Genomic DNA, 144,179 nt, shown 5'->3' with positions numbered 1-144,179 from the left:
GAAACTGGTTCTGAGTTTTAGTTTTAGTCTACTTGTTGTCAGTCTTGTGTGAGTCTCTTTTCTATCATTGATTGGACCACAACAGGGAGGTTAAAGTGCCCCTGGCACCCCTGATTAAGAAGAAGAAAATAAATCTGTGTCTAACTAGACAGTGAGACAGATGAGCACAAACCAAACTAAGGCCTCTCTCTGCAAGTAGATCAACACGCAAGTTAAAGGTCCTTTTAACTCAACTGTCACAGAAGCAACTACGCCAACTTACTGTAATCCAGGAATACAATAAAAACTGTCAGTCGGGACAGTCACTGTTTCAAACTGTACAACAACACTAATAAAAAACAAAGTCAACAACAACTTTATAGTATGTGAAAGCAGGGAGTAGCGAGAAAAACAAAACAAAACAAATAAAGGGCTATAAACAACAAATCATTTGTTTATAGTGGTTTGACAACAGTTTTCAACTACATTCTCAATTTTACACATGGTTGAGACATTTACTATATTTGTATCTAGCCTTATTAATTTCCATGTCCTCTAAGCATCTTGAGCATACCTGTTGCTATCTTTGGTCATATCTCGCAAAGCATATTGACTCAACTTCCAAACCTGAGTTTCTCAGTGCATGTTCACTAAAACCCTGTCTAGAAGTCGATTGAGATGTATGGCCACTGACGTTAATCCTTACTGATGTTAATCCTTTGTGATGAAACAATACAGACATCCAGCTGAAAGTAAGGTTACGTAATGTAACGTTACTGTAACTCCACATCCTCATGATGTTGGTGTGCTGCCTGCATATTTTTGTAGTTTGTTTCAGTTGTGTTTGTTTTTTGTTGGTGCTCATTGTCAAAGTACTGTCAGATAATATTATTGACAGGCAAATAACTCTGGAAGTTATTTCTTATCAACAGTAGTCTTCTTCATCTTCTGAAAAATTTAATATATTTCATCGTTCTTGTTTTCAAAGGTTCCTTTTGATGTAGCTTTGTCATTTCACAGATGGATAGATAGATAGATAGATAGATAGATAGATAGATAGATAGATAGATAGATAGATAGATAGATAGATAGATAGATAGATAGATAGATAGATAGATAGATAGATAGATAGATAGATAGATAGATAGATAGATAGATAGTATTATCTTAGATGTTTTCAAACTCATGAATAAAACAACATCCATAGCAACTGGAACACATCCTTTAAAACTGCGGTTTTGGAAGACAACCAAGATGACAATTCATCCCAGATTAAAGTTTTACGATTCTTTGTCTGGGTTTGTCTGGTGGATCCAACTGACTGCACAGGCTCGATCAAGCTGGCAAAATAAAACACCCCAAGGATGGTAGAAAGGGATCAGCCAAGAGTAACAGGACAGAGGGTCATTACACAATTGTCTTGTGGGGTGTGGTGCTATGTTGGAGAAGTGCTAAAAGAGAGGTAAATGTGTGTGTGAGTGTGTGTAGCAGCATGGTCATACTTTGGCAAAAAAAAAGAAGAAAAAGTGCAGGAGCTGGTTAGCACGTGGTTTTGTTTTTTTGTCACTGCCCAAAAGTAATGAACTCTACTCTTGAGGGAAACTGAACTAAATGCAAATTTGCATGCATAAACAAGCCACTGCAAACACATATTGATGGAAACTCAATAAACGATGTTGTCCATGTAATGGAGTGAAAAGGTCAGTTGGCATTTTTCCTTTAGCACCAAAGTGCAAGATTAAGCTCCACTGCGAAAACATTTTTATCATCTATGATAATGATCTTTTGCTAAACTCATTCCCATGGTGTAAAAGAAATAATATAGGCTCATTTAAACAATACTTATAATTCCTACATTTTCAGATATTGTTGGACAGAAGACATTTTTACAGATATGGGTTATTTTAATAATGTGTGGTATACGATAAGATGCAACACAATACGATACGATATGATACAATATGATACAATACAAATTACTTAATTAATCCCCAATGGGAAATTCATTTGTCTGGCAGCTCATCTACCAATTACAGAAGAATATATCTTTCTGCATTGAAAAGAGAGGAACCGTTCATCACTGCCATTTGTTGGTCCATCAAGGTGTTATGAAGTGGATGATCTGAGATGTTCAGAATGGCCTTTAGCATCTTCAGTGCGTATCTCCCCCACATCCCCAGTGAATCCATCAGGGAAATATGATCAAAGTCTCCTGATATTAGTGCCTCAGGATGTTTAGTCTGTATCCTAGCAATGACTTGATGGAGAACTTCAAATGGAACTTCAGCAGTAGCCATTGGTGGGATGTACAAGTATTGTCATGATATTAAAAAAATTTCTATACTCTCTGAGTCTTCACCAATATCTCCAACTCATCGCTCTTGTTGGGCAGAGAGAGTGCTCCTTTTGTATATTATATTTTATAAGATCTTGGATCTACCTGAGCCCTGTTTGCATACAGATCACAAGTAGAGGCAGTGCTGCGTTTCATGAAAGAAACATGTAAGCAAATTGGAGATACATTTGCAAATCATAATTAGCGTGAGCAGAAATTTAATCATGTTGCAAACCGCAGTTTGCACGTTTAAAATTAGTCCAAGAGGACCCTAGTGTATTTTAGTTAAAACGTGAATGTGCATAAATACACCAGCTGCACTCGACATGTATTCGTACGGTATCTGCTCTCATTTGGAGAGCAGTTACTTATGGAGTTCAGGTTAAACTGCAGCCCTCAGATGAAAGATGTAACACTTTCAATCAGCATCTGGATTTTATTTGAGAAGAGCTAAAGCGCATGCATAATGTTCTTGCCTCAATCGACAGACAGTAAAAGCATACTTAAACATCATATTTAAGTAATGAGGGGAAAATAGTTAGAATCCTCGGATGTCAGATTCAAAATCAAGAAAAAAAAACATGATTTGAAGTGTATTATGCAGGGTTAAAGTGGGCTGGAGCTATTGGGAACAGTTTGATAAGTAAATAAATCTGATTGACAGGTTAATAGTCTACATAATAATGTAGATATAGGGTACGTTTTCTGTGTGCTGTAGCTTCGCCTTTCTTCCAGCTGATGCTATGAGATATTTACTCAACAAACTAGAAAGTCCCAGCTCATATTTGTCTCATCATAGTTGCCTTATATCGTCATCGACTCCCCACTCGATTCAAGCAGATGTAATCTCAGCCAGTGAATACTAAAACATGCTACCATCCGACACTTACCTCAGCGGAACTCAGGAAACGCCTGACCCACTGACCCCCCAAAACAGTCTGCGCAGTGAGCTCATGGCCTTCAGCGTGTTTAACAGGGAACATGAGCTGTTTCCTTTGGTCTGGCTCTCTAATTAAGAGCTGACACGGCTGTGCAGCTCTCAGCGGTCCTGTCTGCCTGAGACGGCGGCTGGTCGCTGGAAGACTCTTGCTGTGGGACGCTTGTTTGTGCTCGTCTCTGTCTGTCACTGACGCTGCAGTTCTGAGGTTTGTCAAGAGGGACAATTACAAACATGATATATTGTAGCCTAACTGTGGGCAACGGGGTGTTTATGCAATGATATTATGAAAGGAGCACTGCAGGGGGATGGGTCAGTCCAGCTGCCATGAGAATGAAATGAAAGAAAAAAAAAACACTGAAACTTTATACTCTCTTAAAGGCTGCTGGTTTGATTTAGAAAGTGGTGGGGACATTAGCTTGGCAGGGAGTTTTCAATTTTGTTTTAATTCTACACATATGTTGTTGTGACTACTTAGTACTTTCATGACCACGATAACAGGTGAGAAATTATGACTGGAGTCAAGAAGGTTAGCTACTTGCATTGGCCAGGCCATGCTTGTAAAAGAGATTCTTTTTTATTTATTTCAAACAATCTGCCTGGTAAAATAAAGGTAAAATAAAATAAAGATACTTGTAAAACATTCATATGACAAAAATGTTTGTTTTTTGATATGTGTTTTGTGACAGACACTAGACATCACTGTAATATCAGAAAGATGATGGATTTGATTGGATATGAGAACTGGGTTGATGTCAAAACCCTGAGTGTGACTTGGACTTGGACATCCTTATTTAATATGTCAATACGGGGTTAATGTGAGACCTTTTTTGGACTGTAATTGTAATAAATGTTGTCCTGACACTGAATATTGATCATCAGATGTCACTGTCTCCATTGAATTGAACATCCGTTTCTAATCATGTTGGTGGTAACCCTTTGTAGATGGAAATGGACATGAAAGATTTCTCTGTTTCATGCTGGACGTGGGTGGTGGTGATTGTCACTTGACATGATCTTGAGCCATTGTTGCCTTTATGATTCAGAAGACTATAATAGGCTCTAAGCAGCACTATGTCTTCTTTGTTCTACACTATTAATGAAACGGCTGTTGTCAATAGCAATAACAGTACTAATAGAGCCTTTCTATACTATATGGAATTAATATTGTCTTTTTTTTAAAGTTAGGTAATTTGAAAAGTGCGAGGGACGTATATATTATGCCCATGCTCTCTGTAGAAAGCACAGCCGCATCAATGTCACTGCTTTTATTGCTTTGCTGTTATGTAGGCGGGAAAGGTTTTGCCGTTATAAACCCACATGTCTGGTTAGTCAACAGCCAGATCAAATGTACAATACTACTATTAAGAGAAACCCCAGCAAGGCCATCGTGCCTGCCAGTCAGAATGAAGCTCAGACAGGTTGAGACCTCACTGTGTTGAACGTGAAGAGGCTGCCGTGTAATATCTGAGCAGGTAGGAGACCGCTGCTGCCGCTCTGCTGTGAAAGAAAGAGGCTCGATCACAGAAAGGTTACAAGGAGTTCTGCTACAAGGAAGGTGCAGCTTTACTTTATTTGGCTGCTAAGAGAAATCTGATGGGATGACACAACATTTCGGGTCAGGGGTTAACAGAAGGTATGAGCATATGGCACCCGTAGGCTCCTTAGTGTTCCCTCAGGAGTAATGATGGCCCTTAATTAAGAGGCATTTCTCTCCCAGCTTACCGACATGTTTGAGCTGAATAGTGCTCCCCGCAGAAGGAAGCAACCACTCTCCTTTTATTAGGAGATATTAGATGTGACTGGGCTGTTCCACTGACTGGAAGCTCATTATAAAAAAAAAGAAGAAAAAAAAGAACTGCATTACCTCAGCAAGCTGTCCTTATCCACGTCTATTCATGGAGAGGGAAGAGAATTAGAAAAGGAATATAAAAAAAGTGTGTTTGATTAAAAAAAAGAAAAGAAAAAAGATTTGCATGAGCGTTCCAAGAAAGGTAGTTAGGATGCACAGAGAGGCCAGTGAACAGATCAGTGAGTAGGAGTGTAGTCTTGAGTATGAATGCAAATCAGGCCAGACCAAAGGATAGGCTGTGCACTGTGGGAATGACCGCTCTCCCAAATGAATATTCTCACAGCAAATCCTCACATGCGAGCAGACACGCACAGACAATGCCAAAACGGTCCCATCCAAAGCCTTCAGAGGAGAAAGACAATACATACTCCCAGGCTTCAGGCTCGGTGGCCCATGGTCAGGCATTCAGCCTGACTCATTAGAGGTCTTTTCCAATTACAGTGGAACTGCACATCCAGTGTCACGGTTATTCAGGGGCCATTGTTTCGAGAGCTCTGCCTGTGTTCCAGAGTTTGGAGCCTGAGAGGACGGATATGAAGGAGTTTATGCTTAAGGGGGAACAATGGCTGCCCCGCACTGAGTGGGGTCCAGAGAAACAGGGCTGTTTGTCTGTGAGAACAAGCCAAGAGACTGCAACAGACACCAGGAGAGGACAGAAGTGGACTAAAAACAGGGACAGATCTGTTGTTGTTTCTGCTGCTGCTGCTGCTGCTGCTGATGTCCTCACACTCAAAACCGGAAAACCCAAGTGTTCCTTCCCGCTGTGTTCTCCCACTGTTTGACTGGCCTTCTTGCTACAGAAAGTAAAGATAACAAATGCCGCCCAAAGATAGGATACATAGCAAGATCATAGTTGGGGAAAAAAAGGCTCTCAGATAAAAACACACTGCAGCCGACTAGAATCACATTTAGATGGATCGGGCTGCGTCTTCCTTTGGAATACAAAGGAGCAAAGACAAAAACAAGGGGAGTGACGAGAGACAACAGGAAAAAACAAAGATTGACAAAGTGCCAGAGAGAGACGAGTTGTCAGAAAGACAAAGGGGAACGGAAACTAAAAGGACTAAAGTAAGAAAACGATATTGAACATGATAAAGCTGGACAAAGTTCGTCCATAATGAGAGCCCATGGCATATACGAAGGACTAAATCTAATGCTTACACAAGTTCTGCCATTGTGTGTACAGAGTGCACAGGTTGGTAAGTGGTTTTAAAAGCACTGGGGAAGACGTCTCCCTGCTGTGTTGCTCCACTAAGAGGAAGGGAAACAATTGAAGCATGCACTTGAAGGCACTCAGACATTTTCAGCTGGTTGTAAAGCAGATACTGAAGAGAGAGAATGTGAAGGGGGGGCAATAAGAGGAGATCTGCACTGTCCATAGCAGCTATATACTTACATATATAAGTCTAAGAGGGTGTGCATACAACACTGTATGTTTGTCTATGTTTAGTTCAGTTATGACAGCATCTCAGTGGCGTGAGTGGCTTGAGTGCAGGGGTTTAAATGGGATTTGGCAGGTGGATGAAACCTAAGATCCAGTGGAGCGGTGCGGCGGTAAAGAAAAAAAAAAAAGAAAAGACTCAAAATAACTTCCAAATTGATTTACAGTACCGCTCTGCTATGGTAGGAAGACATATACAAAAGTTGCATATAAAACAGCTTGTAGGTCTGTTGAGCTCTGTTTGAAATTACCTTGCACTTCATAGAAAAGCAACTCTGTTTATGCAAACTGTGCTTCTGTAGCTACCTAGATGTTGACGATAAATCCAGTAAAAGTGAATGAGTTGACAGAAATGAGGTGAAAGCGCCGCCATATGACTGTTCTTTCAAATGATCGGCGGCCAGGCAACAATTCTGCAACTCTGCTGTTTTCTGGCAGGGCGTGGCTTCTGCCACAGCAACAAACAAGTTACAAGGACCATCGCCTTGTTTGGTGATCTGTAGGGAAGACTCCTTTGTCTCGTCTGTTTCTGTTCTGTTTAGACAAATATGTGGATTAAGTAATTTAAAAAAAACACAAACTTGAAATTTTGTCATGTGGGTGGAATTGAAACTCCTGGAGAACAGCAGGGCGAGGGTAAGGACAATCAAAATCGTTCAATGAAGGAAGAGAGTAGGAACAGAAAGAGAATGTGATGAGTGTGGGGGCGGGGCCATGGGGTATCATTACTTTCTGAATTGTTGAGCAAGTATCTACAGTAGATGTCATCGGCTGAATGTAACGTCAGCCTGCAGCACAAGAAATATGAACTCTCTTCACATTATTATGTATTAAAACTGCCAATCATATTTGTTTACTTAAAGCTGTACAGAATAGAAAATTGAATTTGAACCCACTGTGTGTCTTAACATTAGTGTAATAACTCATCTATCAGACGATGTAGCCCAAACTTTGTGCAAAATTCTATTTTCGAGTAAATCCGGGATGAAAGTGTGTTTTTTTTTTTCCGCATTGGATAATGCAGGCACACGAATTATACACCAGCCTGCTCACGATTAATCAGCCACTGATATTGGATCCATCATCCGTCAATCAAACGTCTGAGACACACACACACACACCGGTCTCACCCCAAAGACCAATCAAATTCGTTTTCCGTACTCGGGTAAACTTGTGCGGCAACTTGTGGAAACTCGGTGCGACAAACAGGACAAACGGCCATTTCTGAACACCAAAGACTTCCAGATCATTTGATCTAACTCTAACCTGGGTTTTTTTTTTAATGTATTGTGACATGCAGTTAAAAAGAGCACAGTACAACATGACCTCAGATGAGGATATATAATAGTAATAAGAATTCAAAATATGACTGCACTACATGATAAAAAAAATCTCTGACATGATATTGATTTATGACGATATACACCATGGGTTTGAGTTTGATTCAGTCCAGCTGTTCATGCAAACTGCTGTCATTTCACACCCTACCACTCCCACCTGTCTGCCCTTTCTCACCGTTAAAATCACCTGACCTTCTCCTCCTTCACTCACCTGCTCGCCTGTTCCCTATTAGCTCAGCAGTGTATGTATCAGTCTGTTTTCACTTGCTCTCTGCCAAATTGTTTCCGTGCCATGTGTCTTGGCTTTCCAGCGCCCTGTTCTTTGCCTGCCTGTTTTGATCCTGATCTTGATCCTGATTTGGACCTTCTCTGCGTTTTTTTTCTGCCTTTTTCCTCTGCCCAATCCTCCTCCTTTGTTTGCATGCTCCCATTTTTTGTCCTTGTGTATTTTCTTTCCAAGGAAAGACTCTTAAATGTTCCTCTTGAGTCGCGCTCCTAGGTCCCTTTTCTGCGAACTGTGACATTATAGTATATTTACACAGAAGTCTGGTATTTCTGCAGGCAGCTGTGTCAACACCTTTTCAGCATCAGTGTGTTAGCTGGGATTTCTTAGTGGTAATTTGGCAACATGTAAAAGAGTGGGACTAGTGCCGAGGTGTTTCAGATAGGGGGCAGGTAAAGATGCCAAGCCTTGGCATGGATGTAAGGCAAAGGAAGGGCAGGTGAAGCAGACATCCTGGCAGCTTCATACATCCCCTTAGTTTAAATTTATGGGGAGACAAAGCGAGCAATCTGAACAACAGAATAGGTCTTTGTGTTACGGATAAAATAAACCTTGCAGTTGCATCAACATTGTCTGTTGATGTTGATATAGTTTAGTTAGGTCAAGGTTATTGTAAAGACTAGTTAAGATCATGCTTTTGGATGCTGATCAGGTAACTGTTGGTCATTTTATAGTGCAACTTTTGGGAAATACACCACAGTTAGCATAGCCTGAAATACAATCTGAATCCAGGGGCAAACTGACCCCGTCGATCTCATTGCCTGATAATTTCTGGCAATCAGATCAGCTGTGAATATTGTCTAAGGGCCAGTTGTTGGGATTTAGCTCTGCTGACAAACCAGATGGCATGTTGATGAGAAAACAAGGCAGCGAGCAACCGTACCAATGATTTATACAGCTCATCAAAGGGAATGGTAAATGTCTGTCAAGAAATGCAATGACAATCAGTGGGTATAAAGTGCTGCAGAGGTAGACATATATAGAAAATCAAATAAAGTTTATGAAACTTACCACATGTTTTGTTCAGTAATCTTGTCTACAAACAAACTCCACCACTGTCTTCAGTGCCATCCGGAACGTCAGTGGTTTGGCACTTAGTACGGTGGCCTGGAGAGCTCAACACACCGCAGCTGCAAAGACAACACATGCTAATAAGCAAATGTGCTGCAAGTTAGAAAAAGAAAATCCTAATCAATTTGACAACAGAAAAATAAATCACTATTTTTCAGCCTGCATAACACTGTCTCACACAACTACAGGATGTGGCAGCCAAATAAAAAGGTAACAGTGGGTTTATTTTATTATTTGGAAATAAAACTTTTATTTTTAATAAGAACATGACTGTGTGATTTTTTCTTCTAGTGAGGACAATCTCAGTGTATCACCTGAGTGGTTATTTTCAAAAACTGTCCATTTTATAATCCCACACACAAGATACCATCATTCTGCTCTGTAATGCAGTCCAACACAACAGCAATGCGAGAAATATTACTTTGTGGAGCTCGCAGTGTTCACTGGTGTCAGAGTTAATTCTGTTATTCCAAAAATCTAATTTGTTGTGCTGTTGTATTGGATTGCATTACGCTATAAGACACTGTGTTATTGTGTCTATGCTTTCCTGTGGAAAGCCCTGAGCTTTCCTCCCTGGAAGCTCAGTGCAGCTGCAGCATTGGGCTCATGATTAATGTCACTGCAGCACTGACATCAAGACAAATTACTGTACATTTGCTGGACATTAAGCTGATTCTTGCTAATAAGGTACAGTATATAAGCTAAATGCAACACTAATGAGGGATATATTTCTTTAGGGATGTCTTTCTCCCATATTTAGAGGATCCAAGTCTCCAAGTCTCACTCCTCCTGGCTTCTCTCCTTCCCACCCACCCTATACTCTTACTCTCTTCTTCCTTCTCAGTCTGACTGTCCCTGTCTTTACATGTGACTAAAGAAAATACAAATCAATGCTCAAACACAATACCATACATTCTTAGTGGAAATTGGCGCCGCTCTGATTCGCAGTCTATCGTGAAATTGTAACATAAAGTGGTACAGGAGGAGAAGCAACTTTTATTTTTATTCAATGTTGTTGAAGATGATTGTTGTCTGAATTTATAGTATAGTACATGTGTGTGAATTGGTACCAGATTGCAAAGAAAATGATGTGACAATGGGGGAAAGACTTTGATTTAGAGTGATGGATTGTTTACATCAGATATTCCTACTAGCTATAGGAGTAAGGCACTCTGTTGGGACTTGTACAACTGCGATGCTTTATAAAGATCACAGGCAGTGTGCACTCAGTGTGTAGTGATTCATTGTGTGCACAGAGTCTGTGTTGGAGTGCCATTACCATTTAATCCTTCTGAGAAAAAAAGCAGCATGTATGCATTTTGTCACGCATGAGTGAAATCACTTTCATCCACATTTCATACTTTGTTTTATCTTTCTACCGTGGATGTTCTTGACTTTTTCTGGCTCATGATTCCATACAAAAACGTAGCAAAACAGTTTGTAATTGTACAGTACCATCACCCCACAGATTCATCTGATGACTCTTAAAAAGGGCCTGACTAACTTCTGGTTTCCCTAGTAATATAACACATGGTTTAATCTACCTCCACCTTGACCAGCTAAAAGTAAGATGCTGCTTACACATGGATGCATTATCTAGCAATGCTATAAATAATCTTTTTATTACTCAGACACAGGGGACATTTCACTGCTGATGACTGCTGATACTCTGACACATGTGGCTGCATAAGCAGGATTTAGTTTCATATTCACAAACATGACCTTTTACTACAATAAAAGATGTGAATACTTCCTCATTCTTACTTATTGAGGTTTCATAAGCTGCAAAACAAACTGATTCATTGCCTGATTGTGTAAATAAAACACTGACAACAATGATTTGAAGCGTCTAAGGCCCTGTTCAAACCTGGTATTAGCATCTGTCTTGCGTGATCTAAGCAGACAGGTCTAAATACAGATGTCAACGCGCCCAAGACGTATTCATTCACACATTTGATTTGCGGACACCCAGCTCGCATGTGGAGGTGGTCTGGGCCTCGTGTGTCTGCATTCCTTTTGCGGTGCAGTGCAAATACATCCTGGACGCATTGAGGGACAACCTCCTCTGACATCCTCTGGTGCAGTCTAATTAGTTTCACCACAGCTTCATTATGAACTGAATTTTTTTTACTATATCACATAGATAAAACTTTATTTCATTATTAGAGCTGTCCAGAGTGCATTAATTCACTCAACTCCCTCCTGGTCACTCTCTCTGCCTCTCATTTACTCTCACAAGCACACCTCTGTCGACTGGCTAAAAGCAACAACATACCTATTTATTTGCACATAAAGCAGCGAAGTGAGATCCCAAGTGTCCAATTGAGATGCATGTGGAAACACATTGTAAAACAGGTGTGAAAAGATGTACTTAAGGGTGTATTTAGACCTGTGGCTCGTTTGGTTTGTCCGATTCAAGGGCTAAAACGATACAATTGTTGCATTTTTCTTTTGGGTTGTTTGTGTTTACAGCCGTGCGTGGACCAACTGTTCTCTCATTGGTCAGAAATCTTACCTGGAAGGAACAAGAGGTACCCAGGCAAAACAAAAAACATGGAAAAGAGGTCTCATTGGGCCTGAAAATTAAAGCCTGGCCCAAACCGCGATTGAAGCTTGGATCTGCCCTGATCCGCGTAATTTGTACATGTTTTCAGGCGGAACTATAGCCAAAAACAAGGAAGCCGACCCAAGTCATCTTGTATTTTCAGCCCAGACCTGGCCCAAACCAGCACATCTGGTTGGGCTGGCCAGAGCCATGGAACATCAGCAGCGTCAGTGTCAGACACTGCTGATGTGACGGTTGCTGAGTTGATTACGTTCTCACTGCAAACAAAGGAAGCGAGCCGAGACCACCCCTTCTTGATGATCTCGGCCCGCTGGTTTTATCCCGCATCCAAGCGCGATTGTTGTGTTCAAACCAACTGCTCCAAACGAGCCAGGTCTGAATATGTGGAACAGGGCCAAAGTTATGAAAGGGGATATGGTCCAATCAAAGCCCAGTTCAAAAAGGGAGGCAAGAACAGAGACTTATTGAATAATGATCACATTGTGGCTGATAGCACTGACTTCCACAGAAAGCATTGGCAACATAGAAGACATTTTAGAGTCAGTGAATCACAACAAGAAAATAAGAAACCAACCGACCTGAAAGTACTTTTATTGTGCTATCCTGCAGCTTCTAACTACTAGGCTACTATATATTCATTGACAGCTTTCAACAACAGCAACTTTCAGCAGTAACACTAGAATTTGCTTCATCTTCTCCCTACAAGCATCATTACTAACACCAAATATTCTCCACGGTAAACACTAGAATTCGGTCTGACTTGTGTGTCTGTGCCTTTCAGCAATGAATAGGACTGAAATTCTCTTTGATGTCTCGCTACAAGTTTCAATTTTTTTCATGGCAGATGGGGATTGAGTGTTGGTCAGCAGAGAGAAACTGGCTTTGCCTTATATCTCTGAATTGTCTCACATACTGCAGCACGGCTGGGGAACAAGGGGAGTGTGTCTGAGTCTGGGCAGGATACTTATTTGAAGAGTTAAATTAAACCATGGAAAGGTCAAACACAGGCTGAACAAAATTAATCCTGCACTTGGTGTCTTGCGGGTTGTCAATAAAATGTAGGCAAAGACTAGATGAAGTAAATCTCCACTGTTCTTTATGCTCATCTATTCTGAACACTGTCTCACCTCTCTGAAACTGGGACCTCTGCCAAACCCATTGAAATGTAAATTCAGCCCAGAAAACAAAAGCTGTTGACCGACTCAGCCGTTTTGAAAATGCAGTTAGCTAGAAGTCAGATTTTTCATTACTCTCTTTTTCTCTCCGACTCACACAGTGACCCTGAGTGGAACTGGCTCGATAACACAGCTACCGACTGGGGTTTTACAAGATCTGACACTGCTCAGCTTTGATATGAAATGGACAACATACCTCTATTATGTCTGTGTGATTACTACATGGCTCCTGTGGACTTATGTTAGGATTACTTAAAACTCCATAAGAGACAGTTGACAAAACAATCTCACCTCAAGGGCAATCTAGAAGCTGTTCAAGAGCTTTTCATCGAATCACACAATCTGCCGCAGCAGATAGAGTTGACCAAGATGTCATGGAATTGAGGATGATCAAATTTCCCCTCCTCTGAACACTTAAAGCACTGAGGTGGCTTAAAAGTTGGGAGTGAGATTTTTTTCTGGACTTTGGGAAACATAGTTGACAAAGCAATCTCACCACAAGTCAACTTTCAACAACTTTACAATCTCAACTTTTAAGATTTAAGAGAAGTACCTGAAGTGCTAAAAAAAAAAAACGTCATGCGAGTCAATCCAAAGTTCAAGAACATGATGAAATTGACCTTGTGGTGAGATTGTGTAGTGAGCTCATGCTTAAAAGGCCAAGAGTGAACTTTCTATCTCAATCTATCCAAGATATTGGTTGTAAATTGTAGCTCTATAATTCATTAATTTAGCTTTGTGCAGTCCAAATGCAGAAAGAGAGATGTTGCTTTCATTGAACAAATCAAAACTGAGAATCCTAAAAGGTTACACTGTAATGATGAACCTCTGGCTGCCAGTTATCATCTCAGTTTAGTGAATATAACCTACTTGACGAAGGTTGGCAGCCAAATTTGGCAGACTTAGAGACTTTTTAAGAAACAAGCTAATATACTTGTTTACCGAATAAATGAGAAGATTAAGATTGATACCAATCTGTTTCCGAAGTATGATGCTTCAGCTAAAGGATGTTAGTGTAGGTAGCTGTGCATAAAAACTATTTAATAGAGTCTTTTCACTATCACAGGGATGTCAGGAGACCACTCCTGGCACAATATCTGTATAAATTACTATTTATAAGCTATATACAAGGTGCCAGTGTAAAAACCCTGAAAAGGCGAGATTTTAAACTTTTAAGATGCTAGAGGGATTTTGTTTCTTTTGGACAGGGCATGGCTAGCTTTTTCTTTTAGCTTCTCCTTATCTCATTGTAGGTTAGGGAATTTCCCCTTAGTGTTTAGACACAAGGATACAACTGCAGTCTACTGTGAAAAGGTCAAACATGGGGCAGGCATCCAGAAGCAATTTAATGTGTGCTCACAACATCAGACAAACATAAAGAGCTAGATGCCACGTTTGACTCTGTCCACTCATATTTCCATGCAATAAAAACCAGTAGGCCTACATCACAATCCGCAGTGGTAGCATAAACAGGGATGATAACATAGTTGCAGACAGCTCCAGTTTGCATTCACCCTGCTGAGAAGACAGACAAGTGAGTTGTAATGATAAGAGTTGTCACTGTGGACAAATAGCTGCTAACTGTACAGCACCAGTGGAGCCAAGATTAGATCACAGCATTCAGGACACGATTCAAGTTATAGTAATTACACTGTACAATCAAGTGTGTCAGTGGTGACAGTCCTCCAAATCCTCTATTCACAGATAAGAATCCTTCTTGGCACACATTCATTTTTTCCCCTCTACATTGTGATTTTCCGACTGTTTTCTGACTCAATCTTAAAAAAAGATCTGTTGACTTTCAGATCCCAGGGGCTATTATCCTGTCGTTGTCGCAGGGAAAAAGGGATGTGAAGTGACTAAATATAAATGGAATAACGACAGGTGTGTTTGTGAATGTCGTACTGTTTGTTGCGCTGCTGGTAGTCAAATACATAACCTACACAAATGTCTGCAGCTCTATAAATCGTTGTGTGAATTATTTGTGAAAAAGAAATGTTTTTTTGTTTTTGTTTTATGTCTGACAAATACAACACAAAGTGGTCAATGCAGCGTTGTGCATGTAAACCCAACTGCACGTTCAAATCAGACATACTTGAAGCTTATTCGATAAACACTGTGCTGTAATTCTTACCAGGAAAAGAAGACACAACAGAGGCTAATGAGTCTGTTTCTTTTTGGTCCCAAGTTCAACTCTGGCATCGCCATGTGCCAGGAAGTCTGGCTGTGGAAAAGCATAAAGTGATCCCCATCCATCACAACAGTTCACCATTTACCCATGAACACTTGCCTTTCAATAGCACCGTTGGAGATCTACAACTGGCAGCAATCAGATGTGCTGAACACGGGGTTTTGCATAATGTAGCAAAGCTTTGCTACACAGGTTCTGAATTAAGACACAAACCTCCATGTGCTTGAAACAACCATTCTTATGAAAAGGAAACACCACACCACAGCTGAAGCAACAATTTCTTGGGGTCTCCAAATTGGACTCCCTTGCGCTCTACATTTTGTTGTGTAGTTGTATTCAGTGCTTTTACAGCTTATACACATAACACATCAAAAATAACACAACAACCCACTTTCAGACAATCACTCCAAGTGTTAAAAGCCATTAACTGAGCATCTCTCAAAGAGATTCTTATCACACTCTGTTAAATGGATGTGTACACCAGGTCTGTGTTGTTATAGGTAAAAGAAAGTGGGAAAGTGACAGAAAGCTGAGGCAAAACAAGAGTGAACCTTGGGCTCTGTTGAGTGAATGCCTGGGGACTGGGACAGAAATTCAGCCCTGGATTTATCCGCTGGGACTGACTGTATGTGTTTTTTTTTCTTTTCTATCCACCAGCTCACAATGTAGCAGCCCATGGGACTTTGTCCAGTCCCGATTGGCCAGTCCAGCTATGGAGAGAGCTCTGGGACTAGAGAGGGTTGCAAACCGACATTCAGTTGGGCTGATTTATATCACTAAGTTATGGCCATGCTTTTATACAACTAATTAAGTGTTTTCCTTTACTGAGAGCATGATCAAAAAAGGCTGGTGGCAGCATGTATGTTGCTAACATTAATGTAATGATGATAATTCACGATTCATTGTCTGTTATAATCTAACCACATAACACATTTCCTGGTGACCTTTCAAAAACGAGCAGAGGGGAAATGTAGTGCATCCGTCTTTGTAACTATGGCTGCAATATTCACACGACTTGGAAACGCTATAGCTGTCTCTTTCCACTTCAGAACATCTGCACGACTGGAAGAAAAGTTTTTTCTCCCTGAATTTGTTATTGTCCGTTGACTGCATCCAAAGAGCTCCAGATTCCCCTGTGACTCAACTTGGGTCAGGTTAACTTCAGGTTCTTAGACCCAAATATAGACAATAGCAGTAGACAGGAATGGTAAAAATTGCTTAGCCTGAAAGACAATACAGATCATCCACTAGGGAGGATCTGTTCAGACCTGGTATCTGTCTTGGTTGATTGAATCACAAGTGTCTGGTTAGTAAACACAGAAGCATTTGAGATCTGTTTGGGCCATATTCTTTTCAGCAGTGAAGGCAAATGTATCTTGAGCTGCCTCCTCTACTGACACAATCTCATAAGTGCCAGCTCAGTTTTATTATGAAATGAAAATATATCATGAAAAAAGAAAATGTTTCATTGTAGAGCTGTACTTGCATCATCCAGCGATTCACTCAATCCCTCCATGGCTAAAAGCAGCAATGTGCATGTGTTGTGTGTTTGCATATAAAACAAGGAAGTGAGATCTGATAACAAGAGGTCAATTGAGATGCACGTGGAGATGCATGTTAAGGACCTGAGAGACTGATGAGGCTGAGAGGGAAGCTGACCATACAGGATAGGGTGCTTTGTCTGAAGGCATGTTCAATGTATCATCTCATCTGTATGTTAGACCTGAAATCCAGAGCCATATGCATATGTATATATATACGTATATAAAAATATGTATGGTTTGGTTCAGGTTCAGGTTTCCCTGCCCGTTTCACACCTATGAGCACGAGAGAAACCAGAGGAGAAGAGCTTGAGGAAGGAGTGCAGCAACAGAGAGAGAAGGCGAGCAAACAAACAAAGCAAAACGGAAATTGGAAGAAGGTGGCGGGCAGCGGAATTAGGAAAGCCAGACCGCAAACAATTTCGGTAACGAGTGTCGAATAGCGCAGGTGTCGTGGATGCCAAAGTAAAGCAAGCAGCTGTGTCCTGCCAGGAGACGTGTGATCACAGTAACTTATCTGGTGTGAAACAGATGACACTTCTCTGGAGCATCTCATCTGAAAACATGCAAATCTATGTAAACCCATGTACACATGGAGGCATTGTAGAATGCCAAACAGCTGGCAATCCACCAATGTACGCATTCCTACCGCCTTGTGCCAGCACAGACACACACACACACACACAATGAGAAGGTATTGTTTTCGCTTCTATCGGTGACCTTGTCTTCCAGACTTCTGTGAGACGTGGTTTTAATAAACTTCTGTTATGTTGACACCATGCAGCAGGTCAAGACATATTACATAAACTGTCCCTCTCAGCTCGGCCTTTCATGGAGGAACATCCAGGGCACCGCACTGAATGCAGCAAAGAGCATTAATAACAGTAATCACATTAAATGGGTCTGACAGGGGCCATGAAGCAGATCGTCTCCACCGCTGAGTGCGACAGATAGATAGATAGATAGATAGATAGATAGATAGATAGATAGATAGATAGATAGATAGATAGATAGATAGATAGATAGATAGATAGATAGATAGATAGATAGATAGATAGATAGATAGATAGATAGATAGATAGATAGATAGATAGATAGATAGATAGATAACCCTACATCTGTCTCATCCCAGACTCTGTTTACCAGTGGGACTTTTGCCAGTCTGCTCTCTCTCTACTTGCCACATGTCTTAATTAGACCACTGTGTCTCTGTCTGGGTCTGTGGCCAAGGTGCCCCGAGTCCCCACTCCATGTGCGGTAAAGCTACTCTCGTTGGCGGTCAAAACACATCTATCAAGGCCACTACGGCAACCCCGCGTGAAATATATTGGAGCCGTGAACCATGATTACACTTAGGTGCGGCAGTATTTCTCCAAAATGAACCATCAGATGGACGTGGGGCGGAGATCACGCGGGAGCTCATCGTCGTGTCAAATGCTATCATGGATGTGTCACCGGAATTAAACGTGTTGCTTTGAATTAAGTCTGCCTCGTCCACTACTTGCTCACCAAAAAAACACGAGGATTGAATCATCGTAATGTTTGGCAATAAAGTCGTAAAAGTAGAACATTATTATTTTTTAATAAACATGAAGTGCGTTTTGGAATGAAACCCTTCCTCTTTATCACCCAGTTCTTTCCTCCCCTCACATGTCTCGCTGAGTTACGATGCATTCAGGTCCCGCAAAACAAACAAATCACTTCCTTGCCCTCATGTTTCTCTCTAACTACTTCCCTGAGTCACTTTCTCTTGCCCCACGCACTCTCCCATTCTGCTTTCAGTGTCTTACTCACACACACACAATCTGTCCCTGCCAGCATGAGTTAATGAAATTGCAAATACCAGGCAGCAATTTAGTCCAGAATCAATCAGTGCAGATGTGATGAGCTCGATTTGATTACATATAAAATTGTGATTTAATGTTTGGCTGGGACCTTGTGGTTATTATAGTCACTACTGTTGGGGACATGAATTAGGAAGTAGCTATTCACATGACTTATTTGTTTGTTTTTTAGATGGGCTATTGGCAATAATGTGTCAGGTTGATAAGGGTGGAGTGTGAGGAATTAAAGGGAAAATCTGAATAAATTAGTACTGGAGAAACATAAATGCAGATGTGACCTCGCTGGTGCACTGCATACAATTAAACTCTTTGCATCCTTCACCATATTCTCGACAAGTGGGTGATTGCATGTGTGACGCAGACTGAGAGAACAGCACAGGCCTGAATGCTTGACCCCCGACAGTGAGGGGATCATCCGGGGGGCTCTGTGTTGCTGTGGAAGGAAATATTTGCTGGCATGGTTTCGGTCCAACTTGTCCCCTTAGAGGGAAGTTAATCATTTTCTACCCTGATGGGAGTGGTCTCCCAGGATGACAATGACCCCGTCCGTAGGACATGAATGGTTTGATGAGGATGAAAATGATATGAATCATCTACTATGACCTCCACAGTCAGCCCAAGTGACCACCCATGGGGAAATTCAGATGAAAGCGCTACAGTGCTCTCCATCACCATATGAATGTGTTTTGGAAGAAGGGTGTTGATCTCTCTAGTAGAGTTCAGAGCTTTGTGGAAGGTGACTAAGTCCCTTTATGTTGGTTCTGCCCTAAATCTGCCACCTTTTTGAATGTGTTGGAAGAGCCATTACTTCCATTTATTAGGAACTTATTATAAACTCACACTTCACTCTGAACTTCACTTAAGGTGTGCCGGAGACCAGCTGGTGGCTGTGTATAGAGAGTTTTGTTCACTTTAGTTCCCCACTTTTCAACACTCCAACTCCACCGTCTATGTCAGACAAATCTTGCATTACTGTGTTTATTTGTCAAAAGGCTCAAATTGAACTTGGAATATTTCTGAATGAATTTAAACTGTTGGAGAGATTACATTTTTATGGATGTGAGGATCGAATAAAAAACTGCAGTTCTTTTTGATGTATGCTTTCAGTATCTTTTTGATACGTGCTTTCAGTGTCTTTGATACAAGCTTTCGGTATCTTTGATGTATGTTTTAGTTAACTATTTATGTGGGATTTTTAGTATATTTCTTAGCAAATACCAAACAAGGTGCCCCAATCAATACATATAAAGTGGACATGGGGAAGGCAAATCCAATTTGTAGCCTAGCTCATGATCATGTTTTAATCTACATGAATAGATGTTGAGATTATGATATTGATATTTAAATATCGTCAGCATGTTTCAAAATCAATTCAAAGAGTTGTTTCAGAGTGGTGTCTGTTTTATTCTTTTCTTTGGACATCTGTCAAAAAGCTCCAAGTTAACTCTATTTCTGAATGAACTTTGAGTTATAAGGACAAATGTTTCTTACCAAGACTGCAGTGGTTTTAATGTGATGACGTACCCGAAACTGTGGTGGTTGTGTGGGTCAGTAAAATACAGAACTTTGATTCAAAAGAACTTCAACTAGAATTTCAATTGTTTGGTTTTATATCAGGAGTCTTCATAAAAGTAAACCACATATGCATGATAGTAAGCATGACAGCAAAGATAATCAATTATTGAGGAAGTACTTATTTATTATCATCTTATCCTTAACCTACCAGGTACTATTTGTGCCCAAACCTAACCAAGACATTACTATTATGATAGTAACCACAGTGACTGAATTGGGACACTGCTCCTGGGGTGCTTATGATGGTAATCATGACAACTGAGATCCTGTACGACACTCTTAAGAGTTGTTTAAGAGGGATGAAAAAAACTACTTATATGGTTGTTTTGGACGGAGGAATTGTTGGTGAATTCGTAATCTTGCAGACCATAAAACCAAAACAACGAGCTGAAAGACCCCATGGAGCACGAGGTGAACTGAGTTGGTTTATAATTTTCTGTGGGTTTATCCTGAAGAATACAGGTCTGGACAACCTTGTTTGCCTATTGCCAAGAACTACCCCCATCTATTTCCACAGACTTATGCCAGCAGATCACAATTAACACTACAAGCATGTTTTAACCTTGTAGGCCATTATCTCTGATTTATTGTGGCAGTTACAGCAGAATAATCAGCACTGTACAATTTGCCAACTATGATGCCAAACATAAAAGGAATAAAAGGGGGTAGGATATGCTGAGGCAAACACTTGCCTACTGTATCATCGACCTTTTTCTCATTTTGACATTTAGAATATGGGCCAAAAGAGTTGAATGTAATACAAACTTCATATGTGCTTAGAAGGAGTATGAGACTATCTGCTTTGGTAATAAAGGGATACAGGCTCATTCCTCATACAAATCGTCCTCGCTAGACTCTTTTCGACTCATATTTATCTATTCCTCAGTGGTAGCGCACAATTACCCGTTGAAAAATGCTGCATAAGGCATCACTCGCATGCCTTATCAAAGTCACTGCAGCTGTACAGACAGATAAAGGGCAAAAATAATAAAATAAGTGTCTTTTCACACACTCTGGAATGGCCGGCTGAACCGCATGCTGAATTTTTGACCCATGTCTCGTACAGTTTCACGGCAAGACACCCTCTGATGCAAGTTGGGGAATGTCAAAAAAACTGGTTTATTTCATTTTCTTTAGCTCATAAACTTATGATGAAGTTTCCTTGTGTCCATTTGCAGCCATACCCCAAGAAACCTGTCCATGTAGTACAGACTGTCCATTTGTCCATCTTCCTTTCCCAAGACAGGCAAAGCTGACACTTGACTTGGACTCATCTGCTGTAAAACTTTTCTACTTTACTTTTTTTTATTTAGAAATGAATCCATCAGTTTCTATTAGATTCCTTATTCCTTATTGTTATTCATAGAGGTGGTCTTAATTTCTGTAACAAACTGAAGATAACAAATGATGATGATAAAAGCATTGTATTATCCACGTTCTTTAACCAAAGATAATACAATGACCATTCTGCGATAATGAACCACCACCCGCCCTTAAAAAGAAAAGACTATGTTGACCAAAGGAGTTCTTGATAGTTTTCCAATAGGAAAGCCTTCAACATAATAGTCCTTGGTCTTCGGGGGGCAAGCTACATCTGATCAAAGAGCACAGCAGCACAACACAACCTTTATGTGATAAAACCCCTGATGGTTAAGATGTGTAGCCACCTACATGATATCTTTTGCATGTTTTTTTCTCTACTTACCTTCATCTGGGCATGAAGGGCCTGAGACTTGACTTGTAGCTCGACTCGAGACTCATGCATCAGTGTCATACTTCGGTTCGATGACTTGGGAACTGACTTGTAACATCGCTTGGACCTATTCTGAAATACTTAAACACAGCTCTGCAGTTATCTGGCAGTCCAGTGTGAAATCAATAAAGAATCTCTCAGCTCGCCCCGAAGAACCCTCGCACAGAGGAAAAGTGATGGTAAATGTAAGACTGTTGCCGGCTTGCACTAGTATTGCTATACTGTTTTGACCTTTTCTCTAAGATGTTCAGCTCCCTCACTTAAAGTAGAAGAAATGCAGGAAGGAAAATATAGTGAAGAGGACTCTAAAAATTACCAGGAGAACTTTACTGTTACTATTGTACAGAATGTACAGCTCCCTTAGTGGGTCAGGCACAACACTGATGCTTGGTGGGAGGCACAACATTTGTCTCTCTCCTGCCTGCAGCATTTACTTAGACAAAGTATGCAACATATAGGCCTACCATACATATCATATCTGAGGGTCACATGTTATGTCCACAATTTACCCCTTGGCTGCCAGACTAAAGACATGTATGGAAGTGAAATGAAACCATTCAGCTATTTGATCCCCTCCAAATTTTTACACCAACTGTACAACAACTGGACTGTCATACACCCACAACTCAAGATACATCATCAGAGAAACGCAAAGTTATTTTAAGATAGGGGTTTGTAGGCCTACCTGAAACACACAGGTGTAGCCTACTGATTGTCTGCCAATCAAACAGAAAACGAAGTCTACGAGGTCGACCACACCATCTCCATCCACACAGTCGATGAATAGAAGGTTGGTGATTGCGGTAATAATCGCAAGTTTGGTGATTGTGCAAACACGACATGCTGCACTATCAGCGGGGGCGGAGGACTGTCTGTACTTTCCTGCGGCAAGAAGCCAACACCTGCTTTTCTATCCCAGATAGAAACTTTCTCTAACCACCCAAACTTCATCCCATATGAAATCCGCATAGGCTGTTATGAGTCACGGTGGAGTGATGGTTATATATGCAATTTGACTAAAGTATCTGAATAACTGGTTGATGTGAATTATTAAAACACAAGAATAACAGAGTGAATTCTGGTGATTGATGAAATAAAAGCACAAAATGTTTCTTGTTCATTCCTCACTTCAATCAAACATTTTTCAAGTGTGTTATTTGCAATCTAATGCAAGACTTCATCTAACACTGAGTTGCATCTACACCTCTCAGACAACTCCTCGACTCATTATATTTCTCTGGTGTTGGTGTTGTCATGTCCCTCGCTAGTTGCCACTGGAGACAAAGTAGTTTTGGCCTTTTCAATAGACTTGAGCAGATTTAACAGAAACCAATCCAGCCCAATTTTCCACTCTGTCTAGCACTGTTTGGACAACACTAAAATCAGGATGACTACAGACTGATTTTTTTTGCCACTCTGAGTGCTGTAATGGGACCAGAATTCAAAAGTTAAACATTTTAAGTGGCTGAGTTGTCAGACAACATGTTTTGATGGCTCTACTTGTGATAAAGTGAAAGCGGCAGCTGATAAAGGTCTGGATTTTTTTGGTTGTAGCCCCTTTGTCATATACATTGAAGACACATCGAAGCAGCTGGCAGGGTGTGGTTTTTAAACGGTTGCACATCTGTGAGAGGACAGAACAAAGATATTGGGAGTTGTTCGGAGATAATGCAGAAGAAAAACAGAACATCAGCTGCTAACTGTGCCTGTGTCAGCTGTTTGTGTTTGTCAGGAGGGAGGGAATATTCAGCATCCTCATGGCCCGAGGCTTGAAGCAGCGCTTTACTTCGGTAGTGTGGGTCCTAATGTTTTTGTACAATTCTCCTGATGTTGGAGTGGAGAAATTGACTATTGCTGGGACGTGGGGAGGTTAGAACTACCCTCTGCAGTCCTACTGGTCTGCAGAGGGCAGTTAGGATGTGCTTTTGATGGTTTATAAAAGGTGGTGAGGCAAGAAGTGCATTGATTTTGTTAGGTTGAAGAGTTGGCAAGCCTTATATACCATTTCTAATTCCAGTTCAAAGCTCCTCAGTGTGCCTCAGCTCCTCACCTGACTCTGGTGGAGACAATAATTGTGCTCTGTTAGGACCCTGTGGCTCCAGTTCTATATTTGACTTTTTGTTAATTTCTATTGAGCTGGGTTGCAACAAAACCCCAGACCTCTTGTGTTCTCAGCTCCCTTCTGTGGAGTTTTTAGGTTCACAGACACAGAGGAGGAGGTTGCCGTCAAGCAAGGGGATTGCCTTTTTCTCTTTGTTCTGCAGTCAGTCCAAGTGATTCGGGACTAAATGTGATCATGTCATCAGCAAATTCAATAATTCAGAATGAGAAGTCTCTTACCCCTTTTCCATTGAGCTGGTTCCAGTGCTAGTTCGGAGCCAGAAACCTGACTTAGCACCAGTACCAAAATGTCTTGCCGTCAAAATGAAGTCACCGTTCGCTGCCATTACAATGAAGACGGCTTCCTTTTTTTCCTTATTTCTTTTGCTGGGTTTGGGCCAAGAAATAATAGACGGGCCACGCTGGGCTTGGGCTTCAAATCCTCTGGGTTAGACCAAGTTTTAATTTTCAGGCCTGTTGAGAACTCTATAGTAGGCTTGCAAAGACGGGAGCAGCCCCTACATGGAGAACATGGCTCTAACTCGGCTCCGTCCTTGCCAGTGGAAAAGCAAACTGGTTCTTTGGAGATGTGTGTTGAACCAGCTAAGTACTGGCACTAGCACCAGGTTCTTTTAGGTGAAAAAGAGGTATTTAGTCATGAACAATCAAAACCTAGTGTGTTTCCAAGTCTTTCCTGATTTTACACTACTATTGCACAGTGGTGATAGTCAGCACCCCGAAATTGCTTTCTGAAATAGGGTTTGGTTTCAATTAGACATTTGAATGGATTAGAATTAGCGTTATCGTTATTTGATCAAGGTTAGGGGGATGTGACATCATGGCTACAATAAGCACTTGGTTTAAGTTATAGGGAGCAATCACAGGCCGAGAGAAAACAAATTAATGTTGGAGATAGGAAACGAACATTGGTATTCTGTTTAACCCTGATGGTTTATTGACTATTCAAACAGTCTACAACCTCCTCTGCGTACAAAATGTGTGGCTTGATCACAATCTCTTAAAAACTTTGTCACTTTGACAAACATTATTGTGGGCTTCTGCTGAAAGAAAATCTGATGCTGTAACTTGCAGTTTGCCTTTTCCTGCACACATTCAATTTGTGTGAAACAAAAATGCACTCAACGAACTACGGAGTCTCGCGGTTAACAATGTCTGGAAGCCCAGTAAATACACTGAACCCTCAGAGAGGTGACACCAATCTCTAACCAAGACCCGACGTACCTTTAGATCCTGAACAGGGTCTTAAGTTGGTAAAATAAAAATAGATGGATTGATTTTTATCTCAGCAGTGCTGCAAAAGCTCAAAAACAGCACATCAGTATGTTCAGGATGCTGTGGCAAAACTTTAAATGAGAATAAAGGGGAGAGGACCGCATCTCGCCTTTTAGTGTCTTTTCTCCATTTGCCTGTTTCAGAATGGATTTGGGCACTTTATTGATTACTTTGAGGTTCTGTATGACCTTAAAAGGGTTATCTTTCTCAACATTTAATCTCTTATGAGCTTGTACTCTGCCTGAGGTCATCAAGCAGGAAACTAGCAATTCATGCACACTGAGTTTAATGTGCACTGGGTCACAGGTGCCATTTTAGTGGCAGCAGCAGACACCTGGAGGATATCAGCTGATCAACTGTTAAGTCTGTCGTGTTAGTCGACACTGTTGCCTCGACACTAAACTTTGCACAGTAAATGAAGGTGAAGGTTTGGGGCAGTAAATGTAATTTCTTCCATCATCAGTGCATCCTAAATGAAGGACAGTGAAGAGACGCCCTGGAGGGCAGATTGAACCTGTCGCTGATATTTGAACTCCAGTGTGACACAAAGGAGTCCACAAAGGTGAGAATGAAAATCAAGAGAACTGCCATAAAGACACAGCTAAATCATAATTGAAACTTTATTGACAGTTTGGATTAGAAAGTAGTTCTGCATTAAATTCCTTACAGTACAAACCAGGAACAGAAATAGAAGGCCACGCACTAGAGCTTAGGGACAGAGTAAAAAATCAGAACAGCTTCTCAGGTAGATGGGTGAGGAAGAAAAGCTGGGGGAGGGAAATAAAAGGGGGAACAACAGCGGAGAATGGTAGTTAAGAGGGAGAGAAAATGAAATTATCCAAACAACACAACCCTTCATAGAAGGAGAGAATACAGACCTCCTGCAGCTTCTGATAACACTGCAAAGAACGACTGTCAACACGTGGGAGAAAAAAAGTAGGTTGTCTTAAAATACGATGCAAAATAACACGGGTTATTTCCACATTTTTAGCTCCCCTCACCAAAATATGCCGACTGCCGACGTGATCTCCCAGCTGATGAACTGTTTTCTCAGGTACGGTGCAAGACCAGATATTTCGGCATGATGAGCACCTTCACTTCACGCTTACAATCCCGCAGATGACACGATGTGACAAAATTGAACATGCTGATGCTCAAATCAAGATGATACAATAAATCGGGAGGGGGGAAAACGCAGGGAAACGGATCCAGATCAGATAAATCTCCAGGAAATCGGAGAATGCCGCTCGCTGATAGGCCGAGGTTGTTGTGGCGACGAGCAGAAGCCTTGTCATCTCTTTAGGAACTGGGAGGCTGGAAGGTCTTGGAGGTGGCAAGCATGGCTCGCACTTTGGCCATCAGATCCTGAAAAAAACAGATGAGACAAATGCGTTAAATGTAAGACGCATCTCCGTGTGCCATGCCTGTCGATGAGTAATTGAAAATAAACTTACAAGCATAATGAAGCACACTCAGATTCATGCATCACGGGTGCAGGGAACGTGGGCATAAGAGCCGACAACACTGGTATACACCTGAGGCTATAATAATACCACCGACTGGAGAATAACAGCGGCTGCCAGCGTGATGAGGGCCTGAGGGATATTTACATCAGATCGCGTGTGTTGTTGGAGCCAGCGATGGCTCAAAATCCTGCTCTCAACTCAAGATGGTTCTCTGTTTTGGTTTCAGCTTAAACCCATCTATTGATTCTTGTCCAACAATAATAGAGAACTTCTACGTAAGAGTTCAGTTTATCCACAATCAACGATTGCGCTGAAGAGCAACAGCGCATAGAAATTCTTGAAAAAGCAGTGAGCTTTGATCTCATTTTGAAATAATTGACAAATTGATCTGGTAATACTTTACTATTCTCTTTTTTGTCAAAGAGCTGTTAATAAAGCTGCTCCCACTGGGAATCAATTCCTATGTTGTATTCAGCTTCTACTATTAGCTCTTTTTGTTTTTAGCTGTTTTGCTTTCTTGTGATCTGTATAGTTACAACGGCAACACCATGAATTCCTGAATACGCCTTTAAACATGATGTACACAAAGACAAAAGACTCAAAAGACCTCTTCTCCAAAATTCTTGTACAACTGATCTTTAGTTTTGGCAGTTGACCTGTTCGGTGGCCAAAATAAAATGTATTACCATGTGTAAATACCTCACTGATAGGACAAACTGTCATTTGAAGGGAGCAGCAGAGTGGAGTGGAGGAGCTTCTGAAATGCAATGTCTGAGCTTTCTCCCTCCTTTCCTCCTTCTTCAGGTGGAAATGTACATTTTTGCTGATCAGGGGGCAAATGCTTGCATTGCAGAACAGGAAGCGTTCATTTGCATCGCAAGAGTGATTCACACACATGCGTGGACAAATATCCACCTCTGAGCTCTCCTGACAGATGAGACAAATTAATAGCTGTAATCACAGAGGGAGGGAGCTGTCATATCAAATCATTCAAAACACCGTGTCTCTCTAAACCCTGGTGTATCTGAGTAAACGCATTCAAAAAAAAAAAAAGAAAAGAAAGAAAAACAGAAAGAAAAAGACCACAAAATATGACAAAACATGATCCAAATTATCATCAATTGAATAGAAAGTATCTCAGACAAAAATACTAAAAAAAAAAGATCACATTAATAGATCACTACATGCTGCAATACAGCTGCCACATGGGGTTGGCAACTATGGTTACAGAATAATACTGAACGAGGATGAGCAATTATAGTAAAAGAAATATATAGCATGATAGCCTAAATATTCTTTATAACATACTGTAGGAAATAAATAAAAAATTAGATCTGAAAACAGTTTAATTTTCAAACCCACAGCTGACTGAGAAACAACACACTCCACACCGCTGTGCCATATTTCAGCTGCGGGGGTTCAGTAATTGGAATGTTTACTTATTATATCATTAATTCAAAGGAACACCCAGATTACTGACCCTGTCTTAGAAATGAACCAGCCTCACTGAGCGCTGGATCTGAAAGGCCTGTGGGAACAGAAGCTGATTCTTCTCTGCAACTAACCTTGTTATATACAATATTTTATATAAACGTGGTCACTGCAGGGTGCAATGGTGTCAATGAAGAGATCAAATGAAAAAGCCATTCTTAAAAAGTTAAATCTTTAAGATTTAGAAAAGCAAAATATGCGAGTGTGAATATGTTTCTGGTCACAGTCTTCCTCGTCAGTGAAGGATTGGATTGGATTTCCTACTGCTCCTGGTTTCTATTCTGGGCTATTCACCTGGCATAACACAGAGGTGGCTTTTATTGTGAAAGTCACACGTAGCTGTCACGGCAGTTGGAGCAAACAGCAGCCGCTCAAAACGGTATTGACGACAACAACGTCAATGGTCATTTTGGCCATTTTTTTTTGTCAGTGCAACGGCTTTAATTAATTCAGGGAGTAATGGAACAAGAAGACCCAGCCACAGTGAGCTGTTAGATGAAGAGTTGCAGCATGAAATCAGATTGTGATTGCTCGCAGTGTGATGGGAAAAAATTATTGAATGATATCTGCTATAAAACAATGGAATTTGTTTGGCTGCAACTGACGACAGATAAACCGGTTACTCCACTGGTGTGTTTTTGACAAAGTAGCAGCTCAAACAGCTTTGGCTGCAGCCAGCATTAAACCACACTTGCCATTACCACCACTTATCACAGCTGGCGTTAAATCAACCTGAAACCTTGAGCAATATGATTTTAAAGTTTGCAATTATAATGTGAGGATATAACTCTTTGAATCCTAGTTGCTGCTTTTTTTTTTTTTAATCGTTGCCGGTTCATTTTCTTTGGGCTTTAATTTTCTTAGAAATGGCTGTGGGTGTTCTCTGTCTGTCTTGTGTTGCTCTTCTCACTCACAAAACATTAGTTAGTTAGTTAGTTACACGTTATCCCGTGGGAGAGACACATCCTTCCACAAAAAAACGTAGCTCTGTGTTGTGGGAAAAACTTGGATTCAGTAATAAATAAAGGTCTTATGGAGATCCAGACACCAGTGATGGCCAAATAAGAAAGCATAATTATCCTTCATATGTAATTTGTGCGGTTTATACCCCGCTTCTAAGACTTACTGAGGAGTTAAGGTGTCTTAGTCCGGCTAAAGTTACAGGAGTTGTAAAATCCAAAACCAGTTTGAAAGTAAGTTGCATCACACGAGGGGAGAAATTTCACAGATTTTCTTCTGATTGCAACGTTAAACAATTCCACTGTAGGAACATCCTGAGCGAGCTGTGCAACACCTTGAGCTCATATTCACACGCTTGCCTGATAAATCTCACTGCAGGTTTAAAAGCTACTCTGAAGGTGCACAAATTATGAATCCAACACAATAAACCGCATAAAACATAGAGCAGGGGGGGAGGAGGAGGAGGAGGAGGAGGGGGAGACAGAGAAATAAAGGCAAACATTAGGAAAATGAGAGGCGGGATGAGGCAAATAGCAACACGCTCCATCAGGAACGAAGAGACCATTAGGAAGATAAGGACGCGCTGAATTATTCAAGACGTGTTTGTAAAACATCACAGTCTGGGTATGAGTAGTTAGTGGTTGCGAATCTGTGCGTGTTGCAGCAGCGGGGCGAACGGCGCGTCTTCACGAGCTGCTTTATGTTGAGCGTGTTGAGATGAAGGCAGGAGAGGGGCTCGCGTTTTTGTTTGTTTGTTTGTGAGATAATGAGAAAGAGAAAAGAAATATGATGTTTCCGTTGATGAGAGAGAAGCTGCACGAGTTGTGTGGCTGTGTGTGTGTGTGTGGTGCAGCTAGATGGTAAACACTGGAAACTCATTCTGAGATCCAACCCTCCCTCCCTCCCTCCCTCCCTCCCTCCACACACACACACACACACACACACACCACACGATCCAAATTTGGTGGATCACAGCAGAACAGAGGAGCTAGTGTCGTCTCTTCATTCACACTCTATTGACACCTATTAACTCCCAGTCTCTGTTGCTGCATTACATGTTTTACGAGTCATTTACGAACTAAAAACAGGAAAGCTAAATTTCACACTAGGTGTGTATGCCAGTAAATTAATATGTTGCATGTACTGTAGTTGCCTACCAGTCATATACAAATCAATACATCAAAATATTGCATCACTTAAAAGGAAATTACAGATATTTCAGAATTATTAATCAAAGATTAATGGTGAGCTCGACTGAAAATGCAGAGAAGCTCAAACTATTTACAAATGTCTTTCATCTCAGAATTGATTTAGGGCTTTTGACAAATGAGGGTAATTGATTTTGAAGTTTGTCTGGGATGTTTTCTCCGTGTTTCCACAGCTAGTCAAAATTAGGTAAATGAGCAGTATATCACAATATTGCTGAAGGAAAGAGCCAGATTAGATTAAGAGAAGTAATTAAAAGGAAAAAAAGTCAACTGAACACTGTGGTTTTTGGTCTTAATAGTGATTGACTGAAGTGAACACTAGCTTGCAGCTCACTTCACTATTTAAAAGCCTTTGTTGCTCGTTTAGGTGAGAGTCTGTTGACACAAAACTCACACGAAGAAATTTAAAGACAAGCATAAAGCTTGTTACCTTTGCACTTTTTTTTTCTTCCATCTGTTTAGTTTACAGCCTTTGACACATTATTTGTCTCCCAGATCTTATGTGTGTGCGTGCATTTGACTGCGGTGCATTTCTGAAAGCAGCGATAAATTGCATGGTGCGACGGCAACAGGGCGGTGTAGGAGGAATGCGCACCGGGGGTCAGAGTTTATTGGCGAGGTGTGTGCGAGGTTACATGGAGACTAATGAGCGCGCACCGTTTATTCAGACACAGCATTTGCTTTATTGTGAGCTCTTAACAGCCAAATGGGGAACACGGTGTTCGGCACTAAAGCAAAACACAGACACAGCCCACCACTTAGCTGCATTTAAACTGTCACAGACAAACGAGTCATTCCATTACAGTACTCTATGCAGCTCAAAGTATGTGGAAACACATATGCTTCAGAGCAAAGAAAGAATCACTTCCAATTTTTTTTAAGGAAAAAGTCTGACGAAGTCCGGTGTTCACATCCTCAAAGCTTGTTAAACAGCTGTTAATATGAATTTTGGAGCACAGGCTGCGAGCGAGACCTCGTCGCCCACCTTCAGCAGCTGATCTCACTAACGCCTCTGTGGATGAGTGGGATAATATCTCCGCAGTCTGGTTCCATAACCCTGTGATCACCCAAAAACTCCTCTCATATTAAAAGGTCCAGTGTGTAAAATGAGGGGAAAACAGTGACATCTAGAATTCCGATTCTATTACCTATCTATTAAATAATTTTATGGTTTATTTATGAACGTGAAACTCTTGAAACGTGCTCTCTGGTTGGCTGGATTTTCCATTCCGCACAAACATGGCGGTGCAAAATGGCAACACTCTCTAAGCAAGACCCTTGCTATATGTATAGTATACAAAAGAAGAATTATAAGGCTACGAAAACCAAACGTATTTTATTTTATAGCGATTATACACTTATATTACACACTGGACCTTTAAGTAGCAGCTGTTGTTGCACTATATTAAAGCTACAGTTGGTTAAGTCGACGAAATTCCAGGACTTGGTGGGAACATTTCAAAACAATACAATGTTCAGGTCCCTCCCCCAAACCTATGCGCACGCACACAAGATGGGGAGCAGGAATCCTGTATCCATAGCAACCGGAGACTCCAAAACCATCTCCCATCTCTCTCAGTCTGGAAGTTAGCAACAAGAACAGTCTTCTTCTTACGTGTTTTCGCTGTGTAGGCAGTTGTCCACGGTGGCATCGGCAGTTATATATTTTTCGGCTGCTCTGCCATTGCGTTTGACAAGCTGATAGCGATGCTACTCCCGCCCCCTCTACCTAACTGGTGGAACAACTCGGGGAGCGCTCGAGTTTTGCGAATACAATTACAGGCCGTAGGTGGAGACAGAGGAGATTTTTTCTTAAATGACCCATTTCTTGTACTACTATCAGAATGAGTGACAGTTCCAGCAAATATGACTAAATAACTGTTGCCAACTGTAGCTTTAACACCCATGTTTTTGTAATGACATTTCAAGCAAACTGTCATTTTATTATTGTCTTTTTGTGTCAAATCTGTGCCACACGTCTGTGCCAAGTCTGACTGTGTCAGAAATAACACTGTACAGTATGTAAGTGTTATACTCACTTAGCGTTAAATATGAGTGCAACTCAAACAAGACTACACCACTGTCACTCTGACAGTTGGTAAAGACAACTGTCAGGAAGTGGCTGCATACAGAGCCTAGAGTATATGATTTTACGGATGGAAGTGTCTATCCCGTCTTTAAGCCCATGGCGACAGTGGCAGGCATCCAGTCTAAATCATATCACCACATACCGTGTTAAACCTGCAGCAACTCTGCTTTCGTGGCCACCTTAGAGGCAGCAGAAACACAAAACTGACTGCATCACTTTTTTAAAGATAATATTATGACAGTTGTTTTTTTTTAGATGTTCCATCTCTTTTAGCTCTAATTTTGGTTTCCACCGACTCCTGGGGGAACTCTTTAACTGCTAAATGCTCCACTATGTTCATTATATATCTGTCTGCCTTTTGGTAACAAGCAGATAGTGTTTCTACAGATGTTTTTGCCTTCTATGAAATGAATATTAAAGCAATGAGAGGGAGCCAACACTGTGACGTTACTGGGCCGCCGGCTGAACAATGAGCTGAAACTGGCTGTGAAACTCTGTACAGCAGAGGGGGGGGGAATTCTGTGGTAACCTTTTACATGTGATGCACTGTTACAATGCAAATAGGGATTACTGATGTTTTCAACTCAGATAGAAAAAAAAAAGTGTAGACAGACTGCAGCTGAGGAGGCTACATTGACATTCAAAAATACAGAAACTTTCACACTTGAGTTATAACTTTGGTAACAAAAAACAAGAAGCTGTCTTAATGGGCTATAATGTTTAGCAAAACATCTAATTAAAACTGACCTCACGGAGAGTGGAAACTCCTCATCTTGTCTGAATTTACAGGAGCGAGACAAGAAACAGTATCAGGGCGGCACAAGAGCTCAGAAGAGAGGTGAAATCGCAAGAGATATTTTGTGTTGTCAGGGGCAGGCGTGCCACGACCTCTACTTTCGCCTGCCGCCAAACTGGCATCAACAATATTTAGCTATCGCCTCCACAATTATTGGCTCGGCTCCCAGAAAGAGTACAGGGGCCGAAAGTGCAATTTCAGCCAGAGTGAGTTTGTCAGCATGCAAACTTTTGTGAGCCACAATAGCACCATTTGGCTAAAATGGTATTGATATCACATAGTAGCAGGGCAAAACACCAGAAGCACATTTAAATAAATAAAATAATGCTTTTCAACACAGCACCACCTTACCTAAAGGTTATTTGATGGAGCAATATAAACTCAACAAGCACTTCCTGACTTGAATTGAGGCAGAAGTTACTGAGTTCCTGTGTGTGTGTGTGTGTTTGTGTGTTTATGAGAGCTGTGAATAAATACATCACCTAGAGGTAAGGGAATTGGTTTTTAGTGGCTTTACCCAGGCTTTCCCCCAGATTCCTGTGTTGCTATAGTAACATGTTAACACACCAAATTGAAATCCTGGCGCTGATGACACTGTGTGATACACTCGACAGCTTCAAAACAAGTTAGAGGACATTGAGTTGAGATCATTTTGTCATCAATTCCCAGTACAATAATAAACAGTCAAGCTGAGACTCACTGAGGTTGTAGTTCTGCAGGTGTTATAAATTAGATTATACTTCATACACACACAAACCCCTTAAGTAACCACCAGGTAACAGATAAAACTATGTAGAGACTCATACTGTAACTACGGTACATATGAAGTTAAGATTTACTGATAGATTCAAATTTTATTCGTCCTAAATATTCTGCTTTATCTAGTCCATGTTTCTACAACGCATACATGCACTAGATTCTAAGTGCCATGTATTTTTAACTAGGCTGTATTTTTGTGTGTGAAAATGAACAGTACTTTCTGTCCCTCCCATTTGCATGGTGGAAACAGAACAACACTCAGTGCCTGTCCTGGGTGAGCTCTAAAGTTCAGCAGGGGACGTATCTGGGATAAAAGCAAAGAACAATACCTGAGTTATTTTGGACTGAACAGAGGATACTATGGATGAGGACACAGCCTTGTCTTTCTCCTGAGAACCACCCCTGTGGAGAGAGAAAGAGAGAGAGGGCAAACAAAGAAAGTGAGGGAGGCAGAAAACCAATCATGTTAACAGGAGAGCATATACAATATTCATGATATCTTCTGAAATGTTCAAAGTTGGAGAGGCATCGAGAGTCAGCGCAGAGCAGAGGAGGGGAGGGGGAGACGTCAGAGACAAACGAGACAAACGTGACCTGTAAAAATGTAAAATATCCAAACTGAACCAAAACTGCTTCGTCAACGTTATCAAACCCGACCGAGTGCGTAATCACGCAGGCAAACATCACAAGTGCCAAAATCGTAGGCCTCAAATTGAAATCCATGACTCTGTCCAAAGCTTTTAATCTCTCCGCTGTCTCACATTTCTTATTTATCAAGGGATTTTTTAAAATAGAAAAAAGTTGTGTGTGTCAAGTTGATTGAACACAACAGGTGACAAGAAACTCCATAAAACAGAAAAGTATGCGGCTGATGTTCCAAAGTTTTAAGGCTTCAGTCCACAGGGGGAGGAAATGTGTGTGCTTGTGCATGACAGTCAATCTTGGGAATTACACCTCTTTACGTATATACCTTGGGATTATTATGGTATGCTGCTTTAGCTCCGTCCCTAGTGGGAGGTAAACAGCAAAATCCCAAACCCAACAAACAACTACACTTGACACAAACCAGCTCCATCTATTCACACTTCCTCTATCACCGTTGAAGAACTTTTGATAACAAAATTAATTTTTCCCCAGGAATGATACTTCTTTTGTGGCAGCTCTAATAGTCGCAGCTCTCTGAAGAGACAAGACCTGACAGTTGCGTCTCCAACCAATCAAGTGGCATAAAATATGTTTTTTCTGCTTCTTTGTTCCTTAGTTTTGAATAATGGTCATAAAACATCAGCATTTAGGGAACATCGTGATCTCAAATTTAAGTTGACCTCTGACGCTCTACTTTATCCCATTAGACCTGTGTGAAATGTTGTCATGATTAGCATATCAATTTTCGAGTTATGGCCAAAAACATTTAAGTGAGATAATATTGACCCCTGACCACAAAATTCTAATCACTTCATTCTCGAGCCCATGTGGACGTTTGACCAGATAATATGAAACTCCCTCAAGGTGTTCTGGATATACATAGGCCATTTATATTTACATAGATATATGTAAATGGAAATACACTTTATATTTACATAGACAAGTGAAATTTAATCATAAGCGCATGCAGAGTGGTGGTGAATAGAGAACTAATCTTGACCTGCAGAGGAAGTATCTTCAAAGACAAAACCAGCGATATTTTAGGATTAGACCAATCAGACAACTCTACGTATATAACTTGCATCCCTTGCACTGATTCAGTATTAAATGTCCCGTCATCACGTGTCTTCGGTTTGACAAACTTTGTGAACAAGACACAGGAAAACACACACCTTCACATTTCACCACCAGAATCCATTCAGCTCATTCGTGAGTTCAACATTTGCACTCATGCAGAAAGAGACGGACGCAGTGAAAACACAATACCTCACCAGTGCCAGCGTGAAGCATAATAAAGTTCTTTTCTTAAAAATGTGCCATTAGACTAGAAAAAATGCAGCTTTAATTGTTTGTTTGTTGGACATATTTTAAACAGCACAACAATAAGCCCCGGACATTGGAAGAGATTAGGTCCCTTGCCACAAATGTCTTTGTGCCTTAAGACCTTTAAGTTGGCTCTGAGCCATTTATATCACTGGCCATTTAGATTTATTGTTTTAAGTATTTTCCAAGACCCAAGCTTTCTTTGTTTGTTTGTTTACTTATTTGTTTGCACTCATTTTCCTATTCACAAAGCTGCCTTTACAGTTGTTTTCACATCTTTTGGACGATACGGTGATTTATAAGGATGGCATATTTGGATTAAAAATTCAACAGTACTGGCTCTCTTGCTGGATTTAATAGTCCAGCCACTTGTTTTAAAAGGAATATCCTTTAAAAGGGTCTTAAATATGATGGCCATATAATAAATGTCATGCTAAAAGCCTGAAGCTGCTTAGCTTGGACTTGGGAAAGGGTTAGACTGAGGTTGGATTTACACCTTATTGTTCAAATTGTCAAAACAGTCTGTTTCAATTAGGCTTAATGTGTTGTGGTGAATGGTAACAAGTTTGGCTGGGGTTACTGAAGTGTAAACTTCCCCAAATCAAACACAGAGCGAGACAGAGCTGCTTTGTTACCCAGCACTCCGATGTAGTAGCCTCCCCCCCACTAGACTTCCTGAAATTGCTCTCGGCCTCATGAATACTTATGAAGAACATGTGGAGATATCCACAGCCTTTCAGGCCGTGGGCACCTAGTTATGGTTGCTAAGCTATGATTGGATGATTGCCATTCGGGGCAGGGTTAATGATTCTTTCCACTAAATGACAAAATCACAGGAGAAACATGTTTTGAGTGAGAGTTGGTGTTTGCCAAAAGCCTACAAAGAGAGGGAATTTATTTGCTATGATTTCCGACTCGGCCTTTGTGTGAATCGGCACGGTTTTGACAGGTTGCTATAACAGCAGTACATCTGCTGATGTACTGAACTCTTAAGACACTTTGTGTATTTGTGATCCCTGTTTATTCACGATGCAGTGGTCTAAATTAGATTCAAAAGGAAGTTGAAATTGTATATATTTAATTTGTTAGCTCTACATCCAAGCTCTTCCAACAACCTGTTGTTTCTTAAGGGAGGAAGGAGACTTTCAGTAGTTACCTGGAGAGGGCGAGGCTGGAGGCGGGGCTACCTGATGGGGACAAAACTCTGCCGGGGGAGGAATACGGTGAGAGGGAGGAACCCACAGTTTGCATCTGTCCTGAGGATGACAAGGAGCTCCTCCTTTTCTCAGGAGGGGTCCTGGGGGACAAAAAGCGAGAGGGGAAGAGCTGCTGCATTTCTGATTCAGACGGTATAAATAACCAAAATATGGGGGGGGGGCTGGAGTACTCTGGTGTTTTTAGCCTCATTTAAAGTCATGCAAGTGGAAGGTATCCATTGCAACTTCCCTCAGTGGTCATTTGGGGTTCAAAATATCGCTCGATATATAGTTGATAGACACAATGCATTATTTATCTCCCACAGTATACGATTTCCCATTATTTTAGCTGCAACATAATAAAAAATCACACATTTCAGACTCAGCAGTGAACTGTGGCACTGTAAGTGGCCCTCTGTGCTCTGACCGCTGTAACAATCAATATTTTCAGTGTTAAAATAAACAGAGCTGTATCAAGTCCCAGGGCAACCGCTCTCTCCACAGACTGCTCTGATGACACCCGCTGTTTGGTTTACCTGGATCTCGAATGGCCCTTGGGCAGGCTGGAGCTGCTGCTTGGATGATAGCGCTCCCGCTCCCTTTCGTCACGTCTCCTCTCTGATGAGTTGCCCCTCCTGTCCCGTCTCCCCGGGGAGTGTGAACGGGATCTGGCAAGACAAGTAGAGCAAAGCAAGCGTGAGATGGAAGGAAACCATTAAAATATGAAAGACAAAAGAGAGTTGGGGCCAATAAGGTTTGAATAATGTTCCAATAGACTATCTGAAGAGCTGAAAGTGACACAGTCTCTCTTTAACTACCTCAATGTAAACTAAGTACAGCAACTAGGCCACAGGACAAATAAAACATGAATCATAATTCTGTGAATTACTTTAATAAACATTCTATCACATGGACTCTCAATATGCAAATGGTGTTTTTCTAAACAAGCCTGAAAAGAAAACAGTATTAAATATTAAAGGATAATGTACAAGATGAATGCACTTCTCAGATTTCTTTCCATAAAGGGCACAACTTAATTCATTTTTCCCCACTAGTTCATATGCAGAGCATGCTCTTCATTTACAAACGTGGAATAGCGAGGGGTTAGAGAAGGAAATTAGACCACTTTCCTAAAAAACAAAACCAGACAGAAAAGGCCAGCCAGCCGAGGTAATGTCAGGTCTGAGCCGGGCCAGCAAAACAAAGCTGGCTGGTCAAGATTGTTTGCTTTAACCTGCCGTCAGACAAGCGGCACAAACAAAGCAACACAATCTCTACCTCTGATCACCTCCACTCAACCCTTAACCTTGGTTTTAATCCTTCCTTCAAATGTTCTTTCTCAAATGTTTTTCTTTTATTCCTCCCTTTGTCCCTGTTCTTTCTCAATATCTCCGATGTCTCTTGCATTAATTCTTCCTCTCACTTTCTTTTCCTATTTCAAGTGAGGAAGGATTGGAAGTACAATGCAACAATGCAAATCGAGACACAAGTGAAGAGACTGAAGGATGCATTTATTTTCTGGCAGTATTATTGCAGTGTGCTATGCACTAAAGGTTTGTATGAGGTGGGACATAAAACAAAGGTTGACTAAAAATTGTCTCATATCATTAACAGCAGTAATGCTAATTACTGACAGGCTTCCTGAGGTAAGAAATTAATATTGCTTATCGTTTCTATAGGTAATGGATTTATACTTTAGAGCACAACAACCACTGCTAGGTATATATAGCAACACTGTCTGTGAGTCAATAATAGTTAAAGGGTTAAATTCCCCACAGAAATTAGTTTTTTGATGCACACCTGTCCAACCTATGCAAAACAGGAGAACATTAAGGATAAGGGTTGGTTATACAATATTGTAACATCCTCCTCCTAAGTTCATATTCTTACTTTTCCACAAAGGATTTTTTTCTGCTTAGGGCAGAACAAAATAAACAATAAATAAAAAACGCAATAACAAAAACTAACCGGGACCGGCGGGTTCTCCTGTAGGCACTGGGAAGGGAGTGTCTGCTCTTTGACCTTGACCTTGACCTCCTCTTGTGTTTTTTCTTCTTTTTCTCTTTATCCCTCCCTTTGTTCCTGTCTCTGTCTCTATCTCTGTCCCTGTCTCTATCTCTATCTCTATCTCTTTCCCGGTCTCTGTCTCTATCTCTATCTCTGTCTCTGTCTCTGTCTCGGTCCCTGTCTCTCTCTCTGTCTCGATCTCTGTCTTTGTCCCTGTCCCTGTCCGCTCCTCTGGAGGTACTGTGGGAGGACGAAGAGGACGGGGTCTCCCTGCTGCGAAACGTTCCTTGGTTCTCCGTGGACGGCCTTTGGTCCTGGGGATACACAGGTTGTGCAGAGGACACTTGAGAGGGCGCAAGGTCAGACAGGACAGAGAGGGCTTCCTGCATCTAGAGACGAAGACAGATCAAAGAAGACACAGAGCAAAGGCATCAGCGAATGCACTAGTTTAAAGGACACACTAGGACTCTAGGCCTTCATTTTTTAATTGGTTTAAAGATAAAAAGAGGCGAAATAATATACTGACTGAATTAAACAGTCAGCTGTGCTCTGAATTTATGAACTTTGCAAAAAAAAAAAAAAAAAAAATCCCAGATGCTTACTAACTCTGTACATCTGGGGAAAATCAATACAGGGTCCTGTTCACTTAGGGAGATGCGGTGATGCACAAGGTTGACTGTATGGTATATAGACATTAGGGATTTATTTATGCAACACCTCAGTGGCCCTCCTGTCAATGTTAGAGATTAATGCAACTTGCATAACAATAGAGGGATAGAAAATAAAGGTAGAAAAAAAGAAAAGCTTTGTACAGTATGTTGAAGTTGTCAATATACCTTCTATTTGCCTGATAGTAACTGATGATGCATTCATTTAGGTGCTTACTCTAATCCTATATTTGACCAATATAAATATTGATTGCCAGATATTTCCACACTTTGTATTCAGAACTTTTAACAGAACAAAACTGAAAAGTAAAGAAGTAACAAATGTTGAAAGAAATGTACATTAGTAGATTGATTTTCAAATTATAAATAATCACACATCCACTACAAAAGGGGGCAGAGGATTGTAAGAGGATGTCACGGGCGAAGTCAAGGTCCCTTGCTCTCTTGGGAAATGATCACTTATATTCCTCCCTTACTCAGCTGATTAAAAGACGGTATGGGTTACACACCACGGTGCGGCCCTCTGGCTACGCGGCCAGTTACAACTGTCAGCTGCAAAGTGGCTCTAATTACCCCGGTGTGGGACTGTCTGCTCACATCATACTGGTCTGCTGCTGGATTCACATGGAAAAGACGGCTTTGGTCCATCAGTAGATCAAATGTGATGGTGGATTTTCCAAGGTCAGGATTTATCTTACATGGTTCTGCCTTAGATCGCTCCTGGGGCCACCCATGTCACATTTAAATTATATATATGCGTTCATGGTTCTATAAGTGTGTCTGGATAAAGGCAGACACCAAATGGCATCATCTATATTGTAACATTAACATGAATGGGAAGATGGCCCACATGATAAGTGATAAACGTGGCGGTCATGGAAGGAAATGTGTGGTTGTGTGTGTGTCATTCTCTAGCCTCAAATAAATTATAACTGAAATATAACGTCAATTTAATAAGTAAGCTGTCCTCCCTTCTAACTTAAATCTCTACAATTCAATAACTCCCACTCTCACCCATCTGCTGAAATCTGCACAAAAAGGGCGGAGCATAAAAGAGAGAGGGGGAGGACCGGAAGAAAATACAGAGGGAAAGGACGATGATGAAAGACGATGAAAGAAGGTGGCAAATGAGGTAAAGAAAAGTGAGAGGCGGGAAAGAAACAAGAAAAAGTGCTCATGACAGAAGACAAGTATCTGAAAACAAGCGGGGAAATTGAGAAAGGAAGAATATTTATTACACCTTTCTGCTTGCGTGCAATCTAGTGCCTGTGCTAAGGAAGAGATAATGAAATGATAGGAGGCAAGGTTTGGTTTAAAATTAGGACTGACATATGGGAGGCTTATCCCAACACCAGGCCCGGAAAATGTGCTCCACTCTCACACCTGCGCTGGTGAGATAGGGAGAGGGGAGGAGGGTGAGCAGAGGCAGAGGAATCCAGGGCAATCTTACATCTGAAAATACACACATTTGTGTATTGTTGGGGCCGTTTCCTAAAACCCCTTTCAACATAAATCTCCAAATATAAATATCACAGGTTATAGCCTGGATCACTTTTCCACAAGTCATGGCAATCTTCCTGAAGACATTTCTGTAACACTTCCTGCAAAACTGTGAGATTAATACAGATAAAAACACTTAAAAAAAAAAAAAAAGAAAACACTAGGGCTGCCCCCAAATAGTCGGCCAAGCGTTAGTCGACCAAAATTTCATTGGTTGATTGGTCGCAGGAAAAAACAAACGAACATTTGGAGCCGTGTCTTGTCAAAATTAAGTCAAAATCAATATGACTGAACTGTATATGAAAGGCTATAGGGCTTTTCATTTGAAGGGCCAGATACAGGAAGTCGTGTTTTTTGTTTTTTACTTTTACACGGCAGGTCCCTATTTTTATTTATTTATTTTTGTCAAAAGCAATCTTTTTCTGATGTTGTTACAGACGTTTCTGGTTTGGAGACTCCGACGTGGAAGCATGTATCACTGCTGTTTTCGGGTTAGTCAGATTAGTCGACTAATCCATAAAGGAGGACTACTGGAGACCCGAGAAAATCTTTGGTCGGGGGCAGCCCTAGAAAACACACCATGACACATCAATAAAGAACTACTTCACATGTCAAATGAGCCTTTTAAACCAAGATCTGGGAGGAAGTATCAGGAAAAACATTCACAAAATGTGAGCAAATAGGAATAAACTAATATCTTCACTAACATTCATCCTGTTTGTGCACTGAATGGCATTAAAAAAAACAGGCAGAAACCTCCCATGAATGCAGACACTGATGAGCAAATTTATTAGGAGATTCAGGTGGGCCTCCCTTGTGCCCACAACGGTCATTAATTATGGATGCAACTGCAAAATAAGTTTTAAATTCCATCAGGGAGAGGCATCCTGTGAAAGAACCCAGAAAATGTTTTTCTAACTCTTTCATATTACTCTTCAGTTAATTGCTCTTCTCAGCAGTGCCACCGGTTCCCACCAGAGGATTGTTGCTCTTATATTACGATAACTGTGCTGTCATGTCTGAATGAACTGAAAAAGTACTCACTAAGTCACTAATGTCTGCCTAACTAAAAACAAACAAACAACAACAATAATAAAAAAAACCAACCATTAAACCAAACAAGTGCATGTCTGGGAAGGGTTTTAGATCAGAAGACATCACACTCCGCAGCCACCTTCACTGTATCACGGTGAGCCAAAATGGTACCAACAAACAGACGCTGTAAGTTACAGAAATAACGGCACTAAAAATTGGCCGCGGCCTGCGCAGCTTATTCAGAGTGTTTTTGTTTACTCGTGACAGCTTACACTAGCTACCACAGCGCTGTCACATAAACAACATGATGAGCTCTATGGGAAACATGGACAGCTTACGTCAACACGTCCAGGACGGCTCACTTAGCCAACTCTACAAAGATGTGGCATCAGCATCCGCAGCTCAAACACATCGACGGTGTGCAGACGGTGTTGCACCACTGTTTACTGGCCATCCCAAAACAAAACAAACAAAAAAAACACGACTTTACGATTAACTTCCAAAATGCAGCTGACACACTCCGACTTTTAGTTTTAATCACCTTAAAGCCATGCTGAGCTCCCTTCACTCTCTCCGTGTTCAGGTAACATTTGTTCTTCAAAGTGTTACAACAAATCACTACACAGGCTTTGCACTGTTCTATTCATCTGACTTCAACCTTGATTCTGAACCCCCTGCTGCCTTCTGATAGCAAAATGCTCATTACCCTAACATCCCTAGAAATAAAATAAATATAAATAATGATAATCAGAAAAAAAAATCTTTCCATTGTTTTTCCTGTATCTCTACCTGACTGGAAACCATGAGAGTAAACTAAAGAAGCTACTCACATTTTTATGCACAATAGTGGCACGAATAGTCAAATGTATACGTATACTGCCTGTATGTCTGCATGTTCTGACAGATCAGATGGCACCTTGTTACCTTCATACTGCTCAAGCTGAAGCACTCAAACTATGACACACTCTTCCCCTTATCCTTGTAATCCATAGCAACTGAGAACATTTTTATTCAGACAGCCTTTGCTCAATCTGTCTGAATACCTCCCCCTTTTTATTTTATTGCTCCTTTTTTATTTCATTACTTTCATTCTTATATCTCTTGAACTTTTGTACTTTTCTCTTTTATGATGGATTTTGTCATTCTCTATCTGTCAAAGGTAACTTGTTTAACCACAACATGGCTGTCTGCTACCTTCCTATTATCAATAGTGATTAGATAGACTATTACTGCTTTTCGCACTCAAAGAATTCAATAGATCGCTTACAACAAGCATCCATCAGTGCATATTCATCAGTGATACAATGACCTGAATGTTGGTCGTGCCTTCAGCACGTGGAGGCTCTCGTGGCCACTGCAGATGTCACTGAACATCTGGAGAAGAGTGACAGAGCTGGTGCAGTAGTGACAGGAGCCAGCCCACTACCACCTGGCCTAAGAGGCAATAGTCCAGTTCATCCCGCATCAGCGGGGCTCACACGAGGAGCTGACAGGCAGCATCCATCAAATGGATAGGCAATCTACACATCAAATGACCACAACAGTCTTATTTACACTATAAAGTGTTCTCGCCTTTCTTGTCTATGTTTAATATGACAGACAAAAGGCCTCTAAAATTTTTGCTTTAATGCAGCAACCCTGTGAAACTTTACAAAGGAGAATTTTAAAAAGGGACATACCCTGCATCATCTCTGGGAAAACCAAAACGGAGAACAGGGGAGTCGGTGGATAGAAGAAGAAAGGCATTTTCTTTTTTTTATCACTCAGTTTTTTTTTAAACTTTCTTATTAGGAGCCACACTGCGTGGCTTGGTTGTTAGTTTTCCACCTCCACAATGTGTGCTCTGAACATTTTACGCAATAATTACATTTTCCAAACTAAGTCTTCTTGGTGCACGGTATCGTCTTATTATAATCAACAAAATGCAATAAACATTTCCACAACATTTTACACTTTCTGTGAAAATGAAGCTTTCTTCATTTTTTCTTCATTGGGAAAATCATGGTTTAAAACATGTCCCTACTGTGCTTCCTTCACCCTTATCAGCCTATCAATGTCCACTTCTATATTGCATAGATGAATGCAGTAGCTTATATTGATTAACTTTCCATACCGTACTATATTAACACACTGATTCCTATGAAATCTAATCACTAACAACATAGCCTACCTCATACATACCATACAATACCAAAATAAGCTTGGTAAATCCTGAGTATGAGCCCACCCCTTATCTCTGGGTCAGTCTCTCTTGTTTACAACACTATATTATGAGTCAAGGAAAAGGTGTTAGGCTTAATTAGCGGTGCCAGCAGCTGCATAGCGATCAGCTTATTCAGCATACAAATCCCACCTGTTTGTCACACAATGACTGAGTGTCTCTCACCCCAGGGCTAAGGCTGCCTATACATGAAAAGCAGTCTGAGCTTCCCACTGTGTTCACCACACAACTCAATAGCTTTAAAAAAAAAAAAAGTGATATGCTTTTATCAGCTGTACATGTACACGAGATGTTTGAGGGAGCAGTGTTTATCAGCGTTCACTTCGGTGGCACTGATGTATTTGAAGATACTCGCCCAGCAACCAGACATTAATCTCTTAATGTATTATTGTACGGCTTCATAAAATGGAAAGCTCTATCATTACAGCCACACACACACAAAAAAAAAACTGACAGGTAATAATATATCTGTAGGTGCCTGCAACTTAATTTATGCACACACAGTCAATAAAAACACACAGGATATAAAGACAATCAAGAAAACACAGTATACCATCTGGTGTTGATATGTCTAAATTCCCACTAAGACATACAGAGGAGCTGATTTAATTTGAGTTTACTGAACTGTATTGAATGTGGAAAAATTGATTTCCCAATTTAATGAACCTTTTTGACCAAATATTTGACCACAATTTATTTCATGAAAAAATAAAGGGTTAAAAAGAGAAAGCGGAGCCAGTACTAATCTGCAAATGACCTCAGGCCTCTGGGTGGATGCTTCTAGCCATGAGTGTGGACTGAAAACTATTTGTGAAAAGCTCTATGTTTGGACTGAACCTCCAAAAGGTCATCTTATTTATACACCGCCACTGATGCATTGGTGGTTGTAATTTTTTTTATCTTGTACTATCCAACAGCATATTACAAATAAAATACCTCTTTCACCCAATTAGTTATACTCAAATGTTGTGAATGTAGCTGCAAAAAATAAATAAAGCCCAAGCTTTATTTGGAACACAGAACAGAGCAGCAGAAGGTGAGACGTCAAGGTTGAGTAACGTCAGCTGAAACATTTGTTCAGTCTGCCTCTGAATATTGAGGAAAATAATGGCCTTGGGAGCCTTGACAAAAAAACAAAAAACAAACCGTCATTAATGCTGGCCTAACATCAAGTGGCATTTTAATGAACTAATAAACCACTGATTCAATAAATGCAAACAAATCTAGATGAGGTAAACTTAGTTTGAATGACAGTAAATAACTGACTGTACACAAAACCATCTTCTCCGCTCTATCATCCAGATAATGCGGTGACATTTTCAACAGAAAGAGGATGGCCAAACATCCTGGAAATGCAGAACAGCTTATAAAGTATATTTTCCTCTCCACTTTGTATTCCACATTTCATTTTCAAAGCACTGTAGTTGTAAAATGACCCTTCAGGCCCTTGATTTCAGATTGTTAAGTATCCCAGCAGCATTAGTGAATCTGCCTTAACTAAACACTTGGGAATTAAGAGCCCAAACAAGAGCATTTTTAGCAGTTAATAAGAAATACAGTGCAACTCTTGAATGGTGAAAAGTTGGACAAATATTTTGTGATGACACACCTTTATCGACCAATCACCTACCTCAAGCTGTGCAGATGGGTCTAGCTCAACTCTCTTGGCCTCGGGCTCCCCAGTGAGGGGGCTGCGGAGGGTCTGAAGGAAGAGCGCTGCCTTCCTCTTCCTCTCCGCCTGTAGCTGTTTCTCCTTGGACTCCTTAGATGCCTGGGCCAGCTTCTCCCTCGCTGCAGCTGCTAGACGATCCTCTAGTTTCTGCTTGGCTAAGGGCAAAGAGATGAGACCATAAAAAAACGGGAAATTGATGCTGGATGAAGATGAAAAAAAAAATTGCAATCATTGTTCTTTATTTTTGTTTCTAGCGCAGATGGATACAGGGTACCTCAGCTAAATGGAAGTCGGAGAGGAGAAAATGATTGAAAAGACTGACAAGAGGAGGAAAAGGAGTAATTGTGCTGTGCTTTTTCACACAGCCAATTTTTTTCTGGCCACTAGTAAATGGGCTTAGGAAAGCAAAGAATTAATGAGAGAGGAGAAGAGAGGGTGAGGTGAGGGGGAAGAGACACATATGCGGACTATGGTGATATCAGTGAGACAGGTCAAAAAAGTGAAAAGACAGAGCAGGAGAGGGTGATAAGAGAATTTTCCACTCTCACTGTCACATCTGAATAAGGCGATGACTGGCGTTTTCAACTGCTGTAGTCTGTGGTGGTACATAATTCCAATGCGATACAAGGTTTATACAGAGAGAGAGAGAGAAAAAAGCGCAAGTAGGAGGGAACATGTGGGTGGAGAAGAGGAGAAAGACGTCTTCGTGAGAGTGGGGGTGGAAAATATGCACGGTTCTTCTGAGAGATGAGAAACGGATATGAAGTGACGGCGATGGGTAAGGGGATAAGGTAGGTGAGGTGAGGGGAGAACAAGAATGAGCCGGGGCGGCAGAGAGCAAATATGATGAGTGAGACGGAGAGGACGAAACAAGACAGTGAAGTATAAAGCAAATGCTTGTGGAAAACAAGTTGTTTAAGTTATGCAACCACTGGGGCTACCGTTATCTCTTCGGGGTTAAAAATAGACCGGCTGCCGAGGCAAATCATTTTTGAGTACAGTGTGAACAACAGCCAAATGGAGCAGAATCCATCTGTACCCAGTCAGTGACACCGCACAGAACGCTGCCAGTCTGAGTCCTACTACTGTATTTACAGACTCATATGACACACCTTATCACCGACGATGTACTATTCTGTCCGCTGTGTTTATTCAGTAAACACGTTTTCATTTGATGTGAAAAGTGCTCAGAACGATTATGGGATTTACTCTGCTGAAAGCTTTCCCCTGTTCCAGACTCGCACGAGTGAGAATCTGCTGCTTTTCTCTGTTTTACATCACTGTATAATAACAACTTTATTCTAAATGATTAATCAACTGAAATAAGTTACTAACATATATTATTGTGACTAGTTGTGGCCCTAAAAAATGAACTTATGTGGCAAACAAAATAAGTCTGTGAATGAATGGGTTTGAGCTATACTTACAGTACATTTCCCACAATCTCAATATCTATCGCAAATATATCATCTTTATTTATTTCGTTTTTGTACAAAGTCTTCTACCACCACAAACATGCACATCCACATCCACTAGACTAGGAGATGCTTGCAGCCTAAATGATTCATGTACTTATCACTGGAAACTGCATTTTGGTGTGTGTGGCTGTTTTCCAGTCCATCAATACAGATTAGTGTTCTGCTGTCTGCCACTGATTCTCCCTGCTATCTGATCAAGTTAGGCCTGCTGACTGACAGCCACTTTGCCACACAGCAAAGCCAATTCAGTCAGCTATTTATTAGGCTTCTTCAGCCTCTTTCTCTGGCCATCTGTCAGCTCTGAGAGAGACCATTACACTCCAAGACTGTTCCACTGAACCTAAACGGGACCTGTCAGCCCCCTTGATGCTGAAAAGTAGCAGATTTGCCTTTGACTGTCTATCTGCCCATCTTTTCAGGCTCTATTTTTCCGCTGTCTTTTTTGGTATGAGGGAGAAAACCGCACTTGTCTAACGTGTCCTTCTAGACCTCATGAAATGCTGAAATCAGTGTCTTGAAAAGGACCTGCAATGTCTTAGGGTATTTGGCTGAACAACTGGCTGGAGGACTGGTACCTTAATCATGAGACTCTGACAGGCAACCTCATGCTATTCCATCACCACACAGTCTGGTGAGTAACTGCAGGAAATATGACCACCTTGAGCAAAAGCACACGGACAGACATTAAGTGGCCAGAGCTCATGCAAGTTTTTGCTCATTGGAAAGACCCATTTGAAAATCCAGAGCACCAAAAGTAACTATTAATTGCTCTACATAATTGCAGCCTGACAGCGTTGCTTACATATCTCTTCACGTCAGAGAGATTTAATGGCACTAAAAGTCGTTCTTTTGTGTTGGTGTTTCTTCAAAGAAAGTCGAAACCTTGAGAGGTTTAAATGTACTTCAGTACATTTTTTTAATCATCTGGTCAAAGAGCTACAGATGAATTTCAGTTTGCATGTAGCACAATTACTCCCACATATACAGCATGAAAAGGCGTTGGCATGCAAGTAGTACAAGTAGCATTTCCACGGTGAAAATATTTGTTAAATTGTTCCTCGTTATTTGTGATTGTTGGCTTATAAAACCAAAAAACATTTCATCTTTTAAAGAGGAGAGGCTTTAAGAGGCAGACATCTGAGTGTCTGCTCCAAAAATCAGCGAGTCACTAACTAATCAACTCGCAGAGACATATAGTGGTTATTTTGAGAGCTGATAACACGACTTATCGCTTTTTACACGTTTGATATAGAAGGCTTACGTGTCTGGTTAACGAGTCGGGTCAAATGGATTATTGAAGTCCCAATTACAATGGCATCTGCCGCCTGTCAGCTTTTGATTGACCAAGAAGTGAAAATGTCTTGTTGGAGCATCATCTTTATATTTCATTTTTGTGATCACCCAAAGAGCCATGCAGAGGAGGGAGAAGCTGTCCAATTTTTGAAGCTAAGAGGGAGCAATTGCAGATTTTGGAGGGTGTAAAAGTATCCCCAGATGCCATGAATCAATGTCAAGTACAACAGCATCCAGCTTCCAGAAAAAAAAGACTTATTACTTTTGAAATTAATAGCCAGTGATACATAAGAACATGTGAATAATTTAGAGAAGTGCCTCTGACATTTGGTGGTTTAGCTTTCTGTAGACATGGTTAAGAGCTTGAACTGAGGTGACTTATTCCTGTAACTATTTTTAAATGATACCAAACCAAAAAAAAATCCTTATTAGGAGTGGAAAGCACTGTGTAACTATTTTGCAGGAGAAAAATGTTTTTTGTGTAGGCATTCTGACAGGGACCAATATGTGTGTTTAACTCTTTTTTTTTTTTAGTGCCAGTCACTTTTGCATTGCTTTAGGACTGCAGAGTGTAAATTCACAGCTGAACAGAAACTACTATAGAGAGAATATGTCTCCATTGGGCCTTTAAAGAGATACAGTATACGACTGTCATTTACTTCAGGGTAAGAGCGTATAATTCAGACCCGGAGGATTTATTCATCCTTCTCTTTGTTTTTTCCTCCCTTGCCAATCCTCCCAGGAAGTAACAAAGACCAGTAGGTGTGACAGAGATGTCTCGTAAGGACCTGTGCTTATTTGCTGATGCTGAGACGCACAACTCGATTTCCAGCCCTCCCACATTAAAGCCATATAGCTGCAGAAAAGAGGGGGCAGGTGGGCTGGAGGGAGAGAAATGGGCTCTGTCATAACCATCAATAGATGCTGGTGTTTATTAACCTTCTGTCAATCACGCCAGGCTGACTGAGGCAGACATCTGTCTGAATGCACAAACTGACAGGCAGAAATAACATCAACAAATCAAGACCCTTTACAAAATTTGAAACATGACATATTTAAGAGGTAAATAGTATTCTGAGTATAATAATTACTACACAGCCAGACGCAAAGTCTAACTAATTAAATCTGTTTACATTCACATGTTTTTGTTGATTCTTACCTTGGAATTGAAATATTATTTTTCTGTCTTAGCGCTGCTTAATAGATGTGTATGAAGAGTTACAGTGCCTTAAAGGATAATTACCGTTTTTACAATCTGGACCTTATTTCTAGCATAGAATACGATCATTTACTCACCCAGATAACTTTGGTGTCATCACAAGTCGTTCCGACGAAATTAGATCCAGCCGAGAGCCGCATATATCCGTATAATGCGAGAACACAGGGCACGCAATGCAGCCTCTAAATAACACATTATCTGTCGCGAAACTCGTTCATTTCACCAATATTTTGTGATGATACGCTAGTGCTATTCCCCTCTGAGTCTGGGATTAGCTGTTATCAACATCCGGGGTCTGTAGGTTGACCTACTAACCTCTGACCTGGATGATGTCATCTCCGACCGCTGCTCGGCTCATTCTGAAAATAATCATTCCACTTCGGCATTTGGCTCCATTTTTAGCGCAACTAGCTGGAGCTTTAGTGAGTCCAGGTTGCGGAGAGGAAGCCTGTGGAAGCTGAACTTCATCCAGCTGCTCATTTTATTCTGACAAGTCGGAAACACGCAGAAACGAACCGTAGCATTAGCGGTAGCAACAAGCCGCGCCACACTGGGTTCGGAGATGACATCATCCAGGCCAGAGGTTAGTAGGTCAACCAGGTTATAATAGTTTTGGATTTTTAATTATAGTTTAGTTTTAGTTAGTTTTGACTTCTTTTTCTCTAATTCAGTTAGTTTTAATTAGTTTTTAGAGCGGATTTGTTAGTTTTTATTTTTTTCTAAACACTTAGTTTTAGTTTAGTTTTAGTATTAGTTTTAGTTTTTTCATACTTTGGGTTATTTGTTAGTTGAATGATTTAAAAAGATCAGAGCAAGTATTGTGTAATAAAACTCAAAAGATACCATTTCATTTTTTTTTTTTTTACATACCAGTACAGCAAAGTAACAATAGGCTTACAGTAGCCTACCTCACATGTTGTATTGTATTTAACATAAAGTAGCATAAAGTGAACACAGCAAACACACACACCTGAACCAGGCTCTACAAACACTGGTGCGCATATCATGCCACGTAGCAATGAGACTCAATAGCCGACTGCACAGCTGATAATATTGTCGGGACCCCGCAGTAATGTTCTTGTTATGATGTTTAAGTTGTGTGATTTCTGACTGACTGTCAATGTGTACGGTACGGGCCGGGCAGGTTGGATGAGAAGCTGAGGGGCCGAGGTGAGTGAGGAAAACAGCTGTGTGTGTCTGTGTGTGTGTGTGTGTGTAGGTGAGTGAGTGAGGAGCAGCAGAGGAAGAAGTGAGAGCTGTCAGATAAGTTTGTGTTATGTTGTTGTAGTTACGTTGGGTCGGACGCTACAATATCAATAACAACATGTGCTTAACATCGACGTCGGACGCGAAATAGCCGCGGAGCGGATCCAGTTTCCTTTCGGTGCTGTTAACCGACTGTGCCAGATGCGCCAGAGCGTGCACCTCTGTGCCAAGCTTGTGTGTTTATTCATGAGCGCGAGAGAGATTAACACACACATTCACACAGGCTACACACACATACGGGCTACACATAGCCTACACATACCCACAGACACACAGCTGAGGGGCCGAGGCGCAGCACGGAGAAATGCACATCTGGTGGCTCAACCTGGTCAGTGGATGCACCGGAGCAGCCACGGAATCGGCGCCTATGCCTGAATCGATTTCATATCAATCCGAAATTGATAAAGACGAAAACTAAGGGAATTTTATCTATAATTTCAGTACGTTTTAGTTAGTTTTGTAAACACACAATACAGTTTCAGTTAGTTATCGTTTTTTCATTTGATTATAGTTTTTATTTAGAATATAGTTAACGAAAATGTTTTTTCAATTCTAGTTTTCGTCATTTCATTCGTTTTCGTTAACGATAATAACCTTGCTACAGACTCCTGATGTTGATAACATGCCACCACGGGCTCAGAGGGGAATAGCACTAGCATATCATAACAAAATATTGGTGAAATGAACAAGTTTTGCGGCGGATAATGTGTTATTTAGAGGCTGCATTGCGTGCCCCGTGTTCTCGCATTATACGGATATACGTGGCTCTCGGCTGGATCTAATTTCGTCGGAACAACTTGTAATGACACCAAAGTTATTTGGGTGAGTAAATGATCGTATTTTATGCAAGAAATAAGGTCCAGATTGTAAAAAACGGTAATTATCCTTTAAGCAGGGCGAGCACTAGTTTTAACATTATTTTCAAATTTCCAAATTTACCTTGCTTTGCCTCCAGCTCCTCCAAACTCAGGGAGGGTCTCTTCTCTTCTGGTGCACTGACGGTGGGTGGCTCCTTCTCAACCATCTCAGCTCCACCGATCACAGCTTCCAGCCCCTCCTCCTCCAGCAACTTCATTCAAATTATGGATGATAATGTGTTAATTTCAAGGTACTAAAAATACATTTTGGAGAAGCAGTTTATATCCATGCCAAATGGTCTCTGGATGCGTGCATGCACAGAATACATGAAGCTGAACTAGACCTTGTCCTCGTCTGAATCATCGTCCAGCCGAACTCTGTTCTTCTCCAGTGGCAGCAAGTCATTTTCCTTTGCCTTGATGGCGAAACAGATGGGAGCGAACGAGGCTGTAATAGCACAGAGAGAGATAAGGTTAAACCATGATGCCTGAACAGCAAAAATGGACTGGAGTGGTATGTTCATAGCAGGTAGACAGCCGCATTCTTGTGTGCTCTTGATAGACGTAAAAGGTACAACAGACAAAGTAAAATGAAAAATGCATGACAAGCACAGGGAAAAAAAGATCTGGACGAGGAAGAAAGGAAAGGCTGCGTTAGGAGAAGGATGGACAATGAGATGACAAAATGATGGAGAAATAGGGACGAGAATAATGAAAAAGATGGGACTGAAGAAAATGTAGGAATGAAAGAATTTGTGAAACGAGAAGCAGACATACAACACGCGGACGGGCGAACAAACGGGTTTGACGAGATGCGGAACACAATGTCGAGTCGACAGAGAAAGAGTCAGACAAACAGACAAATAGAGAGCTGCCCACGAAGCACCTTGATATGAAGCTGTGGTGGTGTGCCACATTGATTTCTGTTTTTTTGCAATCAAATGTGTCAGCTCTAGTAGAGATGAAAGAGCAGACAAAGCGCCTGATTCCATAAAGAAATAACCTTAATGAAGGGCCTTGATTCTTATTGTGGAAGGCTGGATAGTTTATTCGTGCGGCACTCCAAATAGTTATTAGCCTTCCAAATAGTCTGTGTGAATTCATGCCTTCATTTGCATATATGTGAATGTTTATGGCTCCTGCCAGCAATGTGGTAAGCAGACTCTTTCATCTCTGCACGGACATTTACAGCCTGATACTACCAAATGAAATTGCAAGCATAAATACCACGACTCACAAGCAGCTGGGTATAAACACCAACATATGACACATAATCACACCCGCATAGACACCAGTGTGAATATGTGCACACAAACCGTACGCTGTACACACATATTCACCCAGAGGGCTTTGCATCTTATTCGATGAGGGAATGAACCAGAGAGTCAAAGTAGCAAAATGTCCTGTGGATTTCTACTTTGTGTTAGTGTCCTCTACCTTTAGTCAGCTTGGCGTCGTCGGCCAATTTGTCTGACTGGAGTTTATCATCATCATCATCGTCGTCATCATCATCATCATCTCCTGTCCCACTCTGGAAAAGAAAGCAAAGAGAATGTAGCGAGAAAAAGATGAGATATACACCAATCATTTATTACACTGAATTTCCTGTTTCTTGATTAGTAAATGAGTGACATTTTTTTAAGAGGCCGCTATTTGTGTTTTTCTTTTAAGTATCTAGATTTACGACTTTGACAACACACAGATGGTTCTGAAAATGAGATTCCACAGAAGTCGACTTGTCTTCATTTCTATCATTTTGTACTTTTATGATTTGAAGGAAGCTGTGAAACAATGTTGGTGTTAAAATAAATCTTTAAAAGAAGCATCTAGAAGTGCTGCTTGTTTATTTACCCGTCAGATGATAAATAAAAAAGTATATATATCGGATGAATATGAAGTGTTTGGATGAGTCACACCTTTACTCCTTTTTGCAGCCGACAGCAACTGCAGAGAACAGACAATTCTGGCTACAGTCTAAATGATACTCATCAGTACATGAGTATTTTTTTGTAATGGCAGCATGTGGAGGTGCTGAGCAGAATGGAAAAGGTCAGGGGATGATTAACAAAGCACAGGACTCTTTTGAGTTGTACCATTCTTATGAGATGAAAAAGAGGTTATGTACTCAGCTGCTGTCACAGCACAGAGACAGAAAGTAAGAAGAAGATAAAAAACTAACAGTGGGTTTTATTAGCCAATGTACAGGGGCAGTATATCAGTGCAGGCGCCTCTCAGATTGCCTGCATGCGCAACACATGACTGACAGGTCCCTCCTCCACTCAAACATAAACATGTATTTTTTTTCCACCTGACTGGGAAAACTCACAGCTCACTGGATTGTCATTGGTCCTTGAACCCAAATAAGGCAGAAAAAATAAGCCACAGATATGAGTTACATTTTTCATTAAAAACAAAACAAAAAACATGAAATGATGAGGGGTACAAAGATTTCAATTTAAGAGCATATTCCATTTAAAAAAAAATCAATGATACTGTTGAATCATTTGTGCAATTTTTTTGTTTGGTTGTTTCTTGTCATTTTCTATGTTATTCTCTTCCCATTATTACCTTCTCTATTGTGAAGTGTGATTAACATTGAACATGAAAAGAAAACACAGCATCTGAGTGAATATCAAATTAAAAATTTAAACCAGCCTGCTATTTAATAATGTGAACTGTTATGTATATGAATCTAAAATAAGGTGCCTCAGCCAAAGCATTATGATCATATCCACAACACCTTAGTTTAATAGTTGATTATGCAAATCATGTGAATAGTCCCATCTCAATTCATTTCAGTGTTTACTGTCTGGATTTACTCCTCTCTCTTTCTGCTGACACTCGGAAATATAATTAGTTGCTTATGTAGCTTTAATTATCTTAATTGGCTTTCTAATATTGCACTGTATGGTTCTGTTCCTCCTCGCATCAACAAAGCATCTTCACAGACCACTTACAACTGGCATGTGTGTGCACACACTAGATAACCAGAACCCCTCTGTAGTAATACCTGTGGACCAAGTGCTCTGAGCTGCTATCCCTAATGTAAACTGCTGATGGAATGAAAGAAAAAGGTGGCGACGAAGCCGATGCCACAGGAGGAAAAAAAAAAACTAACCTCATGAGGTTCATTTTACCATGTTTGAAGAATGCTTCAAAGGCAGCATCCCACTATTCTGCTATAATTGAACAGTGCTTTCAACAGTCAAAGCACTTTACAGAGGCCCCAGAGAATATTACTCCTAAAAAGCTCATAAATCAAAGCTCACAGCAGAAGAAGCAGGAAGAAACTTACTCTAAATCCTTCTGAGAAGACCTCAATTGGAATATTCAGAAATTTGATCGTGTTGTGACTGCTCACATACATACTGTAACTTCATCTCGGCATTTAGAATACTTAAAAGTATTAATTTCCATGTGTTACCTTCACACGGCACAGAACAGTTCAGAAGGTAATAATCCTCTGCTCAGAGTGGGAGAATGCAGCATTTCATTGCAAGGTTGAAAACTGTGCTGGTGGTTACAGACCTTGGCTACACCAGACGAACTTTCAAGATTCAAAGGAATTTAAAATGGAAAATGCTCGCGGCAAAGCGATAAATGTCTGACCCAGCAGCCGCACCATTTATTTAAAGAATCACTGAAAGTCCGAACCATGTTAAAATGTCAGGTCAATTCAATAAAAACAAAAGAATACAACAGCAGAGTTATCCTATATGAGCTCGCAGTGCTGTGCTCACTGGAGCTTCATATGGACAACGTCTTTTGTAAACATGTCAACTGGTCTGCCTGTTGGAAAATTCTCTTGCATCTGACTTGACGTGGTAAATTATTGATTTTTCATTGGCTATGATACAGAGGCTTCCAGTCATGTCTTAGCAGCAGATGCTAACAGCTGAATGCTAACAAAGGCATTATGGGCATTGTCTGTAGTTTTTCTTTTTCTTTTTTTAAGACAATGGATCCAGTGTTGAACACAGCACGAGGCGCGATGCAAGTGTATTTGCTAGTTTTCGAGTGGCTCAGTCATTTCTCTCCTGGCTGTCACATTGATTGGGAAATGTGTGTGTGCTGGGACTGGGCTTACTGGTCAGTCGCACTAAGTATAATCAACTCGCCACAAATCTAGTCTGATTCTGTGCCATTATAATAGATTTCCACCAAGGTGAGAGTGCACCTGACTGACAAAACATTCCCATGACTAATTAAGAGTACTTAGCACAACCCTTTTGTGTCGAGCAGCAACATGTTTTTTACTGTTAAAATAGCAAAAGTGATACGGGCTTCGTCGGTGTGCTTCGGATTGTTACAATAGAGCCAATTGTGTTCCCAGAAGTCTGGGTTCAAAATTTTCTATTTGATGCCAGGATGGATGGAAAACAAACAATTCTACTTATTTTGTAGTATTTGTTCAATGCTTAAAATGAATTTGGGTGCCACATTCAACCCAGTGTATCGACGTAATCCATGGCTATCTATACATCTTATTTGCACAGCTCTCCAAACAAGAAGGAGACAAATCTTGTGATGATTTGGACTATTTGGAAAATGCTCCTTTTTAGATAACAAATTCATTTATCCATCCCCCAAAAAGCAGCACTCTGAAGCCTTTAGAGATTTCGGCGATACGTATACAGAGGAACGGCAGCCACAAACCCTACAGCTGTCAGCTTTGACTGATTTTAGCTCCCTTTCTCACTTTTTCATTAACTATGAAACTATAAATAATAGCACTGACTGAGAGCAGCGATATCTGCATCCCATTACCCATGGCACAAATCACAAACACAAGGCAGGTTTTTTGATAGAAAAGCCCAGCAGCTGCTTGTTGGAGCAGCCTGAGCTGTGTCATAATGGGCCACACTCCTCTGCACTCTGACAAGCTAATGGATTTGATTCGTCAGAAGACAAATTGCCCCTTACAAAACTTTCTCACTTACTTCTCGCTTCCCCCCCCCTTTCTCACTCTGACAACAAAGCAGCGTCAACAACCCTTGAATATATGTAAGAATATATAAATACATTATGTACACAATGTAAGGCATATGCATCTATTCACCTTGGTGTCTGCCTGTTCAGATCGCACACAATTCGCTCGTGTAAGGGTGATGCTTTCATGTATGATCTCCTGTAAACTTCTGAACACTATGAGTGTAAGAGATGAACAAATGCCAAAGCTCAGCTGAACAATACTTGAGCTGAGTCACACAACCCTGACACATTCTTAAGGAAAATAGAAAGATTTTTTTTTCTTTGTAAGAGAAGCATTATAATACATGAATACTATTATGCATCATACATTCAGTTATTCACACCAACTTCCGCTGGAGAGGTTTTACATTAGTATTTGCACTATCAACAACCGTATGACCGCATCACAAACCGGTTTCAACAGCCTTGGCTGTCGTTGGGTAATGAATCCAAGAAAACTAACTACTGCAATGCAAAAACTTTGACATTATGCAGATACTTAAGGTGAATGTGGTAATATGCATAGTCTTATTCATCATCAGTGGAGACATGAGATCATATTCTGAAGGGACCTTGGTGGGAAAACAGGTTGTGCTTTGAGGAGGTTGAGCACATAATTGCTTTTATTTTGTGCAGTATGTAAGATTTAACATGCGTGTAAATAAACTGATGTAAGTATGATGATTTTCGTCTATCTCTTCTGTGCCTAGCAGGTATATTCCAAATTAAGTCTTTCTGGTGTTGGTCATTTTCTGTTACTATGTTTTCACTACCTGGCAAAGAAACCAGGATAACACAAAGTTAATAATTAATTAATAATCCTCATCTTTTCAAGGCTGGTATGTACTGTAGAGCTGGGACAAATGTAATGTACACATGGGTAAGCACTGCAGCTATAGATTCTGTGTTTTATCAGATTGAATTAATCATCTGTATTCATGTATGATTTATGAAAGGATATATTCATGTTTCTATTGTTGACAGGTGCATTCTAAAGTCACTGTAATCATTTAAATGCAGTGACAAGATAATACAAGAAACATTAAAACAGATTTAACTGACATACTGTCAGAACGACAGCGTAATGACACCATCATATGACAAATTGGTTCAAAGGGTACAGGGAGAGCCTGACTCACAATAGTGACAGAGCGGCCCATTACAGCAGCCAGCTAAATTGAACTCATTCAGTATCATCTGGTGGTTGCCACACACAGATGCAAAATTACACTCCTAGTGCCCATTTCCAAGGGGATACATACTTGGCTGCTCCATTGACGAATCACCATAAGCGTGATCTGTATGGGGCTCAGTTATGTGACACACTGCGCAAGTTTTGTAATCATGGAAATAAAAAATAAAAAACACTTCCCCAAAATGTTACAGAGAACATTCTGTGACATTCAGGGGACAGGAGACAATGAAGGAACGTATCTCTGGAGACAAGCATCCTTTGCCACCATGGGGAATTCGTTGCAACAGTCACTTGTTCACAAATACACCGTGCAGCATCTAAAGCATGTGCCACTAGGGAGGCAACCTGACCAACCGGAAGAGCAAATGAGAGCACTACATGTCTGTTTGGCACTGCTGTTAATTGGTGGGATGCCTCATTAAGGTCCTGATACACTCCGACTGGATTTTAAGTTCTGGTGCATGTGCACAGACAGTGAAGGGGAGTGGGTACAGAGGCCTTGCAGCACAGGCGACGCTGGACCAGTCTGTTAGTTTAATCTGTGAAATAAATTGGTTTTAATAGTGGTGAAGAAATTTGTCTTATTTCAAGATATTAAAATCTGATTTGACCAAATTCCAAAACATACTGGTTGACGAGTGGAGTGTTATATTTTGCAGTGTATTGCCTGGTAGTACTCTGCTATTTAATCTCTCCCCTGTTTTCTGTCTCACTCTCGCTCCTCATTTCAATATTTTGGATCAGGATACCTCTAATTTCTAGCGCGGCAGGTCCAAGCATATCAGCAACAAGAGGCAGCTAATTTCAAGGTTGACTGTAAGTGCAGTGACTGCTTAGACAACCCTTTTCCATGCTTAAGCTTCAACTACAAACGCTGTGAAACAGAATTACATACAGGAGAGAAAACGGTGATTTTAATGACAGTGACAGCGAAGAGAAAAACACTGTTTTTCCTGCATGTATGTGAGAAGGCTATTTGTGTGGGCGATGTATTAGCCTTGCATTTAGTAAAGTTGTATCTTCTCAAAGGTGAACATCTACTGAGGAACGGAAATTAAATGAACAGAACACAATAACACTTATTATATTGGTAGATATAGAGAGTATTTTTCTAGATAATATATAATTAATTTTTATATTGCATACTCTTTAAATGATTTTGAATGTGTGTGTGCGCTGTTCATCCCTGCCCCAGCACTGATTGGGTGCCACAAATTCCTGCTGATTTTGTACATGCCCGTTATATAGTTATTAGTCCTCCAACAACTGCACCATCCCACTGTGCACACAGAAGTCCATTTGCTGTCATTTAATTTCATCAGCTTTGCGTGAGACGTTAAGTCTGAGGGTTGTAATGGCAGAATTGGAGCTCTTTTTTGCTTGACTGATGTGAGCCCAATTACACTGACATTTCTTTCTGAAAATTGACATGACTGATTTTGTCTAAATCCCCTTCAGCAGCGTCCGTGACGGCAATGTTGTTACTCATGTGATTCTCGGCTTTATGAAGCTGTTTAAGTGACAGTTTTAATCATCTCTGATGCTGTAGAGGATCAATCTGTTGCAACAATAACTATTCAGATTCGTTATGTATGATCCACAAGTGCCCTTATCAAATTTCATGCAAGTGTGGTAGTAGTGTACTAGTAGTACTGTCAGCTGTATCAAACACATCCCTGTGTGCAATATACTAACTTTGATCTGGTGTCAAGGTGTCAAGCCTGAAGCAGGAATATTAAGTTGCTAGGAAACACAGAGAGGGTCCATCTTATGCGTATTCTTATGCTCAGAAACACGTTCACACATATATAGAGCTTATAGTACCTCTGCCAAGCTCCTTCCTTCCTTCTGCATGAAGTAATTCTTCTTAAACTCGTAATAGGTGTTGTACTGGTTCCAAGACTGCAGAAAGTCAAACCTACAGTGGACAAAGGGAAGAACACACACTGTGTAAGATGAGAGGCGGAGACGATGAGCCAGAGGATGATGATAAGAGCTCCTGTAACCAAAACCCTAATTGCAATATTGAAATAATTATAATATTTGGTGAGCACACACTTACCGTGGGTCATTCTTGGCGCGGACGCCGGCCTCAAACTTCCCACCGTTCCTAGCAACGTATTCGGCCAGCTTGTCTATGACCGGCTGGATGTCGGGTGGTGGGGGGATGATGGCTGATGGTGCCGGTGTGGGAACTTGAGCTTCGACTTTTGAACTGTTTTTGGAGGCAAGTTAAGATGCATTAAACTGAGAGAAATGCTTCGTATTTATAAATGTGCCCTTTCTTCTCAATTCTGTCTAATTACCCAGATCATACATAATATGCTACACCTTTAAAATACCCACACAGCCAAGGCAGAACAAACGCCGCTAATTGAGCTTTTTAAGTAAATACTTTGATAGACTCTTTGAAAGACTCTCTTTCATTCATGCTTGATTAAAGTTCTTGAATATAATAATCAACATATTAGATCAGATAACTTCATTTTTGATGAAGCAAAACACCAAAAACATTGAAAATGTATCACATTTAATTGCCACTAAGCCTATCATGAAGAAAATGGCTCATTCTTCTATGTCCTACCTGGTTTCTGGTGCACTTGGTGGAGCAGCAGAGCTGGTGACCTGAGAGGGGGCTGTAGCTGGTGGTGCCATGGTTACAGTTTCGGGAGGAGTGGGTGTTGCCATATGAGGCAAGGCCCCAGAAGAGGAAGAAGACGAAGAAGAAGGGGGAGCAGCCATTACAGCTGAGGGCATATTGTTGTAGTAGGAGGTTGCCTCTATCCCCGGGGGTGGTGGGGCCAAGCAGAACGTTCCATCAGGAAGCATGTAGTACCCATAGTACACTGCTGCTGAATTCAGCGTGAACAAAATGAGAAGAAAAAAAAAATCAACGATTAAAAGGGATATCTTTCACAAATGCTTCAATGGTGACAGATAAAGAACAGAGAGTTCATATGGGTTATGTGAGGACAGAAATGTGCCTCAGCAGTTGGGATGTATGGGACAAACTGCTCTGCTTTGTTCATGGATGAATGGATTAACGATTCCGCCTTTGCATGTTGTGGACACTGAACAGTATTACTATTAATATGAAGACATGATTTACTAATTCATGTCAGAGTCTTGTCATGTTAATATTTCTTTTTCCACCCTCGGTGAAGAACATCAGCGGGTTCGGGGAGATGGCATCTGCCACAGGAAATGTAAACTGTTGAGCCAGGCTTGTTTAGTAAGCCTATAACTAAAACTAATGCTAAAATTGTGCTCAGTCACTGTGTTGAAATTGCATTCACAAAGTGGAAAAGATGGAAAAATTGGACACAAGAATAGCACTTATAATCACAGCATTGCTTCTGAGAGCCGTTTGATGTACAAAATTGTCCCCGAACCCATTATTCATCTATTTATCGTAAACATGACTATGCGCTACATGTGGGTTTTCATGTTTTTTTTTGTCTGTACACAAGTTTTACATGACAGGAGACAAAAACGTGAATCAAACTGCATCACTTTATTGCAACCACTACATGAACTTGTTCTATAATTTCCTGCTCTTATGAATACTTTACGCAGTGTCAACACTAAAATTGGAGGTGAAGTATAACTGCTGCATCAAAGTGGCCACTGGACAGAAGCGCATCAGAGTGGCTGTGGTCAGACCTCAGGAGTAAAGTGGTGCAGAAGTGTTCATTATAAAGCTATAGTGTTTTTTTTGTTTTTGAGACTTGTTTTGTGTTGTGGCTGTTAAATCCTCTGTGCTGACCTGCTTGCTGTCAAGATGTATTTCTATGTTATGATCAAAATGTCTACCGCAGCCATTAATTTAAATCAGTAGAAGCAAGCGGGCATAAATCAGTGCGTGACCTCGGTACAGAAAAGGTCATCTGCCTTATCTATGTGTTTGTATAACAAAAACTTTCTAGAAAGGAGAGAGGGGAAGACGGGGAGAGGTGGGGGCAGTGTAGGGACAGGCGCAAAATAAATGATCGGTGTCAAAGTAGAGACAGTGTGATATTAACACATTAGTCACTGAGCTGGTTGACTTTAATGACATCCAATTTTCTCTAGTCAGGAAAATGGAAAACCAAAGCTGAACCTCTCATTTACAAACCTGACATGTGACACCATTGGGATAGACGTTTAAAATGTGCAAGTGGGAGGCAAAGGGAAATTAAAAAATCAGTTTACAGACAGATGGACAGAGCAATGGATATATTTCAAAGATTGACTTTAAAGTTGAAGTTAGGTGGAACTTGTTTTATTGTTAGGTCAAACTCACTCTGTATCCATTAAGGTCACAGAGAGTGATTACCGTACATATACTAAGAGGCAATCCAGTACTAAAGAGGTAATGGAGCTACTTATTACCCAAGGCCTGCATTAACATCATAGGTGACAAGAAAAAGGGCCAAATCAAGCGTAGCACATGAATGAACATATTAACCGCCCTTTGTCTGCCATCAAGATCAGGTTAAAGGATAATTTCCGTTTTTTACAACCTGGACCTTATTTCTAGCATAAAATAAGATCATTCTACTCACCCAGACAACTTTGGTGTCATTTGGAGTTGTTTTGACGAAATTAGCCCCAGTGGAGCGGTGCGTATATCCGTATAATGCGAGAGCACGGGGCAACGCAATGCAGCCTCTAAATAACACATTATCCGCCGCAAAACTCGTTCATTTCGCCAATATTTTGTTATGATACACTAGTGCTATTCCCCTCCGAGCCCGTGGTGGCATGTTATCAACATCAGGGGTCTCTAGGTTGATCTACTAACCTCTTATCTGGATGATGTCATCTCCGACCGCTGCCCGGCTCATTCTGATAATAATCATTCTGCTTCGGCATTCAGGTCCATTTTTATATCAACTAGCCGGAGCTTTAGTGAGTCCAGGTTGAGGAGAGGAAGCCTGTGGAAGCTGAACTTCATCCAGCTCCTCATTTTGTTCTGACAAGTCAGAAACACGCAGAAACGAACCATAGCATCAGCCGTAGCAAAGTTAGCCGCGCCGGGCAGCGGTCGGAGATGACATCATCCAGGTCAGAGGTTAGTAGTCAACCTACAGGCGCAGCATGTTGTTAACATGCCACCACGGGCTCGGAGGGGAATAGCACGAGTGTATCATAACAAAATATTGGCGAAATGAACGAGTTTTGCGGCGGATAATGTGTTATTTAGAGGCTGCATTGCGTGCCCCGTGTTCTCGCATTATACGGATATACGCGCCGCTCCACTGGGGCTAATTTCGTCAAAACAACTCCAAATGACACCAAAGTTTCTGGGTGAGTAAAATGATCTTATTTTATGCTAGAAATAAGGTCCAGGTTGTAAAAAACGGAAATTATCCTTTAAAGGACAGTTTCCTGAACTTTCTCAGAGATGAATAAATAGCAGTAATGGACAAGTAAACACTCACGGGTCAAGAGAAGCCAGTGACCGTGGGTTTATTTTAGGAACTGTTTCACGGGAGGGTGAACACATGGTACAATTACTTAAGTGGATGTGCGATGAATTACGTAGAGTGCAGAGGATATGACTCACCATGAATAAATATGGATATGGCCTTATGTACAGTATGCACACATGGCTGCCAGTGTTTTTTTCCTACTTTTGTCCTACTGTTCTTTTTTTCTTCCCATTTAAGTTGACATTTTCATGCAAAAATGTCATCTTGAATGACATTTTCGTTCAGAAACATTTCATTTCAGGGATACTTCATATGAGGAAAAGATCAAGGTTCTACATTATCTTCAATATTATTTGTCACATCTATGTTATTTTACTTATTTATTCTGGCATTTCCATTTCATTAAATAGTGACGGTGAAGATCGACAGGAGAGGCAGAGGAGATAGAGGGGCTCAAGCCTGGATTTAAACACCGGCTACCAGGGTGAGGATTTAGCCTTGTTAGTGGTGCATGCTCTACCTGGTGAGCTTCATAGCATTTGCAATCTGAAGTAGCCCATAATCACACTTGGACCTAAGAGGTTCACAATAGCAGCACACAAGTATCTGTAGATGAGGTGCTTATTTTGGGGGCGGTGTTGTTCACGGCACGCACATCTATCTGGGAGAAAACTGAGTGCAATTACATCTGCCGAGAAAGAATCGCTATAGAATTTCCATATGAAAAGAGTCTTAATGAATTTCAGAAATGTAGTCATGGATTCAAACAACAACAAAAAAACAACCAAACAAACGATATACTCACGGTCAGCCGTGTACTGTGCAGGTGTGCTGGATGCAGCTGGATCTGCCACTTCCTCACTTGGAGTGGGTGCAATCGCTGCTGCAGTGCCATTTCTTTCTTGTTTGGCTTTTCGTATGAGCGCCGCTAGAGGATGGTCCGGGTCCATTACCTTGAGGGGCTGCAAAAGAGCAAGTCCTGCTTGGTGAAAAACCCGTATTTCACACCCTCATGTTATGTTTTGTTTGAGTAAATGTCATTGAGACTCACTACAGATACATTGCAAGAAGCAGAACTGTTTTACAGTAATATTATAATACACCACATAGTCAAAACTCTCTGAGGCCAGAGACCGTGAAATCATTAACAAGTATTTCAATGCAGTGCAATATTTAAGCACCACTCTGCATGATGCAGTAATACTCCTGTGCTGTATGCGAGACCTACAGAATTAAACAGTTAACCCAGTAAAATATTCAATAAGAACCTTTCATAGAAAATTAAAGTAGCTGATGTGAAAAGGAACTCCCACTTGATGGGAAGCAACTGTTTGACAGCTTTCTACTAAAAGGAGCTCATTATGCTTCTTTAAAAAGACATGCTTCCATTCTTGCTGCTCAGTCAAACACTAATGGCTGTCCTGTCAAGGCACATGAAAGAACTCGTAAAAAAAAGAAAGAAAAAAAAACTATAACAGAACTGAAACAGCATCAGAACGGGGAATTCAGTTATTATGGCAGATAATAACAGTAATGGGCAGTGCAAGCAAGGTGTAAAATGTATTTCACATGACAGCAGTGTTGGGTAGTAACGCGTTATTAGTAACGCCGTTACGTAACGCCGTTACTTTTTTCAGTAACTAATAACGTAACGCGTTGTTTTTTTAAAATCAGTAACTCCGTTCCCGTTACCAAACGCTGCGTTACTCCGTTCCTTTTGGTGAGGTTTTACAGCGGCACACAACATTCCTATAACATTTCAGCGATCAATAAAGTTTCATTGAATTGAAAGAAAGACAGAGCACAGACCATAGAGGCACAGACACTAAGCACTAGTTGGTGGCCGCCCTCTAGCGTTCCACACGTAATCAAACACACTACATGAAGAGGACTGGGCAGGTCAGAGCGATTTAGAGATGGGATTTATGGCTCTTTGAGGGGAGCCGGATCTTGGTGAACCGTTCCTTTCAAAGAGCCGTTCAAAAAACTGGCTCATTTGACTGATATTTTTTTATATTTATTAAGTTTTAAGAAGCCAGCCTGGTGGTAACTCATTTTATCTTGGAAATAATGGGGTGAGATTCGGAACAAAATAATACAAAATTAGATATCCCACTAATATCTGAGTTTGCACGCCACTTACGTAGCCAATGGAGCAGCTTCAATTGATTGTTATGAACACACAGAGATGTTAAAAAAAAAGAACCGTTCCCAGCTGTGACTCGGTTCCCATCGTTCATGTTAACGAGCCGTTCAATAGAATCGGTTCGTTCGTGAACGTCACAACACTAGAGCGATTCTCTGGGCAGGGCATGACGGCGAGCTAAGGTAACTTTGCTAACGCAGCATCCGAGACCGAAGCTGTGTCTCAGTTCAGACTGCAGCCCCTGAACTGGGACACAGCTCGAGTCACAGCGCGCACACACCAGCACCCACTCCACCCGAGCAGCAGCGGTTGGAGTCCGACAGACGGACTCGAATTATGACGCCTGAAACGGTAAACACAGCTGATCGCTCTGGGAAAACACAGCTGATCGATCGATAAAAAAAAATACCGCTGGAGTGAATTTACTTCCGTCACTGAAAACAGTCTTAAACGTAACTCGAGATTTTTTTGCAGTTAGGTCAAGCTGCTGCTGACATCATGCAGCATGATGATGATGGTAAAATTGTACAGATAAAAACACGTGTTTCTTCATCAGCATCAGTAGGCTACAGAACTGAAATGAGGTTAGAGGGGAATTCAATCAACCTTTATTTAATGGGAGCATTGAAAAAAAAAAACTTTTAAAGTAACGAAAAAGTTACTTTCTCAGTAACGCATTACTTTTTGGTTTAAGTAACTGAGTTACTAACTGAGTTACTTTTTTATGAAGTAACTAGTAACTGTAACTAGTTACTATTTTTCAGTAACTAGCACAACACTGCATGACAGGCAGTGGTCCCCCACTGATTAGAGCACAGCGACATTATAACGATGAGGATGTGCTGAAGCCAGTTTTCCTTTGACTTCTTAAGATAAACAGCTTATTGTCACAGACCGGTGCAGAAGCACGTAGTTTCAGATATTTGATAAGCATGAGCCAGCTTCAAGATGTGAAGCAATGACAGAGCAATGCAATGTAAAGTAACAGCTGCATCAAACAGGTGAGATTCCTCACTCTGTGACCTATTTTGCATTACCTTCACCAGCTCCTCCAGGCGAGAGCACTTTTTTGGGGCAAACAGGCTGGGATGGAGGTAGCTGCCGTCCCCGTCCTCATCAGAGTCATCCGAGTTAGACTCTACAACCAGACGGGGAAAAAAAAACAAAGAAAATGTAATGAATATATGCATGAACTCAAATGTTTAACATTATAATTGATGCAAATTGTTAATGATTCTTACTCAGTCCTTCTGTTCACTTGTTCGTGTTAAACAGATCTGATATTTATGCATTACAGCACAGTGAATGTCTGTGTAAGTACAGTACACTCCAGCTACCGTTTCAGTGCAACTCACCCTGTGACTGTTCCTGCTTGTTGCTGGAGACGAGGTTGTATCGACCTTCCTTCATGGCCCGCAAGATGTGTTTGTAATAAGGGTTGAGGTAATGGTCAAAGCGAAGAAAGTCAAACTGGGAGTTACCGGACTGCTTGGCTTTCAGCACGATCTCAAACTGAGCCCCCTGCTGACTCACAAAGTTGGCCGTCCTCTCGATGATGTTATGGGTTTTAATTGTCGCGGGCTAGAGAGAAGGAAAAAAGTGAGGAAATGAACACAGTTGTTTTACTGTACCCTGAACATATTTGATGCAGGAAGGAACTTGATTCTTGTTGTGAAAAATGAACAGTGAGTGAACCTGCAGTGACTGCAAGAGAATAACATTAAGACGCAATGTTTATGATTGACTTCTTCATACCAAGGACACAAGCAATTAAGTCTCTGAAGTATTTTCATACCAAGCACTGTCATGTTCACGGCGATGACAATAATTCTGAATATACACATGGGGTGGAAATCAGTGGAACAAGAAATGGTCCATTATTCATTTGTTATTGTTCCTCTTGTGTGCTCTCAGTTATTAATCATTGTCATTACCTAGAGAAAGAACAGACAAGTGCATCAATCTCCAAAAGAACAAACATATCTCATCAAAATGAAAGTCATAAACACTACCTTTCAAGACAGTGGCCAAAAAGATGCCTGCGTCAGACAATTATTGTCTTCTCAGCTACCAAGGACTTTCTGACATACAAGGACCTTTCTCACTCCTGTTTAAGAACTTAGCCATTAAAGAAAGGGGCGTGAAGGGTGTAATTCTTATTTTATGTTGATGTGTTTTTCACAAAGAAAGTGTACTCCCTCACACCTGTAACGCAACAGTCATAAAGCATACCGGCACCCTGAGAGTACAACACACGGTTTATAGCCGTTGTCATATTCTGGCCCTTTAACTCAAGCTATTCCTCTGAAAAATTTAAAAAAAAAAACATTCTTTAGTAACATGAAAATAACACCATACTAAAATGTATTGAGATGGATATACCCTGAAAATTTAAGAAGCAGAGGCGTATAAGCATTATCTGCTGCAGCTATTTCATGCCCTGTATGTATGCACAAGGGTGTTTTGGCTGTTTTCTGCCCAGCATGGTATATACTGAATATTCACACAGACAATGACAACATTAAAGCTTGTCTTTCTTCTCATGCATAAGAAAGTAACTGCTGAAGGGGGTCGTAGTGGGTTCTGGTTGCGTACTGGCCTGGTCCTGAGGGAAGACTCTCTGACACAACGTTGAATAGAACCGAGCAAGAGCAATGCAGTTTAAATATTTCAGTGTATTGCAGCTCAGCTGTTGTTATCAATGGATGTTATGTCAATGCGAACTGTTATGGATACACGTTGTTTTGTAGCATACAAATGTATGCACTCTTGTGACATATACGTCATGCTATTTCACAAAGCAAATGCATGAAGAGCTACTGGTTGACCATGATGAAATAGTTAGTGAACTAATCAATTAGTGAATAGATAGAAAAAAACGTTTTTAATAATCAATTAGCTGTGCATATTAACTATTAAAGCACAAAGCTCAATATTAATTTTGGTGGTTTTATTAGCTACTATGTTATATATAGCATGTCCTATTAGGCTGTGGAAAACAATAATGGGCATTTTTTGATGAGCTACACTCTCTGCACAGCTGAAATGGGAGCGATCACATGTGGCCAATATGAGAATGATGAACACTGGCATCTCTTTCCTCATTATGTGGACTATTACATAATGCCCAAACACCAGAGATTAAACAAAGGCAGAATCTAATAGAGGCTTTTTGTATTGGATTGTATATGGATTTTTCTCTTAAATGTATTAACCTACTATACTGTATGTGCATGTTGTTCTTTTATTTATGAGTACAGACAGGTATTTACTGACAGAATATTTAATACTCACCAGTTCCACATCAGGAGGGATAGCCAGTCCTGGGGGAGCAACGAATGGTTCCTCACTCTCCTCAGGCTCTGTCTCTTCTATGCAAGTGGTGACACATTAAGACAAAATGATCTCCATTAGTCATTCATTACAAAAAAACTAAATATACCATGCAATAACCAGTCGTGCCATAACATAACACTAATTCTGAATTACTAATTCTATAACATTTTAAATGGAGGACAGCCTCTCTCTCTGCAACACAAATATAACACAGTAAAATACTCCAGCAAAGTGCTCTTAATCATCACTTCAGTTATATAATAGGGTTATTTTCACAGTAGACTAACTTGAATTTGGATAATGATGCTAAACTCAATGTGTTATTTTGTAATAGTCAATTTCTATCACACAATTTAACTAAGCAACCAGAATAAATGTATTCTCATTGGCCAAAGTCAGTTCAGCATTGTTTCCAATCACCCTGTGAATACGTTTAGCTAATATGTGGCCATACACTCAAGACAGGAGGCAGACAAGAAGATAGTCTGTGGTAATTACACATTAATTACTGCTTTAAATCAAATATCTCAGTGGTGGTAATGTGATTAGATTTAAATAAATTCAGCTAAGATATATACTGCATATTTGAATTAAGTTCCTTATTCTGACAGAACATGAAATTAATGGCTATATTGACTGAGTAATAATTAGTGTGGGTTGCTTAACAATAAGATTTGACAGAGGGCAGATAATGAATCATACTGCAATTAACCCCCATGGCTTATGTTGCTTTCACTGAGGCGCTAATAACAGTGACGATCATTCCAATTGTGTTGTGATAATCCATCTCGGGATTTGTCAGACCTAAAATGCTCTTTTAGAGGCAATAATTGTTATTTTTATAGTGGCGGTTCTTGACTTGCACTTCGATTTTTATTTGTGATAATGTCAGTGTCTTTAAAGGGGGCAAGGAAAAGACGTAACAACAAACACAAATCTAAAGCTATAGCAGGCATTCAGCTGAAATTGGTAAAAATGTTAAGAGTCAGTGTGATGTGACACCTCCTGACTTCCCGAAAATCTAATTCTGGGAGCTTTGGCAAATGTATTCATACTCTTGACTTAGCTCTACAGACAAGCATCTTGTCTGTTTAACTATTGGGTCACCGGCTGGGACAAAGTGCTTCCAGCATTGTCTACATCAAATATTTAAAGTTGCAGGAGAGCCTGTGTGTGTGTGATCAAGTCACATATGGGACCATTAGTTGATACTGCACAGGTGATTAGCAGTAAATGTCAGACCAACCTCCACTTATAGCTATCATGTGCAAATATGTGAGGAATTGGTGACACTGTCAAGACAAAATTTGATTATTGTGTAATATTGGATTCAATTTATAAGTTAAAATATGTTTGACACATTCACACTGTGTGTGTGCTCTACAGGCAAAACCTCAAATGGAGGGTGTGTATCTGCAGATGGTTGCCTGGATTAGAATAGTTTGGGGAAAAAAAGAAGAAGAAATGGATTAGATGGAGCTGCTGTGTTCTTCACAGCAGACTGCAGTCACCAAAAATTCAAGAACTAAGTCAAGCAGCTAAAAACTTAGACACGGCACAGAGCCCACCGCGAGCTACGTGTCACAGATAGAGGGCATGTTGACACCCTCTTTTATACAGCCTGTTCAAGGTGGGAGCGTCATGCCGTTATTCCTCCTCACTGTTCTGCATGAAAGGTACAAACACACAATGGGAGGGGCATTGCTATTCGGCCTTTAAGCCGGCGGTGGAGTCGGAAATCGACGCCTGTATAAAAAGGGAGAGCCGCCGTGGAACAGAGAAAGATTTGATTGAAATTACTAATCCCCATCCCATGACGTCCTGTCTTTTGCAGCGTCTGCAGAGTTGGCTCTTAACAATACAACTTGGGCGACAGACTGGCCGACTTCATGAGTGTGTGAGCGTGACTAACTCTGTGTGAGTTTGTGAGTGACGTGAATTCTAACCCTGTTCCCTGTTTGCATCCTCTTCCTCCGTGGGCTGAGAAGGGTCGTAGTAGTCAGCGCTGTATTTGAAGGCCACTGCAGTGTAGGTGCCTTCGTCAGCAAGAGCCTCACTCAGACGTTTGTACTCCTCCTCTGTAGAAAAGAATCAAACACAAAACACAAAACAATTAGATACAGTGTGAATGATCATTTTTCATCAGATATAATAACAGATTTTGATGTTTCATTTTTCTGTTGTCCCTGGTAACAACTACACAAGTTGGCACCAAATGCTTTATGACAGTCTCTCAGTACTTTCACTATTGAATCATTCTGTCAAATCGGCTATAATGCCTGTCATTTTCCAAGTTTTACAACTTAATAAGTGGTCAATAGAAAATACAAAAAAACCCAACTTCCTCACATGGTGCTGGGGAAATGATGTACATAGTTACTTGGCCATAGACACCAGCAATTCTATTGAAATTCATGGCAAACTATATCTTTATTAAAGAAGCAAGGGCAAAATTCCCACTAACACAATCAATATTTCTAATGCTTTCCTGCTGTCCCTTCACTGGACAGATGGGTAATAGCCTGACTGAATGGGGTCAGGTCTCCAAATTCAAGGGCAAACCAGCCAGGGGGATGAACCCTCTGCAGTGTGTGTGTGTGTGAGACACATATCATTAGCTGACTCATTCTGTCCTGTCAGTTTGGGCATAAGACACCATATTTCACTTAAAACTGTGGCTTATTAATTCAATTACAGTCATTCAGTCCGTCTTTTAGAAGGGTGCTTTGTCATCAAAACAGCCTGTTTCATTACAATGTAAAATGACTGAGATGCAAGAATCCTAGATGAGTCGAAAGTGATTTCCATAGAAATGGCAGCTCTTGAGCTCAGAGTCCTTTTTAAAGTGACAGAAAGCTGAACATGCCTTAAAAGGAGATGACATACTGGAAAATCAGATTCTGTTAAGAAGCAAAGATTAAAGTACATAGCAACACTAAGATTTGCCGCTTTTCTATTTGTACAGACAGACTTGTCACATTAGCCGAAGTGCTAAAAGAGGACATGGACTTGAGATTAAAAAAGATCGGGACACTAATTCAAACACTGACAGCCCGAGGAGAGAGTGAACCCTGTAAACCTCAAACAGCAAAACATCACTGACAAGGGCTGAAACGACGGCTTCAGAAATGCAAATAATTAGTGTGATGAGACGTCAATGAAAACAGCAAAGATAAACCCAACAAAGTGTCAAACTTTTGGAAAGATTTCAGTTTAGCAGCAGCCACGCTACTGAGCCATGTTGGTTGTCGTTGTGTTTAGCTGTGGCTTGCCCTATAACCTCGGCTACCACAAAGTGACACCTGTCTGGAGGGAGGGACCGGCGGAAGCATGGGAAATACGATGGGGTGATGGGTTTTCATATCTGTTAGTGGAAGGTATATATCAGGTCATCTTTGTGTGAAATTGTGCCAGTAAAAAATGGATATGCCAAAAAAAATGTATAAATATTAATGGAAAATATATATAAATGTTATTTAAATTAGGGATGACCTGATTGGTCAGTCACTATTAATCTATTTTAAAATGATGTGAAATTCTCATTAAAGATCAGAATTAATGTTTCTTGTCACAAAACTCCTGTTGTTTGATATTCTGGTGTCCATTGCTGAGAAAACCACTGTGTGCAGGTTGGAGTAGTCCAGCCTCCCATCCTGTTCAATCTGCTGATATGTGCAAAGCCATCAAAACAAAATAATATGTTGGCTCTCTGGAACTAATATAAGTTGTGACAAACTGAAAAAACATAAGCCATCTAAAAATGCATGGCAAAAATGATCGCTATCAATCATGGATTGGCCGACTTAACTCATATGATCATATTGGTGGCATTAAAAACAGAGCACTCCTTTCAAAAGAAAGACGTTAATTAAAAAAATAAATGAATTGTTTTTTACACTTGCTTATGGTTTTCAATTTCTAACTCTTGTATTAGAAGTTACCTAGCCACAGCAAATATGTGGGTAACAAACTCAGTCCACATTGCGATGTGTTTATGGCTGCATGGTCACAAATATGCTGTACCGCATTACACCACCGTGTCAAACGATGATGGGGTGAAAGGTGACAATAATTGCAATAGGATAACTACACCCTCAACTGGTTGGCCGTTTGCCTTCATGAAGTGTGTAACACAACAACCAATTCAAGTAAAAGTTCAAATTGAACTACAGTCAAAGTAAAGATTTAGTTCAGTATCATTTTATGCCGTATGGGCATGTGCTGAAATCAATTTTGAATATTCTGAACGGCCAGTGTCATAAGCACTGTGCTTACCTTGTCTGGCTTCTTCTTCCAGCAGGTCAGTGTGCAGAGCCAGGTACCTCTCCTCATCACACAGCGCCTCAATCCTGGCCTCCTCCTCCGACAGCTGGTATGATGTGTTCCATGACCCGCTGTCATACTCTGAGAGGTCATGTAAGTGACCGCGCCCATCGTATCTGTTGGATGATTGAGAGGATTAGACAGAAGGAAATGGACAAATCTCTTTAGACACAACATGGACCTACTTACCAAGGAAAGAGGACCTAAAACCCAAAATATATAACATCAAAAATGCTCTACCTCTAGTCTCTCAGGACGGATTATGCTTGTTAAATGCTAGGAGCTGTGAAAATTTCTCGACATATTGACAACACAATGATCTTCTAATTAAGTCATTGGGCTTAATTGTTAATGGAGCTCTTAAGATACCTAGCAAGCTTTCTGCTGCTACTTCAGCCCTGAAAAACTCTTACAAACCGACAACCCTACATCAAAAGAAAGGAAAATGAAAGAAAAACAAACAAAGCAACTCGCCTCTTACCTTACAGGGTTCAACCCCCCCCCCAACCCCGTAACACTCATCATTACTTCTACATCTGCAAAGATAGTTACATTCACACAAACCCGAGCACATAAATACCTATCCGTAAGAACCCAAATGGACGACATTTTCCAGGGTTCGTCCCTCTACGCCACTTCCCAGTTGCAGTTTCTTCATGAAGACAAAGAAATGGGGTGCTGTGGTTGGCATTCGGGGTTTTGGCAGGACCCCTTAGCCTACCTTGCTGGGGAAAAAACTGGGTTATGTGATAAAGACACACATACAAAGGCTGTACAAATGAAACACAAGTTGGGCCACTGCAGATCAAGGCAATTCAAAAGAACAAATGCACTATTTAAAGGTTTGAATAATTCATTAAATGTTCTGTGTGAAGGTAGCAATAATGCATAACTCCATCACCTGCAGTATTATGCAGGAAAGTTGAAATAATTTGCATCCACTCACTTTCTAACTAAAGCGACCTCCAAGTGAGAGACATCACTGTAGCTTCAGTGCAGCAGGACAACTACCAATCAATTTTTAACTTTTTTCTTCTGTAGTCAAACCAGAGTTTTACAATGACATTGTGATATTTTGAATAACCTTAACTGCAGCAACTTTAATCTTGGTTAGAATTTGCTCTGGCCTTGTTGATATCAGCACAGTATAACAAAATCCCAGGTCATTTGCTTTTTGTACACACTGGTATAGGTAAAACTCAAATTTGAAAAAGGACAGAAAGAATGAAACATCTTCCGTATCATACTCCCATTTTTTTACTTTCATATTTACCGACTACAAAGTGTGCATTGCGTGAAAGTTTCCAGAGGAAATTCTCCCAACATACCAAGATGCAAAGTCCACCTCAAGGCTAACCTGAGTTGTCTCAAGATAACTTTAAATATAATTTGCCTATTAAGGTAGGCTCAAACGTATGCAGTCTATCACAGCAACTCTGCAAATAATCACACACCCATGGATGATAGAATGCAGGTTTTGCTCAAAATTGATGCTGCTGTATGAGGCTGCATTGGTTTAAGGATACTGTGCCTACTGAATTAGCTTTAGAGGCCCATACAGAGAGTTCAGCATCATGGCTAGTGTTAGCAGAGATAGGCTAGGATTTGCATCTTCGCATGTTACTCTAGAAACTTCAAAATACCATTTGTTGTCATTTCAGCACGTCCAAAAGACAAGTTAGCAGGCAAGAAATAAAACCAATCGTCGACAGGTGCAGGTATTTCCAAGCTTCTGAAAGACAAATTCCCATGTGGTCCCTTTGCATTTTTGAAACAGGCTAACGGACAGGATAGATGGTTAGCATAATGTTTCGGTCTAAGTTTGTTCAACCGACCTATCAATCATGATGCTCTTTTCCCCCATCCATGGGATAAGATGTTTTCCATGTTCGTGGTATAGAGCCCTTTCGTCGTCTCGGAAGAGTTTGCAGGCATAGCCGAACACCAAAAGGTCGGCGTATTTATCACTGTCACTCACATCCTTCTTCACTGGTTTGTTGTTGTGGTCTTTCTTTGCAGCTCCGCGACGATACATATCCCAGTTGAAATTGGCTTGCGAGATTGTAAAGTAAAGACGGCGCAGTGGTGGTTTAGAGACCCAACCAGCTCGCCGGTAGTCCAAATGTTACGATAATCCACTATGTTACCCTCAAAAACAAATTTCTACGTGCCAACTACCGCCATGTTGGAAAGCACGTACACACAGCTGCGTTTCCGGTACGCATTTACGACACACTTTTAACATTGCCAGTGTGTGAAATGTTTAGTTTTACAAAATTGTATCAATTTTATTAAATTATATTAATTGATTTTGTAAAATAAAAGGCATGTTAGCTTTTGTAGTTGCGTCGTATTTCTGCCAAGACATAAGAGTTTTCTGTTTTGTCGAATGTGCTCGTAGTGAAAGGGGATTCGTTTTACACAGTGCTGCTACACAGCCGAACTGCACTATGGATCTGGATTGAGCAGGTTATCACACTACACCAGCATAGATAGCCGATACATCCATGCACTACAGTCAAAGCTTCGCTAGACCTGTTTGTCAGTAAAGTAGTATTATGGGTCAAATACGAATTATTAAGATTTGAAACATATTCTCATTACTCCACGTGAAGATAATTAGGCTAAGTGAAAAGATGCAGAGGGATTGGGTCTAATCTAATGAAAACAAATTGGGTGTCACTCACTGTAGGAGTAAGTGTAGCCTAAGTAGGCTATTTTCCTCATTTTATTGCATTGAAGAAAGTATATTACTTATTGTCATAACATGTCTTGTGAACTACTTTAGTCCTTGGGCCAGACCAGATACCAGTATCACTTGAGTGGGAAAAACCTTACCTATACTAAATTGTTTTTAGGGTCAATAGCCTATAAGTACATTAAAATATGATAGCCTTTTCATAGGAGCAGCTTTTTATATTTTTTTCCCATTTTGTTGTTTTCCCATATAGGCAGATTGTCATTAATTCCAAAAAGAACACAGACGGCCAATAACACATTAAAAGTCATTACTCACTCTTTTTGGACATCACACATCATAGTTTTTTCATGGTCCTTCGAGCCGGATGCCATGCTCCCACCCATGCTGGAAAATGGACCCATGACCCGTTCAGCAACATGATGGGAGAGAGCAAGGAGAAAGGCCACAGTGGGAGAGAATGCCTCCAAGATATACAGACTTTACTTTATGGCAGGCCTCCCCAACAACCACAGGCCAGAGCGGCACCTGTATCACAGCCTCCTGAATCTGGAAGTGGCTCAAGTAAGGCTGTCTTCTTCACACTGCATGTTTCAAGTGGCCCAATTCCGATTTTTTCCTCTCAAGTTCAGATCGGATCTGTAACATGAACGTGTAAACGGGACAAATACGTGTGGCAAGGTGAAGAGGGCCCGGGTGGGGATTGAACCCACACCTCCCGGGTAAGAGTCACACGCGCTTGCCAGTCACCCAAAGGGACATCCCTTTGGCCAAGTAGCCAGGGCGCATGATCAATTGGAGGCATAGTGACAGGACCCATCAACTGTCACATACGCATGGAATCGGATATCGTCAGATCAGATTCAGGCCCCCGTTATATGTGGAAATAAATCAGATACAAATAGGATATCTGCCAATACGTCTGCAGTCTAAACAGACAGATCGGACCTTTCCTGGCAATGCGTGTCATACGTCATCAATGATAATATTACAGTAATACACGTGCCTACGCGTTTCCCTGAACCTCTGTAGCCTGTGATTGACACGTGGGACTGACCTGGACTACCTTGGCCAGTTGTCACAGGAATTATAGTGTTTCATTTTCATGGTGTCAGAGCGTCTGTTTTTGTCAAGTCTATGCAGATCGATACGAGGGAAAGCGAGGGAGTGTGAAAAAAGAGAGCGCGCAAGACAAACACCAGATTTCGTTTGAGAAAGGCCCAAAGTTGTTAAAGTGTGACTATCTAACAAGGAAAAAACCTTTGATACCTATGCCATCTTAGATGATGGATCGGAGTGTACAATGTTGTTACCTACAGCAGAATATCTGGGCTTGGAGGGAGAGCCCGAGCAACTTGAGCTTTGTACTGTACAGTGAGGCAACAGACCAAGAAACTTGAAGGAAGAACCTTAGATTATCCGCTGCCTCAAGCCCTGAGAAAAAAATACTTAATTGACAGGGCTTTCACATTCAAAACCAGGGCCGTAGCCAGGGTTTTGAAATTGGTGAGGTCCGGAGGGGGTGGTGGGGGGTATGTGAACATGTGGAAAATGTTCACATTATTGACAAAAAAATATGCTTCACTTTGGACCCCTCTAGCTAGTAGTTAGCAAGTACCTGTACATCATTACATCAAAATGACCCACAATTATATAAAATAGACTGGGGGGGGGTTGGGTTACAGGATAGTTGAGAAAGGCAGGAAATGGGAGGGAATGACACGCAGGATAGGGCCGCTCAGCGCGGGATTTGAACCGGGGTCGCCTGCAGTGAGGACTATTAGCCTGAACACATGGGGCAGTTTATTATTATTATTATAGAGTGATTTGATATGAAAGGAGGCTGATTGAGCTTTATACCGCTGACTAGCAGGAAATGTCCTTCCGGATTTCTTTCTTTTCACCACTACTGTTCTAAGGTTTCTGCATTAGTGGATAAAGGATCTCAACACCGGCACCCCCATGCACACACACACATACAAACCTTTTAACCAAGGCGCCTGTCATCTCAATTCAAGTTTTCTGCATTCTGCCGATACATCAACTTCCCGTGTGTCGTTTCAAAATAAAAGATGACCGATATGGTTATCATGCTATTTAGGCTGTGGCTTCTTCAATTTTTTTCTCGCTGAAATTTTTACCGAGGTCCGGACCTCGGTGACCTCATAGCTGGCTACGGCCATTTTATTCACATTTTCTTGATCTGCGTTCATCATTGTTCAGTTACCAAAATAAAGGACTGAACTGATATCTGGATCCATTGTTTTAATGTGCACACCACATGGTTGTTCTATGAGCCGGCACCACCATCTATCTATCTATCTATCTATCTATCTATCTATCTATCTATCTATCTATCTATCTATCTATCTATCTATCTATCTATCTATCTATCTACAGTATCTATCTATCTATCTATCTATCTATCTATCTATCTATCTATCTATCTATCTATCTATCTATCTATTTGAACAGCAACAGTCTATTACTTTAAGAGGTGATAAATACTATAAAGCTGCCAGTCAGCAAGGTCTATCATATCAAAACTTAATCTAGGAGTGTATAGGAATAAAAAAAATCACAACTAGAATTTGCCCTCCCAGGTGATACCGATATGTGAAATTTTGAGTCTTGGCCCAAGGACTACTTGGCTTTAGAAGACAATGAGGAAAAGACAGTATTTCCATGGTAGCTACACACCACCCAATTTGTTTTCATTAGATTAGACCTTCATTTGATTAGTTCTATAATCCATGTGTGACACTACGGGCCCTAGTTTGCTGGCGCAGCGCAGGTGGCGCAAGGTAGCGCAGCCGGTCTAATGCAAGTTTCGACCAGCGCAGCCTAGCGCAAAGTCAGATTGGAAGATTGGCAGATCGCGCTGCGCTGAGATAGGCGTGGCCGCGCAGCAGGGGGAGGCGTCACAGATTCAGCTTGGTGCAGTGGAAGTTTCGTCCGAAAATGTCTCGCCGAGGTTGCGCTGAAAGCTCGCCACCTCCAACCAGGTCTAGTCTCAGCGCAGCGCGGAGCGCAGCAGGTGCAGTGCAAGTTTGGCTGACTGACCTGCAGTGCACACACGTCACCAAGACCTCACAGGCAGATCTTCACAGTTCCAGACACATTTCAATGCAATAAATATCCACAATAACCACTATTTAATGCAACTAATGGAATCAACACGTGAATTTATATCTATATAGATTGTCCCGTCACATCTGACGTCAGATCAAAGCAGAGATCAAAGGCTGTCGGCGCGTAAAGGAAACTCCACCTGAATTACAGTTTTTCTCTGTTGGTTTGGCTCATTTCTTGAAACAGAAATTACATTCTTAAAACTATAAGACCATTTGGCCAAACAGTCTTACAGTTCTGCACAACATTACAGCTCACTAGCAAAAGCGCATATCTCTCCCAAAACTGTTCACACATGCTTCAAAACTAGATTCCTTTACCATGTAAAGTGTCAGTACCATCAAAATGGCAAAGATCTTTCTCAATTGCTTTTGGCTCATTTGCATTCACTTAGTGCTTTTACCAAAAATAAACTGGATGGTTCAGCATAACACCATGGATGAGCTGCAGAACCTCATATCTCTCCCAAAACAGTTTACTTATGTGTCAAAACCAAACTTCTTTCTCATGTAAGTAGTCGGTGCCCCCAAAATGCATCATCCCTGTGGCATTCTGTGAGCACTGCAAGTCAAAATGCTTAGATGTTTTGTCACTATGGCAGAGACGTATAAAACCTAAGAAAAGGACTTTACAGTAAGAGCAGCCTCCAAAGTTTGACATCACACACACTGCACTCATATTGCCAAGGAAATTGTAACCATTTTTATTCACACATATAGCCTACATAAAGTAACTCAAGATTATGTACTGTAAAAACAAAATGTATCGGCCTACAGTTCTCTGTACATGTATGAAATATGAACACAAAAAAAAACAGAAAAAATATAGGCCTACCAAGCCTATAGTGCAGTAAACAAAGTTTCACGAGTAGAGACATTTTCACTGGCCATCACTGTCATCACCCTCTGTCTCCTGGCCACCATCTTCATCCTCCTGACCATCCATACGCTGCGCTCTGATTGGCCACATATTTTCATCAACATCACAGCGGATATTTTCCCTCGCGATGCAGCGAGGGAAAAAGCGGCGTGAATGACGCAACCATCCCCTACACTGATCCCCTGTAATGTCATCACACGCAGCATCCATGGCATGGAGCAGGGACCTCTGGTCTTGAGCACGATGCTCATACACTCTCCACCTCCATGCGGAAAAAAACTCCTCAATCGGATTCAGGAAGGGAGAGTATGGAGGTAGGAGCTGCATGAGCATCCTTGGATGCCTGGTGAACCAGGCCCTGCGGGCCTCGGTGGAAATTGACATTGTCCCACACTATCACATAGTGTGGGAGGTGAGGCCCTTCCAGTCCTCTCTCATTTTCTGGGACCAGATCAGTGTATAGGTGCTCCAAGAAAATGAGAAGCTTTTGGGTATTGTACGGGCCTAAACTGGGCTCTATACAGTATATACGCGTTTGGCAGCATTCACAATCATAGACAGCACCAGTCAGGTAGCTAAACAGCTGATTGATTGGTCATCTGGGGGTCCGCCCGCTATTCAGACATCCCGTCATTCCGACATGTCTCTATTTAGACATCCTGCTATTACGACATCCCTCTATCTAGACATGCTGGTAGTCCGACACTTTTTGATACCGCTATTCCGACACGTCGTCTTTTTTTTCCTCTCTTTTTTTTTTACAGCTGCGATACCCAGGCGTCTCTCTCTCTCTTTTCTTTTCAGCATGCCTATCAGTGGTTTGATGAGGGAGTGATGTTCTTAATCTCAACAACTCAACTATCAAGTCACAAACAAAACTGACACACATGATAAACAAACAGAACTATGTTGCAGTTTGTTTGTCAAGTTAACCTGTCACCTTCAGCACCACGGACAGCGCCGCGGATGAGCCGCGGAGCTGCAGCTGTGAGCCTCTGGGCTTATGGCCTGGGGCCTCATTTTGCCTATCAAAACTGTAAGTAAGCAGTGTAAAACTGCTGCTAGCCTACTACATTTTTTGCTTAGGCCTACGGAAAGAAGATATCCAAAATATTTACACCTTTTTCAGATCTATCAAACTGTGCGTGCACAACTCTCCACAATTTCTCTTTGATAAATCAAACGGGATCCAAGAATGGTGCGCAGTTGCGCACGTGAACACACCTCTGCCCCCGGAATGCCTAGACGCAACCATATATGGTCAGCACGTGCATATTAATTAGCCATGTGCGCTCTGTGGAGCGGCTACAATGTGACAACAAAGTGACAACAAAGACAACGGGTGGAGGGCGGGGGAAAGAAAGCGAGATACACGGCATCGGGCAATAAATCAGTCAGAAAAATGATCTTGCATTTTAATAAGCTACAATAAAAACAAAAACCTCCCAAATCTCAGCTGCCTGTGTGTTTTTAAACTTGGAGGGTTTGTTTTTTCTTCTCTAATATGTATTTGTGTATGAGAAACAGTGTCTTAGATGAAAAAAAAAAAATCAGAAGGACACGTCTGACTATAAGGTAATCAATCAATGTCGGAAAAGCGGAATGTCTGAAAAATAGTGAAGTGCCGCTACTCCGACAATGAAAAAAAAAAATGTCGGAATAGTGGGACGCTTGAAAAATAATGTTAATGCCGCTATTCCGACAATTAGAAATCAATGTTGAAATAGCGGCATGTCGGAATAGCAGCATGTAACCGGTCATCTGAGATGTAGGAACTCCTCCTTCGTTAGTCAAGTTCTAATTTCACCTGACTGTCAATTACTGTCATGAATTTATGAAATGCTGCAAGAAATTCATATAGTTTTCATGGTATTAGCCTACAGTAGGCTATGTTGACTAATTTTGACAGTTGAACAGACTATTGTGCATATGATGATTTACACAGTGAAATCATGCTGACATGTTTTGGAGAGAGCAACCATTAGACTGAGAATCAACTAATCAGCTTAGATCAGCAAGATCTATTCATTTGGAAAATGTGCTAAATGTATGCTCATTGTGCTAACTCTAGGGTACTTGTACATAACCATTTGCAAAGATGCACTAAGACACTTGAGACATGTACTAAGACATTTGCAATTTGATGAAATCAATGAGAAATGCCATTCTGTTGTTAACATTTGCAAGGTGGTTTGGAGATTTGTCCATGTTATTTTGAGAATGTAATTTCTGTTTCAAGAATTGAGCCAAACCAATAGAGAAAAACTGTAACACAGCAGGGACGAACTGGCACTGAAAAGCAGCTGTGGATGTCCCAAAAGCAGGACTGAGGGTGAATGACTGCATGTCGCTGCCGTGTTGAGATACCACTCTGCCCTTGTGATGATCGCTTTATTTATTTATTTATTTACTTATTAATTTATTAACGCCAGCGACCGCATCAGGCAGCCGTAATGAAAAACAAAACACAAATCTTCATCTCTCTTAGTCCACCACCACTGCCTCGGTATCAGATAGTCAGTATATAGCCTACTACAGTATACTCTCTATCACAGAAAAAAAGAGAAAAAAAGAGACGGACAGAGAGAGAGAGAGAGAGAGGGAGAGAGAGAGCGTCCTTTACGCGGATTTCATCCGTTACGCATGGTGTTTGTTTATCTTTGTCTCATCATCTTGCACAGGGTTTGAATAAATGTGAGTTTCTTTATTAGTTTATTAGTTGTTGTTTCTTATACTATTGGGCAGGGGTTCTCAGTGTATCAGATCAAACCTGATTAAGGATATTTGTATTATTATTAGTAAACTCATTGTTGGTCACTCTGAGCTCGGACCTCCGGGGAAACAGCTGTTTCCTCCGGGGAGAGGTTCGGCCTCTGGCGTCGCTGTTTCCTCCGTCCATGTCAAAGTATAAAATGACAAACTTGCAGCGCGCATCACCCGCCGCGCAGTTAAAGGTGAGGAGAGGAGCTCCTTTGATTGGTGAAGATCTGACTCGGCTGTGTCAAACCCACTCCACGCCTTTCTCTCCTCCTCCTGTCTCCCTTCCGCCCTCTCTCCTCCCTCTTTGCCGTTTGCGCCGGTGGGAGGGACGAGGGGAGGGATTGCGCTGGCGTAAATCTGACTGCGCGGCCCACCAAACTTGCGAAATGGACCTGGGCCACACCCCGTTGGCGTGGCGAAGCTGCGCTGACGTTAGACTTCACCTGGTCGACGAAACTAGGGCCCTACGTGCCTATTTTCTTTCTTTTTTTAAATACAACTCAGGGTATTGGGCATGGGAGTTCTATATTTTAAGGGAGCTATTCGTAAATTTTGTTCTTGCTATTGGCAACAATGAACAGCTGTTTACCAGTCTTCTAGATGAAACACTACATTCCTTGACTCTCCTAGGGGTATCTCTCCAGTGGGGCAAGTATAACCTCTAGTAGGCTAAACACAATGATTTCTGAAGCTCCTGTAAAGCTAAAATCACCACCCACTCACTCCCAGTAAAAGAAAAAACACATTTGGTGAAAGAGAAAACTTACAGCCCCTACAAAAAGTCTATGGAAAAGAACTATAACAAAAGATTTGTATTTTTTCAAGTGTAAACGAACCAAACTGGCCATGCTCAGGCACATGGGGAAAAGTACGGTAAGTATGCCTGCAGGCTTGCAGGCTACAGAATATCTTTCCTTATTGCATGCAATAATGAAGGACTATCTTTAGGATTTAGGACTACCCTTAATTGTTTCAGCATTAGGGTGGAGAAAAGTGTTCTCCAGTGTAGGTGTAGCTATACAGTAGTAGGTGATGGAATAGTGAAAAAAAGAGAAATGGACTGAGAAATAGAAAAAAAGAAATAGAAGACTGAGTCATGTGTTTGAGAATTAGTGACCTTATAAACAGCAGTAGTTGTATTTTTAAGATTAAGGTTGATTTCTTTTGTAGATAGAGATGTAGAAAAGTTTACCATTTGTTGAAATTGTGTCACTGATTTGGAGTAAATCATTCCATTTCAACGTCAGTCATATTTTTAGGCAGGTAAAATCAATAATGGAAAACATTTTTAAGTCTCCCCAGTTTTGCTTCTTTTCAAGCATGCTTCTGTATTAGTAATCTCTTTCACAAATCTGGCAGGACAGATGGTGGAATGGAAGCAGCCACTGTCCCATTGTTTTCTCCGATGAATGCGCTGTAGCCAAAAATACTTGGGAATGAATAGCAACCTGGACAAGAGTTGTTTCTCATATTATTTTGATGGAATTACTGTTTTCTCTTGCCACTGAAAACATAGAGGATTTTTTTCATTTTTTTTCTAAATCATTTTTGAAGTTTAAATATTTTTTTCATCTGCAGCAGCTCCATTACATGTATCAACCTATGAGGAGTACTACAGGAATATGTGAGTATATACACTGCACATGTTGTGTGTGTGTGTGTGTCTGTGAGAGAGAGAGAATGAGATACACTCCGATCAATAGGCTATAACTGATGTCTTTATGATGTACACAAACAATAGCTCTATTCAAATTGAAAAATCCAATCAAGAGAAAATCTGAGTAACTCATAAAACTTAATGAAGTACATAGTTGAGCTGGTATACTCCAGTGATACAAAGGAGATAGAGCATGCTGGCTTTGTAGCCCTTGCCACAAAGCTTTTATCTCTCCCCTCTATTATTTACAAGCCCTTAATGTGTTTTGTTAGAATTTGTCTATAGGTTCAGACTAAATAACACACTCGTGAAAGCAGAGAGAGAAACAAGAAGGGCAGAGACCATTGTTTGAAGGTTGACCTGCAGTAGGCTACTGCAGCAGAAATGTATGTCTGAAGTTTTTTGTCTCTAACTCTGTTCACAACTAGAACATCTTTGCATTGTTGAGATGTACTAGGTATAGGTTGCAGTCGGGTGCAAGATTTACTTGCATTTGATTTACTTGTTTAATGCACCATATGTTCCTGTGCAGTAACGCACGTTCATTTATTCGTATGCACTAAAAGTTCCCATATATTTCAACTGTGAAATTGTATTCAGCATCCATTGAAGTTCTGCAATTATACTTTATAAAAGTGGACTTATGTGTACTGGACAAAAATGTCCTTCATGGGTATTGTAAAATAACCCGTCCTTAATCAGTTATGAAATACTTTGGGCTAGGGTTAGGGTCAATGCAATCTTTTAAAATAAATGCAATGCAATGCCATTTTTACAGCTAAATCCTTCATTGTAAAAAGTCAATCTCATTGAGACAGGAATTATTTCAAGGACACCAGCATAAAAAAATTAACATATTTAATTTAAACATAAGAGTACCGGTACATTACAAACATTTCACATTTAAGAAAAGCCTGTGCAAGTGTGATTGTAAATACTTGCATAATCGTCTATTGTTAAAGCCCATTCTATTTGTATGGGAAAAGAGTTTGCTACATTAAATTCAGTGATGATTAAAAACATGCAATACATGAAATGGAGAAGAATAATGTAAATATGCATAAAAAGACAACAATGTGCTACATTATACAAATTGAGGCAAAGCAAAAGCAATCAACAGACTTAAAAAGCTATACCCACATATAACCATAAAGAAACATGAATCACTCCAGCAAGATAAAAGCGAGAATGCAGGTACACAAGGACAGTGTCTGACTGACTGAATAGTGGCACTGTCAGAGCTGACTGTTAATTTACAATTTCTTTAAATGATTTCTGAATAAATTATGTGTTGAGTTTGTGTCCTCGGGTAGAATACCAACACAGACTGGCAAAAAGCAAGGTGTTCTGTTACCTACAATATTCTATCAATTTTGATCTATTTATTTAACAGTACGTTTTATCTAAAAGTTGCCAGAGAAGACCAGAGTGAAACTTTTTTTTTTTCAATATAAATGCTGCCTAGTGGTTGGTGATGTTCTGTTCATAGTACTAGTTGTGCATGACAATTGGAAAAGAATGAGTGAATAGTAAAAGGCTAAGAGAGCAAATATCTATCTGGTTCATGGTGTATGGTTCCAGCAAGGATGCCCATTTGGGGCCTGTGTGCCTTTAGGCAGCAAATTGGGCTCACTGTGGGCAAGGCCACGCTGGGTTGCCCTAAGCCTACAATTGAACATGCCCAGATAAGGCCAAGAGGCTCATATAGGGGCTCAAATGGTCAAATGGCATGTGGACCCTGTGTGGACAAACCTGTGCAGGGTCCACATTGGAATAGTGTGGGCTTTGCCTTCAGGTTTGGTACCTGCCTTATGGTCTAACAGCACATGTCAGTTCAGTAAATGCATTTTTATGTGTTAGCGCATCATTCATTTAACATCTCGAATGAGCTTCTGTATAAATGTCCACAGTGTACAGTATTACAGCATGAAGGATTACAACATCAACTCTTCAGGATTGGGTACATAAAAGTGAATAAGGGTTTCATCCACAGTCACTCACCCCATTCTTTCTTGTTAAACTCTGCGGTGCCATTGAAAGCAGGTATTATGGTATAATTTCGGGATCCAACCAAGTGCCTATTCTTTATAGTCAGTCAACATAGCCTCAATAAAAGGCTTTGTGTGTCCATGCTGGGAACTGGGAGTAAAAAAAAAGGGCTTGAAAATTTCTCTCTACAGGTCTTTATATTTTTGAAAAGATGTGGTGAATAGAAGGCTGCATTGTCCTGTCTTTATTCTGCCATCAGAACACAGGAGTCTCACTGAACAGAGAAACTGGATCAGATGCAGGTGCATTTTGACTTTGAGCAGTATATTTATAGAGTAATATATATAACGGACTAGTATGTAGTGTTTTTAATGTCCAATGTTCAATGCTTTTAAATGTGGCTTTCTGCATGATCTCTAGTCTTATCTGTGGGTGATTTATACAGAACATTTACAGTTTATGCCTAGATAATTGCATTAATGCATCTTGAGTAACATTTTAAAGCCTAGAATGGAAGATGTCTCAGCAAACATCTCTCACAATCAGGACATAAAGGTTTGAATGCTCTTAGTTTGTTCCTTGGTCTTAGTGAGTTTAGTTCTTTGGGAGGATTTAACTGTCACATTAGATAGATTTGCCTCTGTGGAGAATAATGTAGTGAGATCCATAACCTTTTGCATCAAGCAGCTGCATGATGCAGAATGGATGAAAAATGCAAATCTCTCCACATTTAGACACTTTGTTTCTTTTTTCTTGTTATGCTTGACACAACACGTTCAAAATTCACAAGGGTGATAGGAAAGAAAAATCTACATGGCTGCATAATAAGGTCGTATATGAAAATTGAATTTATCGTTGCAGGAAAGTGCATCCAGCAGTGAATTGAACAAGCGTGGATTGTATGATTGATACAGTGGCTGTGGCTGACTAACGTGCTCCTGGGAGTCAGCAACATCTATCCTTTGTGTTTTTAACATTCTGATGTTGGACTGCATCGTTCAGAAATGACCCTCTGAGTCCTTATCATCGGCTTCACGCTGTATCACACATGCAGACATGTCTCGTCAAAGTCCATGTAATCAATCCAGGTGATCCTTTCCATGACTGACTGTTTGGACAGGACATGAGCCAACAAGGACAAATGTCTCCGTGCCGCACCTGTCACTATTATTTAGGACCAAGATGAGTCAAGTTGGATCGCACTGCAGAGGCAAGTGGATTTATTGGGATTAGTCAGAGGCTTAATGGGACCCCAGGGCTCTTATCATTATTTCACACAGAGCAAACCTTTCTAGGTAGGGTTAAACAAATTAGGAAATTAATTTATGAATATTTATGGCCCTCTCTAACAAGGCCCTGCTAATCCATCAGGATTTCTTCTGTGAGGATTGTGTACAACACGCGATATTTTGAGCTTGCCACCTGTAGGGCTGTTTATCTACTTTCTTCACAATATCTGAGTGATTAATGCTGTGATTATGACTTACCTAAGACAGATTTTTAGCTTTTATTAGCGACCAAGGTTTGTCATCAAGGTGATTAGTATCTGTCCTCAAGTGAGTCAGAAAGTACATAAACACAGGGGAACTGAATCGTGTACGTGCGCAGAGACACAAACTGATGGATAATTAGAGGGAAGAGCATATAAAGAGGGGAACACTGTTTGAATTGCCCCTTAACTCTGTGAGTATACCGTCTCACCATGTATTTATTTAACAGGAAATCCACTGCTCCATAAATGCACACCCCCACATAAACCCAATATACATACATATTCAACATTTCACCTTCAGTGGCTGCGCAGGATGACATGCAGCCTGTCTGCAGCTATGAAATTGATATGAGTTTCCAGTGATGAGTAATGGGTAAACTGATGTGAATTAGGTCATCACCAAGCTGAGGGACAGTGCACTGAGTAAATCTAGTTTAATATGCTCTGTGTGTGATCCCAGTTGTGATTAGGCTAATGTGACTTGATGGTAAAATGTGGCATTTTGAGTAACAGTCTCACTTTAAGTCACAAAGTAATTGTCACATTACACGTAGGCTTTGTGCGTATTTGATTAAAATGACTGCGGTTCATCTTGTCTATTATAAATGATCACCCACTACCCCCATCCCCTCACCAATCCTTTCCTGTGTTTAGTCCATTCTGTAGAAACATTTCAACATCCACTCCCTATTGACATATAAAGGCCTCATTCTATGCTGAATGAAAGCACAATTACTTTCAGGTGATTGTACACTAATAAAAACATAATTATGAATTACAAATTGATTTTCTGCCAAGTCAACTCCTTAAAGGGATAGTTCAACATTTTGGCAAATTGGCCCATTGCCATAATCGCTATAGTCATAGCAGTAGGTTCGTTACCTTTAATTGTCGGTGTAAGCTATTTTTAGAACGGAGGAGCGGAGCGTCAGGCTGCTCAGGGCTACGCTATGGAGGCTAATGGAATTTCTTGGTTTTCCTCATCAAACTCATCAAATACACAACCCAACAACTCCAAAAGGCTGTGGTGGACAAGTTGTGAGCTGCACAATCACCACGCTATGAGATAATAATGGAACGTTACGAGACGGAGCTGTTTTAGAGGTAAATTCATGCAAAACCGCTGATGCGCGTTGCGTTCAGGGACAGTTTTTCAGCAAGCAGACTCTGTATTTACCCTGTATTTACCTCGAAAACGGCTCCGTTTCGTAACGTTCCATTATTATCTCATAGCGTGGTGATTGTGCAGGTCACAACTTGTCCACGAAAGCGTTTTGGAGTTTTGGGATTTTGTATTTGATGAGTTTGATGAGGAAAACCAAGAAATTCCATTAGCCTCCATAGCGTAGCCCTGAGCAGCCTGACGCTCCGCTCCTCCGTTCTAAAAATAGCTTACACCGACAATTAAAGGTAACGAACCTACTGCTATGACTATAGCGATTATGGCAATGGGCCAATTTGCCAAAATGTTGAACTATCCCTTTAACCCTAAAAAAAACAAACCTGAAACCAAAAGAGTCGGCCTATAATTTCCTACAGGTCTCCTGGTTGAAGAATCAGGCTTCAGTCAAAGTCAATCAAGTATACAAAGACTTAATCTACACAAGTAGATTGGCCTCTTACTCTTAATAACACCCGACAGCAGGTCATGAATATGAACTCTCAAGTTTTATTTTGGGACTGATCAAAACTTATTATTGTATCAATAATCAATATAAACTTTCCTCTAGTAAACTGACCTTTTTCCGTGGCCTTTTCCTATGAATAATTGAAATGCTCTGTGACAGCGGCTCCTGGCAGGATTGAATTAGTGCAGAGTAAAATCCGTTTTATCCTGACCACTGTCTCAGCATATACAGGCGCTTCCATGAAGCCCAGACTTGCTGCAGTTCCAAGATATTAAATCACAGGAAGTATCTGTGTCTGCACAGGAGGCCAAACACCTCGTCTGGCACCGATCACAGAGTAGAACTAATCTGTTTTAAGTTGAAGTTGAGTAGAGTTTGCAGTTGAAGTAATTTTTTGAAATGTTAGCAGATGACAATGTCAGTCTAGTTAGCAGTCAGAGAAAAAAAACACTGCAAGTTCCACATCAAACTGTATTCCTTTACTCAACATGAGCTGTATCACCCCAATATTAGCTCCTTTCTATAAAATGTCTTGTCCTCTATTGAAGTTAGTGTGCTAACCAGCTAGCCCCGGCCCATACATCACTTTCTGACCGTGACTCTGACAGTAGCTTTCAATCTGCCTGGAGGGAGTATTACAACATTTAATCTTGAAAACCACCTTCACATTTGGGGGCAGAGACATAGAGATGGGTGTGGAATTGTTAGTTTGGCAGTTATTATGTAGTAAAAAACAAACTGATGAGCAGATACACAAACATTTATGTGCAAGACATAAATTGGCTTAGCACCTTTTTATGCAATGAGTTAACATTAACATGTATGGATTGTTGTGGGTAATACCCTTTCAACATCTAATCACTCAGGAGGGATAATTGGCTTTTCTACAGCAACATGTGTTTCGAAGGCAGACACAAAGATACAGAGCAGCAAAGAGAAAGCAAGAGAGGGAAATAAGCTTTCTGGCCCTGCTACATCTGCCAAAAAGAATAAAAATGCAAATATAAAATGGCCAAGGCAGAGAAATAAAGAGAGAAACGGGCAGAGAGAAACTAGCAAGGAGAAGTCAAAGGGTGATCACCAGACTGGGACAAACTAATAAATGGATAGAGGCAAACGAACAGCCGGCACACATAAACTGGTGAAATTTGCTTCTTTTCAGATGCGACTGGGTATTTCTGGAGGGAAATCTTTGAAAACGCCTGAGCAAATAGTAGATAAATAGTACTACTCAGCAGTACTGACCAGACTGTGGTCACTGTGCAAAGATCTCATTCTTCATCTTGACTTGGTTGGGATGGATCTAGTAGCCTGGCGGTGTTCGACAGAGAGTAGAGAGAGAGTGCCGGTCAGCAGAAGGATGGCATATTTCTAATACTGGACATCACTGAGGATAATTCAGTCACTGTGTGAGTGGTGGTAAAGCTACAGCATGCTGACCTGTTCAGATCCACCGACTCTGTGGTAAAGTGGAAATATTACTGTGAAGTAAAAGGCAGTTCATCTATCACTTTTGCCATGTATAGTGCAGCACTGATGGCTGAAAGGATACAAATGTCTTCCCTATATCTATCCTAAACCATATTTATAATGGTTTTTGGCCTAATAATATGTGTGCATTGTCTTTTTTTTTTTTACCCACACAGCCTGATCTGTTTATCTCAGTTGATTTCTTGCTGGGAGGGAGAGGGTACTTTTTGTTTTGTTTCGCTCCCACTAATCAGTAGTGAGTGATTTATCCGTCTCATCCACAACAACACAATGTTTTTTTTTCTCATCAGTCAAAGAAATGTGACAATTGAGAAAGTGGATATGCTTGAACAGCTGTCAATCTCATAAACATTTGTTGCCATATTTCCGTTGCTATTTTTCACAAACGTAGCAAGACGATAACGTCCCCATTCTTAATCTTGCAGCATGCACATGCACAATAGGGCTCAAAGGGTGCTTGAACCTCTGCCCTTTTAGCCTCACAAACTCTGAATGACTCTTTTTTTAATGTGTGGAAACAGCACAACACCAGAGTCAGTATAAATTTTGCACTGAATTCAAGTGGAAGGTGGGAATCCAAAAGTCTAGAACAAGGTTTTATTTTCCCCAAAGTGGCTACTGCTACGTATACGACAGTGCTGGTGTTTCTTCAAAAGCAACTAGGCTACTTCACAAAAAACACAGTGAATACAGTCACACCTACCATGGGTAACCAAAAACACCAGTGAATGTATGTCTTTCAGATTTCCATTAACAGCCTTTAGTCATTAATGGACTAAAGCAGCAGGAGGTGGCAGAAATTGGACCCCATAAAAAGAGCACTACACCAGGGCACACAAAGAGTGCAAGGAACAACTTCCTCCACAAACAACTCTAGATACCTGTTGAAGGTGTCATGCAAAATGATTTATTGTCTTGCACCCACACTCTATTACACTGTTTGTATAAAGCAGTCAGCATATGGTGTCTCCACACAGCTGCTGCTGTATGGGGATATTTAGCTGAAGAACTAATTTACCACTTTGGTTCAACTCCCCATGACAGGCCTGAGAGCTCGTGTTGTACCCGGGTGTAAAAGATTAGAAAAGGCATCTACTGAATGGCTGCCATGGTTTTTGTTTGTTTCTCTTTATTTTGTGAAGTCTCTGGATCATTTATTATACTGTCTTTCAAACCTCAGGCTATAGAACGTCTCGAATCTTGACTTCTCGTCTTGAATTTGAGCCCACTTTGGGTCATAAAATTAATGTGATAACTCATCTTTCAGACGTTGTAGGCCAAACTTTGTGCAAAATTCTATTTTTGAGTAAATCCGGGATGAAAGTGTGTATTTTTTTTTTCGCATTGGATAATGCAGGCGCACGGATTATACGTCAGCCTGTACACGATTCACCAGCCACTGATATTGGATCCGTCATCCGTCATTCAACGTCTGAGACACGCACACACACACGGAGCTCGGTCTCGCCCCCAGCTTTGAATATCCCGCCCGCTCGATAACGACCAATCAAATTCGTTTTCCTCACTCGGGTAAACTCGTGTTGCAGCTCGTGACAACTCGGCGCGACAAACAGGACAAACGGCCATTTCTGTACACCTTATATTTTTTTAAATGTAACCTTTGAAGGACAATTCTGGGCAAATTCAACTTGGGCCATATTTTCCTAACATTTTAGGTCTAAAAGAAGGAATCTGAAGATTTTCAGTTTAATTGCTCCTGTTTTGAGGTAGCTGTGTCTGTCCCCGCATCGCCACGGCAGCGATGAATATAGCTGATTGAATTTCCGCTGTTTAGGCTGTTTCCATCCCTCAAGACCGCAATTTTTTTCCACAGACAGCGTCAGATGGCTACTCAAACATGCACCGATAAGTTGGTTTACTTCAAGCAAGTCAAGAGTTGATATTCCTGTGTTTATGACACAAACGGGAGCTTCCGACTGCATGTAAACACACCGAGTGCATCAACTTGGGTCTCGCGCGAGACTCTGCAAGACTTTGAATTAAATCTAGTTTTAGAAACATGTTGGCTTGCTTGAAGTAAACAAACTTCTCGGTGCATGTTTGAGTAGCCATCTGACGCTGTCTGTGGAAAAGAAAATGCAGTTTTGAGGGATAAATCGCTGCCGTGGCGATGCGGGGACAGACACAACTACTGCAAAACAGGAGCAATTAAACTGAAAATCTTCAGATTCCTTCTTTTAGACCTAAAATGTTAACAAAGTACATCCCCGAGTTGAATTTGTCCGAAATTGTCCTTTAACCAGGTAAAGATACACTGTGCAATATTTAACATCTTTTTGGCAACCCCCCCCCCCCCCCTTTTTTTAGTGTTGAGAGATTCCTCATATTTCATACATTTCAGGCTACATGTGGAACACGTATAAGGATTATGAGACACAATTCTCTGAGGTACAGTGTGTAATAAAGGTTTTATTTATTTCCCAATAAAAGCAGATGAGAACGGCTGCTAGTTGGCAGGTTTCAAAACAAAGAGAAAGGGCTTTGCAAATGTTTGGAAATGAGGTTGGCAATGCACTCAGCATGTTTGTTAAGCCTCATGCATACGCACAATGTGTTTTAGTCGGAATGAAAACAAAACTTACAATCAAAACTTGAAATGTGGCCCCAGAGGAAATAAACAACACGAGTACCAAAACTTAAAAAATTTTGGTAAACTAGCAGGTGCAGATTTATCTTTTTAATGACATCACACAAAGTGAAGCTCCTCTGTTGCTACAGTACTTTGTGTTTGCTGTCTTTGCTACTTTGTACTCTGTGCTATGCATAATACCTTTTCACTTCTGTTCTAGCAGCTCTGACTGGCACAAAGACCTCGGGCTTCAACTGCACTCCCCCCCCCCCTGCCCCCAACCCCTTATCCCTCCTCAGCAGTTTATGAGAAATGATCATCGTCTGATGCTTCAAGGCGTCATATAGACAGGCCGGTAATGAGGATATGATTCCACAGTGCACCACCTGGGCTGGGGTTCAGGTTAGAGGGTATGAGAGGATAAAAATACCGTTTTTTTTTTTTTTTTTGTGGGATCCTGCCTCCTAAGTCTCCAGGCCCTGTCTGGACCCACAGGCAACAGAAGCAGCATCTGCTCTGGGCTACAAGAGATGGAGGGCACAGCTAGATTTTTCATCAACTATTTGCTACTGTGGGGATTATGAGATATACACATGCTATTTGCTGTATGCATGAAGAGGTACCTCACCAATTAGCTGCAAATTGGCACTGTACAGAATATCTTATTTTGCTCTGTCTACATTTGGTTGTTTTAGTTTCACTTTGATAAACAGATCAAGTTGAAATGCACATATAATGAGTGAGAAAACAATAGAAATACTGTAATGACTCCTGTCTACAGGGAGTAAATCAGTTAGTTAATCCCGAACCTAGCATGACCGGCAATAGGGGAATTAATCAGTTGGAATAAAGTAGGGTCTACATTTCCGCTAGAAAACAAAATGAAGAAAACAAGACTAGCTGTGTTCATAAAGAAGATTGTATCTGACACCTCATAAATCTGAGACTGATACGAAGGCAAGGGAGAGACAATGTTTTCGGTCGTGTGGAGCGTTATGCTGTCTCGAGCTCCAGTCTGCCCCAAAGACCTACTAACAGCCATAAAAACCATGTATGTGGATGTTACATGGTAAAAAAAAAAGTCATCCCTCATTTACCTCCCTCTTCTCCCGCTGCTTTTCCCTGTCAGTTCTCTAACAACATGATGACACATAGCGCATGGCAGCTGATATGAAAGCACAGGTCTCCTGAGCTGTGTTTGTGGCACCTGTTGTCCTGTTCTGTTTAGTCGTGTTTAATTATCTGCCCTGGAGCTCGACATGGCAGTACCCCCCCCCACACACACACACACCCCACCTGCTCTTCACCCTCACCCCCACTTCACCCCGACCCCCCAACCCCCTACAGAAGCTGATTTATGAGTCAATTTGTTCCTTCTGTTGTCAATAATGCATTCTTGGAAGGCACGCATCTCATTACTATGGATGAAGAATAGCATTTTAATTTGTTTTGAACGTGTAATTAAGTCTCATAAATAGCTCAATCTTTCCATACATTATGTAAATGTAATATGCAACAGCTATCTGTATAATCACGCATACTATATCTGATTGGAATTATTAAGCTTATTTTGGTTACTTGTTGGAAATGTATTATTAACAGCTTGTAACTGTACCCAAAATGAATAAACATAGACTTTGATTGGAACTTCTAAAAGTTTTGTATGCCTTCAAGCAAACAAACCACATATATATTCCTTTCAAAGTGTTCACATATCAAGGACTTGATCATTAAAGCAGATATCAGCTTCACGGCCGTTTCGGCTAATGCTGCGTTCAAGGCAGGCTTTTGAAACCGTAAGTTACAGCTTCAAGTCACAACTACGACTTGGTAGCGTTCCAGGTAACCCGTAGCTCGTGTTTTTACCATCCTGTTGTCTGTGAAAGTTCCCTATAACGGCCACTCGTAACTTCCGACCCGTGAACTCGTACCAGATCGAACTGGTATGACTTCACAGGAAGGAAAAACACAAAGTACGAGTTTCTTTGAACGCACCATGAGTTAGCAGCCCCCGCCCTTGTCAGGCATCAATTGGTCCTCGTGCTACGTCACCACATTCACGCGCATCCCTTGGCTGCACACACAGCCCTTCATGCCGTTCTCTCTCCTCATTGGATAACACTTGTATCCCACAAGGAAAATTTTCTCCTCGGGTTACAGCAGAGCAGAGTGACGGAGAGACTCGTGTTTAGGCTGAAATACTTCATGTAAGTGATTGCTGACGGAAAATAGGACTATTTAGGACTTATATTAACAAAAACATTCCACTGATATCTGCTTTAACAGATGTGTGTATTATATGGTAAATGGTAAATGGTCTGTATTTATATAGCGCTTTTTACTATACCTGAACGATACCCAAAGCGCTTTACAGTACATTGCATTCACCCATTCACACACACATTCACACACTGATGGCGGAAGCTGCCATGCAAGGTGCTAACCACGACCCATCAGGAGCAAGGACGACCCGCTCTACCACCTGAGCCACTGCCGCCCCATTATGCTGTATAATTAGTGAACAATAGTGTGACTGCTGAGCAGTCACACTATTGTTCTTCTGTTTGGCCATTTTCTTCCGCCTTTTTACGGTCTTCTTCTAGTCCTTCATACTTTGTGCTATTTCAACAATTCATATATCAAAACGTGCAGCTTTTTCTGGACTTTATTGGCATTACTTTTCTCTTTTTAACTCTTTATACTTTTTAAAATATTTAACTTTTTCTGATTTTTTTCAGCTTTATAATGGGTGTGTATTGCGTCTAACGAGCAGAGCCAGAGTGGTGTCAGAGTGGAGAGAGGCAGAAAAACATTCTAGAGTTTTTCTGGCTAAACTGTCAGCACGGCCACAAATTAAACTCTAGACAAATTATTTTCTCCAGTTTTGTAGCCACACTTGTCTTCTGGCTAAAATTCTGGTCAAAAATGCAAAGAGACTTAGATAATAATTTTAAATATTTTTTAAATGCAGCCAGGGAGCTCTCTGCTCTCATTCAGCTCAATGTATTTTTTTCACAGCAGCAGGAGAAGGAGCTCAACTTTGTAACTTGCTGTTAAGTGCTTTTTAATTCATTTTAATTCACCAAAAAATAGTCACAGGTCACAAAAAAGTCCTCTTCTTGCTTGGTGTGGCTAATTTATACTAATTTGTCTTTATTTTAAGAATCATTGAAAAATCTCACATTCATCAAAGTCTCAACCTCTCTTCACCACAACTCCACTGTAGTGTAGGTGGTAGGGTGGCTGCTTCCCAACCCCAAGGTCACTGGTTCGAATCCAAGGGAAGAACTCTTGTTATGTTGTGTTGAATTCTGCTCTCCTCCACCGCCTTCAATTGGTTACAGGTGTTTGTTATCTCCTTGAAAGCAGTGTGCTCTCTGTAGCCGAGTGGCAGAGTAAAGGTTGAGTGATCATATGGTCACGGGTTCAATTCCTGCCTCGGTCATTTCACATCATTGCTTAACTTTTGATTCCAATTATTCAGCTGTCATTGGACAGTCTTTGATTCCTCATAGTATAAAGCTCATTGTAACTCAGGTTCTCTGTGGCCATATGGTTAGCGTGTTAGGTGTTGTGCTATTTCAACAATTCATATATCAAAACGTGCAGCTTTTTTTGAACTTTATCGACATTACTTTTCTCTTTTTAACTATTTATCTCTGCTCTCATTCAGCCCAATGCTGAGAGTTCTCCACAACTCTGTCTGTAGCCTAGTGGTTAGCTTGCTGGTCTGGGGACCTGAAGGTTGCTGGTTCAAATCTTGCCTCAACAACAATTATAGTGAATTATTTTCCCAGTTGTCCTCTGTTGACTTCTGATAACTTGCTTCATGTTGAAACTGCTGCTCTCAGCCTGAAATTCACAGAAATTTTCATTCTAAGTCATTCAAGCTTGACTCTCAAGCTTTCTTGATGTTGACAGTGTGCAGATCATTAACAGACAACAGTCTCTGCAACTGTGTGTGCACTGTGGCCTAGAGGCAGAGTGGAAGTCTAATGACCATGAGGTTGTGGGTTCGATTCCGACCTTGGTCAAACATTTGTATGGTGATCACTGCTTGCACTATTTGCTAATTCTGCAACAGTGTTCAGTTGCTGTCAGCAGTCACACCATTTCCATTCTTGGAAATGCTTTTTCTAGTTCGATTTTATACTTCGCCGAATCTAGAATCTGAGCGCTAGATACCACTACGCTAGTCCCCCCCCCCCCAGCACCCCCCCCCCCCCCAATTTTACACACTGGACCATTAATATATATATTATTAATTATTATTATTATTATTATTATTATATTATTATATAATATTAATATAAATGAACTATACCTATAAATATTTTTATTTGCCCTCATTTACCTCAATCATGATACATAAAATTGTGTATCTGCATGTGTTCTATTTTACCAGAATTTGAAAAAAACATGAGCAATACATTATTTCTGATGTACAGTAGGTTTCAGACAATTTTCACTGTAAACTTGTGCTGCATCTTGGATGTCAGGAGTCCTCCCCCCCCCCCCCCCCCCAGCCCCCCATCATTCTCCTCTAGCTCATTTTAAATGATCCCCTCTGTGTGCTAGTTACACGTAGGCTATAATTCCACCAACCCCCTGAACATCAGTCGATAGCTTCTTTTGGTATTAATGTTTGATTTTCATTCACACTATGATTCTAAAGAAATCATGACAGCACATCCCAGATGTCAGCATTCATTCTGCATACAAGTGTGCAAGAGTGCAGCAACCCCACTGGAACGGATAGTGTTTTGCTAGCATTTACAAACTATTTTCTTTTCTTTTTCCCCATATTTTTCCCAATCAAGAGTTAGACTGCCCTGACTTTGCTGGTTGCTCTAAAGTTGGGACATTAAGTTTGAATTGTCTGTTAGAGAGTGGTAGAGAGAGAGAAGGCAAAATGATCCTAAGCTGGTCTCTTAAACTCATGCACTATATCGTACTGTTGTACTACTGTGGGGAAAAGAAATACTCTGTAAGTACATCTTTGGAAACAGACCTCTCACAAAGCTCCCTGTTCATTTAGCGGATCAACACTCCCTCACCCGACGTTGCAGTGTCTCTCATGGGTGGCTGGCTTCCACAGTGTTGAGCTTCACAAGGGCCACGAGATTTGACTCATACCCCTTCTGGCAGTAAAAGCTTCTGGCTGGGTAAAAATAAGTGACCCCGATGCAGGTATGTCCAGATGCATAGTCTCATAGAGTAAAATGTTCCTTTTTAATAAGTGAACGAAACATGGAACTGTCACTGTCCTCAGTCCTGAACACCAATTCTAAAGTTTATGGAGCTGGCCATGGTGCTGATTGTTTGGTTGAATTTGCAACATTACATAATTTATGTATGATCTGTATATGGAATAAAAAGATGTTTGCACACATGAATTTGATCTCATTATATGGGCTTGATAATGAATATTATTAAATTATTTGTGGGTCCTAGGCAGTGTTGGGTAGTAACGCGTTATTAGTAACGCCGTTACGTAACGCCGTTACTTTTTTCAGTAACTAATAACGTAACGCGTTGTTTTTTTTAAATCAGTAACTCCGTTCCCGTTACCAAACGCTGCGTTACTCCGTTCCTTTTGGTGAGGTTTTACAGCGGCACACAACATTCCTATAACATTTCAGCGATCAATAAAGTTTCATTGAATTGAAAGAAAGACAGAGCACAGACACTAAGCACTAGTTGGTGGCCGCCCTCTAGCGTCCCACACGTAATCAAACACGCTACATGAAGAGGACTGGACAGGTCAGAGCGATTCTCTGGGCAGGGCATGACGGCGAGCTAAGGTAACTTTGCTAACGCAGCATCCGAGACCGAAGCTGTGTCTCAGTTCAGGCTGCAGCCCCTGAACTGGGACACAGCTCGAGTCACAGCGAGACACAAGCACCCACTCCACCCGAGCAGCAGCGGTTGGAGTCCGACAGACGGACTCGAATTATGACGCCTGAAACGGTAAACACAGCTGATCGCTCTGGGTAAACACAGCTGATCGATCGATAAAAAAAATACCGCTGGAGTGAATTTACTTCCGTCACTGAAAACAGTCTTAAACGTAACTCGAGATTTTTTTGCAGTTAGGTCAAGCTGCTGCTGACATCATGCAGCATGATGATGGTAAAATTGTACAGATAAAAACACGTGTTTCTTCATCAGCATCAGTAGGCTACAGAACTGAAATGAGGTTAGAGGGGAATTCAATCAACCTTTATTTAATGGGAGCATTGGAAAAAAAAAACCTTTAAAGTAACGAAAAAGTTACTTTCTCAGTAACGCATTACTTTTTGGTTTAAGTAACTGATTTACTAACTGAGTTACTTTTTTATGAAGTAACTAGTAACTGTAACTAGTTACTATTTTTCAGTAACTAGCACAACACTGGTCCTAGGTGTGAAAAGGGTATTTACCTTTTAGGATGTTTATGAACTTTGCAATGAAGTGACTCATTGTGAGTGTGATTAGATAACTGTGACACTCAGCGGGACTCACTTAAAAATCACAGCATGAGCAACTTTGTGCTGCACATGCTAATGTGTTGCACCGGGTGAGCCAGTGCAGCACACCAGCATTGTGTAGGTGCACGCTCTTGTCAGCTTGTGTTCGCATGCTGAGTGTTGTTCTGTTTCCATGGGGACAGCCTCTGTGAAGTTTTTGACATTTCAATCTTGCCAGTACTAATTTAGGAAGCATGTTTGCATTTGCAGATAGCTTCACCTTCACTTACATTCAACAACCGTACAAAATAGTCAGAAAATAGTTTGATCAGTTTCTACTTTTGCATGTTTGAGCCATAAATCTCAGCTTTGAGAGAAGCCTCAACTTTAGTAATAAGGTGAAAAGACAAGATACATTTCAGACAATGCAACTGCCATTGCCCATTTACTTCCATGACTCATTTAGCGTTATGGATGTTAAGTAATTCATCTTCTACAGGGCAGCTCAGAGTCAAATGTTTCTGATAACAACAATGGCCACGTTTCCCAGATTCGTTAAGAAGCTCTTAGTGCTAAGAGCTTCTTAGGACCACTCTTAGGACCACTCTCTAAAAGGGATATTTCACCCAAAATCGATAATTCACCAATTTTCTACTCCCCTTAGTCAACTATCAAGCACATGCCCAGTCTGCATTGGTACAGAACGTGGAAGAAAGAATATGTCCAGACACGATATTGAAGAGATGGAGGAACATTTAGAATTTGATGGTCGTGCGTGTTTATTCGAACCGAATATACAGATGAGGAGCAGTCTTCATTGATATGTAAACAGTCCCGAGCTCGACAGTCGACTGGTAAGGTCTACTGTACCAAGGAAGCCAGCATGAACAGACCTATGTGACAAAAACACACATCACTACTCTCTCATATTAACGGAGTTTATGCACAGTCAGTGTTGTGTGGTAAGGCACTAGTGGATGTTTCAAAGCATGTGTAGTGATATGTTGAGCATTATATAGAGGCCAAAGTTTTAAGGTTCAAGGTTTTAAAGTTCTGCCGCCATTACATTGCTGTTTAACTGCAATGTTGTGCAGCTGGTCTTGTAGCACTCAAGGACCTAGAGCTGTAGAGCGTTACTAAGAAAATGAATTCCTTTAAGAATGATCGAATCTGGGAAACGCGGCCAATGGCGGTGGCAGAAAATGTAAATAGCAAAATCTACAGGGCTGTTGAATGCATTGCGTAACCTCTCAACAACAAGCTGCAATTTCTTAATTCCTTCATTGTGTCTCATCTGGACTACTGTCTAAACTACACCCAATAGTACTAATTCATGTCATCCATATCTACTGTATAATCTTTCATAAAAGGCAAATATGGACCAAATGAACCAAGAATAGGACAGAAGACTTGTTAATGTTTTAAATGAACAGAGTAGAAAATTATCACCCCCTTCTCTCAGTTCTTTGGTGTTTCATATTTCAACTTCCTGTTTCCTGGTCTGCAATTTTTATGGTTTTGGCCACTTTCACTGCTTATGTCAGTGTCATATGGTCACAACAAGCAGCTCCTCCACCAAAAAACCAAAACAAAAAACAAAATAAAAGTTTAAAACATACCTGCTGTGCTACCTGATTAGCACCAAACAGCCAACAGACAGCAGAGCATTTAGCTGAAAGGAGGGTATTTCGACTTATATTCATGAGATAGTTACAAATGAATACTACTCTGTATGCGTTGGACATTATATAGTAACAGTTTGCTATCAAATTCACCACATCAAGACGAAACTGAGGGAAGCCTGGGATGTATCGAAGCAGCAAAGAATCACTATTGGTTACCCTCCTCAGGTCCCCTCGCTTGGCCGCATACTGTTACTTGCGAGTTCCTATACGAATGGATGGATAGCTGGCTCCAGGCAGTACAAGAAAAATGATGGTTGTCAGCTGATTAAAAGCCCTGACTTCAGGTCACATTGCACAACAGAGGGAACCTCCACTCCTTTTCCACATACACAGAAATGCATAACTCTTGCCTGGAACCCTGCTGACGGAGGGGCACTATGCCAACTATGATCCATCAACAGGGCATCAAATAGCAACCCTGTCAAAATCACCAAAACGAACTGGTTCTTTCAAAGTCCCCCCCCACTCTCCCACAGCATCTTTTTAATGGATTTCTGTAAAAGACACAGTTCCGGGAAGTAGGTGTCGGAGAAAAAATAAGATCCAAAACATGGCCAGTTGGGATCAAGGATCGTTTTTATTCCAACATGTAATTAGTACAAGATAATGGTATCGAATATACTCAAAGGTTATAAAAGTTAGATGAAAAATCCCATTAAAGTATCAGAATAGCTCCACAAGACGATCAGAAAAGACTTGAGCTTTGGTGCAGTAGAGTTCACGCCACTTAGAAAAAAATGGACATGAAACCAAGCCTGTTCCGGATCAGACTAGGTTCTTATCTCTTTGTCTTCGCTTTTTATTTAAGATCAAGGTCCTCCCTTCTATTCAAATGACGGTTGACGATGATGGTTCGACTACGATCTACCCCGCTGATTTGTTCAACTAATATTATACGACATCGCACGATGCGAATCCCCGCCTTCATGGACGTGTCTTACTATGGCACGTGTTGGGGTTCATCCCAAGTTCAGCTTCATTGGCGCCACACAGTCTTGCTGACGGGCGTTATCTCCGTTACCCGCCTTGACTCCCTCTGTAGGCACTTAGACACCAAACTTACGACGCACTCCCACGCATGCGCACACACTGATGACGCACTCGCACGCATGCGCACACACTGACCACTCCTCCCTTGCTTCCTCAGCACTCTCTTTGTTTCCTCATGCTCACCCCTCCCTTCTCTGTCTCTCTCTGCTGTATCAGAGCTCAGTGCTTTTCCTTTTTTTTACCCAACACAGGTTATAATCCACCATCTGTTTACTACTATGACCTCAACATTATAAGCTTTGAGCTGAATTAGAACCCTAAATTTGAGAACAAAATGCATGTGGTCTCACCTGGTTATTGAAATTGAAGGATTTAGACCCACGAGTACAAAGAAAATGACAGATGACTTAGATAAAATGACAGAGCAGCTGAAAGCAATTACTCATTGTGTGTACAATGGTCTTTGCTAACATATTACAGTAACAAAGGAGGCTTAGGAAAAATGTGTGCAGCACGGTGGGTTGGGAGGGTGTAGGGGGAGTATTTAGCTGTGATGATGTGTTGTTTTGTAGTTTCCAGCTGTTCTGCTTTCCCGGTAAGTCCATGCTGATTATTGCTGCTTGTCAGTGCCTGAACACGTCTTTACATATCTGACAGTACAAGAACAATGCAAGTTTTCTGCTGGCATAATCAAATATTTATAAATTGAAGCCTGAGATGGTTCAAAAACTGGGTCAGAGGGGCTCTCCCAGAAAAATATCTGATCCTATACTACCATCAGTTATCTCATTGTGAATTAAGATTAAAAATCAGGATAACTTGAACTTTATTTAACATAATCATTAATGATGGCATCTCTGCATATAATTCAAAGTCCAGCAATATTCTTTTGTAGCAGCAATAGCCAACTAGTATTGACAAAAACAGCACATAGTTCCACACAGTGGTATGATTTATTGCAGAGATATTGCACTAAATTGCACTGGGTTGTATAGTGAAGGTGTATCTGTTAGTTTGCCTCATTATTCTAGAGAACTGAGGACAGATGGCACCACTCCTGCAATGGCACAAAACTTTGCCAGACAATATTAACATCAGGCTGGGGAATATTGGCAGCACTTTTTTTTTGGTCATATGAAAACAAAATAGGTTTATCTGGGGTTCAGAGAGATTGGTGTGGACCTTGTCAGTGCAACCACACTGTTGTGATCTGCCCCTCTTTTCCCTTTGGCCATAATCTCAAGCCTTAGTTCACCATACCAATCCTATTGCTACCACCCACAGAAGTCCTTTGACTTTTCTCCCTGTCCTCACTCACCTGACTGCCCCACCCATTCACACACCTCATTCCACTTATCAGCCCTGCAATCACCTAACCAGTAGCCCTTTGTCCATATGTCTCAGATCTTCTATTTTGAACTAACCTACTCATCTTCCTGGTTATACCTGGTTTTTATTTATTAAATGCATTACTTAATTAAACTGTGTAGGTTTCTTTCATCTGCCTGCATTGCTTTCATTAACACACTGTTACAGTGCTGGCTGTGAAACATGGGGGCGAGTGTGTGCTGACATGAGGCTGTATGACTGCAAAAAATATAGGGAAGTTGACATTTATAGATGACCTAATGGATGGAAGTGTTTGACTGCAGGTCTCAGGAGGCTTGGCAGGAGAGAACCTTTCCAACATGACAATGATGCCAAACATGTTACAAAAATCACTGAAGAGCTTGTTAAGAAAAAAGTATGAACTATAACCCAGCCAAATGTGAGCCAAAGAACCACACAGCAAAGAGCAGCTGAAAATAATAATCTGTGAAGAACGGTAAAAAAAAATCTGTAAACTAACTAATTATTTTTGTATATTGACCAGAGCCAGGGGTAAAATCACATTTGCAGTATATCTATCTTTATTTTTTTAGTGCTCATAGTTGGGGAGGAGGAATTCAAAGTTGGGTGGATCAGCTGTGTCAAAGACAACATAAGGGCAACAACAAAATGATAGGCAATAAATGGCACACAAATTACACACTCTTTCTTTAGAGTCCAGATAAAGGCCATATGATCAAAAAAAGTCAATCAAAAAAGGGTGATGCTGACGTTATCATATAAGTTTCAATCTTTCAAGATACTAACCTCAGAAAGAAAATACCTCCCTTCTTATATCACAACTGAACCTGCAGCTCAGACGGAGTTGGGCCCTTGATTTCCATAGAATTTCTCAAGAGGCACTTCCTTGCTCTGTTTCACAGGAAAAACCCCTTCATTAGGATACAGATGCACTCAGCCATGCTTTTTTCAAATGGATGCTCACAGACACATTTCTAAATATTCATGTCACTGCCAGCCTTATATAAACCAACACTGCTAACTCAATGCTCGGCGCTACCTCTAAACCCCTAAACCCCCACTGCACAACTTCTAAATCCCATAACCCCTGCCAATCTATACTTGATGTTAAAATGTAAACAGCCAATCCCCCCACTACCACAGTGATTTGAATAGGAGGCAAAAAAAGACCGGCATAAGTGAGAGACAGCTGGAGAGCAGCACCTGCTGGGCTCACCTTGTGGGAAGCCAGGTGACATTATAAGCATCTTATTTAACAGAACATGGTATTAACAAACTCCCTCAGCAACAAGGGCTGGTGGCAGCCCCAAGTGAGATGGCTCAGAGAGTCTGACGTTTGCCCCAGAGAGCTGCAATTATAGTCAGTTTGGGAATAGATAAATGTTATGACTTTTAGATAGTAAATTTACTGGCATTTAATATTTAGAAGCAGCACTGTTTGAGTGAAAGTGAACAAACTTGAGTATTCTCAGTATGTGTTTGGTATTTAATAATTCACTCATGATACAATAGTTTTTTTTAAACAGCAGGTTTTTAAAGTCTGGGAGTGTAAATCCAAAAGGTGAAAAAAAAAATCCCTTTTCGCACTTAAAGTGAGGTGGGAACTGGAGATGTGTATATTCATATAACTGTATAACTGTCAACACCAATCACTAATTAATTGGACCAGGGCATCCTTTGCCAACATTTTTTCCTCAATCCAAGCTGAATTTCTTGTGCATTACTTGAAGTGTGAGATCTTTGTTGTATTGTTATAATCTGTTTCATATCGTGTTGAAGGTTTGCATACAGGTTTGCACAGGTTTTGGATTCCTTCAAGGAGTACCTGTAAAAGACCGATGTCAAATACTGTTGAGAGTAGTAGTCCAAAGTTAGGGCCATGCACCTCCTAAACAAAAGGTGTCTTTTAATTTCCCATTACTCAACATAACTGTTGGTCTGAATTGTCTAGTAGTTCTCTAACTGGAACACTGAATGCATTGCGAGAAACACTTGACTCCACAAAAGAACATTCAAGCTGTCTTCCATCGATGGCCTGCCAGTTGACTGTGGGTTTGATCCAGTAGTATTGATGTCCATCCCTCCCACAGCGGATGTAAGTGTATTAGCCTGAAAACTGCAACAACATCAACATTCAAACATGGTTTGCTTGCTTTCCGGAGGATTTCAAAAGGGCTCCAATGGTCACTCTGGGCAGTAAAAGTCAATATTTGTACTTAAGGAGCCCAGATAGCTTCAATTTTAACTTTCAAAATGAGACAGCATGTGTCTCATTAAATCACAGACCACAAACTTTCCATTGGTAAAGAACTCTGAAGGTAACGCTATGTCTTGCCCGTTAGATTCAAAGTGTATAATGTAGCATCCACATTCTTCTCTTATTTCAGTCATGTCGTCATGTGTTGAAATACTGCCATTCTTTTCATTGCTTTCTTTTATATGACCTCAAATTAAGCTGTTGGCTTGGCCTACAGTTTTGTCAGCCATTTAGCCACATGCAGTGGTCTGCGTCTTTCAGTTTTTTTCAACAAAGGCATTGGTTCAAATGACTGGTTTACTTGTGCCTTACTTACCTTTACACAAAGGCCTGTCTGCTCATAGTAGTAGTTATGATTCTGTATGGATTGCCTCTTGTCTTGTTGAAATCATTGGTGATAATGGATAAGACCTGTAATCTCCATGAAAGTAACCTACCTCCTGTCAAAGTAAAAGTCATGGTAATGGATGCGTCCAGATAAACATATTCACAACAAAAGTGGGGGTTGTCAAAAAGAAATGTTCAGATGGAAAATATTTTACATACAAACATTTGAATTATTTTTGTTTACTTTGTGACGAACTTGTGACAGCTCTTCAAAAGACAACTGGAGCAGTAAAGGGTGGTAAGGTAATATTACAAATGGGAAAACAAACTGCAAAGTCTGGTCACTTCATAGTGCTTTAGTTCTTGTCCAAAGTGCACATTGACTGACACTGTTGCAATCAATGTCAGTGGAGGGTGGGAGAGGGGAAAAGGCTGGGCTTTAGAAGATGGACAGCCTCTGAAACAAACCTGACCCTCTAATAAACAATCTTCCATTTCAGACAACAGAGATTTCTCTCAGAAGAGTTATTCAAAGGCTGTGTGCAGGATGCAGGACTATATAGCTATATCTGACTGTCGTATTGTTTGGGAGCAATTACTGAGTATGAGGCACGTCTACTGTTTTATATTTGGCTTGAAACAGATGATGAATAAGAATAGAGAGAATCTTTTATGTTCATCCTGAGATTTTAATATCTGACCGCTTCTATAATTTCATGCTGTGTGGCCAAATTATTTTAGCTTTTCAGAATTTACCACTACTGTACAGTATACTCAATATTATTACTGTGTAAAACATCTAGTTCATTAGCGTCTGCTTTTTCCTCTCAGTCTCTCAGCTGATAAGTACACCTGTTTTTGTTTGAGATGCTGTGCGTGACACTCCCCTAATAGCCTGTCTGGCACAGTTGTTTCTTTGTTGGACCCTTCTGTGTTCATTAGATGTTTCAAAAAAGGAGTTTGAGACAGAAACGTATCACAGATTCCGTCTTCAGTTTGGTGCTGGGGGCTTACTCTTTCATTGCTGTCTGATTCCAGGATCAGGCTTACAAATTCAAACATATTTTAATAAAAGTGAGTTGGACTTTTAAAAACAACTGCAACCATATCAAAAACTTGACTTCAAAGAAGTGCATGACACACATTTCAAGTCTTATGCACAAAAACTTGGTAAGCACCATTACCACATTTATCCACCATACGTAAGTATATGTGCACATACAATAGGGTTCGAAAGTCTGTGGCCACACTGATAACCTCTAATTCAATTGATGATTCAGAAACATCTCACTAAGGACTTATGTCATGTAGAAAAGAAGGACAGAAATCACATTCAAGCAAATTTGGGGCACTGACCAATTTACAGTTGATGCAATTACCTTGAGATGTATCCCCTCCATTGACATACTGTATATTTAGATGATATGGTGGATGCTAGATCAGACATTGGTTCAAATACCTCAGCCAATGCTGACTGTGCTGTAAATGAGGCAGTGCCTAAACTTTCCAGCTGATGATTTCTCAGCAGTTAGCTTCATCATTATGGGGAAAATGGTTTCAGAACTAAGTAAAAGTGTCAAAGGAGAAAATGTTATTCGCAAAGGGGAGTTTATTGGCATCAGATGTTGGTTAGACTAAAGGTTTCTACTACATATCAAATTTAGTATTAACACTGTGAGCAGAATCATAAAATTCAGCCCACTGTGGGTTGTGCACCTCTGTACTCATAATGGACCAACAGTAGTTGCAGGAAAGTCATTGCAGCTGGTTCAAAGTAACCCAAATCAGTTAGTCAGCTGAAAATTAACCATTAACACCCTTTTGATGCAGTACGACAATTTGACCCAACAGTGTGTTCAAAGTCCAGCATGCTGTTTTAAGTCATGAGCAGTTTTACCTTAGTCAAGCAATAGCAGTCACTGATGGATGGCTAATGAGTACATCCCTCAAGACAAAATCTCAAAAGCAGACCATGTGTCATCTGTGTGCATACTGTGCTCTGTTTGTACTCACTTTACTTCCAAGTGTTTGTGCGGTGCAGCCACCTTGGTGTTTATGCTCCAGACTTTATGGATGGATTTTAGTAGGGATATACTGAGGAAGGCAACTGCACATTTGTAATTGGTAGTGAGTTGTATGCATAAGCAGCAAAGTACCCATGATTAAAACAGGGAATTAATGGTTCAAACAAAGGGCAGAGTCGTTTTCACCTGGGCCCGGCAGGTATGCGCTATTGCAGACCTGGGCCTTACCACAATTACCATGCTGCAACTATGTCTATCAGCAGTCAGTGAGAAACTAATGCGATAGCATGCAGAGAAACAGAATCCTTGTACCTTCAGCCCTCACTCTAGGCTTCTACTGTCTCCAGACTCACTACCACAGGGTCCATTTGGCTTACAAGAAGACCTGGATATGGAGAAGGCAGAATTGAGCAGGAAACAAAGCTAAAGGAAAACAATAGCCAAAAACATAGATTTGGACAAAAAACTGCGAAGAAGATCACCTGCAAACACACGGAAATAATTAGCTTAGACTAATTTATAAATTACCTTTGGCTGGCATGTAACTATTGGGCCTAGCATCATACAACCAGTAAATGTTAAAATCCCTTCCACGATTGAAGTCTAAAATCATGATTCACCACTTCAAAAGGAGTTATCTTGGAAAGTGTAATGGATGATGCTATACTGTGCCAGCAAAAGTCTGGCACAGCTTGGCTGGTTGTTTTTGAATAGAGGGACATGAAGCAACAGTTAATTCCCCTAGGTATGGTTTAATTAAAAAAAAACTAATTTAGCAATATCACTGGACATTATCAACAAACAGCTAACCTGTTACCCCTTAGTCTGCTGCAGAACTCGCTTATAACAGAAACCAAATTATGCCTAATTATTCACGATACAGAATTCAAATAAATTGAATAATTGATAATGTAAAAGGACGAGGGAACGCCAAAGCCATTCCGAAGCATTGATGACTAATAAAAAGCAACATTAGTAAACAGACTCTAAATATAATCAGTATAATATGAAAATTTAGTTTTAAGCAAAGTTTTAGCCAAGACATAATCGTAAGATGAAAGCTATTCCATGAAACAAGTCCAATCATGATGGTGTATATAAAATAAGGTGAGCATTTGTGAACAGACTGCGGTTTTAAAAAGCTCAGACGCAGTTTGAAAAGCTGAGCCATTGAAGTTTCTGACCTTGCTGTTGAAAGGAGTACAGAGATCTGAAGAAATATCATCCCCACATGATGAAGGCCAGAATAACTCCTACATTCATGGCTGACAACTGTGTCTGACATGACAGATATAAACAAGCAATAACAGAAGGCTTTCAATTGGCAGGACTACCAAGGGAATAAATATCTTGTACTTGCTAAGAGGCTATAATATTTCAAAAAATATTACAGCATTTTTACCATTATTAAGCTGTAGCCAAGTGGTTACATTTGAAGGTTAAGTGAGATGTCATCAGCATAACTATGAAGGGAGATGTTATCATTCCTAACGTTGAGCCCCAGAAGCAACAAAAAAGAGAAAATAATAATTAATGAGTGGGCCCTATGAATTACCACAGTTCAGATATATTGAGCATAAGAAACAGTCCTCCATTTTAACAAGAAATGTGTACCCCAAAGCAACCACCCCCCCTCCAAAAAACAAAACGAAACAAAACAAAAAAACATGCCATATTCCCACACATCAACACAACTGAGTGTACCTATTAGTCTCGCTTAATATCTAATAAAGGTGTATGAACAACTATTGGAATGAGAATACAGCACTGAATACTTTACCAGGGCCGTGGTGTCAAGGGTTACCCAAATAGTTGGCTACTGACTAACACTACAGTCTAATAGTTAAGGTGATGTGCTATTGCTTAATCCATGGATGGGAACCTTTTGAAACTATGAGCCCTCCCTTTCCACATGTGACATGTTGTAATTTTGAAAGGCTCCATTAATTGAGGATAGCAAAGTGTCTGAGAATGTCCTCATAATTTTTGTTATTTCTTACTTAAGTCCGACAGCTTAGAGAAGTTCTGAAAAAGAGGCTCCTTTTCCTGCAACTGAAGTTTTTCCTATTTTGTTTTATTGTTTTGTTTTTGCTTTTTGGGGGGCTCCATGGAGTTCATCTTTCTTATCTTTTCCTCTTTGTACAGGTAGGGTGCCAGCAATGGTGTGTTTCTTTGAAGCCAAGTCTACTGGGCAAAACGTAGGGTTATGGACTAAATAAACTGAACATGAACCCAAATTGTGTTTAGAATTCAAATTATTTACCTGTTGCTTTGAGTGCAATTTTTCAGACTTGTCAATAATTTTTGGTGAAGATTTCCCCGGTACACCAAGTCCTCAAAGCTGGGATACTTGTCCATGAACAAAAGGACAAGTGTAAACAATCTTTGTGTTATTTTGTGCTACTCAAATGTCTCTGGAGGACACTAAATATGGTACAAAGTCTGGTTCCTGGATAGACTATTCATTTGAAATCGATACCATTTGTTATAAAAATTAATGCATAATGTCATTGGGTAACAGAATGTCACACCACTAGGCTTCAGGGCTGAAATGAAGAGGATTTACCTTTTCCTCTAACTGGTCTGCCACCTCCATCTTTTATCAAGGTCTATATCCTCTGAAGCTTTTTACTAATAAACACTTGAGAACACAATAAAGCCTGGAACAGAAAAAGGATAAGCAAGCAGGGAGTGAGGGATTGTGCTTAATCTGCAAGGGAGCCATAGAGGGGAGACATAACAGAAAAAATGATAATGGCATGCAAGTGGAAGACAATGTTTTGACCTCAGAGTTATGTACAGTACCACATTGTCTGAATGTGATGTTGAAAACACCTTAAAGCTTTTGGCTTCATTAGTTGCATAATTAAAGCTTCAACACACCAATTTCAGGCAACTGCAGCCTTACTCATCTGGTAAAAAAAAAAAAAGTGCATTGCATAATCATGTCAGCTCACTGCTTGACCTTGATGATATTTTTTTGTTACTCAAACAAGAGGCACAAACAAAGGAGACTCTGCAAAACTTTCAAGTGTATGTGTTTGAGTTTTATTACGTTGATTGTAGCCTTCAGCATGCTCATCAATGCCGACGTGTGTACTTTTATGCTATGTCAATCTGGCGTCTCCAAGGATTTAGCAATTTAAGACCAATGCTGTAGGTCATTTATCATTCGGGCTGTTATCTCCTCTTATATCGCTTCAATCTCTTTCTCTCTTTTCCCTCTCTTGCTCTCTTTCAGCCTACACATGCAATGCTATCTTGGCCCTCTTAATCAGGTTACCAGTCACAGCTGTTTATGCCCCTGGGAGGACAGAGTCTTGTCGACTGTCAGGACACATTGTTCCACCAGTGGAGAAGAGGAGATGAAGAGATTAGAGGTTGCACTCACAGCGGTACTGAGACCTCTGAATAGACAGAGAGATAAAGGCGAAAAGGGGAGATGGAGAGAGACAGAGGAGTGTGAATGAGAAAATGTGTGTCAGAGCTTGGTCACTCAGCTGTCATCGTCTAAGATCTCAGCATGTTTGAATATGGCTGCAGCAACGAATGTGACTCTCACCGTTTTTACACATGTTCTAATCTGTATCTCCGTTTTCTTTCAACATTGTTACTGAAACGATCGCCGTTACTCTTGAAGAGTCTTTGTTGCTGTCTCTCTGTGTCACTGTCATTTGTCACAACATCTGGGGCTTGTCTTATCTTTGCAATATCTGGTTTCACTAAACCAAACAGCATCGGTCTCGGTTAACCGGCCTCGTGACGGTAGTAATCAATTTGCTGTCAACCCAAGCTTTTCCTGTTCAGCTATGAGCACAATGGGATGGGATGTATGACAAATTAACCATCACATGCCTCATGGACAAAGCCATAGCCAACTACTACTGGTTTGACAAAGTTATTACCGCAGCAATTCTGATGCAAGTAAGAAGTATTTGGGATCGTGCAAAACTGTTCAAGATATTATCCTATTTCAAATATTTGGCATATTAGGAACCCTTTGAGTGTCAGGATCCTGCCTGAGAAAGGTCAATTGTTGGATCACCCACTCTGTCTCATGAGCCACAAATGCACAGAATAAACTACAACAGACTATGGCGTGCATGCATTACCTGCAAAACAATACCCGTGGAAGTGGGAGACATTTATCTTCTCAACCCCCATGGGAATTAAATCTGTCATAACAATTTTTTCATGTTCGGTTAGTGCAGAAATTAAATTTTACTTACACAGTTAAGAGGGGAAAGATGGAATGCAAAACACATGACATACATGCGGTTTCAAAGCAAATCATAAATGTGATCCTATTAGAATCAGGGGCAAGTGTAGTTCACATCAAATGAAAGCCAACGACTATTACATATTCTTATAATAGTGCATTAATCCTCCCATAAATCCTCTAACATTACGATTGACTGCTCTATTCAGTATACAGTGTAATTAGTTGTATTCAATTATAGGGTTGGCACGACGTGTCAACATTAAATTTCTCCTTTTGTCCATAAAAAAAAAATGCATTAGACAACTGCTATTTCATTCTCAGCCACATGCAGTTTGGTAGGTTGACCTTTCTGCCCTTTTGTCGTGCTTGATTAAAATCACAGAACACAATAGTGGCTACATAGAAATGTCAAGCAGGTATATTGATAATGAAGAAACACATTTTACATGCTGGTCAATGCATACTGCAGCAGAATGGGGTTTTGAGTTTATGAAACGACTCCTGAAAAGCTGTCAAAAATCAACCTTCTGTGCCTCTCTGCCCTAAAAAGCCAAATAACAGTAACTGTCAGCAGCAGAACACAGAAATAGCTTCACCTGGGCTTTTGACCTCTGAGGCTAAAGTTTTATAGTTTATAAAGTTTATAATGTTTTCTACTGCATAATTTATTCATGGTAAAGAAACTCTGAATTTCCAGCAACAAAATTACAATTGACCCTTCGCTAAGCCCCGCCTCCATGATTACAGTTACTATGCTGGTTAAGCTTTCACTCCCAGCCATGCTGTAGAGTTTTCAGCAAAATTGGCATCGATTTCAGAGGACATTTCTGGATAAACTGTTCTGAGATGTCAGAGAGAAGCAGTCACAAAGATCATTCATAGTTTTCAGTGACATGACTCGCACAGGAGGATAACACATCTGTTCAACGACACGACTGGACTCTGTACAGAGCAGCAGCAATAAGGACTGTTAATTTTCCCATCTATCAACCCACGAAGACTTAGGTCATCTCACGCCTGCAGCCTGCAGAAAGGGGCGGGGCTGTGGACCTTTAGAACCACCAACTTGTGATTTTTATTGGTTCAAAGTCAAATGGTGCGGGTATAAAGGTTGGTTGTGATTTGTCGTTGGTTGTTTAAAATTAAAAGAAGACGATAGAGGTTTCCCGCTGTTTAGTTTGAAAGTGAAAGAGTTTAGGCAAAGCACACCGAAGTGAAGTGTACCAAGACAAAATGTAAAACTTAAGTGCTGAGCCCGAATCTGGCTTCTTAGTATACTGTAGGCCCCAGACCCCAGCATTTAAAGACAACTTCAGTTGCAGCTTGAAAATGTTATTAAAATTTATTATAATTTGTGTTTACTCCACTATCAACATCTCTGCACAATAATATCTGCAGATCAAAATTTATTGTGGGATGAGTTGGGCCATGAACAACTGGAATCCTTCAAATTCAGGAGATAAAACTTTCAAAACGGGCTGGCCTTGATCACACTGTTGTCTTTCAAATGAGCTTCTTTCTGAATTAAGAACATAGCTTTCATCTGCATAGTGGGTGCTGAGTCGAGTCTAACTGCAGGTGAAATGGGCAGACAATCACAATGGAGGGAAACGAGACAAAGACAGGAAGTAAAACAACAGTAGACACACAAGGTAAGTCGTTTTAAAATAAAACAGGACACAAACAAAAAAATCAAAATCCCAAGTCTGAAAAAAAGCCTCCCTTCAGGGCAAACTTTAGCAAACTATGCCAGACTTGTTGCCCTTCACCATTGTGCACTTCTCCATTATACCAAACCCATACTTCAGATGTGCTCTTATATCAATCAGATATATAATCAGATACTCTACCTCGCAAACAACTTAGGAAATATGAAATATAAAAACTAAAATTAACTTGATCTTGGGCTGAAGATTGTTACGTTTTAGTACTACTGATTTATCACAGTATTGTTTGAGTCTCAGGAAGTCATCTGACAGTATAACTGGCCATTTCAATCGAAAATGACTGATCACAGAGAACTGAAGGCAACAAAAAAGTTGGCGTCTTACAATTACTGCTAAACATCAATTACTATGTCCGACCAGGCTTTCGTGACTGTAGAAAAAGACTGCTTGTTGACAAGAACATCGTTTTAAAATTCATCCAGTCTTTCATTGGTGATTTTAAAAGCTAGCTCTTTGGGTGTGAAATTGCTGAGGATGGAAAAGAGGAATGACAAAAATGGAGGTGAAAATGTAAATTTTCAAATTCCACTGCCACAGTGTGGACATGAGTCGAGAGGCTCAATTTGTGGCATGAAAGCATGCATTGTGTGAAAGGCAGAGAGCCACCCAGAAAAAAAAAATGACTGCGGGCTTTCATAATGACACAAAGGAAAAAAAGCGAGTGTTTTTAGCTAGCCACTGGAGTTTTTTAAGTATATCACCTAGGAGCTAGTATGTCAGCCTTTGTCCTCTCATCAAATGTGATGCAAAGTTGACCATTAATAGATGGAAAAGGTTCAATGTCAAATGTAAATGCATATATCATGAGCAAATTCATCAGCCCAGCTTTTCTCCTGCTGGAAACTGAGAGGCAATTATTTGTCCTAATTTGACGGTATTCCATTACAGCAGATTTCAATTTGTATAGAAAATGCACCTGAGCAGAGAGTATGGCGAGGAGTTTAATAAAGCCGAGCAAGTACCTCTGCTGATATGACTGCATAATGACAGGCTGGTGTGTATTTAATAACAGGCATCATGAGAATAAAAGGAGTTAGAGGGATAAAGGAAGGACTGAGAAGGAAATTAAATTCAGATGCAATAACTTCTGCTGAGTAAAATTTTATTCTGTAATGTCGATCCTCTGTTCGTTTTAATAATGAGCTTTGTGATGTTCATTTAGGCAAGGTGATGGTGTTTTGCTGTAATCGGAATTTGATACCAGTGATGAAATTTTCTGTTATGTTGATTTGAGATGCTGTTTATCATCTGATGCCGCTCTGCACGGCAACGACAGCAATTATCACCAGTGAATCTTTAAAGAGCTGAGTGAGTGTGATACAGTAGTGGCCCAGAGGCTCTGCTGAATTTATTTATAATGGGTCCTGCTTGATTTCTTGAAATGTAAACAGCATTTTAGATAGTTGTCTTTGTTTGTTTTATCCCCTTTACCCCTAAGAAAACAGTCAATAGAGATGTAATTGGATCTACAGAGGAAGATGTCAACCATTATAAATATGTGAATTATTTATTAAGCATGAACTGAACTGAGCACTGATGAGAGTTCAATTATATCTAAAGTGAATGGTGGAGGGGGAGGGAGGCAGGATCTGTGGTGGGGGAGTCACACAGCGAGAGGGAACAAAAGAGAAGAAATATGAAGAAATAAATATGAGGGAGACAGAGTGGGTGGGAAGACAGAAAAAAAAGCATTAGTAGTAAAGAGAATGGAGATGGGGGTTTCCAATAATAAATAAAACAAGCTTGTGCAAGCTTTGATTATATTGCTTTTCCATTTGCACAGGGGAAAACAACTGAATAATTAATATGAATCCAAATGTGTGGGAGCTCTCAATTCATATTCTCTCTCATTTTTTTAATATTCAATTCCGAGTGAGAGTTTAAAAGGTGTGTAGCATTATTACAGAGCTAACTTAACATCAATAGGGGTAATTTTGTTTGGCCTATTATAAAAATGTGATTAAGTTGATGACATTCCTGCCTCCTAAATGTTTCTGGGGATCTAGGGTTTTGCTCAAATCTGACTCAGGATAATGATTTCTTTCAGTTTCTGTCTTTCAGATATGTTGATAAAGGATTATTTTACTTGGCTCACATGAGAGATCATAAAAATGTAATTCTGAAATTCAACAGAAGAGCTGGGGTTTGTGTTTCTCAAAGCAATTTGCTTCAGTGTGTGTGTTTATGTGTGTTATACTTGTGTGGGGCTCTGTGTGATTGACAGGACTTGCTGGGAACCAGTGACACAGTGAGAGAAATGACTTGTAATAGGCTGTTACCGCGCAAGAACTCCTCATCTCCAGCCGTCAGCCTCTGGGATCTTTACCACCACTGGAGAGAATACAAAATACACACACAGAGAGGGAGAGACCAAGTAAATGACAGAGAGACTGACTGACTAGCACAAATAGGTAAAGATGCCAGGGGGAAATAAAAGGTAGTCAAAAGGTCCTGAACAGATTTGATGGTTTAGAGCGTTAGAGGGATCACCTCAACTTTATATATATAAAAAAAGAAAATGGAGGGAGAGGAATGCAGAGGAAATAAATCTTTGGTGAGCAAATGTCATGTCTGTATGATATGTGTTTTAAAGGCACAGTCCACAATCCAAATGCAAAAAAACCACAAGACTGAACACTGCAATAATTTCAGTTAGTTCTCAAGGTTTTTAGGACTTGAGCAGCAAACAGTTTGATCAATGAAGACATAAATAGTCATCTTCAGATCTTGTTTTTAATAAATATAATCTGGTAGCTTGATGGCGTTATACTTAATGTCTGTTTGTGCAGTGTTGTGTTTGCTCCTGAGATCTGTGAAGTAGGAAATAAAATCAGGTAACACTAATTTCACCATTGCTCTAAGCAGTTATTTCTAAATGCTTCAACATTGTCTTGCTTTTTACTCCCTATATAGCCCATGTTGTGTAGACTACACTGTAAATATGGCCTTATCTGAACCAAAAGGTCAGCACTGTTTTAGTCCTGCTGGCACTGGGCTGGTGAGGCTGGTGATGGTGGGCGGTCTGACACTTGAACAATAGGCTATATCTTGAATGCCACTGGCCAGATTGTTATGAAATTTGAAATGAACATCTAGCCTACATCATCTTCATGATTCAAACTATTTTTTTTATTGACCTTTCCTTTGTTTGTTCAATCTAGATAGCTACTTTTATATATCTATCTTATTCAACCTTATTCGGTCGCCTTACGTAATAGCCTACATCGTTAAACTTAAATGGTTGTTTCAGATGTGATCCATTGGAGCTTACCAGCAATAGACACGGGGGAACGCTGTTGCTATAGTAACAATAATTTGTTAGTCTGTCCTGCCGCTATACCTTCTTACCTCTTGTTTTGTTTCAGATCAACTTCCTGTCGAGTTTCTCTTCTGTGTGATTGCTTGCCCCGCCCTAATGTGTTGCAACTGTGTCTCATTGTCCTCCCAGTGTATTCAGTCTGTGCCGCCTCCTTCTGTGTTAGATGTTCTTTAGTGCGAGAGGTCCAGCATTGCTTCATTGAGTCTATAATGTGCATCAGCTGTTGGTTTTTTCTGTTACCTACCTTTTACCTGCTGATTTGGATACCTTTGCCTGTTGGGCTCATTAACCATGTGCTGATCTGGTTATCGATGAAATGCCGCTGAACCTGTTCTTGCTTGAGTTCTGCTTCACGGGTCCATTACCAGTTTGTGCCTGATAGTAATTGGTCAGGTTCTGGCCCAAACAAAGTTAGATTTAAGCTCAATATGAGTTTGGCTGAAAATACAAGAAGTACTTCCTTAACATTTGAGATTAAAGGGATAGTTCAACATTTTGGCAAATTCACATACTGACATAATCCCTATAGTCATAGAAGTAGGTTCATATACCTTGCTGTGCATGTTGTTTTGAGATCCGCGGGGCAGAGACGTGAGCTGCTCAGCGAACACAATGGAGGTGAACGGTACTGATCCCCTGTCCCTCAAAACTCATCAAATACACAAACCAGCAACTCCAAAATGCTCTCATGGACAAGTTGTGATGTGCACATTCACCACGCTATTAATTAATCATATACACTACGAGATGGAGGTGTTTTTTAAGGCAAATGCATAGCCGGAACTACATTCCAGACATGGCTGCTGGGTGATTTCAAAACTGCAAGTAGTTCCTAGTATTTGCGTCATATGTCGTAATGTTACATAATTATACATGATTATTACATAGCAGCTTGCATCTCTGCCCTGCAATCTCAAAACAACATGCACCGATAATTAAAGGTAATGAACCTATGACTATAGGGATTATGGCAATAGGCGAATTTGCCAAAATGTTGAACTATCCCTTTAAGCCTGTGCAATGTTCACAGCTGTGGCAATAACTACTATACAGTATGCAGAGCAAACAGCAGTATCCATCCAGCACACCTCACTTACAGGAAGACAATCAAACTTTTTCATAAGAAAAGTTAAGTTTAATGTTTATTCTTATTCTAATTTTTTACTTTGTCATGCTTTGTCTTCATTGAATACCACAAGACAAGTTGAGCAAATGTGGGTCGTTGGCCACATTTTTCTTGAGGTCAGAATAAGAAACAAGGATATAGTTCTGTTTCAGTCTTCATTTATCACACATTGTGGCATGTTCTTTTCTTCAACTTTTGATATTGGAAACTAAATATTTACTATGAACAGGGGGAGGGAGGAGGGAAAACTGGAAATGTTGATATACATGAGAAAGTGTGTCTTCAAATGCCCTTCAAATGGATGACTGTTGCCTTTCACTCAGCTCCAGCCAAACTGGTGCAGTAAGTAAAAAAAAAAAAAGCAGAAATGGGTTCCCCTGCTCAAAGGAGAGATTCATTGCATATCTACCCTCTGTGCTGTACAGCCAGGACAACTTAACAGGGCCATAAACATCACAGTCCTCATAGATCTTTGATCAGTGGCTATGTAAGATGCTTTGCTGGGCCCTTAAGGCAGCAGTCAGGTTCTGTTTCTGATACGTTTACAAAGTGAGGTTGGAACTTGTGTGTATTTATATGCCTTTTTTTAGTGTATTTAGCAGAAAGTTTCATTCTTACTTGTACAGGGGATAAAACGACCAGCCACTTTCAATCCAGATCTCAGCATCTCTTGTTCTGAGCCATTATTTGGCTGTTATTGAGTAGCCTTGGTGTTTCTTGGAGTTGTGAACTCCATTTGAGTGAAGGTTGCTCACATGGTTCACAAAGATCAAACCATGTATGAAAGTAAATACTGCCTAGCTTTTAGAAAATCTTGGTCTCTGATGATTTCTGTGGCTCCACATTTGCTTTTTCGACACAGCAGCTCTTTACCAGAGTATCAGAGTAGTTCAATACTTGTGCAATTAGTAATCTGTGAAATTATAGTGAGGGCCGATGAATGCAGAATAGTCTTTTTGGTGAGTGGTCAATTTAAAAAAAATTTTTGCATTTCACCCCATCTCTCCTCCTGCATTTCATATTTTTTGTGGTATTAAAGCAAAAATAAAATATTAAAAACAAAGATGTTAAATAAGTAGAAACATAATTTTGGAAACAGAAGAGCAATGGAGAAAAACTGCATTTGCAAATTATCTTGTAATAACTTTTTAAAGTCTCTATTTTTCACATTTTTTCCTTAACATGTTTTAAATAAGTGGGTTCAAATCAATTTTACTTTATTTTTAATGACTTAATTTCAGAGCCAGTGTAAAATTCCCTTTTCCTATTAACTTTTGTGAGTTCAGAAAGTTATAATTTATCAGCCAGCACACTGAAATATAGATCCTGAGAACACCAACTACTGCAGCAAGAGGCAAGGACAAGTAACCAATGTCCCTGATACATCATTAATGGATGGACTGTGAGATCATTGCTTTCATTATAGTGTTGTCTATTGAGTACTATCTATGTATTACCTCTTTGATGACCAAGTCTGTTTACTGCACCAAAAGTAAGCATTGAATGATTCAGCACAACTCCCCTGCTATTATCCATCTCATGTCATAGGAAAAATTGGAAGCCTTTGCTTTGTCTTTGATTTTTGTGTCACACATGGACCATTAGTTTTCATTCATCCACAGGGAAGTCAAGACTCAAGTCAATTGTGAATTCTATTCAGTATCTTTAAAAAGAGTAGCAAGAAGCATAGGATGCTGCAGCAAGTGTTGAGGCTAACTTCATCATGCTAATATGCTTATCACAACCCTGACAAATTCATATTTTTAACAAAAATGGTGCTACCTGTAATGGTTTTACTGCAAACTCATTCTCAGTTGGGAATGTACAGTATGTGGGCAACACATCAAATAAGATGGTTGTCTAGATTTTTTCTCTTCACTATATACTTACTGTAATGATGGCATGGCACTACATGAACATTCCCCAGATAACCAAAGACAGTTGAATTTATCCTCTTGTGTTCATGAATGTTGATTGCAGTCCAATAGTTGCAGAGATATAATGTATCAGTCTCAATCAAAGCTGTGCACTGGCCAACTGACACCCCCATACGTATATAGATCCATGGCTAAATTCACACATAATATTCCCAAGCCATTTGGTTTAAACTAACCACTTTTGAAAGATACCCCCCTGCAGCTTTAGAACCTGCTCCACGCCATACTTTTCTGCTAATATCTACAGAAGACACATCATAATGGAAAATATATTTAGAAAAATGCCACCTGTGGTGATTAAAGCGGGATGCTTTTTGACCTGAATATTTCAGCCGACCTGTTTTGAATTCAAAAAAATGTTACAGTTTTTTCTTATAGCTGCTACTCAGAATGGATGTGTGTACACATAAATTGCCCGAAATTGACTTGAAATAGGTTGGAGGCAGCTACATGGGTTGGGGATGCACCGGTCTATATGCGTGTCAAATAAAAATGTTAATGGTTTAAGGAAGGCAGGAGACTGACAGAGCTGGTTGAAAGTTATATCGACCGTATATAGCTTGGAAAGACCCAGGGCAGCTATGATCATCCTAAAATGTGAAAAACAGAACAAAACAATGCTGTACTTCTGCAGGCGTATCACTTTAGCATAGACTCTTAATGCAAGTTAAACCAAAGCTCAAAGAAGGCTGAGCGGATATTAAATGCAACAATATTGGGTTTTTATTTGGGGTATAGAACATACAGCCTCAAGTTTTAGTCGGAAAGTAAACACTGAAACATTGATATATGAGGCTGCCTGTTATCAGTCGCTCTGCTGACATTTCACAAGAGACAACCTCATAATGTCAGTGCCAGACTATTACTTATAAACTTCTTTGCAACTCCAAAGTCCATCATATCACATCATCTTTGTTCCTGAATTAGAATAGGGACAAAGTGTGTGAGTGTGTGTGCATGTATGCTTGCATATACTGTGTGTGTGTGTGTGTGTGTGTGTGACAGCGGGAGAGAGCAAACAATTTAGCAGTGCTTATGGTACTGCAGAGTTAACTGATGTTAATTTTGATGAATTATGTGCACTGGGTGTTTAAGCAAGCCTGGGATCCTGACTCCCATGCTAACCAGCCTTCCAAATTTGCTCATAATTTACTTGATTAGACAGCGGCAAAGACTCCAGGAGTCGCTTGAAAGGAGGGGCAGTGGAAATCATCAAGGACACCTCCAGAGGAAGAGGGAGGAGGATGTGATGAAGATGAAAGAGGAAAAGGAAGAAGCAGCCAAGGAGCAGGAAGGAGGTGTCAATTTTACAAGTGCACAGAACAAGGTCTACAGTGGTAAATAAACATATTTTCACATGTGCAATAAGACTGCAAGACCTGTAAAACCACCTGAAGCTATTCATGGTAAATGTTAGCGATTGAAGCTCGGTGCTTTCAAAAAAGCACATCCAAGGAAGCAACAAATCATCATTTTTATCCTTTTTTAAAGAAGTATTTGTATGTATTCTCAAGGAAATAAGACTAATATGCTAATTGGGTGTCAGTATTTAAAAATGTTGATCACATGACATTTTGGCTCGAAGCATCAATCATTTCTCTCAAGTTTCAGGTAGCACAGCAACAAGGCAGGGAGGAGGTTTATATTTGGGGGACTTTGAACATTATTTTTAGTGTAACTGAATTGTCGTATGCTACTACAGTCGTGCATTTGTGAGATGCACAGGCAAAGGCATATAAAGGGTTTAATTTCCCCCAGAAAATCTGAGCCGTGTGCGCTGCATCACACTATAATTTTTTGTATTAAGAAATTACATTAAAGCAGCCATGATCTCTGACAATAATATGACCTCAATAATAATATTATTATTCACATTTATACTTTTTTGTTATTTTTTTATTCAAGCGTTTTATGTGATCAGCTAGGAAGAGTGACATCACACCATCCATCCGCAATACAGAGGTGTCAAAAGGACTCACATTGTTTACCCAAAGGTTGAATATGGGGAATGCTTATTGAAAATGTATATTTATATATACTTATATATACTATTTTTCAAAAATAATATTATATATATAAATAATACATTCACAGGGCGTTTAGAGGGGTGCGAAATACAAGTATTGCTTTTCCATGAAAAATTATAATTAATAATTAATTAATTAATTCAAAAAAATTTGACGGGTTCGACAATGACTTTCTGTTTACATCGTACCAGCCTTAACTAAGTAAGCCTCAATAACTATCGCTAAAGATTTTTCATTGGATCAGCAAACTGCCTAATTACTGTAATATCATTATAGTGTTACACAATGACTAGCATTTTTTCAAGGCAAGCCACCACAATGTACAAGTGAGACCGACTAAACCTGTAACAGAAAAACCCTTGGGATGTGGGTATTAAACTGAATCCTTTTTTTCCTCTTTTGCTTCTGAATTCAACTTTTCCTTTATAAGAGGTGTAATGAGTCATTTTGACATTTAAAAGTCGCAGGGGTCCAAACCATCAAAGCTTTTGTAACATAACTGAGAACCAATTAAGAGATGAAAAAATTGCAGACACAAAGCAGACCATAAAAAAATTGGCTGCAGCTTTCTTTATCAGCCACTAAACAGCTGAACTTGACTAACCAGATGCACCAACAGCATGGGTGACCTTTTCTAGATGGAAGAAGAATAATGTCTTATTTTTAGATTTTTCTGCAAAGAGATGTATCTAACCTTTAGATAGGAGTGGATGAATAAAAAACATACTTGCTCTTTCGATAGATTTCCAAAAGCCAAGACTCTGCCACTGCCCCTACCTGATCTTCAGTAGTCACTCTGAAAGTTCATCGTGAGGTCAGAGCCTTTATACTGAGCTAAAGGACACACCTGATGGGCCACACACATGTAGGTCCACACACATGTGTTTGATTCCCGCTCTCAGATCCAGCATCCAGCAGTTAGGTCAACAAGACAAATGGAGTTTGAGTTACACACTTATAATGGATGTTGAGTAGTACAGCCAATTTGCAGTTGCTGGTGGGAGAACAGAGGGGGAGAGATTACCTACTTTCAATGCAAATGTCATGTGTAGCAGAAACCAACTCATCTAACCTCAGAGCTGAGACAGTCACATGAACTCATTGCTAAAGGCAAAGCAATAACATTGCAGGACGAATGGTGTCAAATGCTGTATCCAGATTAACAGTACAGAAGACAGTATATTGCTCCTGTCTCTAAAGGCTGTGTAACTTAAATGGTATTTTCTCAGCCATAGCAACATGGGTATTGTTGGTGTTTTGAGCTGAAGAGTGAAACTCTCTTTTTCTTGAGCTGCAGGTCCAAGTAAGAATTTACAGTAACACTTTACTTGTTACGGGTGGGTGCATAGTACATTCATAAGACCTTTCATAAGGTGTTCGTAATGCATTCATGATAAAGGCATGACTCAGCATTCATACATTGGGTTACATTTAACTGTTTATTTGGGTGATAGGAATAAAGCAAAAATGCATTTTAATAAAACCTTTGTACAAGTTGGTGTTTAATCCCAGTAGGCCTACTTCAAGGTACGATAAAGGGACTTTGACTTTGACTCTGATGTGACACACACTATGCAGTTGTGACTTTTTTCATGAATTATTGCAATAGAAAGCTGAATAGGTGTATTTTGTCTTGTCAGGTGCAGTTAGGTGACTTTTATTTTGAAAAAGAAAAAGAAAATCCCAGTTCATTATTCCATAGCAATGTAACCTGATGTATGAATGCATTACGAACGCATTATGAAAGTAAAGTGTTACAGAATTTACGGATATTCAGAAGCAACCCTGTAGTTCTCCTTCACTGGAGTTGGTTAAATTGGCCAGACCTGAACCTTATCTCAGGAGTTCAATCTGAAAAATGTTACTATCCATTAGGAGCCGATGAAGCAATGTTTCAGTGGTCTGCAAGGCTGTGGGTTGAATAGGTTCTTACTTTTACTTCTGTCAGTAAAAAATCAATCGATGTTCTTATGGGACTATTGTCAGGGGATGTCTGCTCTGTGTCTGCAAGTGCAATGACCAGGCAGCAAAACAATAACTCTGGAGGACGGCAACAATGCATTTCTGCTTGGTTTTAATTTCCAAATAGCTCTGTGGCAGATTGTAAGACATCTTGTAAATTAGCTTATCTTTTATTTGTTGGCTAAATGTGCCCTTGCTTCATTACACTGGTATCAAGACTTACAATTACTTAATTAATCCATTCACAGTAAAGTAAACATTTCAGAACTGACACTGAAACTAATTTGAGTATGTGCACTGAATTGGGTGTTTCAGTCTAACTCTTGTGCAATGTATCATAATTTGTTGGTAATACTTTGTTAGCACCAAAACGCCAATCAAGTGTCATAGATCTGGCTACAGTTATTAAAATACATAAGTAACCACACTCAAAGTGACAGACACAGAATCCAATGAGATCTATTTCTGATTCACATCCTGAGTTTGCTGAAGGCTGATTCATGTAGTTTGCAGAGCTGTTTGATGACTAACCTGAAAGTACAAAAAAAAAAATAGAGAGAGAGAGCGAGCTTAATATGCAATAGGAACCACCAATTTAGCTGTTACATTTAATTGAATTCATTTGAGGTTTCTAAAAGTTCTCAACATATTTTGTACTGAGAAATACACTATCATCTTGATGGGGATTCATAAGGCTGTGTATAACCACACCACAACAACAGATTAAACAAGAATATAGGATATTAATTATGAAGGTTTTTTTTCACCATTTGCTCCCAGCCCAGATATTTGCAGAGTGTGCTCCTCCTCTTCACAGTGCTTACAGTTAAAGTCTGGAGAAGAGCTGGAGGTCATCAGTTATGGGACAACTACTCTCATGAATCTCTTTGCCGTTGTCTCGTTTTCTGTTGTCTCAATTGCTCAGGGGGGGACACCCTGCAGCACCCTGCTGGGCCAGGTGGGACTCAGATGTTACCTCTGCTCCTACAGTATGCTGTTATAAATGGTGTAGGCTGTTCAAGCAGAATACAAAGCCTGTCAGGTGATGAAGCTTACATTAATTGAACAAACAGAATAATTTGCCTTTTCTTGATTTTGATTAAATGAAATCTCTAAAGCTGTACATTTAACCCAGAGGTAATACAGGCTGTAGGAACAAATTATCTGTTTATATGTCTGTTTGAAATTGATTTAATCCTGCATTATTACCTCAGACTGTGAACATTTCTGCCAAAACAAAATGGGAAAGAGGGGGACTGGCATTGTCTAGCAACGCTAAACCCCTGATGATGTTACAGAGCAATGAGGCAGTAAAATATTACCGATTGTTCCTTTAAACACTATCCTCTAATGTATTCTACTATGTGTCAGATGTAATTTTCTTTGTGCAGGAAAAAAAAGTCAGCAGAGGGAAGACTCGCTGGTCTGTATTTTTAAATAACTCTGAGAACAGCAAAATATAAAAATTAAATTCTATCTGAAGAGCAAAGAGATAAAGGACTTCAATTTCATGATAATAATATCTGATAATAAACACTAATGTATTCATAAAGCCTAAAGGGCATCACTCTAAAATATGAACACAACCTGGAAAAAATGTCATCAAAATAAATATTCCATTGCTGCTGCTGCTGATTCTAAAAGATATCAAATCCATTTTTTAAGAGTTGCATTAAATTTGCACATATTTTCTAAGGCAGTGATATGGATATTCTGCGTAAATTGCTCAGAGAATGTGAAATAACAGAAAATGATTTCAATCTGTGTTGATCCGCGGTGATTGTGTGTGTGTGACAAATTAGTAAGAAAAAAAAAAGACCTACGAGCAGAACAGTTGACACACATGAGGAAATGATACTCCATGGTCCAATAAGCTCACAGCTCAGCCAAGACACCTGGGAGCAGTGTCATCATAAACTCCAGGGCAAATCTCCATATATGAAGTAGTTGGGTAGAAAATAAGAACAGAAAAAAAGAGGCCAAAATTAAAAGAAAAAAGCCAGGATCCAAAGGGAAAAGCTTTGAATTGATCCCCAAGAGAGAAAGAGATGGTGATCAGGTTTTGGCAGGCGGCTGTCTGCTGGCGTGGAAGACGTATTATCCTGTCCTCTCATCTATCCTCTTCTCCCACCCAGCATGTCGTCGATGATGATGTTGCCGCCATGGATGATAGAAATGCTGCAAACTGAGTTCTTAATGCTGCCCATATTAAGTAAATGAGTTTGCAAAGACAGTATTAGATGGTATTCATTTTCTTTTTAAATTAATTTTTCATTCAACATCAGAGAACAAACCAAAGAAATGAACTAAACAGGGACCAGATGCATAAAACTGAGTGAACCTTGTAATAAATAATAATAAGGCTACTGAACAATGATAAAGGGCACGTTGAGCAACATCACAATTATTTCCTTTTATGCAGTGTAAAATCCTATTGCTGTGAAAATGGCAAAACTTGCAACGACGTTAATAAGTGTGAGCTCTGAGAAATCGGTTTTATTTGTTAAATTATGTTTCTCTGCCTTTTTTTTGTATTTCCACTTCACTATAAGTTGGATCCCTCTGGGAAAACTTGTGTATATGGTCTCTGTAATGCCTGAGGTGCACACATTCTCCCTTCACATTCTGTGTCTATAAATACCAATTTATATGTGGGAAACGTCATACACATGGTTGTTGAATGCATATGTCATGTATGCCTTTGGCCCTGGTACTCTCTCACACATGGACACACACACATACACACACACACACACACACACACACACACACACACACACACACACACACACACACACACACACACACGGGCTCAAAATAAAAGTAAATCCTCAAAAGAGGTATCAAAGAAGAATGAGATTTGAGGGAGATTATGAAAAACAATTAAAGGTGATTTAAAAGAGGATATGAATTTCAAAGTCAAAAACATGGAGATGCTAATACTTTACTGTGATAATGAATGACTACAATCTTATGTGTGGACAGAGTTTTCCCCTTTTTTTTGGCATTAAAAGCTATAATTAAAATTAGGCTTTGGGAACACTTCCAGTTGGAAAAACATGACCTAATTAAAGTAATTTTGCAATAATACATGTTCATTTAAAGTTGGCAAAAAACACAATGCGTTCTGTAGCTCCTTCAGTCTCATCCTTAACTTGCTCTACTCTCCATTAACAAGTTAATGAATTAGTTTCAACTGAGTTCTTCTGAAGTTGTGCCAACATGCACACTAAGAAATAAGAAAATAACAAAATCTAAAACACCCATGAGGCAATTACATGAAAAATGAAGTCGTCAAACGTAGGTGTTGTCAATTCAGTGGTTCTACTTTAAAATCAATTTTGGGTTTCTTTATAGGACTGATGTCATAATTTGTCAAGTTTCCCAACAACCATCCATTCATCCATTGTCTATACCGCTTATCCATGCCGAGTTTGCATGGAGGCTGGAGCCAGCCAGTCCCAGCTGGCATAGGGTGAGGGCAGTGGGCCAACACACAGAGACAAAACACACACACTCACATTCACGCCTATGGGTAATTTAATGTCACCAATCCACTATAGTCCTTCCTCTGTGAATGTTGCGTGAAATAGCCTACTTGATTATTTTTTCCAAAAAAATGTGAAGGAAAATGTGGGTTATTTATGCAATTTTATGCAATGGAATTGCAGGAATTTCCTAAAATGATTTGCTAGAATGATTTGATGAAAAAGATGATGATGTTCTCACTTTTGTGTCTTTTATGCTGTCTTCAAACACACACACACACCTTTTCATAATTTTACAAGTGGTTGTAAAGCATTGATTTCCAACTGTGTTTTAGCACACAGTTGCCCAGAGTGAAAAATTATTCGCCTGCACTATCTTGTAAGACATCGGGAAACATCAGGCTTTACGTGATCTTTTTCACTTATTTTCATTTGTCTTATGGTTTGCTCTTTGCTTTCCCGGTTTCGTTTATCTTCTCGTGCAAGGCAATAAATTATGTTACATACAGTACGTCCCTTCATAACGTTCCCAAGGCAGCAGGAGAAAATGGCAGCTGTGTGAAGTAATCAAAAACAGGAAAGGACTCGCAACACTGTATGAGCTCCCCAAAGTACAAAAATTTATTAGAGGACTAAAATGACAACGTTTCGAGCAGTGCGCTCTTCGTCAGGTCAATCAAGACAAATGGTGTTCATTAAGTAGATACACAGGATCCACCCATGGGCGTGGGTGAATAAGACAACACCAGGTCTGACAATTAGTTGACGACATGGTCAGTAAATACAGTGTGAAATAATATATAGACACATGTCGACCATTTTTAAATGAAATTAAGCAAACATATGCTGTGTGAAGTAAACATGCAACATTTTTCAACTATGTGTGATATGACTTTTTTGCAATGGAAATGGGGGATTATGAAATCAGCGCATAATTCGCATGGAAATCCTCGATTTATGTGTCAAAAGAGCAGTGTTGTTGAAAAAAAAATGCGACCCCTGCGTAATATGTACTGTAGGTGTAACAGTTGAGGTTCCTGTCACTATGCCTCCAATTGATCATGTGCCCTGGCTACTTGGCCAAGGGGATGTCCCTTTAGCCAATACAAGGGGTTAGCGCGCATGACTCTTACCCGGGAGTCTGGGGTTTGAAGCCCGCCCGGGCCCTCTTCACCTTGCCACATAGGCTTTGACTAATTATGCGTTGAATTATGCAGTTGCATAATTACATTTTTCTGGGGGGACTGATCCTCCAGAACAGAACCCAGCAAGGACCCAGGCCTGGTAATCAAACCCAGAACCTTCTTGCCAAGACATAAGTGCTACATGACCGTGCTGCTCCCCTAAACACAGAGATCATTTGGGTTTGATAAACCCATTAGATTTCTTAAATAACATAATTAATCATAATAAACACACTACTATACCAATTGTTTATATGGTTACTGGAATTATGGTACTGGATTTAGGTTTTAGACACAACAAATACTTGGTTAGATACAGACAAAGTTCATGATTTCAGTTAAAAAAAGGTCTTTCCCAACAATATTTCATGGAAGAGTGTCTTGTTTACATTACTGTGCTGGTGTCCAGTTTCACAAATAAGTTACAGTAACTTAAATGCAAACAGTCAACATCAAATTCTTTAAACTCCAATTGATGTCTTTTTTTTTTAGGTTTGCATGCTTTAATTTAAACACAATATTGACCTGTTTGATCATATTGTGAATTTGATAATTTGATGTTGAATTCAAGTAACTTTAACTGTAGATAAAAAGTAAGCAGCTTCTGCCTTTTTGCCCTGAGCAGTATCTGCAGGTATATAGCTAGTCCATATTGGTGACACCAATAAGAGAGGTGAAGAGTCTGACAGGTGAGGAGAGGAAAAAAAACAATTGAAGAGGGAAAAAACATTTCTGTGTATAAATAATATCAGTTATAGTCAACATGTGAATAAAACCCTCAGGAAATCACATAAAATTAGAATAAGGTTAAAGTTCTAGTTTTATGGAGTGACACAGAGATGCAGGTCAACCTACAGTAAGGTCTCTCCCTAGAATTTCTTCACATCACCAACAAAGATCTATCTCAGTTCTCCCGCTCCAGGACGCATCAAATCAAATGTGTGATTCTTTTTTTTTTTCTTTTTTCTGATGACAATGTGCTATCGTTGTTGACAACCATGTTTTTCCATTCTCCCTCTGACAGTTTTTCACCACTAAATATTCACACTGCTGACATGTGCAGACCTGTCAGCTTGTGTTAATTTTTCCACTGCAAAGGAAGGGAGACAGAATTTTACTTCCCCTATTGTGCGAGCATCTTCCTTTTGAAAAAGTTAGCAATATAAAACCGGAGTTCATCCAATCTCGACTTTTTCCAAAGTTCCTGTTTATGAGTGGGGAGAATTAATTAGCAATTGCAGCTGTATAATGAGCTGAAGGTTGTTACCCAAATGGGAGACATATTGGATGAACTCTATTTCAGATCAAGTAATTGATCTTCTTCTATTTGGATGTTCTGTTGTGAGTCATTTTGAAATCTGTATCAGGCCATTGACATTGTCATTAAATTAAATTAAATTTAATTTAATTTAATTAAATTGAAAATGAGAGAGCAGTATAGACAGAATAAGTATGGGCTATAGTTGTTAATATGTTGCTTAAACACACTTATTAATTCACAGATACTGTATTTTCAAATTAATTAATCAATTTAAAAAAGAAAGAAAGAAAGAAAAAACAGGAGGAAGACAACCAGGATCCAACATTTCCATTATTTTTTGCAGCAAGTGTTGAAAATGGATTCATCCACATGTCCTGAAGCAATGCCAACACTTGAGAGGACAGTTGCTTCAGTGATGCTGTGAAAGGTGAAAAAAAGGTTTTTACATTATTTCTGAGAAAGAGAAAGTTGCCCTGACAACAGCAAGTACATGACATCCTTCCCTCAGACTGCACATGAACTTTTACAGTCATCGCTCTCTCTTTTGCTTTTTCCTGGCCTGCATTTGCAGGCAGCGCTTCAGGCTGAGACGAACACAAAGGTAGAGCCCCAATTTAACATGTCTGAAAAACTTAAGCATCCGGACTGAGAGTGTGCGGTCACAAACTTAGAGGGCAGACACAGCTGGAGATGGAATCATTCTAAGTGCAGAGAGACAAAGAAACAAGTGAATAACTTTAATTAATGCCAGAACCAGAACTGTGCTATTGTTTTATTCACTTTAATCCACATTGCTTTTCTATTTCTGCTTCAGTGCATTAACAGATGAAGGGTATATTTTAAAAGTCTCTCTAAACAAAAGGTCTTGGTCCTCTGATTAAAGAGTGAGTCAACACAGGATGATAACAGTTACCTACAATATTAGAGAGAAGAATTAAGCGTTGCATATTCTTGGTGATAGTCACATGGCCTGTAGTACTGAAGGATTTGTGACAATGGCAATAGCGACTTGCCAACCACCGTCCCTCTTATTTCCAACTGCACCGTTGAAAGTGTCCAGATAACAGGGCTGCTGGGAAAATATCAGGTAGTCAATCCGCTGAATTCACGAGGGAGATGGGAAAAATGAAACGAGCTGAGGGAAGTGGAGATGACAGACAAGAGTGTATGAAAGGGAGGTGCACAGAGGTCTTTACCGCTGCTCAGAAATATGACTGAGGGACGTTCTCTCAGTGTCACGTATTGGTGCGACGGATCCTCTCTGATCCTGCAATAAGTGAAGCTCCCCACATGTCCTTGCAAAAAGTGGTGATATGTTTTCATTTTTTACACAAATGTAATAGTTGTAGCAAATTGTACATTTCTCAGCTTCCTGTGCAAGTGCCTCTACAGTTGATCTTTATTAAAAACATCAACACAACAGAGCCAGAAACTGTAGCAATAATCACATGTGCTCAGGCTACATTATAGTGACATGAGATTATTATTTTTAATGATGTTTTTGGCTAAATCAAGAATGTAGTTCTTAACGTCTGTGTCTGTTCAAGCCATCTTCATTTCTCTTGTGTAATGCATCGTGGTTTATACACAGGCAGTTTGTTTAAAATTCTCAAAGTAGTCGCCAAAAATTCCGTTTCTCAGTTTCCTCTCCCTGTGTTTCATGATTTCATGTTTAAAAGACTTCCAGCTGACTTTGTACATCTACATAGCTTTGATCTGATTGATCTGTGATGTGGATATTACCAGTGTTAAATCTGTGTAATTTACAATGTGTGCGGTGGGTGCCTGTGTGTGTATGTGTGCTCACTCACGAGCAGCTGTGAGGGGAAAATAATTATCAGAGCTCCAGAGGAAAGTAGGCTACAGTGTGGATCAGTCTTTCTCTGCGACTGTTTTGCTCAGTTTTGGACTTTATTCTTTATCATGTCTGTCAGTTTAGACGGATGCCATTAGTCTGACAAAGTTTCTGCTGATTTTTTGTGAACTAAGTGAACTTTTGCTTAACAAACAGATGACAGGAAAAAAAAAATGTTGCAATGATCTGAAGCTGGGAAAACACACACGTCACAACCATAATGATGAAGAGATCCTTTTCCAAATCAAAACTAATCAGAAACTACTTGTGGAGCAGCATGGCGCATAATGGTCAGATACAATAGACCAGCCATTGTATCTACTGAAGGAATCAAGGCCTGGGGCGTCGCTGTAAAAGGAAATTGGTGGGAGGATTTCGCACAATACTGAGCTTGTCGGAGAGAGACTGTTATTCCACCAGGCTTTGTGCTTTTCGACCGGCTGCTGTGGTAATCTGGGAGAGAGTCATTTCTATGCTATGTCACTGCCGACCGTGTTTTTGATAAGACTTGGGAAGAGCTGCTGTGCAAAACGGCAGTATTATTATCAGCATACAATACAAGATGTGTTGTGACTCAAAATCCTACATCTGTATGCTGCTTTATGTGTAATGGTATGTTGCACATTAGACTTGCTTTACATAAACAGTTGCAGTTAAGTCGTCACAAGGATTTTATGTCTGTGTAAAAATAATAGGCATACAAGTTAAACTAATTGATTCATAGATAAATAAAAAAGAGCAGATCGGTGCTCTCCTAGCTGCCGTGACTAATTAAAAATAGTAGTGTTATTTTTTATTTATTTTTTTTAGAAAAACTAAGCACTGTGTAGAACTCAGAAGTACTTACATGGCCATGAGGATTTTTTTTCTTTCTGCCAACCACCACTCATTACTACTAATTTTTCAGCCTTTTTCTTTCTTTTTCTATTTCACTTCGTTCTTGGCCACTAATTGGACAGGCCATAAATACCAAAGTTTATAGCTGGTCCAGGAAGATAATTGGTCAGAAGTCTACAGTCTGTGCCCAATGCTGTACTGTATTTGCCTATAAAAAGAATTAGAAATGAAAGTAAAAGCAATGGCACAAAAATGGAAAAAGGAGAAACAGCATGATATGTGGGATGTGATGTTAGAAAGTATTTTTGCAACAGAAGTGGAGTGCAGAGCGAAAAGCTCCTCTCATGTTTCCTCTGTGTATCTTGGTAGATCGCTTCAGGCCAATGAATTAACTCTGGTCTGTTGTCTGATTGGGGTTTTCGCAAATGTACACACACAGATTTGGTTTAATCAGGGCCAAGCGATGCATCCAGACCAAAGAAGGATGGCTCACTCAGCCATCAATGGTGCCCATTCTTTCTATCACCATATGTGCTGCATTATTGCTCTCAGTCAAGATGTGTCTAGCCAAACGCTTCCTTTTGGCACAGCGAGGTCCTGTCGCTGCCTGCCAGGTACACAATTGGACAACAAGACATGGCAAATGGCCACTGACAAATGATAGTCTCTTGCACGTGTTGTGTAGGACGGGTGGCTTTCAGTCCCACATGACGGACAATAGAGTTGTCAAAATTTTCAGATTTGTGAGAGTATTCAGAATTCAACTGTATTTTTGTGAAAAAGAAAAAAAAAACTGCAGTAGAACAGGAATTGTGCGTCTCCTTAAATTAAGTGTCCGTATAGATCAGACATGTGGGTGGATGTTCTGTCAAATGTTGTTTATTCTTCAGCTAATTACAGTGATGGAGAAAACTTGTCCTCACTATACATGCTGCCTACAACGTATTTATTCTGGCATTTATGATTAATTCAGCGCTGCAGTTGAGTATCCTGTATTTTACAGCTTTGGTAAAAATTAAGAGACTACTCCAACAATTTTCTTCAATCAGCATCTCTACATGTATCCTATAACAGCAGCTCATTCCAGTGTCTATTGAATTTCAACAGAAGCACACCTCATTCTACTTAATCATACTAGTGATCACCTGAACCTGGTCATATTTAATAAGGAAGAGTATAAAAACCACTGCTGTGATTAAAAATTGGTGTTATTCCACCAGTGTTGATTTTTGAACTTTTCCTAAGTTTAAAATAATAGTGCTGTGTTATTTAAAAATGAATTTGAACTTGTTTTCTTTGCATTATTCAAGGTCTGAAAAAACTGCATCATTTTTGTTATTTTTACCAGTTGTCATTTTCTGCAAATAAATGCTCTAAATGACAATATTTTCTTTTTCAAATTTGGGATAAATGTTGTCAGTAGTTTATAGATTAAAACAAAAGTGTTCATTTTACTCAAACACATACCCATACATAGTAAAATAAGAGAAACTGATCATTTTGGTCTCTTATTTTTTTCCAGAGCTGATATTGAGTATACTGTGTGCCCACCTTTTACCTGTAACACCCTGAGCTGAATGAATTAATGTAACCCTCCATCACGTCACAAGTTATTCCCACAAAGTCATTTTCACAACCGCAAAAGCACATTTACTGCAATGTAAGTAATTCAATAATCCAAAAAAGTGCTTAACAATGGAGTTCAGAAGTTTGAAATGCCTTTCCTCAGTGGGCAGCTGGGGCTAAGCCTCTGTGGTGGAAAGAGACAGCTAGTCAGCAGGGGGGACAGAGTGACAGACGTGTGAGGACCTAAAATGTCACCACGAGGGGGGGAGGAAACGAGCCAATTAGAGACTACCTGCCCAAAGGCCTGTGACCTCCAATCAAATAGAAGTTTAAAGGTCATTAAAAGTTCAAAAGAACCCATCCACAGAGGTGCAAGAAATGGCTGACAATCTTGTGGTCTCTGGTGTCCTGTGCGTGTTAGCTTTGGGGTGAATTTGAGAGTGAGAAGGGCATCAGATTTGCTAGTGTCTTGAGCTATGATTGTGAACTCAGTGCAAATGATCCCTGGTCGGGCTCACCTTTCTGAGTGTTCATTATCCAGTCAGCACTCCCTTCCTGGTCAGCCAGATTTAATATGAGCTGGCAGAAAAGCTTTAAAATGGAGAATTCTGACTCTGTGTCCCCACAGTGACTCTGAACAAGTTTGATGTCTTATATATTACACTCCAATATTTGTGACATTTGAGCATCAAGACTGTGTTGTTGAACATGAGGTCTGAACTTATTCCAATCTGAATATTAGGCATAAGTTGTGATAGGAAATCAACATCAAGGGAGTTTGAACTATTTAAGGGACAAAATTGTGAACCAAATGGATTTACTTTTTATGAATTACATTTTGATTCACTTGCAGGTACTCTTTACACTTGGATTACTTAAAAGATGGCATGAAATATGTAGATACTACTGGTATACCGGAACAGAATTGGTAAAATATGCATTAGTATTTTTAATTTTTGTGTGAGTGTGTAAAAGAAATCACAAGAAATGGCATTTTGAATAATTTCATCTTATGTCTTATTCGCAATAAGAAAGGAAAAGTTATTGTGTTCATTTAAAAGCAATTGTTTCTCACTTAGAGATAAGTTGCATTTATAATATAAAAGTGATTTAACAAAATAAATGAAATAATGAAAGTTTCTCATTTATGTGGAGATGTGTGGCTGCTTAGTGTCTTTCCTAATAATTTGAATTAAGCAATTAACATATCAATTAATGAATTTGGTTTACTGATTTTTAGAGGCATATTTGTCATGAGGGGGTCTTTTTTCTTTTCCATTTAGTTGGATTTCTGTGTTAACGTTTTTAGAATTGTGTTGGCCTGTGAAATGTAATGATTGGCAATTATATGGATGATAACTCAGCCCTGCTCTCTAAGTAGCAAGCCACATGGCAGACTGAGTGATCAGGATGCAGGACAAAAAGCCAAGGGAGGAAAAGCCTGCACTTCTATCTGCTCAGAATTAAAACATTGAACAAATAGCATTCAACAACCACAAAATCTGATTTTTAACTTCACGACTTAAACTGACAAGAGGAATGGATCCTCTTGACCCTAACCACACCAGAAATTAAATTGGGGGTGGGTGTATCAGACTCCCTTGATATCTAAAAATCTAATTATGCATTAAATCTGAAAATGTACATTTAGGAAAGCCCAGCTGGGTGTGAATTTTATTTGGCCAGAGCGCTGCCAAATGTAAATGGTAATTCTGAGAAAAAAGCTGATGAGAGTGAACACACTGTGAAGCTACAGGCAAAAACATTCACCATCAGAGACTCACAGCTAGAATACAAATGACACCAGATGTTCGCTGTCATTGTGGAGCGACAGCACAGTCCAAGCCAAGCTAATATGCATATACGGTGAGTGAAAACAAGGGAAGTCACAGCTTGTGAAGATCTGGTTTTTATAGCAATCGCCTATTTAACACTGATAAATGGCTTTATGTTGCACTGAATTCCTGGTTTAAACAGTAGGATGTCCACCACACTCAAAATGTACTGATGTCAAAGCATTAACTGCACACAATTAACATTCATTCTGTCAACTTTCAGTTCTGTGTGGATGAGTTTCTCTGCAAGATCTGTTCCATGTAGCCTTCAGTATAATTTCACCAAAAATGAGGCATTTGGTTTGTCAAGTCAGCCTTCTGCTGACTCCGGGAAAAGTTTTGATGACTGATGTTCCGCATGCAGTAACTTTTACACTCATAAAAAATGGTTACATTTTTGCAGACTGTATTATATTTTACTGCTGTCTCAGCTCAGTGAACAAAAACAGACTTAGCCTGTTGGCCTGTACTAAACAATATATATGTCAAAATGCCAAAAGAGTGAACTCACCGTATAATGGGAAACTCTATTTTGTTTGAGGTTGTTGTATTGCTATTGATATTTCTTTGACTTTAAAAGTGCATTTACTGTGTACATGTCCAGTGTTTTCTAATAAATAAAACTTATCATTGCTGATTAAACTTGATAATGTGATACAAATAGAAGCAGATATTACTTCATCAGCATAAGACATGCTGTGTTCATGGTTGACAATTGCTGACCAAAGAAAAATGTCTGGGCTGATTTTTCTCCTATATTATAAACATTTGTTGGAGGAGAAAGTTTATCATTAATTTCTTCAAATGAAGGAATTTATCTTTAAGGGTAAGTTTTTGTCTTATTTATTTATTTATTTTGTCTTTTGTTTTAGTCAGACTTGGACCGACATAGCAGATCGGAGGCAAACAGATCCAATTCATGGGTTGCAGTGACGTCACGTCGAAGGGACCGCCGCCATATTTGTGTCCTATTTGACAGGTCTTCTCATATGACAGTATGCAAACCGCAGGATGGAAATGACAGTTTCTTGACAAAATGACAGGGTTTCATACATCCTGTCTGGGTTTATATCTCTATAACAACAGACAAACTCTATATTATCCCACTTATTACACAGTTTATGAATTAATTAATTAATTTGAGACGTAATGTTGATCAAAGTCCTTAGTCCGGTCACTTCTCCGCTGTTTGCTCCTCACCCTCCCCCCGGTCGACTCGTGTGTAGTTGTTTTCAACGAGCTTTTGATAATCAATCAGTAGATTGATGAATTATCATGTAAATATTACGATGTGCGCATTTATGTCGTCCTGTCTGTCATAAGAGATTACGGTTACGGGACACGTTTGTGTCATGGACTCGCGGTGGCACAGACACAGCTGGTCACAGCTGTGACACTGCGCTGGCCCGTCCGCTCTGTCCGCTCTGATCGCAGGTTTGGTTTCCAGCAGCGGTAACAAGCTACAAGTCTAACAAGCTCTAACAAGCTACAAGTCATTTTTCTAACATCACAATTAGTCTGAAGCTGGTAAAAATGAAACACAAGGTAAAAATCCTTGATAGTTCTTCTGCCCTGTTCCGCTGATCAGAGCGGCGTCCCTAGCAACGGCCCGTTTTACTTAGCAACGGTTTGTTATACAGAAATAAAAGACCCTAAATGCAGAATCAGTGAATAAGAAAGTAATCAAAATGCAGAATTCAATATATCCATGTTATTAAAAAAAAAAGTGAATCCCCACTTTTTGTGAGACTTGTCACAGCCCATGCTGCCACTGATAGACTGCCTGCAGTCAACTATTTATTCCGCCTGTAACTTAACGTCTTTTGGGATGGAATAAAACTGCAGTCCGGGGTTTTTTTGGCGACTGCTATCACAGTCAACAGCACAATATAATCCCGGCATCTTTCAAATAACGTCAATTTTCGGTCTCTTGCTGATTTGCTCCTACTACTCCACTTGTTCTGGTAACGTGACATGCTGTGATCTGTGCCCAGATTGCCCTGATTCGGACACAAATATGGCGGCGCAGAAACACAGTGACGTCATGTGAATCTAATGAATAGATGGTGTTTATTAACAGGTCGGTACACGGGAGGTCAGTCAGAGAAGTACAAAAACACTAGGCAGAGGCAGGTAAAAAAACAGGCGAGGGTCAGTACCATAAACCAGGTGACAAAAACGACATTGTAATCAGAACACGAGGGAAATAACTCAAGGAATAAAGCTGGAACGCTACAGTCAAAGACACAGAGAAACTGTCAGACACATGGGGAGAGTGGGTATAATCACAAGAGGAGGGATGAAGACACAAGTGATGACAACTAACAATCAATACACACAGGGAAACAAAATAAAAGACAAACAGGAAGCACAAGACAACAAAAGAACAAATCAAACTTTACGGGCCATGACAGTTTTCATTTGTCATCATTGTCAAATGACACCTTAGTTGTTGGCATTTGAAAGCAGTATAGGCATTCTATGTAGTTAATCATCTATCAAACAGATGTATTTTGGAGGTGGTTTCAATTTTTAATCTTAATCTAAGTGTGATAGTGGAGCTGCTATTTTGCTTACATTGGGACGATGGATTTAAATTAAAAGAACATCAAACAAAGTTGGAGTTTGTGTGTGTGGTGTGTTGGGGGGGGGCAGAGAGATTTAGTTTAGAGTATTAAGCTGTTTTCTCAATTGTCTTCTCATTCCCACTGATGCTCATTCTCTCAGTTTCTCTATCTGTCAGACACAGAGGGTACGGACAACTGCATGTTAATTTCATGCATGTTACACCCATGCCAGAGTAAACGCAGCAGAGGGTAAGGGAAAAGTGGATCCAATGCATCAACCTCTTCATACTGCGTCACACACTCAATTTTGTTCAGCCACTTCCACCTCTTGTCGTTCATTTCCTCTCCAAGCAAGTATTTCATTAGGAGAAGAACTCAAATTCTTTTTTCTTGTTTTTCGGTGACTCTCCTCTGAGCACTTATTTCTTATTCCTGACTGCTGAGTGACTGCTGCTCCACATTTAATAATTCATGAAATGCAGAAGGTAGTTACAAAATGAAATTGTTTATCTCCATCCTGTTTGTGCCACACAAGTGTTAGGCCAGGAGAAGCAAACCATTTCATGTCCCTCCCCCCCCCACAAATCAGTGTCAGAGTATATGTGACCAATATGTGACCACCTTGGTTGTTGATAAAAGCATCACTTTAATTTGGCACATTACCAGGTGTACATTTGCCTTGTGACCTTGTTGCAAGTGAATGCACACAAAGAAGTAAATATGGTAAAAGAAGAACCAATCAGGATTTTTGATAAAGCCACGAGCACTGATCTTTGATGCATGCCATATGGCTTCAGAGCCACTGAATATGTTACAAGTTATGAATATAGCTACTGCATACACTTGAGGTGTGCTTCACTGAATAAAAGTCTCAGATGAGTGCTCAACCAAAAATAACAATCTTAGAAGAAGGCAGAACACCAACTTAAAAAAATAAATAAATAAATGAATAAAACAAGAAGATGGAAAAGTGTTACTCTCTACAGTGGACTCCATTACCTTGAGGTATTTTGTCCTTCACACTTTATCAGTGAACAAAATACCTCAGTCAGATAAAGGTAATCTCAGGTGAAGCTAATGATTGACATATGACATGTGAGATGACACTGGTGTAGCTAATAATGATTATGGTTTGTTGCCATGTGTTACAGTGATTGATGCCAGGGAGGCAATGCAAATAGCTGAAGGCTCAATAAATTAGGGGGAGTCACAATTACTGACCTATCTCTACTAAAACTATTCTGAGTTTGTGATTGTTGTTCTTTACTTCTAACCTTTAGTAAGCTGCTTCTAAACCTAATTTCTTCCCACATTGCAAACATAATAGTTTTTGTTGTTGTTGTTGATGAACTGAAAAGTTACACCAGCAATGTTTTATGTTGTTTACTGAATGAAAAATGCTCAAAGCTTTGTTTTGTTTTGTTTATGAACTGAAAAATTAATCTTCAAATCATAAAAGTAAACACTATTGCGTTTATTGGGAAGTTGCAAATATCTTATTTTTTCGGCTAATGCATTTCTGAGTTAACTGGAAAACAACATGGTGATGTTTTGGTTTGTCCAATAATTTTAATGTAATATCAGCTATTGACATTCAGGCATACATCCTGTTTTCTTTGTGAAAGGAACCCTAAACTGAATGAATGAATGAATGAATGAATGAATGAATGAATGAATGCACATTAAAGCCATGAAATCAGTTTCTTCAGGCAGGGAATAAAAAACAAATTTGTTGCTGGTTGGGAAAATGCTGACCCTTTGTGTAGGGTTAACCATGTATAAACTTTTTTTTTTTTTTTTCTCCTAAGATACTTTGATTTGTCATAGCAATGGGTTCAGTTCAATCAGACTAACAGTGTAGGAAATTGGTCCAGTTTTAATTATTTAGTTTTTTTAAAAATTATTATCATTACTCTTTCATTAAAGGCCCCATGCTGTGCACTTTTCTCTGGGTTTATTTACCTGCTGATATCCCTAACAAAATGTATCATTGGTTTTGAGTACCTGTGATCTGCTTAATATCGTTTATATTGCCCCTTTCTGTTGCCTCTTTCTGGAGTTCTAACAGGCACAGGTCATTTGGCCAATCAGAAGAGAGAATGAGAACCTCTCCTCTGATTGGCTGACTGTTTTAGAGTGGCATGTGGTCGGGCCAATCACAGGCAAGTAACTGAAACCTAAGCTGCATTCATACAAATTGAAAAAAAACAACTGGTCACGGTGGGCGGAGTTACCTTGTGTGTGACATCACAGAAAGGAGGAAGTGCTATCTGCTCGTCTCAAATAGAATGTTCCTACAGATGGGCGGTGTGTGTCTCTCCGTTTATGACCAGTTTGATGCATGGGGCAGTATATACGTGGCCCAGAGACCTCCCCAAGCACCAAAAAATAACCAAAATCACATTTTTCATGCCATGGGGCCTTTAATGTACTGTGAAGTATGAACTATCTATGTTTTTGACTGTAATTGTGTTATGACATCATTGATGACACCATCATAGGAACATAAGTGTTCTGATGATGATGATGGCATAGATGACATCATCAAAATGTAATTGTGTTATGACATCATTGATGACACCATCATAAGAACAGTACATAAGGGAGTGTTCTGATGATGATGTCATAGATGGCAATAGTTCTTTTCACAGTGAAAAAGTGACAAGTGAACTACTGTACTACACCTACTTTGAAAAATACTTTGAAACATTTTTCTGAAAAATGCCTTCCACTGAATCCTCAAAATCATTTCCATTGAAAGAAGGGGATATACTCAACAGCAGTACCTCTTGCTATAGGATAAGGACTTTTAATGGAGAGGGATGCTTTGGTAAAGTCGCCAAATGTCGTGACTTTATCAATGACAACATGGTGGCAATCAAAATCTTCAAGAACAACAAAGATGACAGCGTTGAATCGGAGGTGGCCATCCTAGAAGCAGTCCGGGCTCTTGACCCAGACAAGAAGAACATTGTAGAATTCATTGAGTATTTCAAATTCAATGACCTCTCTTGTCTGGCCTTCGAAATGCTAGACAAAAGCCTTTGGGACCTAATGAAGGAGAGAGATTGGAAGGGGCTGAGTCTCAACGAAATCCGGCCTGTGACCCACCAGTTACTAGTAGCCTTTGAAGCCCTGAGTAAGATAGGAATAATGCACACTGACTTGAAACCAGACAATGTAATGCTTGTCAACCACCAGTATCAGCCATTTAAGATCAAGCTGATTGATTTTGGTCTGGCTCTTCCAGTGGACAAAGCAGAGGTTGGGATGTTAATGCAGGCTTGTGCTTACAGGGCTCCAGAAGTAATACTGGGCCTGCCTTTATCTGAGTCAGTTGATATGTGGGGAGTTGGCTGTGTCATGGTATTCCTGTACTTTGGTCTCAACCTCTTCCCTGCAAACTGTGCATATCGCTGTTTGAAACTTATGTTGCAGCTGCTTGGTGACCTAGATGGTTGCCTGCTGGATTTTGGAGAGTTCACCAGCAAATATTTCACCCAGGATCAGGACGAAGAGTGGAGACTAAAAACACCGAAGGAGTATGAAGAAACAAATGGTGGGAAGTCAAACACCAACAAGTTATATTTTGAAAGCGCCGAGAATATAGTGGATGCAGTAATGTCATTTAAAGAAAGAAAGAGTGATGCTGAGTGGGAGGACAGGATAGAATTTTTAGACCTTATCGTATCTTGCCTGTGTCCCTATGGCAACAAAAGAATTACACCCATGGAAGCCCTAAGACACAATTTTGTAACCATGGCTCACCTGGCATATACAGAGGACTACACCTACGTGGACTCTGTATTTGAACTGATGATGATTATTTCAAATCCGCTTTCAGATGAATCAGAAGATGGCCAAAGTTGTAAAGAGTCCAACCTTTCACTCTCAGCTGGTGAAATTCAAATAATGGACTGTTCCAGTACTGACAGTAAGAGCTCCAGTAGAATTGGTGCTGGTCTTAATGAAGATAGCAAACAGCCAGAAGATGAAGTAGATTGTGATGATGATATGGACCCAAACAAATCACCTGGACCTGCCAAACAAGCAGACCT

The 144,179-nt window shown here is 40.2% G+C and overlaps 1 protein-coding gene across 3 annotated transcripts; it reads right to left on the bottom strand.

Moving 5' to 3' along the window:
- Positions 1-25,884: 25,884 nt before the first annotated feature.
- sfswap (splicing factor SWAP) lies at positions 25,885-75,995 on the bottom strand. Of its 3 annotated transcripts, none has more exons than XM_083983082.1 (19): positions 75,646-75,995; positions 73,763-73,926; positions 71,434-71,565; positions 69,446-69,522; positions 67,507-67,732; positions 67,189-67,289; positions 64,811-64,967; positions 61,176-61,440; positions 60,654-60,806; positions 60,416-60,509; positions 53,863-53,956; positions 52,770-52,873; positions 52,508-52,637; positions 46,271-46,467; positions 39,178-39,605; positions 37,746-37,877; positions 37,170-37,310; positions 34,375-34,447; positions 25,885-26,641 (listed from the first exon to the last, which is right to left on the bottom strand). In XM_083983082.1, exons 1-19 carry the CDS (start codon positions 75,843-75,845, stop codon positions 26,576-26,578), a joined length of 2,934 nt encoding a protein of 977 aa, XP_083839208.1. In that variant the 5' UTR covers positions 75,846-75,995; the 3' UTR covers positions 25,885-26,575. The 3 variants fall into 3 exon arrangements, with proteins under 3 accessions (XP_083839208.1, XP_083839210.1, XP_083839209.1); XM_083983084.1 differs by having other exon boundaries at positions 74,391-75,992; XM_083983083.1 differs by lacking the exon at positions 37,170-37,310.
- Positions 75,996-144,179: the final 68,184 nt, after the last annotated feature.

Source organism: Trachurus trachurus (assembly GCF_905171665.1).
Source record: "Trachurus trachurus genome assembly, chromosome: 12".
In the NCBI taxonomy this organism is placed as follows: Eukaryota; Metazoa; Chordata; class Actinopteri; order Carangiformes; family Carangidae; genus Trachurus; species Trachurus trachurus.
Note: the sequence above shows the minus strand (reverse complement) of the source record. Positions and strands in the feature narration are given on the sequence as shown.

What these genes read in the sequence shown, in the direction of transcription:
- sfswap (XM_083983082.1), bottom strand. Translation starts at nt 75,845, where the DNA reads ATGTATCGTCGCGGAGCTGCAAAGAAAGACCACAACAACAAACCAGTG. An exon ending in CGCGCCAAGAATGACCCACG is followed by an intron (nt 60,510 to 60,653) that starts GTAAGTGTGTGC and finishes TGTCCACTGTAG; the next exon opens with GTTTGACTTTCTGCAGTCTT. An exon ending in TTCAGTCCAAAATAACTCAG is followed by an intron (nt 26,642 to 34,374) that starts GTATTGTTCTTT and finishes TGTTTTTTTCAG; the next exon opens with GATCTGATGGCCAAAGTGCG.